A 144,179-nucleotide genomic window follows, 5' to 3' on the forward strand; every position below is an offset into this window, starting at 1 on the left:
TTTTCACTTTTTTAAAGGTTAATAAATACGTTAACATTTTAAGGTCAATTAAAACATTCTCATTGCAGAAAATATGGAAAATACAGAAAAAGTAAAAATAATTTAAAGAAAAGGCTTTTATCTGTAACCCCATCACAATTGGCAATATCAGTTCCATATTGTATGAACTGTAGTCAAGAGGAAGAGGCAGTGGTCAGCTGACAATCTATCAGTCAACAAGTCATTGGCTGAGTCTTCTCCATACCAGTCCTCTGTCCTTCTCTCTGTTATAGAAGACTTTGCTTTATTCTGTTGTTAGAGGAACACATGACTGACAAAGCGTGGGTGGAGTTTCTGTCTCATACAAGAAGCCCAGATGGATCCTCAGTTCTGCATACTCATGCCCTTTCTTGCCCATAATCACGTTGGTCACAGCAATGTCCATGTCTTGAATCCCGTGGCATCTTGGATCTGAAGAAACATTCTGCTCTTTGCTTGTCTCAAACTATTAGTGAGGGTGTGTGTTTTGTCATTACAGGTGTGGAGGTCAGGCTAAGAGTAGTCTGGGGTATAGGAATGGCAAGAACTATGGCGGGCTGTGCCATCATTCCCCTGCACTACCTGGAAAACTCCTCTAAGAAGTGTTAATGTCACCTCCAACTTGAAGTCCTCCTTAAGCAGCCCAGGCAATTAGTCAGGCCTAGCCCTGTGCTCCTTAGCAGTTAGTTCATTTCTCCTAACAATGTTTATAGGGTATGTGTTTATTCATAGGTCTGTATCACCTCATGGATTATGGATTTCCTAAAGACAAGGATTCAATGCCTAGCACAATTTCAGGCTCATAGCAAGAGCTCCATGAAAGTTTAATGAATGAATTATTGAATGTTTGAGTGAATAAACTTCATTGAGGAACTTGACCAAATATTTTAGAAGCATTTTTGTTAATATACAAAGAATGCCCCAATAACAGTCTCACCTACCATATTAAACACGATATTAATAGTAGTGTACCATATCAAACTGGTTTTAGAAAAGGCAGAGGAACCAGAGATAAAATTGCCAACATCCTCTGGATCATCGAAAAAGCAAGGGAGTTCCAGAAAAACATCTATGTCTGCTTTATTGACTATGCCAAAGCCTTTGACTGTGTGGATCACAATAAACTGTGGAAAATTCTGAAAGAGATGGGAATACAGACCACCTGACCTGCCTCTTGAGAATCCTATATGCAGGTCAGGAAGCAACAGTTAGAACTGGACATGGAACAACAGATTGGTTCCAGATAGGAAGAGGAGTATGTCAAGGGTGCATACTGTCACCCTGCTTATTTAACTTATATGCAGAATACATCATGAGAAACGCTGGGCTGGAAGAATCACAAGCTGGAATCAAAATTGCTGGGAGAAATATCAATAACCTCAGATATGCAGATGACATCACTCTTATGGCAGAAAATGAAGAGGATCTAAAAAGCCTCTTGATGAAAGTGAAAGAGGAGAGTGAAAAAGTTGGCTTAAAGCTCAACATTCAGAAAACTAAGATCATGGCATCTGGTCCCATCACTTCATGGGAAATAAATGGGGAAACAGTGGAAACAGTGTCAGACTTTATTTTTCTGGGCTCCAAAATCACTGCAGATGGTGACTGCAGTCATGAAATTAAAAGATGCTTACTCCTTGGAAGGAAAGTTATGACCAATCTAGATAGCATATTCAAAAGCAGAGACACAACTTTGCCAACAAAGGCCTGTCTAGTCAAGGCTATGGTTTTCCAGTGGTCATGTATGGATGTGAGAGTTGGACTGTGAAGAAAGCTGAGTGCCGAAGAATTGATGCTTTTGAACTGTGGTGTTGGAGAAGACTCTTGAGAGTCCCTTGGACTGCTAGGAGATCCAACCAGTCCATTCTAAAGGAGATCAGTCCTGGGTGTTCTTTGGAAGGAATGATGCTGAAGCTGAAACTCCAGTACTTAGGCCACCTCACGCGAAGAGTTGACTCATTGGAAAAGACTCTGAAGCTGGGAGGGGTTAGGGGCAGGAGGAGAAGGGGACAACAGAGGGTGAGATGGCTGGATGGCATCACCTACTCGATGGATGTGAGTCTGAGTGAACTCCGGGAGATGGTGAAGGACAGGGAGGCCTGGTGTGCTGCGATTCATGGGGTCGCAAAGAGTCAGACATGACTGAGCGACTGAACTGAACTGAACCGTAACTAAAACATTTAACTAAATTTCCTTCTATTAACATATATTCCCTGGCTTACCCTGGAGCCAAGGGTGGAAAATATGAGTGGCATGTACTCTAACAGCACATTTGTTTCTTGCATAAATAGCACAGTTACTCTTCAGAGTCTCAGAAGACTGCTAATCTGCATTCCTGAATTTCTCCAGTGTCAGGGATACACCTGCCCTCCATTTCACCCTCTTTCAAAATCAGAAAATAACCATTTTCAAAGAAAGTATTCTAAGAGCTAAAAAGAGAATTAAATTTAAAATTAAAGGTTTAGATTTGAGGCCTACATCTACTATGAACTGTCTGTTGTGTCCATCTCTTTACTATTTTAAACTCCATTTCCTTATCTTGAGGATAACTGCCTGAGCAGGGTGGCCGTGGACACAAAATGTGAAAATGAATAGTAAGGTATGTTATAAACAATGAAACAGTGTACATATTCAAGGGAAGAGTGGAAGGGAGAATGGGAGGTTACTATGCACACATATGTCTGTCTTAAATAAAAGAGAAGAACTGTCAGAACAAGAGAGAAAAAATTGTCTCCAGAGAGGAGGAAGGTACTGGAATTGTGGCGTATTGTGTCACAGGGGAGGGGAATGCCTTGCTTATAGTTGTGTGGAGGCAGTGGAGAAAACAGCCTTATACCTACCGATGCCTCATCCTTCCTGCCTCCTTCCTCCCACCTTTCTGGTCTTGTCTCTAAGAACACAGGCTCTGAGCCACACTCTCTGGACTTCGGTTCTGATTGTGCCACCGACTGAACTCCCAGAAGTACTTCCCTTCTCTATACATCACTTTCTCCATCTGTGAAATCAGAGTAACCATAGGATCCTCGCATAGGATCCTCTCTTCCCTGTTAATTTTATTTCCACAATCTCTCACGACAGCTTGCTTGTATCAATACTTATTCTCGACTCCCTGGCTGCTCTTTCTCCTCCCTGCGCTGTACTCGCTTTGCAAGATCGCACGCTAATGAACTGTAAGTCTCCCCAGGCTCTCTGCCTGCCCTCCTGCAGCTGAGTGGAGCTTGAAAAAAGCTCAGGACCACACCAACTGCTTTAGATGCAGGACCAAGGACCACAGGTGTGCACTTAAGACTGTTCAGCTTCCCTATCTTATCCCCTTAGACCAACCACTCTCCCACCCTGTTAGAAACAACTTCACAACATCCTCCTCCTCAGTTTGCCTTTGCCCACACTCTTGGCTAATGGCCATGCTTTTCACATCACTGAGAAAATGGAAGCCATCAAAAAGAGCATTTCCATGGACTCCCACAAATCTATCTATAAACCTGCCAGCATTTTCAAACAAGTGTTCTACCTTCCATTCTGTTACTAAAGATAAATTGTCCACCTCCTCTGGAAAGCTATTATGGTGGAACTATGCCCTTAAAAACTTTATATTGAAATCTTGACCCTCAGTACCTCGGAATGTGACCTTATTTAGAAAGAGGGATATTGCAGAGATAATTAATTAAGATGAGGTCACCCTGGGGTAGGGCGAGCCTCTGATTCGATACCACTGGTGTCCTCATACAAAGGGGAAATTTGTTCACAGGCACACAGGAAGAATGCCAAGTGAAAAGGGAGGAAAGACCAGGGTGATGTGCCTACAAGCCCGGAAATGACAAAGATTTCCCGCAGACCACAAGAAGCCAGGGGAGAGGCTACACATAGATCCTCCCTTAGAGACTCAGAAGGAGCCAACACTGCCAACACCTTAACCTTGGACTTCTAGCCTACAGGACTACGAGAAAATTAATTTCCATTGTTCAAGCCACTTGGCTTATGGTCCTTTGCCTTGGCAGCTCCAGGAAACTACCAAAAAGCTGACCCTCAGTCATTTAAGTGACTAGATTCTCCCCCTTTAGAAGACCCAGAGACACTGGCTCCAGCAGCACTTTCCCCCATAGCGTTAATTTTTTCTGTCTATTGTATCATTCTCATCAGCTCTGCAGAGGCTGTTATTTGTCCCATCTCAAAAAGTGTTTACTTTAACCTCCCTCGACACTCATGGCCTTGCCTTCTACCTCTTCTCTATCTACCACCCTCGGCAGCAACATTTCTTATGTTGATACACTCTGTCTCCAGTTCCTCCCCTGTTTTCTCTTAAACACACTCAAACTCTCTCGTGAGTTTGATGCCGTCATGGCCTTTACTCCACAGAAAAACTTCTAGTCAAGGTCACTAACGGCTTCCACATTGCTATGTCTACTGGCCAGCTCAGTCCTACCCCTGTCTGAACCACCAGTGACCTCTGACACAGCAGGTCATCACTGTGCTCTCGAGGCACTTCTTCCCTTAGCTTCCGGGACTACATGCTGCTGACTTTGTCCTCCCTTTCTGACTACACCTGATCATTCTCCCTGGGTGGTCCCTCATCTTCTCCCAGACTCAAGGTGTGGGCCACCCCAAGGTCATGTCCTTGGTCCTCCTCTCTACCTACACACGACATATATCCCCTCAGTGCATGCATGCAGGCTCTAGAGTTAATTACCATCCACGTGCCAAAGACAGCTACACGCACACTTCCAGCCAAGGCATTCCCCTGCACTCCAGGCTTGTGTAGCCAACTGCCTACTCCAGCAGATACATGAGCGCAGCATATTCCAGACTGAACTCCCAGTCTTCCTCCCAAAGCCTTTTCTCCTACTTTCTTCTCCACCTTCACTGAGGGCAACTCCATTCTTCCAGGTGCTTCGGCCAAAATCTGGTATTCATTTTTACCATCTCACTTTCACTTCTGCCATAGATCCAAGGAGTCCTATGAGCTCTACATTTAAATCATGTCTGGAATCTAAGTCTTTCTCCTTCCCTCTGCTAAGCTACCACCATCTCTCACCAAGACCATTGCCCCAGCCACCTAACTGGTTCCCTGCTTCTCCCCTTGCGTCCTGCACTCTACTCCCAGCACAGTGGTCAGCTCCTGGAAGACACAGGTCCCCAAGTCGAGTCCTCCACGGCTTCTCACTTGATTATGGAAAAGCTTGGCAGCTCTAGTGGCTTCTTGGTCCTTTCATGGCCTCTGACTTCATCCCCTTTCCTTCCACTCCAGCCGCAGGAGTCCTTGGTGGTCCCAGGGCACCCAGGTTGCTCTCCCTGCAGGGTCTTTGCACTGGAACACGGGTCCCCCAGGTAACCCCATGGATAACTTCATTACCCTCCTCTCCATCTTCTCTCAAACGTCACTTCCTCAGTGAGGCCTACCTGGACCAACAATAAAATTGTGATTTGTTCTCAGATGTTCCCTTTCCCTTCCCCTGGAGAAGGAAAATGGCAACCCACTCCAGCACTCTTGCCTGGAGAATCTCATGGAGGCAGGAGCCTGCTAGGCTACAGTCTATGGGGTCGCAAAGAGTCGGAGATGACTGAGCGACTTCACTTTCACTTTATGGTTATCATATAAATTCTGTCTCCCTGTACTAGGATGTAGGTTCTGGAAGGCAGGGGTGGGGGGTATTTTTCTGATTTATATGTAAATTTATTAAATATCCAGTAAATATTTGTTGAATGAGTGAATAAATGAATGGATGAACATAAAGTATCTAGAATACTGTGTGGCACAAAATACATGCTTAATAATATTATGCATCATCCATATTCAAATCAGATTTTGTGGCAAGAAGATCTAGGGCTGGCAGATTTCCCCTTGAAAGATCCTGGGTAAAGGAAGGAAATCTGCCAGTTATAGATGCTCATCCAAGGCTCGTTTATTTCCAAGTGACTTTGCATGGGCTCTCTCGGTTCTCCTCTGATTGCTCCCTTGTGCCAGACTTGGATGGGTCCCTTGGACCTACCCTGGCAGGGCTCTGCTTGAATCACTGCTCTATGCTCTTCAGGAGAGCTTCAGGCCCAATTTAGCTAGAGAGAAGTAAAAATTAATAACCTTAAAGAAATCTCAGCCTATTTCTGCTGTTACCTCATTTCCAGGAATTTTCAGTCTTTAAGAGACTTTAGGGGAATTAGGTCCAGACCCAAGAGCTGGTAGTAGTTAATACTACTGAACAAAGGACACATAGATTCTGTTGAGCCTGTCAGACATTCCCATGATCAGTAGAGCATGCAAATGGTTTGTAACTTTATTTTGATAGAAGGGTTTGCAAGGGAACTGATTTAATGTGACTTAGGTTTTAGAGGACCACCCTGGGTATAATTTTTTAAATAGAGTGTGTGGGGAAAGTAGGGAAAGCAATTAGGAGGCTATTGCACTAATCCTACTGAAATCTCAGATCACAGTAAGAGAAGTAAGACATGGTTGGATTCCAGATACACTTTGAAAATAGAGTCAATAGGATTTCCTGACTGGTTGGATCTGTGGCATAAGAGGAAGAGAGGGGTCACAAAGACAGCATGGTTTTAAGGCTGAGCCCCAGAGAGTGGGAGCCCTCACAGCACCTCACATGACCCACAGGACACTCTTGGTTTTGAGAAGATGTATATGAGGGCAGGACAGAGGAAGAGTTGTATTAAATAAAACTGTTTTGTACACAAACATTGCACATATGTCTTCTATAAAGCAGAGAAGAGTTTTTGAGAGAGAAGGGTTTGTCCTCAGGATTCCTAATAATTAATTCCTGCTTTCCTTGCTTCCTTTTTATACTCTGTCCAGGAAAATTAATTTTCTGAATAACTTGCACATAACAGAATAGCTTAAGTCTAACAGACTGTTTAATTAAAACGCAACTTTAAAGATGTCCACACACTCACAGTGCTTCCTGAGGGAACTCTGACCCTCAACATGCAGGTTTTGTCTGAAAGCTCTGTGTTGATTTGCTTATTTATTTATTTGTAATTGGAGGGTAGTTGCTTTACAATTTTGTGTTGGTTTCTGCCATATATCATCAATATGAATCAATCATAGGCATACATATGTCCCCTCCCTCTTGAACCTCCCTCCCGCCTCCCAGCCCATCCCACCCCTCTAGGTAGTCACAGAACACCAAGTTTAAGGCTCCTGCATCATACAGTAAGTTTCCGTCTGTTGGGTTATCCTGCTTTGCATATGGCAATATACATGTTCCAGTGCTCCTCCCTCTATCCGCCCGCCCTCTCCATCCCTCACTGTTTCTGCAAGTCTGTCCTCTGTGTCTGCACTCCATCGCTGCCCTGCAAACAGCTTCACCAGCACCACCTTTCCAGACTCCACTTCTATGCGTTAATACACAATATTCTCTTTCTGAGTTAACCCGTTCAGTCTAAGAAGTTCTGGGTTCATCTACCTCATTAGAACCGACTCAAACGCATTCCTTTCAATGGCTGAGTAATATTCCATTGTATATATTTACTACAACCTCTTTATCCATTTATCTGTTGACGGGCATCTAGGTTTCTCCCATTTCCTAGCTATTGTAAATAGTGCTGCAATGAACATTAGGGTACATGTGTCTTTTTCAATTCTGCTTTCCTCAAGGTATACGCCCGGTATAGGGATTATTGGGTCATATGGTAGTTTTACTCTTAGTTTTTAAAGGAATCTCCATACTATCCTCCATAGTGGCTATATCAACTTACATTCCCACCAACAATGCAGGAAGGTTCCCTTTTCTCCACACCCTTTCCAGCATTTATTGATTGTAAATTTTTTTGATGATGGCCATTCTGACTGGTGTGAGGTGATACCTCATTATAATTTTGATTTGCATTTCTCTAATAATGAGCAATGTTGAGCATCTTTTCATGTTATTAGCCAACTGTATATCTTCTGGGAAAATGTCTATTTTGGTCTTCTGCCCACTTTTTGATTGGGTTGCTTGTTTTTCTGGTATTGAGCTGCATGAGCTGCTTGTGTATTTTGGGAGATTAATCCTTTGTCAGTTGTTTCATTTGCTGTTATTTTCTCCCATTCTGAGGGTTGTTTTTTCACCTTGCTTATAGTTTCCTTTGCTGTGCAAAAGCCTTTAAATTTAATTAGGTCCCATTTGTTTTTTCTGTTTGTTTGTTTTTATTTCTGTTGCTCAAAGAGGAGGGTCATAGAGTATCTTGCTGTGACTTATGTCAAGGAGTGTACTGCCTATGTACTGCTAAAAGTTTTATAGTGTCTGGCTTTACATTTAAGTCTTTAATACATTTTGAGTTTATTTGTCTGTATGGTGTTATGTCAGTGTTGCTCTAAAGCCCACCCAGTGAGAGGGGTGAGTATTCAAATGACTGAGAGGAGTACAGGGAGGGGGAAGGGCTGTATTTTACATTTCTAAGCCTCGTTTTCTGATCCAGTGTCCTCTGGGCTCTTGGATTTCTACAGCTACACAATGTCAATCTGTTCAATGACAGTGTCTCACCCAGACAGAGCCTGACCCAGGGGATGGGCCTTGTTGGAGACAAAAAGGGGAAAAGAATGGAGAAGAGGACCAAGGGTCTCCCAGCTCCCCATCACTAACATTAGGTTACTCTGTGTAGGTAGCCTATGACTTGGATATCTGGGATCACATGAAGCAGTAAGGCCAGACAGAAACTGACAGCTGGGTGTCTCAGGATGGCCTGGGGGGCTCAGGACGCCGTGAGGAAGAGCACAGGGTTCAGGAGACTCGGCGTGTCCTGAGGCGCTTCCCTGGCCAGCAGCTCACAGGTCTTGTGTGTCTGCCCAAATCTCAGGGGAGAACTGTGTGTTTTGTTTGAATAGTGAAGTCCCCAGTAAAATTGAATCCAGCCTTTGTACTTCAACACTGAATTAAATCTCAGGGACAGAGTTTTGGGTGAAACAGAAAAGAATAGCTTTATTGCTTCACCAAGCAAAGGGGGCCACAGTGGGCCAATGCCCTCAAAATTGTGTCCCCCTTGGAGAGAGCAGTTGTTATGCCCAAGTCGCGAAATCTCCCAATGACCACCCAGGAGCCGATGTCCGATGCAAAAGCAAGAGAGTCTTTATTACCAAGCTCGAGCTAGGGCTCTCACCGTTACCGACTCAGCAGCTATGGGGAGGAGCCCCGAGTTTTGGGTTACATTGCTTATATAGGGTATATTCGTGTAAAAGGGGATTTTCAGACTGGAGGACATCTGATTGGTCACCCTCTTTCGAAGGGCTGTGTTTTGATTTCTGATTGGTTCTTATTATCTAGGCAAACCACAAATTCCTGAACGTAAGGTCAGAGGATTTTTGTCTGAGGTCTGATTGGCTCATGGGTGGTGGGGTGAGGTCAGGGGATTTTCAAAGTCTCTTTCCTAGAACTTTAAAAAATGGAGTTCTCCTATTAGACAAGATGGAGTAGCTTAAGCTCTTCACAGTGAAGCTTTATAGGAATGGTTCAAAGAGGGCATGATCAGCTCATGGGCATTATTCTGATTGGTTGGTGATGAGGTAAATGGAAGTCAATCAACATCATCGACCTTCTGGTTCCAGCTGGTATGGGGTCTACAGGTTTATGGTCAGCATCCTGTCACTGTTAACTTCTCCCACCTGGTTGGCGTTTCAGTATCTGCAAAACAGCTCACAGATATGTATGTATCCCTTAACGGGGAACAAGGACCTTGCCCCAGCGATGCTCTACTGTTTCTCTTGACTGTTTGTTTCTCCCTGGTTTCACATCCCCTCCCTTCCCTAATTAAAAACTGCTTGAATCTGCCTGTTGAAACTCAGGGAAGATCATGGAGGGTGTGTGCATGCTAAGTTGCTTCAGTCGTGTCCAACTCTTTGTGACCCCATAGACTGCAGCCCGCCAGGCTCCTCTGTCCGTGGGATTCTTCAGGCAAGAATACTGGAGTGGGTTGTCATTTCCTTCTCCATGGGGATCTTCCCACCCAGGGATCAAACCTGCATCTCTATGTCTCCGGCATTGGCAGATGGATTCTTTACCACTAGCATCAGGGTGAATGTAGCCTATTTCCTGTTATCAAAGAAATGAGGGACACAGAAAGCCTTTTTTTCCCAGGAACCCCAGAGGCTCCTGCTTGGTATCACCAGTCCCATGCTCTTATCTTCCAGAAGAAAGATTTCAAAAAAAGAAAAGAGGATGGGCATGGTCAGACCAGTTACAATTTCCCACCTAGCAGGACTGAATCCATCAACTCTGCTAGGAGATAAGTTCCTCATATTTGTGTTCTTTGGAGCCCTGAGTCTGTGTCTGTTTGGAACCCTATCTCCTGCCACAACAGCCTGCAAAGCCATTCAAACAAAACCAGCAGAAAGATTGCATGTCAGCAGAGCACTTCATAGTTAACAGAAGGTATTCAGATGTTTTCTGGTTTTGATTCTCAAACTAGCCTGGACTGTCAGCTTCATCAGGACAGAGAACCATGTCTGTTTCATTCAGTGTATCCATGGTGTTTGGAGCAGGAAAGTGACAGTGAAAGTGAAGTCGCTCAGTCATGTCCGACTCTTTGCGACCCCGTGGACTGTAGCCTACTAGGACGCCTCCATCCATGGGATTCTCCAGGCAAGAATACTGGAGTGGGTTGCCATTTCCTTCTCCAGGGGATCTTCCTGACCCAGGGATCGAACCCAGCTCCCCCGCATTGCGGGCAGATGCTTTAACCTCTGAGCCACCAGGGAAGCAGGGAGTGGTGCATAATAGGCCGTCAGTGCATGTTTGTCCAATAACTGAACCCTGGGGGACCACAAAAGGGAGTCATTATCCCTATTCTAGATTTAAGGTCTAGAGACTCACAGTTAATAAATGGCAGAGCCAGGACCAGGCAGAGCCTCCTAACCTAAGGTCATTGCTAGTCATTTGGTCCCTTGATGCTTCTAGGTCACTAGTCTAAGGAAGCAAAGAACCCTAAAGCCATGAGTATGTGTAATAGCCATCTAGTGCACAGAACAGGCAGCAAAGGTTTTCCAGCACAAAGAAAAATATTCAAAGAAAATTCAGGACAGAGAAGTGGGCATATAGCTGACAAAAAGCTCCATGCCCTCCCTGTGCAGAACAAAGTGTGTTCCAGCAGGCAGACACTGGCTGGAAACATGTGCAGCTCTTCAGCATCCCCTGGAGCAGAGCTCCAGAATACAGCCTTTCTGCAGGGCTCAAGTGCTCATAGGAAACCCACATCCAAACACACCATAGTTATATCTAACTGATGCTTCATGGTTCACTATTTAGTTTTTAGCTATTAGCCATAGTAAGGCTCAGGATTCACCACTCCTTCTATTTCTTCTCTAGGGAAAATAACCAAGAGTTTAGTCTAACCACAAATCAGAAAGCAATGTGCATAGCTGCCAATGCTCAGTTGGTAAGTTGTGTCCAACTCTTTGTAACCCCATGGACAGGAGACAGCCAGACTTCTCTGTCCATGGGATTTTCCAGGCAAGAATACAGAAATGGGTTGCCATTTCCTCCTTCAGGGATCATCTCAACTCAGGGATCAAACTCGTGTCTTCCGCATCTCCTGCATTGCCAGGCAGATTCGTTGCCACTGAGCCACCTAGGAAGCCCAGCATAGCTGATTACTGAGAGTGAATACATGATCTTAGGTTCTTAAGGCTGAGAATTCTGAGTGGTTCACAGCCTGGGTCCCTAGAAACAAGGTCTGAGAAGCTGCTGAAATAACATGTTTGTCATGAGTGTTCTCGGAGAAGGCAATGGCAACCCACTCCAGTGTTCTTGCCTGGAGAATTCCAGGGACGGGGGAGCCTGGTGGGCTGCCGTCTGTGAGGCCGCACAGAGTCGGACATGACTGAAGCAACTTAGCAGCAGCAGCAGCATTAGTGTTCTGGAGGACAGCATCCTCACAGAGGTCTCTGAGTTCATTCCAGCCACTGAGAATCTGGAGTTACCTCCCCGACTTCCCACCTTTGCTCAAAGGCCCAGGGATGGGACATAGGTCCCTAGCAAAATATCCCAACCATTTCTTGGCACTTTCCATTGCCCAGGTGATCAATACCTGGCCCCACAGAGACTGACGTGTGGGCTGATTGTCCCACTAGGACCTGAACAAAGCATCTCCCTCCAGTGTCTAGTCCATGTTATCAGAACCAGAGCTGCAATAGCAATGCTAGGACGACCTTCAGCAGGTATCAGGGGCTGCTTTTCAAAAGGGTGTATTTAGAGACAGTTAATGACAAGTTCCCCCAAAGTGAGGCATTTATGTGCTGCTCATATATCTCAGAAGAGCCTCTTACCTGGAAGCCACATCTGGAGCTGGTGGCGTCCATCAGGCCCAATTCTAATGGACTGCCCCCAAACGAGATTTCAGTGATGGAGGCAAGACCCAAGTTTGTGAAAAAAAAGAGATCCTCTCCTGCCATCTGGTGGCTAACGCTAATTATGCACCTTTTTAAAACATGTATTTGTATCAAGTTCAGTCTCAGATCTTTTCAAGGGTTTCAGAACTGAACCCAGTATAAACTCCTCCCTTACTTGCATGAAGTTGCAGCTCAGGAATTGTATAAGCATGTGTCACACATCTTATCAGTGGCAGAGCCCAGACTGAGGCTTAAGCCTTCTTGCTGTCCTTCAGGAGCTCTTTCACACCCTGTGCCGTGTTTTGTGTTTAATCTTTCCTACCTTTTTGCCCTTTTCCTAGGACAGGCACTTTCCATCTGGAAACAAGGTCCGGTCTGGTTGCACCCCTCCACACCCCCACAGCTCCCCACACTTCCCTCTATAACAGATTCTCTCTCTACCCAGGGTCTCTCCATCGACTTTCCCGTGTCCTTCACTCAACAAGAAACCTGTGAGAGCAGAGACGGTTCACAGCCTAGAGCCCAGCGGATATAAACTGATGAGAGAAGCCACCTGTCACCTTGCTCACCAGGTGGGCAGCACAGTCTGTGTCTGAACCAGGAGCATCTTCACCACACCTCTCACCACAGCCACTGTCTTCCTGTTCTCTGCTATGGAACCCCATGTTTCTGGGGTCCTGGAGAGAGTAGGTGTGGGTCCCCTTGTGAAGAGCTCCAGAGGGTAGGAGGCCCAGCCAGGACAATACTGAGTTGGGAGCTGCTTACACCTGGGTGCCCGAAGGGCAAAAAGAGAATGTGGTGCGGCTGTCAGGCTCAGGGTAGTTTCGGTGAAGAATGTTCAGGGAAGTTTCTCGGACTTGAAGGTGAATTCAGGAGAACCTTGGTGGAGAGCAGCAGAACAACCAGGCCCAGAGGTGGAACAGGCTGGTGTGTTAAGGGTACGTCTAGGGTATGGAGAACTCTCAAGAGTTGCGGGGAGAAGAAGCCTAACCCAAGAACTGCACCGGGGCCAAATGACAAAGGCCTTAATGCCAGGGTCTGGGAGCTTAGCCTCAGTTTCCAGGGGAGAGAAGGCCATGCAAGACTTTAAGGAGAACAATGAGATGGGGACTGGACAGCAATGGGGTCGATGAGTCAGGAAACACTGGATTAAAAAGTGTGGCCCAGTGGAAGTCCATAGAGCTGGTTGTTCTCACACTTCATCATGCTTTGGAATTCCCAGGAGAGCCAGCTTGAATGCAGATTCCCAGGTCCCCTGCAGAGATTCTGATTCAGCAGGTCTGTGCATTTGCACTTTCAGCAAGCAGCAAACCCTTTGAGTGTTTCTGATATATATGACTTGAGGGCACACTTGAGATATCACAGAGGAGAATGAGAAGAGGAGAGAGCAGAGGACAGCAGGCAACACGCAGGAGGTGGGCAGTGAAGCTGGTGGTGGACGGAAAACAATTTGGTAACAGGAAGTGGAAGGGAGAAGCAGCGCCTAAGAAATGGAAGGAAGACTGCTTTACGGAGGAGAGACTATTCCTTCCCAAATAGAGGCAAGAGACTTGTCGACACGGTAGGGGGAGGAAAGAGTGGAACAAATAAAGTGGCATCTGTGTAAAGCAGCCCAACCTGGTGCTCTACGATGACCTAGAGGGAAGGAATGGGGGGAAGGGAGGGAGGCTCAAGAGGGAGGTGATATATGTATAGTTATGGCTGATTTGCTTTGTTGTGTGGCAGAAACCAACATAACATTGTAAAGCAATTTTCCTCCAATTAAAAAATTAATTTAAAAAATAAAATAAGGACCAGTCACGCATACAAAAAAAGAAAAAAAGTAGAGAATATTCCTCAAAACAAACTCAACAGGAAAGTTAAATTAGGTATGAATAGACAATGGGTTGATGGGATTTGGACAACTACGCAGTCATTACTGACTCTATCCAGCAGTGGTTTATTGAACAGTGGGGACAAAAGCCAGACAACAGAGGGTAGGAAGTCCCTGCAGGAGAGAAGCACCAATACTCAGGGGATTTTCTTTCTGGAAGCTTGACTTGAAAGAAAATGAGAAGGGGAATGGAAGCTGGGTGGGAAGGGACTGATGGTGTGGAAGCATTTTGGTTTTAGATGGGAAAGACTGGGATATTTTTCCATGCGCTGGAGGACGCGTGGGCTGACATCAGAGCAGAGGGTCCAGGAGAGAGAGGTGGGGTTCCCAGAGGGCAGGCAGGACTGGGGAGCCATCCTGAGCCCCCAGAGACAGGACCCTCCTTTCCTGAGGCAGACGATAAGAGGAAAAGCGTGAATGCAAATAGGTCTGCAGGTTGACTAAAGTAAGGGACAAAAGAAAACAAATAGTGTAAATATGTAAACTTGCCTTGTCAAAATCTGAGTTGAAAAATAAATCTGGGAGAAATAGAGAGTTCATTAAATAACTGTATTAAGAGTTAAAAAATTGTTGAGTCTCAAATGAAGACCTAAAAACTGACTTTGACCATGCAAATGTAAATTCTGCACTTGGTTTAAAAATTAGCTTCTGAAAATACAAAAGTGCAACTTGACCTAATGGCAGCCAACTATTTTTAAAAACTAATAATTGATGATATTCTCCATTTAACTGAAAAGGATATGAAGCTTTTAAAAGCTAAGAATTTGAGATTATCAATGTAGGATCCAGGAATTTGCAGAATTCTAGCTTAAGACTGTTACTCCATCCCTTTCTAAAGGAATGAAAGTGAGAAAGAGTGGGTGGTGTGATTGTTGAGACAACTTAATCTATACTTTGCTTTACATTTAATTCATTCATTTGCAAACTTTTATCTTTTAACTGTAACTGGAAACTAGTTTATTGTGTTCTGTCTCAAATCTAATCACACTGATCTCACCAAATGAAACTCACAAGTCTCCCTGATCACCTAGGAAGTACTTCTAAGGCTGCTGCTGCTGCTGCTGCTAAGTCGCTTCAGTCGTGTCCAACTCTGTGACCCCATAGACAGCAGCCCACCAGGCTCCGCCGTCCCTGGGATTCTCCAGGCAAGAACACTGGAGTTGGTAAAGAATCCTAAATCTCCACCCCTCGGATGCTCTGATGGCCTGGGTCTTGGGAGTGGGATGGGAGGCTCTCCATGAATCATTCTCATGATCCCTTAGGTTTGGAAGCCACTGAACTGATTAGGAAATGTTTGGAGGTGTCTGGTTGCCACACTAAGCTACTAAGGAGAAACAGAACTTTTTTCCTTGTGTTTTGCAAGTATCCAGAGCTATCAGATTATGCCTTTGGGAAGTATGACAAATTACATACCTGAAACTATGGCTAATTATGGTCTACATCAAATCTAGCCAATCCTAAAGGAAATCAAGCCTGAATGTTCATTGGAAGGACTGATGCTGAAACTGAAGCTCCAATACTTTGGCCACTTGATGCGAAAAACTGACTCATTGGATAAGACCCTGATGCTGGGAAAGATCGAAGGCAGGAGGAGAAGGGGACAACAGAGGATGAGATGGCTGGATGGCATCACCGACTCGATGGATGTGAGTTTGAGCAAGCTCCGGGAGTTGGTGATGGACAGGGAAGCCTGTCGTGCTACAGTCCATGGGGTCACAAAGAATCAGACACCACCGAGCGACTGAACTGAACTGAACTGAATGGCATTTGTTGGTGTAGCATAATGTTAGAAGACTTGCTCAGGCTTATAAACTCCTTAAAAAAGTTTTAATGTTCAATATAAACCTAATCACTCTATAGCTAATCTTTTCAAATGACTAGTATTCATGAGTAGTATATTTATGTGCAGTGATGCTGTGGCTGATATGAAGAGAGACTAATAAGACAATAAGAGGTGGTCCAGAACTAAATCATCACGCCCCTCAAAAACACACAATTGAATAAATCATGTATCATCTTTATCCTTTGGGTTTAATTTTATTAGTTGTCATATCTCTTTGAGTTATAATGTACATATTGTAAAGTTCACCCATTTCAGTGTACAATTGGATGCGTTTTAGCTCATTTACAGGGCTGAATAACATTCATCACAGTTTTAGAATACTGCTGTCACTCCACAAATTTCCCACACAGAGCCCTACAGCCCAAGAAAACCTATGATCTGCCTCCGTCTCTAAGGTTTTGCCTTTTCTAGAAATGTCATGTAAGTGGAAACGCAAAGTATTTAGTGTTCATGTTTGTCTTCTTTCACTTCACATAATGTTCATGAGGGTTCATCCTTGCGGTTAATGTATGCGCATAGTTCACTACTTACTTTTAGCCCTTAATATTTCAATCTAGGATCCATTTTTAATTCACTTGTGTGCGTCATGTGAAGTACATACGCATATATACATATGCGTATATGTATGTATGTATTTTTGAATATGGATAGTCAATTGTGCCGCCACCACCTAAAAAAGCTGTTCTTATTCATTGAATTGCCTTGGCACCTTGGTTGGAAATCACTTGACCGTAAATGTGTAGGTTTATTTCTGGAGTCTCTCTGCTTTCTATTGATCACCATGTCAGTGCTTACAGGAAGGGTAAGCACTGATTTGTGAAAACTTTGTTTCAGTTACGTATACTAAGTTACTCTGGGAAATGTATTTCTTAATAGGGATTGTGGTAAAAATATTATCCAGGCATTTCCAGATAATATTCATAGCAAGACACACAAAAAAGGGTCCTAGAATAGTCTATCGGGATGCGTAAGGATGGTGGAACATGAGTATAGCCACACACTTTGCTAAAGGGGAAACTGAGGCTGGAAGGGAGGAAGTAACTTACCTAAAGTTACACCGGAATGCAATCCAGGTGCTCTTCCTGATGCCCCCATCTTTCCAATGCATCGGCTTCTCCTCCCTGTTCTTCAGCAACTCCTTAAGCTGTTTTCACCCCACCCTCCACTGAGGCTGTTCTGGCAGCAGCTGGCTGAGCCCATGTAGGCGTACAGCTGGGCAGGAGTCTCCCTGTCCTCGGCCTCCTCTCTGAGACTTGCCAGTCTCCTCAAGTGCTGAGTTTCCTGCAGGATGGCCCTAGATGACTTGCCCCCTGTGCTCCTGCCCCTCCCTCTTCAGGGACAGTAGAATTGGCTTTTCTTCAGGGACTCTTCTCAGAACAGAAAGAAGAAAGTCATGCCACCGACGTCAAATGGCTCTTACACAACGGCAGCATCTTGCTGAGTATTGTGCAAATAACTCCAGAACATATGGATTTAATTTCCCTTCACTTATTCAGGAATGTAATAAGTCATTGCCAATGGAGGAAAGCTGCCACTGGGCCCTGACACTCAGAACACTTGAAAGAGTCGTCTCCCCATGCCAGGGACCTCTTAGTCTGGAGCTCTCCCATTCATCTCAAGTTCAAAGGGCTCCTACCCTCAGCAAGGTGGGTCACAGAAGCAGTGTCCCAGGCACACTGCTGCCACCCTCCTTCATAGGAAGACTGTGATTCTAAGCACATAAACTGGGCAGAATGCCTGCTCATTAGTTCATTCATCCATCCATTCATTCAGCTAGCACTTATTGAGCCCTGTGGGAGCAGGGGGAGTAAGAATATCAGAATGAGCAAGAAGGCACAGCCCTGTTCTGGTATCCAGTGAAAGAACTTTTTTAGAACTCTAGGCTTTTGAATGGGAGTGAGTTCCCTTCAGAGGTTGATAGAAACTGAAGCATCAGATGAAGAACCGGGTGGCTGAGCTCTTAGATTCCTCCCAAGGTTTCATGAACTTTTAAGTTCTTGGAATGCTGCCACTGCTCCCTTGCTACCTGTGTCCCTTTGGATGGCACCTGCAGAAGCTTAGACCCAGAGATTTTTGTTGGAAGGCATGGGTGGTCTCTGGAGAAGCAATAGAGGATCCAGGAAAATCAGATACCTGTTTTTCCTGCTGAGAAAAGTCTTTCCTTTCTTATTTCTTTTCATATCCTGTCTTCTTTATCTACTCAGAAGAGATTTGAGAAATTTACCCTCTTTAACCACAATTAGGGAGGTTCTGACTGTGCTTGGGAAGCAGAGCTGAATAGTCAGGTCCTCAGCTTCCTTTTGCCTCATTTCCCTAGAACAGTAATTTTCACACTTTTGCTGCCTTGGAATTACCTGGGAGCTTCTTATAACACAGACCGCTGGGCCCCGCCCCTAGAGTTCTCTGATCTCTGTTCATTTCCAAGGCAAACCATTCAATATCACGGTAATCCAAGCCTATGCCCCAACCAGTAATGCTGAAGAAGCTGAAGTTGAACGGTTCTATGAAGATCTACAAGACCTTTTAGAACCAACACCCCAAAAAGATGTCCTTTTCATTATAGGGGACTGGAATGCAAAAGCAGGAAGTCAAGAAACACCTGGAGTAACAGGCAAATTTGGCCTTAGAGTATGGAATGAAGGGCCAAGTCTAATAGAGTTTTGCCAAGAGAACACACTGGTCATAGCAAACACCCTCTACAACAACACAAGAGAAGACTCTACACATGGACATCACCAGATGGTCAACATCAAAATCAGATTGATTATATTCTTTGCAGCCGAAGATAGTGAAGCTCTATACAGTCAGCAAAAACAAGACTGGGAGCTGACTGTGGCTCAGATCATGAACTCCTTATTGTCAAATTCAGACTTAAATTGAAGGAAGTAGGGAAAATCACTGGAGAAGGCAGTGGCACCCCACTCAAGTACTCTTGCCTGGAAAGATCCCATGGATGGAGGAGCCTGGTAGGCTGTAATCCATGGGGTCGCTAAGAGTTGGACACGACTGAATGACTTCACTTTCTCTTTTCACTTTCATGCATTGGAGAAGGAAATGGCAACCCACTCCAGTGTTTTTGCCTGGAGAATCCCAAGGACAGAGGAGCCTGGTGGGCTCCTGTCTATGAGGTCGCAGAGTCGGACATGACTGAAGTGATTTAGCAGTAGCAGCAGCAGCAGGGAAAATCACTAGACCATTCAGGTATGACCTAAATCAAATCCCTTACGATTATACAGTGGAAGTGAGAAATACATTTAAGGGACTAGATCTGATAGACAGAGTGCCTGATGAACTATGGACTGAGGTTCATGACATTGTACAGGAGACAGGGATCAAGACCATCCCCATGGAAAAGAAATGCAAAAAAGCAAAATGGCTGTCTGGGGAGGCCTTACAAATAGCTGTGAAAAGAAGAGAAGCAAAAAGCACAGGAGAATAGGAAAGATACAAGCATCTGAATGCAGAGTTCCAAAGAATAGCAAGAAGAGATAAGAAAGCCTTCCTCAGTGATCAATGCAAAGAATCAGAGGAAAACAACAGAATGGGAAAGACTAGAGATCTCTTCAAGAAAATTAGAGATACCAAGGGAACATTTCATGCAAAGATGGGCTTGATAAAGGACAGAAATGGTATGGACCTAACAGAAGCAGAAGATATTAAAAAGAGGTGGCAAGAATACACAGAATAACTATACAAAAAAGATCTTCATGACCCAGATAATCATGATGGTGTGATCACTCACCTAGAGCCAGACATCCTGGCATGTGAAGTCAAGTGAGCCTTAGAAAGCATCACTACGAACAGTTAGCGGAGGTGATGGAATTCTAGTTGAGCTATTTCAACTGCTGAAAGATGATGCTGTGAAAGTGCTGCACTCAATATGCCAGCAAATTTGGAAAACTCAGCAGTAGCCACAGGACTGGAAAAGGTCCATTTCATTCCAATCCCAAAGAAAGGCAATGCCAAAGAATGCTCAAACTCCCGCACAATTGCACTCATCTCACGTGCTAGTAAAGTAATGCTCAAAATTCTTCAAGCCAGGCTTCAGCAATATGTGAACCGTGAACTTCCAGATGTTCAAGCTGGTTTGAGAAAAGGCAGAGGAACCAGAGATCAAATTGCCAACATCCTCTGGATCGTCGAAAAAGCAAGAGAGTTCCAGAAAAACATCTATTTCTGCTTTATTGACTAAGCCAAAGCCTTTGACTGTGTGGATCACAATAAACTGTGGAAAATTCTGAAAGAGATGGGAATACCAGACCACCTGACCTACCTCTTGAGAAACCTATATGCGGGTCAGGAAGCAACAGTTAGAACTGGACATGGAACAACAGACTGGTTCCAAATAGGAAGAGGAGTATGTCAAGGGTGCATATTGTCACCCTGCTTATTTAATATATGCAGAGTACATCATGAGAAACGCTGGACTGGGAAAAGCACAAGCTGGAATCAAGATTTCTAGGAGAGATATCAATAACCTCAGATATGCAGATGACACCACCCTTATGGCAGAAAGTGAAGAGGAACTAAAAAGCCTCTTGATGAAAGTGAAAGAAGAGAGTGAAAAAGTTGGCTTAAAGCTCAACATTCAGAAAACTAAGATCATGGCATCTGGTTCCATCACTTCATGGCAAAATAGATGGGGAAAAAGTGGAAACAGTGTCAGTCTTTATTTTGGGAGTTGGTGATGGACAGGGAGGCCTGGCGTGCTTCGATTCATGGGGTCACAAAGAGTCAGACACGACTGAGTGACTGAACTGAACTGAACTGAACTGAACAAAATCACTGCAGATGGTGATTGCAGACATGAAATCAAAAGACGCTTACTCCTTGGAAGGGGAGTTATGATCAACCTAGATAGCATATTCAAAGGCAGAGACATTACTTTGCCAACAAAGGTCCATCTAGTCAAGGCTATGGTTTTTCCAATGGTCATGTATGGACGTGAGAGTTGGACTGTGAAGAAGGCTGAGCGCTGAAGAACTGATGCTTTTGAACTGTGGTGTTGGAGAAGACTCTTGAGAGTCCCTTGGACTGCAAGGAGATCCAACCAATCCATCCTAAAGTAGATCAGTCCTTGGTGTTCACTGGAAGGACTGATGCTAAAGCTGAAATTCCAATAATTTGGCTACCTCATGCAAAGAGTTGACTCATTGGAAAAGACCCTGTTGCTGGGAGGGATTGGGGGCAGGAGAAGAAGGTGATGACAGAGGATGAGATGGCTGGATGGCATCACTGACTCTATGGACATGAGTTTGAGTAAACTACGGGAGTTGATGATGGACAGGGAGGCCTGGCGTGCTGTGATTCATGGAGTCGCAAAGAGTCGGACATGACTGAATGACTGAATTGAACCAAACTGAACTGAGGCCTGGTGCCTTCAGGGAATGTGGGTCTTCAGCAAGTCCTCAGATAATACTACTGCTGGGTTCTCTGCAAACCCAGAAGATGGCTACAGGCCCCATGTTCCAGGGAAAAAAAAATGCAGATTTGCCAGGGAGCTTGGCCCTGAGGCCTGGGGCCAAAGAGGAGAAAGAGATGCAGACAGATGGGAGGGAGTCTGATAGAGATCAGAGCAGGGACCAGCCCACAAGATAAGGTCGCTCTAACTTTTCCTTTTCTTTCTCCCTTCCCATTTGAAATGAAGAACTGCCCCCCAGCCCCTCTGCCCTCACTCCCACCCCTGGGAAGTCACCAGAATCAGGTGAGGATAGCCCCAGGCTGAAGTTCTGATATTCTCCCTGGCAGAGGGAGGGAAAGGAGCCCTGGGGGAGGACCTCCAAAGCCCAAGACTCACAAGCTGGGAGGGGAGTGGAATGGAGTCCATTCCAGACTGGTTTGTTGGGGGCACGTTCTTGGTAGGTGGAGGACTATGGAAGTGGGAGCTTGCCTGTGGCCGTGCTTGTGTTTGCCAAGACCCGCATGTGCTGCAATGAAAAGTGAGGTGGGAGATGAAGAAGAATAGCCAACTTTTATTTAGTACTTAAGTAAGCGTCAGGCCCTAAGTAAGCACCTGAAGTAGGTATTATCCCCATCTCACATAGTGGATGCTCCCCAGTTACACAGGCACTTGCCCCAACTGACACCTGATATCAGATCCTGCTCCCTGCACTGTCACAACCTCTTGGGCTCTGCACCCCTACAAGCCATGAGACTTTGACCCAATCAATTTTTCTGAGTCCCAGTGTCTCTGCCAGTGTTAAAAAAAAGTCAATATTGAGTGCTTCCAAAAGGATGTTAAGACACAGATAAACAGCAAGGTGAAACAATGAGGTGAGATGCTCAGTTAGCTGTGCTGTGTATATCTCAGCCCTCCACCTAGTAGCAATGACCCCACTGCTGGCCTCTGACATTAACTTAGAGGCCTCAACGTTTGGTTCTGGGCATCACCAGGTTAACATTTCATCTTGTTTTAAATAAAACCATTACTCACCAGTGTAACTAATGTTTTATTATTACTAATTCCAAAACCATTACACCATGGAGCCAGAGTTTAAAAAGAATTTAATTGAAGACCAAAACATGCCCAGTAGCATTGCCTATTTTGTAAACAATTTCTGTTCCAAATCCTAACTTGGTGCAGCTTTTTTGGTATATTTCAGTTTTCAGTGTATGATATAAAATGTTTTCATTTTATCTCCATGCAGAATCCTGAAACGTTCAGAAATGTATTAACAACAACAATTATCCTTCTCACTTTTGTAGCACCAAATGGTACGCTGAATGATTTTTGTTATAGATGAGGAAACAGGCCCAGGCAAGCAACATGGGATGCTCAGGTTCTTAGATCTGAATCCATCCATTCAGGTAGCATGTGTGCAGACCCAGTGTTCTTTGTTTTGTCCATGCAATTTCCACAGAACATTTGAAAAAAGAACATGCTGCCCCACCCAACAGTAACAGCAAGGCTGTCTTTTCATCTGAGTGTGTGCAGCCATCCATAGGGAAATGCCCTCTTAGAACCAACACCCATTCCAACCCCCAGCTGCTAATTTTATGGAGCCATTTCTCAGGCTCTGGGAATGACTTTGGGTGGCTTTGATCAGTAAGCTATGTCCTGGAGTTTTGTTGGTTGTGTTCTCTGTAAGTGTCTCTGGGGAGCTGTATGGTTTCACAGGGTCCCAGGAGTTTCCTGCTAAGACCATTGTCCTGGAAAAAGTCTGGAATGACTCTCAAGTGACTTAAGTTTTTTTCTCAGGACTATAAGCGTGAGGCATTTCCTGGAGTGTATACTCATATGTCCTCTATTTTCTTGATAGACAGCAGAATCTTTTCTATCTTGTTGTTAAGATTAGAGACTCTGGAGTCGTGTGAATGCCGCTTTGTTGCTTGTTAGGTATATGATACTGGAAAACTTAAATTGTTCTGAGCCTCAGTCTCCAAGTCTGTATAATGCAAATAATAATGATGTTTAACTCAGAAGATTGTTGGCATAACCTAAGTGCTTGATATATGCACGCTGTCATTTTAATTATGCCTTTCTTTGCACTCAAAATAATACAGACGCTTTTGCTTCCATGAGAATATCTTTTTAAAACAAGAGAAGGGCAAAGACCTTTCCAGATAGACAACTTTAAAGAACTGGAGGATAAATCCATTAAAAATATGCAATAGAGATATGTTGGGGGAAAAAAAATCAGTGAAATCAAGAGCAGCCTCTTTGAGGAGGTGATAAAGCTGACAAACTTCTATCAAAACTGATCAGCACAAAAAGAGAGAAGATACAAATTACCAAATTCAGGAATAAAAGAGGTGACATTACTAAAGATTTTATAAGTAGTAAAAGTACAATAAAGCAATACTACGATAAACAATGTTACACCATTAAGCAGAAACCAACACAATAGTGGAAAGTAATTAACTTCCAATTAAAAATAAATTTTAAAAAAGACAGCATAGATAAAATGTACAGATTCCTCGGAAAACACAAAAATTTACTCAAGATGAAACAGATAACTTGTACAACCTTTTATCTGTTAAATAAATGGAATTTGTAGTTAAAATTATCTCCCCACAGAGAAGAAGGGGGGAAACTCAAGCCTATATAACTTCACTGTATTAAGAAATGCTTAAGAAAGAAAGAATGCCAATCCTATACAAATTCTTCCAGAAAACTGAAGAGAAGTGAATGCTTCTCAACTCATTCTTTGAAGCCAGTGTTTTCCTGATACTAAAATCACATTAAAATGTTATAAGAAAACTTCATACCAATATGCCTCAAAACCATATATAAAAAATTATTGACAAAATTTTATAAAATTGAATTCAACAACATACAAAAAGATTAATATATCATAACCAAGTAGAATTAATGCAAGATTAACTTTCTGGAAAAGTCGAGAAAATAAATCAATGTAATTTACCATATTTTTAAAGTGGTAAATTTTTAACACTGACATTTTAAATATTAACAAATGAAAAATCATATGATTATGTCAATAAAAGTAGAAAGTGGAATTCCCTGGAGGTCCAGTGGTTAGGACTCTGTGCTTCCACTACCTGGTCGGGGAACTGAGATCCCACAAGCTGTGTGGCATGGCCAAAATAAATAAATAAATGAAGGCAGAAAAAAATAATTTATAAAACCCAACAGCCATTCCTGGTATAAATTCTCAGCAAACTAAGAATAGATGGGAACTTCCTCAATCTGATAAAGGACAACTACAAAAATCCCACAGTTAGCAAATAACATAATGGCAAAGACTGAATGCTTTCTCCATAAGATCAAGAATAAAACTTTTATGTTCAGTCTCCACTTCTATGCAATATTACACTTTTGGTTCCAGCCAGTGCAACAAAGCAAGGAAAAGAAAAGAAGTAAAACTGTCTTTATTCTTTTGATGATATGATCATCTATGTAAAAAATCTGATGGGATCTTTAAAAAAGTTATTACAACTAAAATGTAAATTCAGTAAGATTGCAGAAGACAGAAAGAAATCACTTATATTTCTATATTAGCAATGAGCAATCAGAAATCAAAATAAAGATGAAATGCAATGAAATCAAAATTTATGAAAGGCCTAGAGATAAATATGACAATAGGTAGATAAGAATTATTCACTAAAAACAACAAATCATTACTGAGAGAAATTTGAAAGAACTTTATAAGTGAAGAGATATACGGTATTCACTTAAGAATACTGAATGTTCTTAATATGAATACTTAATTATTCTTAAGATGCCAATTCTTCCCTAAACTGATGTATAGATTCGACAAAATTCCAATCAAAATCACAGCAGGCTTTCTGGTAGGAATTAACAAACTCTTTCTAAAACAACTTTGAAAAAGAACAATGCAGGAGAGCTAACACTACATATTTCTAGATTTTTATAAAACTACAGTAATTAAGACAATGTGGTACTGGCATAAAGCTCCACAAATAGATGAACAGAACAGATTGAGAAACCAGATACAAATTCACGCTTAAGGACAACTGACAAAGGTGTAAAGCAAATCAGTGGAGAAAGTATAGTCCTTTTAACAAGTGATGCTGAAACAATCGGATATCTATCTGCTAAAAAATGAGCTTCAATCCAAATCTTGTGCAATATACAAAAATCCGCTCCATATGGATCATAGACCAAAATGTAAATCATAGGATCATAGACCTAATGTGAATCTAAGTCTAAAAATTTTGAGGGAAATACAGAGAATAAAAAAAGAAAATACAGGAAAAACTATTATGACCTTGGTGTTATAGACTGAATATTTGTACCCCCCAAAATTCGTATATTGAAGCCCTGTCCCTCAACGAGATAGTTTGGAGGTGGAAACTGGGAAGTAATTAAGGTTGGAGAAGATCATGAGGGTGGTGCCCATGATTAGATTAGTGTCCTTATAAGAAAAGACACCCTTTCCCTCTCCCATGTGAGGACACCACAAGAAGGCAGTCTGCCAACCAGGAAAAGGGCTCTCACCAGAAACCCAATCTGTGGCACCTTGCTTTTTGGCTTCCCAGCCTCCAAAACTGAAAAATAAATGTCAAAAATGAATGGCTGTTGTTTAAACCCCCAGTACATGGTATTTTATTATTGTGAATACTTGGGTTAAGCAAAGATTTTCTTGATACAACACCAAAAGCATGATCTATAGAAGAAAAAATATTGATCTTGTACTTCATCAAAATTAAAAACTTTTCCTCTGCAAAAAACATTAAAGTAATGAAAAGACAAGCCGTGGATGAGGGAGAAATATTTGCCAATTATGCATCTGATATACAGCAGTGTGCTTAGACTCTTCATCATGTCGGACTCTTTATGACCCCATGGACTGTAGCCAGCCAGGCTCCTCTGTCCATGGGATTCTCCAGGCAAGAATACTGGGGTGGGTTGCCATTTCCTCCTCCAGGGGATCTTCCTGACACAGGGAGCAAACCCAAGGCTCTTGTGCCTTCTGCATTGGCAGCCAAATTCTTTACCACTAGTGCCACCGAGGAAGTCCCATATACAGTGGACTCATATATAAATAAATTAATAATTAGAAAAAAAAATTTTTTAAACAGGCAAAAGGTTTGAACAATTTACCAAAAATGATACATGAATGAAAACACTTAAAAATGCTCAAAATCATTAATCATTAGGGGAATGCAAATTAAAATCCAATGAGATACCTCTACATATATATGATAATGGTTAAAGTTTTTCAAAAATCAAACTTACCAAGTTTGGGCACAAGTATAGCACAACTGAAATGTTCATTCATTATTGGTGATAATGTAAAATTGTACAACCACTTTGGAGAAGTGTTTGGTAGTGTATTAAAATATTAGACATATACTTACAATCTGATCTAGCCATCCCATTCCTAGAGATGGACCAAATAAAAATGGAAGCATCTTTCCAAATAAAGACACATACATGAATGTTCATAGAAGCTTTATTTGTAATAGCTGAAACCTAGTAATAACCCAGGTGTCCATGAACGGATGAATAAGCAAATCATGACATATGAACTAACTACATGTGTAACAACATGAGGGAATCTCAAAATAATTATGCTAAGTGAGAGAAGCCAGACAAAAATGAGTATATGCTATATGATTCCATTGGCTTAAATCTCTAGAAAATGCAAATGAACCTGTAGTGACAGAAAGATAACCAATTATTTGCTAAGGAAGCAGGAGCAAAGTTGAGTGGGTAATTCTGAGTAAGAACATTTCCTTTTCTCTGTTTCCTGTTCTCTAACAATATCTCATTGTGGAGGTTGAAGTAAATAATGCATATCACACCTGGAACGGAGCTAAGTCTCAGTAGTATTGCTCATTCTGCATAATCCCTTCATCACTGAGTCTTCCATTTTTGCCATTACTGTAGCTCTTGTTTTCTTTCGGCCTGTTGAAATCCTACTCATCTTTTCAAGCCCATCCTGAAGGCCACTTTCTTTGTATATCTATCATGGTCCTTACTCTTACTTTCTAATTATATTAATAACAATTACTATTGGTTGAATCTCCACTAAGGGCCAGGAGCTTTGCAGGCAATTTATAAACATTACCAAAGCTGGGCTTCCCTCATAGCTCAGTTGGTAAAGAATCTGCCTGCAATGCAGGAGACCCAGGTTTGATTCCTGGGTTAGGAAGACCCACTGGAGTAAAGGATAGGCTTCCCACTCCAGTATTCTGGCCTGGAAAATTCCTTAAGAGTCGGACACCACTAAGTGAATTTCACTTTCACTTCACCAAGGATTAATCACCAGTCTTATAAATATCTAGATACAGGAAAATTTTATATTTTTCTCCAGAAAAGGTCAACTTTCCGTAGAATCCCAAAGGTATTACTCATTTAAAAGATTTTAAGAACAACTGTTTCTTTGAAACAAGATGTAAAGAAAAGTGCTTTCATTTCTCCCATCTTGTGGGGAAAACGAAACAACTCAGGCCCAGAGAGTTACCACAGCTTACCCAAATACCCTCACTGTCCTGATGAGTGCAGCATTGAGTGTCATGTTCTGCTCAACTATCAGGGTCTGCTGGCATGTCTTCAGAAGAGTCATACTTGTTGACAGTCCTATATGGATAAAGACACACAAAGAGCTATGTGACCCTTCCTGCTTCAGTCCCTTCATCTGGGGCCCGAAAATATTTTGAAGCCCACCATTTGAAAATCATTATCTGAGGGATGGTCAGCTTTCTTGCAATGCTTTTTTTTTTTTGTGAAATACTTTTGGAGAAGGAAATAGCAACCCACTCCAGTATTCTTGCCTGGAGAATCCCACGGACGGAGGAGCCTGGTGGGCTACAGTTCATGGGGTCGCAAAGAGTCGGACACGACTGAGCGACTTCACTTCACTTCACTTTGGTCTTAAAATCCTGCTTTTAAAAAGTCATTATGGTTCAGGTTCACTGTTTTGTGACAACAGAACATTTAAATTAGCACTGCCGTTTGGCCAGAGAATGCTGATGGCCCCAAGGCCTATGTGCTCCAAATGCCCCTGGGCTTCAGCCAAGCTGTGCCCTGGGCTGGGTCTGGCCAGGAGGTCTTTTCAGCTCTTTTCCAAACAGCTTTAGTTCCATTAAATTCTTCCTAGCCTGGGAGCGGCTGAGAATCAGGCAGCCTGGGTTTGTTAGGTATTGTAGCTCCTGTTTATCCTCCAATCTCTTGTGAACTCACTACTGCTATCAAATATGAATTTAAAAAACAAAACAAAACGCTATCTGATCATGTCATTCTCCGTTTAAAAATCTTGCCTTTCTGTGGCCTAAAATGTCAGCGTTCCTCAACTCTTTCAAGATTTTGGATGGGATCAAGTCTGGGAGCTGTGGCAGAAATTTGAATTTTTCAAGCTTCCCACGTGATTCTCTCATTTATCCAGAGTTGAGAAAATCCCCAGCCTGCCTAGTAGATTTTCTGCATCTAGTGTGGCGTGCAAGGCCCCTTACACCCTGACCCCCACTCACCCCCTACTTCTCTTCCCCCATCTCAGTAAGTGGCAACAACACAATCTTGAGTCAGAATCCTGGAAGTTGTCTTTGCTGTCTTCCTCTCCCTCAATTTCTCACTCTCAGTTTACGGCCAGGTTCAGGCTTTTCTGAAAGACAAAATTTATTTTGTCTTTATCCTCTGGGTTCCATATTTGCCACCACCAGTCCGATCCATCCAGGCATTCTCTCTCCTAATCTAGGCTTTATTCATAAAAATAAAAATAAATAAGCAAATGTTATATTTTAATGTTGCATTGCTACAAAGATAACTGGATTCTTTATTATATATCCATTATCATTTTATTTTTTAATTCCAATTTTAAAAGAAATTAAAACATTTACATGGGCCCCAGGCTCTATGCCCAGAGTGCTGAATGGTCCTAAGTACTGCAACAGGCTCCAAACTGGCCTCCAGATACATTTTCCTCACAATACCCAGAGTTCTCCTTCACCCTTAAAATTCCCTGCTTAAACAGACTTGATCAGTCACTAAAAGTTTTGTTTATTATAAATATGAATAAAGCCTCTCACCACATCCTCCACACAAGTAACTAGTTATCTGTAATTTATTTCCTTCCACTTTTGTCAGTTATATATGGAAAATATATGCAAAATATCTATGATATGAGCCAAATGTGTATTTCATGTTGAACCTATTGCTTTTTCATTAAATAAATAGTATCCTAATGTACATACCATTCTTCAACCTACCCATTTCACTCAACAGTAAATCTTAGAGATAAATCCAGGTTGATGCGTATATCAATAGATCTTTCACATCCCTTCTTATTGTTGTTTTGTGTTCCATAGTATGACTATATTATATTTAGCCATTATTCCACTAAAGCCCATTTTTCACCTTGACAAATAATGCTACAATAAATATGTTCGCAAATGAAAGTTTCTCTGAGACAGATATCTTGAGGTAAGATTATTGGTTTGTAGGATATGCCTATTCTTATTTTGTTAATATCCCCAGATTGTATTCCAAGTAGCCAGGCCACTTTATGTTCTGACAAGCATGATACGCATGTACTTGAAAGTGTTAATCGCTCAGTCATGTCCAGTTCTTTGCAATCCCATGGACTACACAGTCCATGGAATTCTCCAGGCAAGAATACTGGAGAGGGTTGCCATTTCCTTCTCCAGGGAATCTGCCCAAACCAGGGATCGAACCCAGGTCTTCTACACTGCAGGTGGATTCTTTACCATCTGAGACACCAAGGTTCTAGTGTGCTTCAGTTCAGTTCAATTCAGTTCAGTCACTATTTCTCCACAATTTCACCAACGCTAACCAGCTCCAACATCCTGCAGTAACTCTTTCTGAAAGGGCCTGCAAATGGTAGGCTTTTTAGAGTCTGAAAATGTCTTCATTATTTCAGCTTCACTTACATAATCCTTAGTAAAAAATGATAAATTTAAAGGTATTTTCTTTTTTCACATTTGGATATTCTCTATTTCCCTTTTGTTTCCATGTGGTTGGTGAAAATGTCTGAATGATAATCTAATTTCATTTTTTTCTCTTAAAAATTGGTAATTTTAAGATTCTAATTTTATTCTTAATACATTGACCTTTCATGACAAGGAATCTAGGTCTAATTTTATGTAAATATCTCACTTGGGCCTTGGTAGATCTTTTCAGTTTGAGAATTCTTGTCGTTTCTCAATTCTGGGAAAATTAAGGCCAATATATCATCAAAGATTATTTCACATTCCCCCTCTTTATTTCGTCTTTAAAGAAAATTCTATTAGACATATGTAAGAACTTCAGATTGACAAGTTTTCTGTGAGTATGGTTTCAGTGTGTCTGCCCTCTGATGCCCTCTTGCAACACCTACCATCTTACTTGGGTTTCTCTTACCTTGGGCGTGGGGTATCTCTTCACGGCTCCTCCAGCAAAGCACAGCCGCTGCCAAAGGCAATGCAAAAGAATGCTCAAACTACCGCACAATTGCACTCATCTCACATGCTAGTAAAGTAATGCTCAAAATTCTCCATGCCAGGCTTCAGCAATACGTGAACCGTGAACTCCCTGATGTCCAAGCTGGTTTTAGAAAAGGCAGAGGAACCAGAAATCAAATTGCCAACATCCACTGGATCATGGAAAAGCAAGGGAGTTCCAGAAAAACATCTATTTCTGCTTTATTGACTATGCCAAAGCCTTTGACTGTGTGGATCACAATAAACTGTGGAAAATTCTGAAAGAGGTGGGAATACCAGACCACCTAACCTGCCTCTTGAGAAATCTGTATGCAGGTCAGGAAGCAACAGTTAGAACTGGACATGGAACAACTGACTGGTTCCAAATAAGAAAAGGAGTACGTCAAGGCTGTATACTGTCACCCTGCTTATTTAACTTATATGCAGAGTACATCATGAGAAACGCTGGGCTGGAAGAAACACAAGCTGGAATCAAGATTGCCGGGAGAGATATCAATAACCTCAGATATGCAGATGACACCATCCTTATGGCAGAAAGTGAAGAGGAGCCAAAATGCCTCTTGATGAAAGTAAAAGAGGAGAGTGAAAAAGTTGGCTGAAAGCTCAACATTCAGAAAACGAAGATCATGGCATCTGGTCCCATCACTTCATGGGAAATAGATGGGGAAACAGTGGAAACAGTGTCAGACTTTATTTTTCTGGGCTCCAAAATCACTGCAGATGGTGACTGCAGCCATGAAATTAAAAGACGCTTACTCCTTGGAAGGAAAATTATGACAACCTAGATAGCATATTCAAAAGCAGAGACATTACTTTGCCGACTAAGGTCCGTCTAGTCAAGGCTATGGTTTTTCCAGTGGTCATGTATGGATGTGAGAGTTGGACTGTGAAGAAGGCTGAGCACCAAAGAATCGATGCTTTTGAACTGTGGTGTTGGAGAAGACTCTTGAGGGTCCCTTGGACTGCAAGGAGATCCAACCAGTCCATTCTGAAGGAGGTCGACCCTGGGATTTCTTTGGGAGGAATAATGCTAAAGCTGAAGCTCCAGTACTTTGGCCACCTCATGCGAAGAGTTGACTCATTGGAAGAGACTCTGGATTGGGGGCAGGAGAAGGGGACGACAGAGGATGAGATGGCTGGATGGCACCACTGACTTGATGGACGTGAGTCTGAGTGAACTCCAGGAGATGGTGATGGACAGGGAGGCCTGGCATGCTGCGATTCATGGGGTCACAAAGAGTCGGACACGACTGAGCGACTGAACTGAACTGAACTGAAGAACTTCAGAATCTATATCCCTTTATTTTTTGCTATACTTCTGATCTCTTTATCTGAGAGAATTCTTCAGCTTGATTTTTCAAATCATTAATTAATTTTTCATTTGTAGCCATTCAGCTATTTATACTTACAATTGCATCTTATTTTTTAATTTCAATAAACATTTAATAAATGCAAATTTGTTACTTTCATTTCATTAATTGTCCAGTTGCTTCTTTTTTGCATTTCAACCTGTTCTTATTTCAAATCTTTCTCCTTGTCTCATAGATGATATCCCCTCCTTTAACTTTCTAGAGACAGTTGTTTTAAAATCCTGTTCTTGTGGTTCTATTAACTCTATTTCCTTCCATGAAATTCTTTTCTTATTGAGTTTAGTATCGCTTTTCCATATACAGGCTTTGAAAAATATTTGTTGGCTCTTGCTTGGCAATTTTTCTGTGTTGGTGATTCTTTCTCCTTTCCCAGTACTTCACATACAGTCTTGTCAGCCCCAGCAGGACTATGAAGATATCCCACATGGTTAGGATGGGTTCCCACTGTGGGAAACTCACTGCCATAACTTCTCATCTATCGCCTTCCTTTTATGGACTTTCCCACTTCCTCATCCACAGGTCATTCCTCTTCTTGATTCTGAGCGCAGCTGTTCACATTTCTATATCTTTATTATTTCTATGAACTGGGTTATAAAAATGGGGAGTTTCCACACGTGTGATGTCCAAGTAGGGTAGTCCATTGTTGAGAAATCACCAGCTCTTCACTAGCAAACTTGTACTCATCCTATTGATTTTAAATAACAGTTCACCAGGATTTTGCTGACCACTCTGCATAAATTAAGCCCTTCTATTAGCCTCTCTCATAGTTCTCTTTCTTTATGATAGTCATCATAATTTATAACTATAGATTTAATTATATGTTTACCTGTCCTGATATCTTTCTAAAAATTTATTTAGACATTATGCATTCACTAAGCATTTATTGAGTTGAAAGTACAAACGATATTGTTCAGACCCTCAAATTATTGTGATGAAAGAATGACACAAGTCAACAAAAAAATTGCTCCAAAATTTGACACATGCAATTTAAAGTATAATTTAAAGTTTAAGTGTAAGGAACAAAGGTAGTGTTTACTTCCATGTTGACTGACTGGGGAAAATTTTCCAGAGAAGCTGATGTTTAAGAAAGATTTCAAATGATAAATAAGAGGAAGTTCTGTAGACAAATGAGGAAGAAAATAGCATTAAAGACAAACACAACCAAGTATGTAAGTGCCTACAGACATGAGAGAGCATGACAAAATCTGGAACATGAAACTAGTTTGGTACCAGTTCTAGACATTAAGTGCTATGTGTAGATGTGCTGGTTCTGGGGGAAAATACAGAGGTGAAAGAGTAAACCCATATAAGAGTATTGTGTCAGTCAGAATAGGCTAAATTATCTACAATAACAAACAATACCAAGAGCTCAGTGGCTTCACACAACAGTTTCTTTCTAGCTTAAGCAAAGTCTGCTGTGGATCCAGGCCATTCTCTAGGCAGCTGTCCTCCACATGTTGGCTCAGCACTGCAGGCTACTTCAGTTTCATGGCAGCATTAGGCTTTAAGGCTCAAAGGCTATTCTAAGGTATTTTTATTTTATTCTCTAGGAAAAGGAAGGATCTGAAAGGTCTAGCAAAGGGAGAGAATTAGTGAGACTTGTATACTTATAAGAGTGGTACTAAAGGTAAAGAAGCCAATGAGAAGTTATTGAAATAATCCAATGAAAACTAATGAATCATTCCACTAGTGCAAGGGCAATGGGGAATGGATGTTAGGCATAAATGATGGATTTAAAGATACTTATATGTAAACAATAGGAGTTATTGATCGATGACAGATGAGAAGAAAAGGAAAAATAAGTCAATGATGAAACTCAAATATCTGGCTTGAATTTCTGATTTGCTAGTAGTTCATGAACATTGATCATATGAGAGAATGAGCAAGTTGGATAAGGAAAATGACTTGTGCCTAATGGAACCTTGCGGTGGAGGTGAGAATAGACATTTGATTTGAGCATGAGGAACTATGGAAAGACATTTAGGCTAAAGAAGTAGTAGATTTGCTAGTGATCAGTATGCAATGATTTTTAAAACTATAGTGGGATGTATGAGAAATATTTGAGAAGCCTGGTTACAATTGAACTTCTGAGCTCCATGGTTTTAGGAGAGCCATCAAGCCCCTGAAATTATATCCCAAATTTGAAGAATAGTGCCTATTAAATGTTTCTTGGAAGAAAACTCATTCCACAGATGTTTATTAAGGTCCTATTTTGTGCAGGCCAAGGGCATTATTCTTGGTACTGGAAATAGAGCAGTAAACAAAAAAATACAAAAATACTTGTCCATTTGTAGACAGTGTTATTCTAATGGGGTGGAGAATAAGCAACAAACCAATAAAAACTTAAAATAAACACCATCTTAGCTGGTGGCTAGTGCCGCAAAGACAAATGAAGCAGGATACGGGGAGAGCAAATGGGGGTGAGAATAGAAGCAATAGAGTAGAGTGGCCAGGAAGGACCTCACTAATAAGGTGACGTTTTTAGAAAGAACTGAAGGAGTGAGGGAATGAATTATGTGGTCTTGTTGGGGATATTCCCGGAGAAGGCAATGGCAATCCACTCCAGTACTCTTGCCTGGAAAATCCCATGGATGGAGGAGCCTGGTAGGCTGCAGTCCACGGGGTCACTAGGAGTCAGACACGACTGAAGTGACTTAGCAGCAGTAGCAGTTGGGGATATTCCAAAGAGAGGGAATCTGGCTTTCATTAGAGTCTCACTGATTTACCAGAAATATGAAGAATCATTCCTCTGAAGTAAGAAGAGAGTCAAGAAACTGGTTAAAAAAAAAAAAAGAAGAAGAAGAAGAATCCACTAAGGAGTGATGGTGATTGGTTGTGGAATTCAGAAAAGATATAAAGCCAAGAGAATCTGATAGACTGGAACTGGAATGGTGTTAGAGGGCTAGCTATCCTGATGAGGTTGAATTCTAGGGTAATTGAAGAAGTCAGACTTAGAAAGATGGGAGACAGTGGTTAGGGAATGGGGTATCACAGGGTAAGATTTCAGACATAGATATGGCTATAAGTAAGAGTAGATGGCTATGGTAAAATGGAAGAAATCATCATTAAACTAGATCAAGCAATGAGAGGCCACTGTCACTCAGGATGTCAGGAGGAATGGGGAAGGAGAGGTGAGCATAGTGTCACATGCCTAAGTTATTAATGAAAGGAACAGAGAAGAGGATAAAGAAATTGGAAGATGACAGTAGTAGAGATGAGTAGAATGTGCCAGAATGATAGAAACGCAGGGGAATTTAGAAGGAGTTTGGAAAAGTAATGGTCATGAAACAGCACTAGAGAGTTAGAGAGGTGATAATCCTGAATCCCCTGACCTTTCACAAGGTCTGACCCCTCCTGTTCATTTGCTTCTTAAGTCATGTCCAACTCTTTGCGACCCCATGGACTGTAGCACACCAGGCTCCTCCTTCCATGGGATTCTCCAGGCAAGAATACTGGAGTGGGTTGCCATTTCCTTCTCCAGGGGATCTTCCTGACCCAGGGATCGAACACGGGTCTCCCGAATTCCAGGCAGACACTTTAACCTCTGAGCCACCAGGGAATTCTTAAGGCCTAATTAATCCTGTCTGATGGTTGTATCTTCTTGATCCATGCGGTCTTAGCATTTGAGGAACTTCTGTGGGAGGGGAGACCTAATATGAGTGAATAGCAACCATAATTTGTATCAAACATATTTAGGTGAGCAAAGGTAAGGCAAGTATAGATGGTGTATTAGCTTCCTAGGGCTGCTACACTGAAATACCACAGACTGGGTCACTCAAGTAAAAGACATTAATTTTCTCACAATTCTAGAGGCCAGAAGTCTAAGATCAGGGTGTTGGCAGCTTTAGTCTCTTTTGAGAGCCTTTTCCTTGACTTGCAGATGGCTGCCTTCTTACTGCGTTCCCTCATGGTCTCCCCACTGTCTGTGTTGTCTGTATCCTAAACTCTTCTTCTTACATTAATAATTAGATTAGGCCCATCCAGCCCTATTTTAACTTAATCACTTCTTTAAAGCTCCTGTCTTCAAATATGTTCATATTTTAAGATACTGGGAGTTAAGGCTTCAATATATGAATTTGGGGAGGAAATAATTCAGCCCATAACAGATGGTCTATGTTTCACGTACCTAACCCTAGGACACATCACCCCTCCTAGGACTGACAGAAGAGAAAAAAAAAGAAAAGGAAAATGTCCCCAGGCCCACCTTCTGCCTCACTTCTTGCTACACAAGGAAAATAAACTCTGTTTCAGCACTAGTCAAGGTTTCTCTTATCACCTACCAAACAAAACCTTAACTGACTCAGTATTTGTTAATTCCATGTATGTGGTGCTTGAACTTAGCTTGACACTATGGCAGTATGGGCTTACTTACACTTTGGGAGAACTTCTATTAACAGTCTGCATTAGTCTGCCAGAGCTGCCATGGCAAAGGATCAGAGACTAGGTAGCTTAAATGGCAAAAATATATTTTCTCACAGTTTGGGAGACTAGAAGTTCAAGCTCACGGTGTTGGCAGGTATTTTAAGGAAGTTCAAGATCAAGGTTGTTCTTCTGAGACCTCTCTCCTTGGCTCACCGATGGCTGTCTCTTCACCCCATCTTTCCTCTGTGTTGTCTGTATCTTAATCTCCTCCTCTTATAAGGACACCAGTCATACTGGATTAGAGCCCACCCTAACAACCTCCAGTTTAATCACCTCTTTAAAAATCCTATCTCCAAATAAATTCTGAGATCCTGGGGGTTAAGGCTTCAGCATATGAATTTTGGAGGAGCACAATTCAGCCCATGAATTTTGGAGGAGCCTAGTTTATTTTTTGCATATAAATTATTTTTCCCTCCCCTAAAATCTTGCAGTCACAGGACAGCATGGCTCATGAATGCTCAAAATCCACGGACAGAATCAGGGGTCTACAGACGAGGACAAGGAGGGCTGGACTTGGGGTCAGGAGTCCAAGGCTCTAGATGTTGATCATCCTCTTGTCGGCATACTTAGTCTCTCTGAACCTCATCTGGAAGCACATGTCAACATTACATGTAATGATGTACGTGAAGGTATCTGGCAGATGCTAAGAATACTACATCAAATCTAAGATGTCATTAATTATGACACACCATTATATGTACACAAAGTGGGACACTTGTGCATGGGAGCTTTTAAGATTATAGATTCAAGAGCCCCTCCCAAGATTCATTGAATCTGAATCTTCTGAGACGAAGCTCAGGCACTGTTATTTTTTTAATTTCCCATATTTTTCTGATGACCTGATAGTTTCTAAAGTCAGGGTTTCCAGCATTCTGTCAGTCAGTTTATTGAATAACCCAAAATTTAATTCTAAGGTGTAATCTTTGGGGCCATTGATCAGTTTTTAGATATTCTATAGGAAGCCTGGATTTCACATTTGGCCAATAAAAACTTTTTGCCCAAATATTTTACTTTTTCCAATGCATTCATGAAATTCCAGAAAGTCTGTGCTCAAGAGTTGTATATAATAAACACTTTGGTAGAACATGTAAACAAAGCCCTATTCTAGCTGTAGGAATGCTGTAGTATTTACTGTTAGTAGTAGGTTTCTGATCCGTTTCCCTTACCATGAACGGGATGTTGAGCCAACATCCGTCATTCTACACTTTTATGATTCTAACTGACATACCGTTAGTTTCCTATATGTAAGTATGTTCACTTTTTCATCAACATTTTTTAAAACAAGTTGAATCTTCTTAGAAATTATCTTTCTGAATACCTGTGATTGAATCCTGAGTATGTAATATTATAACCACAGATAAAAGCAAGTGTCAAGATTAGAAGGCCACTCTGGGCTTTTTGACTTTTAACAGATTATTAGCAATTCACCTCGCCACCCCCACTGCAATTTCATTCCATAGTCCTGACACTCACATTTATATGTGCTTTGTGCTCCCAGTGGACTCCTATCCCCTGAGTTTACAGTAGAAAAAACTGATGTCCCTCCTTCCCCTCCTGCAGCAGAGAGGGTAGGTGACTTGCCCAAGGTCACACATGAGTTACCCATGTTTGAGTCTATTCCTAGACCACTGTCTTTTCCATTCCTCCCATTCTTCATGATTTATTCATGTTGCTCTAGGACGTTCTTATCAAAAGATCAGGACGGTATCACCAGCGCAGCCCCACACAATGGGAAACTGCCCTGAATCCAGGCCAGATCAGTCCCAAGCCACAGAGTTTTCATGCAGATTCCATCTGAGCCTTGGCTAACTCCCAAGGAAGCACATATCAGCTCTGCTGTATATTGGCAGAACTTTGGCTCAGAACATATTTCAAATGCCTCCCATTGAGCGTTGGCAGCCTTAAAAAAAACATAGTCAGGAAATTATTCTGGGAGGCTCAGTGGCTCTGTGACACTTCACAAGGAGAAGCTGATGGCTTTCCCTCCCAAACTCTCCCCTCTCTGCCCAGAGCAAATGACTGCATTTCCCTGGATATGCCCTAAATTAGGAGAGGGCCAGCTCATCTGCAGCACTAATGGAGGAACGTCTTTAGTGGGCAGGGCCCTCTGCATGGCGCAGGGTGCTTTGTGCCAAGTTCTTCCTCTCGTGGTTTTAAAATGCTTGTCTATTCCAAAAGAAATGCAGCCCATGTGTTTCTGATTCATTTACACTTAAATCATTAAAATGTTGGTGAGAGTTATTTGATGTCGGAGGAGCCTGTAAGTCTTCTTAATGGGACTTTTAAAGGTTTGTTTTTTTTTTTTTTTTTTTCCTCTTGCCTAAACCAGAAAGCAGTATTTTGCAAAAACAGTGCCTAGGTTCAAACATTTCCTCATCGCATATACTTGTACCCACAATATCAAACATGGCTTCTTAATAATGCCCAGCTTAGTGAAGTTGACCTTTAAAGGTGATAAAACAGAGAAACTGAAGAAAAAATGGAACAAGGAGAACTTCAGCAAGATTCAAGGCACTGTTCCCCAAAATGTGCCAAAGCAGTGTTATCAGAGTGTGGAGAATGCACGTGTTTGCCGTCTTGCTTGGAATGGGTGGGAGCCATCTCTTGAGTACACTGAACAGCTAAAAAAGTGTAAGAATAATTCCTTTAAGTCTCATAGCAAACCCCATTTTCCAGATGAGGAAACAGGATCAGAGATGTTATTGAGTCCAAAGTACATGGTTTGCTTGAATAGAAAGGAAAGATTATAGCTAACTCTGACTGAGTCTAATTGCTCTTTTCAAAAAATGCCTCAAATTGAGTTTCTCTGTGACTGTGGTATGTATCTGTAATGCCATATGCACTATAATATGTTTGTTAGTAAGAAGCAGCGCAACATAGTGGATACCGGCTCAGATTTTTCCCAATCACTTTCTAGCTGTGTGATCTTGGGTAACTTACTTAAACTCTCTGAGCAGTTTCTTCATCTGGAAGCAGAAATAATATTACTACTCAGCTCTGCAAAATGTAAAGACAATCAAAAGCAGTTAACCCATTACTAGAACAGTACCTGACACAGTGCTCAGTAAATGTTAACTATTAGCTGTGACAGCAGTAGGCGTAATAAGAAGCTGGATAATCTAGGCAAGTTATGGACCTCTCTTGCCTCAGTTTTCTTGTCTGTAAAATGGGTATGATAGTGTGACCCTCTCACGTTTGTGGAAATAATTGAGATGATGTTTGCACCTAGCCCTGTGCCTAACACAGAAAAGGTTCTCAGTGAACTGTACTGTTTTTAACCAGACATCCCTCTCCTTGTTCAGGACTGGTGGTCATTGTTGTGGAGAAAGGAAATTTCCTTCTTCAGCTCGGCTGAGATCTGCTGCTGCTTTTCTTCACAGTCCCTGGGTCTAGCCATGTACACAGGCCCAGGTCTCTTCACATCCATGGGGTGTGAGGCTTTTTGACTGCGGTGGGTCCTCCCTGGGCGGTAACAGGCCCCTGCACAGTCTGAGTTGGTAAAAAGCTCAAGCCTCACTTTCAAGTGGTGAGAAACAACTAGCCAAGTGAAGGACTGGCTGCTAGCTCACAAGCTTGGCCAGCTGCTCTGTTCACCAAAAAGCCTGTGGTTGTTTGTAGACAGACAAGCTTTGGGATTTGGATCTTTTTTCTTGCCTAGCGTAGGATACTAGAATTGCCTTCTTAGTATTGTCCTTGCTTAATTGATGTCCTTTTGCCAGTGTCCTGAAGACGAGCAGAGAATTATAGCCATCTGGCAAGGGAGACTGGGGAGAGCTGACGCTGTCCCTCTCTACTATCTACACACACACACACACACACACACACACACACACACCCCACACACACACACCACACACACACACACGGTGATACAAATACCTATTCGAGCTGCTCAGCGATTCTCTCCCGGGAGCTGGAAGCAGCCGTACAGGATGAAGGAGGGAACTGGAGGAGGAGATCTTGTAAGGAAGAAGACGGATTCTGTTCTGTCAGGTCCCTCTGAGTGTGTGTAAGAGCAAGTCAGAGGAGAGAGAGAGAGAAGGCAGAGGGAGAGAGGGGGAGAGGGGATCTGTTGCAGGCAGGGGAAGGCGTGACCTGAATGGAGAATGCCAGCCAATTCCAGAGTCACACAGGGACCTCAGAACAAAGATAAGGCTGATACCACACTGGGGACGAGCTCGCAGACGAGTCAGGCCAAGGGGACCAGGCAGCCAGGAGCACTCAAGGCAGGAAAATGAGGTGAGTGCCAGGGCAGAAGTGGGCATGGGGTGGGCGGAGGGGGGCGGCAGCTTTCAGGGACCAGATGCCAAGTAGCTCTGGAAGGTCTGACCTTGTCTCTGGGCAGACTCACCTGCGTGTCCTATGGTTGGTGCAGGGGCTCTTCATCAGTTCTCGGGGCTCTGAGAAGGGAGCCAGGCTGGGGCCTTGCCTGGGACTCCAGAGACTTGCAACTTGAAACGGGAGGCTGTGGCTGTGTGCAAATGCCGCCGGTGCCGCTGGAGCTCAGATTTCTCCTCTGCCAACGCAGGGTGCTGCCTGCCGGCCAATGTGACTTTTCTCCTGTTGCCTACAAGGTTGAGTTTTTGTTTTCCTCCTTTAAAAAGAGCACTGGTTTCTCTCTTCCAACACTCTGTGAGTTAAATATGTGTTTGTGTGTTTATTTGTTCTGACCGGAAAAGAAACCAGATTCCCATTGCTCAGCTCTGTGGCTTCTTAAACCTTCAGAAGTTTGCTAGTTTAAACCTCAGTTTAAAAAAGCAAAAACCTGTCCACATTTTACAGTCCCCTATAAATTTCTGCATTTCTCACTGAAATCAGAGGCCACCAGTAGCATGAATCAGGCTATGAATTGCACCAAATGACTCTTAAAGGGATATTTCAAATTAAAAAAAAACAAAAACCAAAAAACTTCCTGATTCTGAACCTAAGATTTTAAATTGCAATTGTTTCCAAGCTCTTCAATATTTCCAGTGTCTCAGCCTATATTTAGTTACTAGCTGCTTGTTACCAGACATTTCTTGTAAGTTTTCCTCTCTAAGTGTCAAAATCCAGCCACCATAATTATTTCTACTACTTTTAAGTGCTAATACTGTTAAAAATACAAAAAAGAAAAAACGAACACTCCAGAGACGTGTTAAGTCTCTGAACACCTCTTTTCCCGTTAATTTTACTCTCAGTTGGAAAGGGGTTTCTATTTGTTTCTCTTCTGCAGTCACCTAGCAACTTTTCAGGGTCTGGGGCCAATGAGGGGCTTCAGGCTGTGTTAACTCTTTGAACTCAGATTACCTGTGGTTTAGAGAGATAACCAGCTCTTTAAGGTTAATCCAATCACTCTGTTCTTTTTAAATCCATTGTAATGTTAAACCTGCTGTCTAACTCCATTTTCCTTTTTCCTGAAAGAGATGAGATTTATGCCCATCTACATGGAATGACAATTTGACTCATCTGTCCACTATTCAAGTCTTCACCCCGCCACCCAGGACCCCAGCCATACCAAACTATAGGGCCGATGATCAGTTCTGCCTTGGCATTTGCTCATCCCTCAACTCTCTTATTTCCCCTATTTCTAGAGCAGTGGTCCCCAGTCTTTTTGGTACCAGGGACCGGTTTCATGTAAGAAAATTTTCCAGAGATGGGGGAAGGAGAGAGGGGTTCAGGCAGTAATGCAGGCTACAGGGAGTGACAGATGAAGCTTTGCTCACTGGTCCACTGCTCACCTCCAGCTGCACAGCCCGGTTCCTAACAGGCGGCAGACTGGTACCAGTCCTCGGCCAGCCCACGGGTTGGGGACCGCTGTTCTACAAGACTTGATCATTCAAGCTTGCTCAAACATCACCTCCTCTTCCCTGCTCAGCTTCCCCAGAGTCAGCATCTTGCCCTTTGTGCTTTCTCTGTCCTTGGGAGTTATCTCTCTTAATATTATCATGCTGAAATGTTCACCACCTCCTCCAAGGCTGGATGTTCCTTAAGGAATAGGATCTGTGGCTTGTTCACCTTTGTATGCCTCGTACCTAGCATAATGTTTCATACATACAATCATTTCATTGCATACAATCAATACTGGCTGAATTGAATTCAGTTGTTCAACAGCAAAACTTCTCCTGGAAAAGTGCTCCACTAGAAGTCTCTAAGGAAATGGCGACCCACTCCAGTGTTCTTGCCTGGAGAATCCCAGGGACAGGGGAGCCTGATGGGCTGCCGTCTATGGGGTCACACAGAGTCGGACAGTCGGACACGACTGAAGCAACTTAGCAGCAGCAGCAGCAGAAGTCTCTAAAAGGTCTTGCCTCATACAGACACAACACTTCAGAGTTTGCAAAGCACTTGTATAGTCACTGTTTGCATCTGGTCTTCAGATTTTGGATGAGGTAAGGGTTTATGGAGACAAGAGGATAAAAGAGTTAAGCAACTTGCCCAAAGCCACACTGATGATCTTGAAAAAGCCCAGACCCAAATTTGGATCTTTGGGCTCCAAGTTTAGGACTTCTTTCTATAATATTGTGCCAGACTCTCAACCAAGTGTATTATTGTACATCAGCAGCTCTCAACCCTAGCTGCACATTAGAACAATTTATAGTACTTTTTAAAAAATGCCAATGACCAGGCCTCACTCCAGACCAATTAAACTAAAATCTGACCAATTAAACTAAATACTTTTGTATTAGAATTTTTTTTTTAATTTTCACATAAAGCTATGGGTTTTTAAAATTATTTTTCACAGGATTAATTGCTTTGGCCAGATGCCTGGGCATGATATGGGCATGGACCCAGCTTCCTCTGTGAGCTTTTGTTATTGCTGTTTTCTGTGGAAGCTAACTCACCATATGGCATTGGACGTGACGTGTCACCTCTTGGGGTATCCTTTTTGTCCTCTGTCAAGCAAGAGTGTCAAAGAGATCTGCACAAGCCTTTTCAACTCTTCTATCCCAAAACAGTCTTGGTGTTGCGTAGGCTGAAGTGAGGAGTGAATGGAAAGGATAGAAAGTGCTACTCGTACCACAACCATGGCTATATGCCGGCATTTTTTATGCATTCCTCAGAGCCTGCGCCTACAGTAGGGCTTATGAAATCCCGGCTTTATATATTACTTGTGACATTTCAAGCAAACGTAACTAAACTTTTTGATTAGTCGGAGAATAGATAGCAGGTGTCAGAATTTGTACAGCCGGTGCCTGGTGGATAAGAAGCCAAAAACACTCAGAGAGCGTGATGGGAAATGGAAGCCGCCACTTACATTCTTTGATTTGCAGCCCCGCAAGCAAGCAAGTGAGCATATGCTCAGGCTTATTATGTGAAAAGAGAGATTTGTTTCATATGTTTGAAACTGTTTTGAAATGCAAACAAAATAGAACAGAGTGCTTCACAGGCCTTCCTCCTACGCTGACCAGTTGCCTACTACACGTGGTCTGAGGCCTCTGAGGATAGATGGAGCCATCCACCTGGGCCAGCCCATGACAGAACTAGCAGCAGGAAGCTCAGGGACTCCTCCATGTGGTGTGGAAAAAGCAGAAGTGGAGAAAGCTGACCTTTCAGCCTTGCATAATCTGTTGCTATTGCAGGGAAGTCCAGTCTGGGAACCAAAGCTCATTCCAACCCCTGCTTTTCGGGAAGCAGCCTGATGGGGTAATAGTAACTAATGTTTAGCTAGGACTGGACAGTCGACAAAGTACTTACTCTCCAATCCTCCTTTACTGTGACAGCAGCCTCGGGGGGTGTCATTACTATGACACTTAATGAATGAAGAAGTTGAGAGGGAGACCTTACACGACTTCCCCAAGATGGGTTAGATGAATGAAGTAAAAGTCTGGACTGGAATCCTGCTCTTCCAACCCAAGACTAGTGCCCTCCCCTGCTCAAGAGGCACTTAACCAGAATTTCCAGCACAGGTTGGAAATATCAGTACATTTCCTCATTTCAAAGTAGGGCTGCCTGACCCCTGCAAGCCAGAGTTTTCAAATTTACCTTTCCTACTACTTCATCAGAGAGCTTGGACCCAAGCCTGCCTTTCTCTCTGCCTTAGAGGCCCTTCCTCCACAGATTGGCTTATAAAAATATTGACCCTGGCAATTGCATGAAAACATTTTGTTTCCTTAGTTGCATCTCCTGTGTTGCTATTGTAGGGGCCTTGGGAAAAAATTTACCTCTATTTTTCTTAATTGAAAAAATAGCACAAGGTCCTTCTAGACACATTTGAACATTTTACATACACAAAAGTAAAATTGAAAGCACTCATTTTTATTGAGTGTAATTTTATATTACCACTTCAGAGATAACCACTGTTAATACCCCTGCTGCTGCTAAGTCGCTTCAGTCATGTCCGACTCTGTGCGACCCCAGAGACGGCAGCCCACCAGGCTCCCCCATCCCTGGGATTCTCCAGGCAAGAACACTGGAGCGGGTTGCCGTTTCCTTCTCCAATGCATGAAAGTGAAAAGTGAAAGGGAAGTCACTCAGTCATGTCCAACTCTTCGCGACCCCACAGCCTACCAGGCTCCTCTGTCTATGGGATTTTCCAGGCAAGAGTAATGGAGTGGAGTGCCATTGCCTTCTCTGTTAATACCCCAGTGATACCCTTCTAGGCCTTTTTGCAGTTATGTATTTACCTTTTATGTAAATATTATATAAAATAGATAGATAATTTCATTGTGGTTATCTCATTGTGTTTATACACTCAAAAATTCATATATATGCATGTAGACACATATATGTATCTTTTTACTGGGCAGGGAGGGGTAGGTTAGGAGAAACAGCTTTCCAATTAGCCAAATTCTAACTATTAATGTTAAAATGCTGGTATAATTCCCCAGAACTTACTTTTTAGACTATATATTAATAACGCTCTGGCCCCCACATTCGTGCTTTACCTCACTCATTCATTCATCATCTATTATATACCAGGCTTTATATTGGGCCCTTTACATACATCATCCTTAATATTCACGTGAGCTGTGTAAATTAAAGACTATAATCTTCACTTTACATTTGAGGAAACCTAAATTCAGAGACTAATTCCCCAAGATTTCACAGCCAGTAAGGAAGTGAACTGGGATTTGAACCCAAATACACCTAACTTCAGGGCTGTGCCTAAAGCATTGCTCTAATTGGAACCATGTACAGGGAGCTGCAATCTGGAGTGAAGGATATTCCATGGTATCCTGGGAAGCTTTGAGTTGGAAGGTGGAGGATAAATGAGATGACCAGGTGAGGAATGATTGGGGCATGTGTGATGGAGTTGAGGCCTGGATGGGTGTGGCATGCTTCCAGAATGATCTGCCTCAGGCTGGTATGAGATGAAGCAAATCAGCGCTAGATCAAAAAGGGCTCATCAGCCAGCCCAGTAGCAGATGCTTTGCCCTGCAGGCACAGTGAAGCCACATGGACACGTCTGTGTTTTAGAAAATCAAATTTGGCAGAAGATTGCTAAATGGTATGAAATGGGGGCCAAGGAAATCAGTTAGGATTCAGTAGCAATAGTCTGGATAAGAACATTTAAATTAATTGACTGAGGAGAAACAGAAGGGTTTCCAAAACATAGGAATCAGCATAAGATTTAGGGGAAAATTGATGAGCCAGGTTTGAGATGTTTGAGTTCAAGGTCTTTGAGTCTTGCAGGGGAACAGTCTATTGGATGCCTTGGTTGTGCTGTACATTGACCATTAGGTTTTTGGCAAGCCTTGGACGTTCTGCCTCTATTGCATCAGCCACTTGGGTGTGTTCTGTTAAGTTTTAGTTGAATTTCCCATGCCCCTTATGCAACTCTTAACAGTCTAATATCTTGGATTCCTACAACTGGAAATAGATTGTAAGTTTTTTATCCTTTAATAAGAACACTTGTCAAAGAGGGGGGAAAACAACTTGTTTTGGTAATTTCTTCTTAATTCAAAATTTTCTATTTCTTGATTAATTTTGTTTAATTTGTTTAAGGTACTGCAGATCCCATCATTGAGTACAAGCCTTATCTCAATATTTCCATCTTACTATTACTTACTTTTTAGGAAACTGAATCAAGAGTTTATGATTCTTAAAATAAGCTGAGCTGAAGAAATTATATCAGCTTTTACTTAACTATGAAATTTATATTTTAAACCAAATAGCAATATGTCTCAGAGTCCCAAATATGATATTTTCTGGGAAAGTTTAATACTATTATTGAATCTTTAAAAGAGCACAACTGGGAGTAACCTTAGAAATCAAGTTACTATCCTTCAGTATTATACAGTGGATAAGCAAGGCCCATAAGGGAAAAATAATTACAGCAAGTCAGTGGTATGCTGCAAACTTGGCCTCCTGGCTGTTGATTTAGTTAAACGACAAGGACCGCTATCTGAGTGTGCGTGAATCCATTCCTGTCTTTCAGGTGGCTCCTTCTCTCTCATGCGCTGTGCTTCTCCTTGTTGAAGGCCTCAGCCCACATTGTGGAGCTTAACAATATGTTTGGCCAGATCCAGTCTCCTGGCTATCCGGACGCCTATCCAAGTGATTCAGAGGTGACTTGGAATATCACTGTCCCCGAGGGATTTCGAATCAAGCTCTACTTCATGCACTTCAACTTGGAATCTTCCTACCTTTGTGAATACGACTATGTGAAGGTGAGATCTGACGTTCCCTTACCGTGGCAGGTTCTCTACTGGAGGATCTGCTGGGAGTTAGAGGAACCTAGATGAATTAGATGCTGTGTTTGCCCCCCAGGCTGGCAGTCCAATGAGGGAGACATACAATATCATAGCATGATAAATGAAGGTTGCGGGTGGCACACTAGGAGCAGGTTGAGTAGGAAGACCTAGAAAAGATCTTAAGGGAAGATGAAATTGGCAAAGTGTTACTCAAATATAGCCTTCCCTTTTCCTTTCTGTTCTCAAAGTCTAACATTTCTGCTAACCTCTGCTCCAATGTCACCTTTAGTTCAACAAGCTAAAGAGACTCCAGAGTAAGCTATCATTATATCCAAAGCTGAGGCATTAGAAAGCATTGTCCAGTTCTCTAGGTAATGATCAAGATAATGAGAAGTATAGAGTATGTCACAGGGGAAATAAGAGGTGAGGTTGGAAGGTTGATTGGAGTGAGATCCTGAAGGGCTTTGAATGTAATGCTAAAGAGTTTAGATTTTATCAACAAAGAGTATAGGCAACAGAAGATGGAAGTGACGATGGATATAAAAAACAAAGGGAAGAGGAGCAGGAAATGATTACAGCATCAAACAATTTCTCAGAATTTAGAAAGTACCCATAGCAATGCCATAGATATGAAGCTATTCTCTTTTAACAGTGGAGCTAAAACAGGTCAAAGTACTTCTGAGAGATAACATATATTACAGTTGTATCTGGTTCAAAAAGAGGTGAAGACCTAGCTTAGAACCTACTTATAACCTCTCTCTGGCTTCCTGGAAAAGCTCTTATTAAACCACTAAAGCTGAAACTCTAGTACTTTGGCCACCTCATTCGAAGAGTTGACTCATTGGAAAAGACTTTGATGCTGGGAGGGATTGGGGGTAGGAGAAGAAGGGGACAACAGAGGATGAGATGGCTGGATGACATCACTGACTCTATGGACATGAGTCTGAGTGAACTCCGGGAGTTGGTGATGGACAGGGAGGCCTGGTGTGCTGAGATTCATGGGGTCGCAAAGAGTCGGACACGACTGAGCGACTGAACTGAATTGAACTGAACTGAGCATAGACTTCCTATATTTTTGGTATTAGTGTAGTTTCATTTTTGTACAGCCATAATTCAGTAAGAATTAACCTGGTATTAACCAGGATGTTAATACCACTTTGCTCACTTCCCCAGCAAAGAAGTGAGTTGGCAAGATGCTTACACTTATAATCTCATTCAACCTTTAAAACAATCCTATGAGATAGGTATTACTATCCCATTTACAGGCAAAGACACAACCCCAAGAAGGTGAAGCAACTCATCCAAGATTGTACAGCTAGTAAATGATGGATCAAGATTCCAAATCCATGTCTTATGACTTTCAATACTTCCTTCTTTTGGCTCCGCCAAACTGCTCACAAGCTGTACTCCACTGAGCCCTAGGATACTTCAGAGGTTGACAAGAGCACTGGGGTGGGGGCCGGGGAAGCCTGGTAACTGGGGCTGTGAACTCCTACCCTGATTAACTCATTTTGAATGGTGAGTGTTGCTGATTACATATGTTGGATATGCATCAAGTATCCCATTTAAAGCAAGTTTTCTGTGACTGAAAACTTTCTAAAATTGGTCCTCCATGGCACAGTTTTTCAATTTTAGCACTATTGACATTTTGAGCCAGATAAGTATTTGCCGAAGAAAGCTATTCTGCAAATTATAGGATTTTTAGCAGCATCCCTGGCTTCACTTACTGGATGTCAATAGCACTCGCATTCCAGTTGTGACAACCAAAAATGCCTCCAGCAGTTATCAGCAGCCCCAGAGGAGCAAAAGCTCCACATGTGAGAACCACTGCTCTCTGTCCTGCTGCCCATCTTTGAACGTCCTGTGCTAGGAACTGTGAGAATTTAAGGACCCAGAAATCTAGTCCATTAGCGAAAGAGCTGATCCTAGAAAAAGAGCCATTGCACCAGGTGGAAAAGAGTAATGATGATAAAAGATTGACAAAGAAAGAATGAGAAATGTTGAAACTATCTGCTCTCAGAGATGATGTGGCTTGGTAATCTAGACCGAATACAGCTTCTATAAATCCATTACAAATGGAGCCAACTTCTCAGAGTCACAAGGATCAAACAGGGAATATTCACCAAGGCCCTAAGTGTTCATCATAGTAAACTGAAATTTCCAACAAACAGGATAGTTATGTCTTCTAAGATAAAATCTAGCCTCTGGAAGAACCAAACTCCAGGATCCCAGATGTACTATGGGTAAGGGGCATTTGGTTAGCAGAATCCCCCAGCCCATTCCCCTAGCTAATGCTGACTGTACCACCATTGTATTCTCAGATATTTAGGTTGGAGAGCAAACTTAGCAGAAGGAAAATGACCAAACATTGGCTTAATACGAGAGTAAATTCCATTGATTTAGACAAGGCTAGATGTGAACTTCCTAACTGCTTTTTATCTACTTTCAAACATGTCAAACATCTAGAAATTTTGCCAGTGGAAACATTTGCCTTTATTAGTACTTGAGGCCTCAAGATCACAGAAATGGCAATTTTTTTTTCTTTAGCTGTGACATGACTTTTTTTCATTATTTCCCATCCCTCCACTGCAAGAATTCACTCTCAATTCATTTGCAAGTTTTTTTTCTAACAAGTTTTCCCCTTATTGAGACAGAGGTCAAGTCTGACCTTGTTAGGACACCTTTGGGGCTTTCCTGGTGGCTCAGCTGGTAAAGAATCTGCCTTTAGTACAGGAGGCCTGGGTTCGATCTCTGGATTGGGAAAACCACCTGGAGGAGGGCATGTCAACACATTCCAGTATTCTTGCCTGGAGAATCCCCATGGACAGAGGAGCCTGGTGGCCTGTAGTCCATGGGGTCGCAAAGAGTAGAACACAAGTGAGTGACTAAGCACAGCACGGCCCGGGACTCCATCACCAAGATGATAAACACACCCTAGAGGACGCAACCCATTCCGTTGCTCCCAAATAAGTGGATTCTCCTGACAAGATAGATTAAGGATTTGACATTGGCTATTTTGTAATGGAAACACACACACACACACACACACACACACACACACTGTACTTTTCAAGGGCCGCAGTAGAATATGAAGACCTCTTCTGACCCTGACTTAGGGACACTGGAGTACATTTAGACCCAAAGCTTGGCTTTTCTGGCTGGAGAATATTTTGGAAGTTAATTGATGATTTCTATCCAGGGTGATATGGCACCTTCCTGAAAATTCAAGGAGATGGGACTAGGCCCTCTGGAAGGGCAGCATGCTCTGGGTCCTTGCCTGGAGTTTGGGAACTTCCTGTCCTGGCCCCAGATCTGCCACTAACTCCCAAATGATCTGGAGTGGACAAGACAATCTTTTAGCACTCTCTGCTCCAAAATTAGACCTCTGAGCATAGCAAAGAATCAGTCTAGGTGAGACAACACAGAGTTTGAGCCACCTATCTGAAGTACCCGACAGTTTCCCAATTTCTTTAGAAGAAGAGATTAACATATTGGACAGAGAGGTATTTCTTTCCTCGGGCTTGCACAGCTCACTTCCTTTCAGAATGCTGTCCAGCACCATCACTGGCCCCTCTTCAGAGGTTTTAGCAGCCATGGGGCCTGAGTAGGCCTTTCTTCACAGGACACTGCACCCTGATCGGCTGTCAACTGATGCTCACGTGGAGACAGGCCCAGTGCCCTTGCTCACACACCCCTGGCAGAGTTCCCCTCCTAGACTCAAGAACTTATGGGATGTCAGACTGCAGAGGGCCACTGGAGACCCACTTAGACCCACATTGTTGTTATTGTTTTTCAAATACTTTCTCCCCAGTGGAAGTTTTTCTCCTTAGAAATCTTCTAGTAGTACTGATTCAGGAAACAGAAGTGGGGCTGTTGGGGCTGAAGGTGGCTCAGAAGCTCACTCTGGTCATTTAGTCTCCTTGGTCCCCCTGAAGGTCACAGCTTGTAGGAATTACAGTTTGTGTGCATGCGTGGGCACATGCTAGATTGCTTCAGTTGTATCAGACTCTTTGCAACTCTACGGATTGTAGCTCTCCAGGCACTTCTGTCCATGGGATTTCCCAGGCAAGAATACTGGAGTGGGTTGCCCTGCCCTCCTCTAAGGGATCTTCCCAACTCAGGGATTGAACCCTTGTCTCTTACATCTCCTGCACTAGCAGGCAGGTTCTCTATGACTAGCGCTACCTGAAAGTGAAAGCGAAGGTCGCTCAGTCGTGTCCGACTCTTTGAGACCTCATCAACTATACAGTCCATGGAATTCTCCAGGCCAGAATACTGGAGTGGGTAGCCTTTCCCTTCTCCAGGGGATCTTTCCAACCCAGGGATTAGACTCAGGTCTCCCGTATTGTGAGTAGATTCTTTACCAGCTGAGCCACAAGGGAAGTCCAAGAATACTAGAGTGGGTAGCTCATCCCTTCTCCAGTGGATCTTCCCAACTCAGGAACTGAACCAGGGTCTCCTGCATTGCAGGTGGATTCTTTACCAATTGAACTATCAGGGAAGCCCAACTGGGAAGCCCCAATTACAGCTTAAATACTCCCTAAGTTCTCAATTCAGGTACAAGACTAGTATTTCCATCTGAGAACTCAGAAATTTCAAACCCAGAAGTCTTCCACATATAGTTGAAATCCACTGAATTTTTCAAATTGCATACTCTTCCTAACCCTCTACCCCCAGGATATGTGGGTTTTCTGGCTATGAATGAGAAAGAGGCTCTTCCCTTCTTGTCTGAATGAAGCATGAGCATGCTGGCTTTATCACCCTTAGATAAGTCAATATCCCTTTACAAAATTTTGTTCTTTCATTTGTTCCGTGAAGAGTGAGATGAGATGATCCCTAAGGCCCCTAAAATTCCAGACTTTTAATCTTAATTCTCCTTTCCAGGGCTGTCCAGATGACCTCACTAAATCCTCATTATCATAGGTAGGATAATGCTAGAAAATAGTAATAATACGGTACAACAGCCACTTCTCCAAGTTCCAGCACTCCGGTAAGAGACCATAGTCTGCTGGAGTTGCCTTAGTGACATGTCATTTAAAGAGAACTTGTAAATATATCATTCTAGTGCTGTTTTTTTTTTCCCAAGGAACTTTGCATATCACACATTTCCTTCCAGTGAAATAATACTCCTGTTATTAATACCTGAGGTATTATTAATACCTGAGGATCTTTCACTCTGTGACTGAATTCCCCTGGCAGGCCTGGGAGTGGGTTTAAAGGACCCTCCAGTTCACAGGAATCCTTTCTGCCCAGCCACAGTTCCACAGACTGCCCTTCCCATCCTGGCCCATCAGGGTCATGATGACGGAATTGCTGACACTGCACATCAGCAGCTTGAAGAAGAGCAGGACCCGGAGGCTGTGGTCCAGATACTCACACATCATGAAAATTCCTCTCCAGACTAATCTCCTGCAGTCCTTGGTCTTCAAGGCTCATGAGCATCTGCACGACAGTATTTGCCTCCTTGGAATGCGGCTGCAATGTATGGACTCCTGCAGTGCACAGACAGGCATAGGAGTCACATCTGGTTAATGCCGCAGGCCAGGGGCAGAGCACAGACATGGGCCAGGCAACAGGAGGCCTGGATTCTTGTGGCCATTCTCTATAACTAAGAGACCCTGGGCAAGGGATTCCTCTCTCACAAACAGGGAGTTAAGCCACATGGTCTCTAAGGCTCATCTAGCCCTGATATTCTATGTATCAAAGACCCCAGGAATCATGGTTCAACTTCATGATCATCACGCTGAAGCCCAGGGAAGGGCAATTCTTGGGCCAAGGTCACACTGGGACCAGAATTTATATCTCAAAACATTCAGTCTTTTTTCCTTTAAAAATATTAAGTCACAGTGAAATCCCCCATCATATGGATGCTTATACTTTGAAGTGTAATGTAATGCAAGTGTTGTACGGATGTGAGAGTTGGACTATAAAGAAAGTTGAGCGCCGAAAAATTGATGCTTTTGAACTGTGGTGTTGGAGAAGACTCTTGAGAGTCCCTTGGACAGCAAGGAGATCCAACGAGTCCATCCTAAAGGAAATCAGTCCTGAATGATTCATTGGAAGGACTGATGCTGAAACTGAAACTCCAATACTTTGGCCATCTAATGCGAAGAGCTGACTCATTTGAAAAGACCCTGATGCCAGGAAAGATTGAGGGCAGGAGGAGAAGGGGATGACAGAGGATGAGATGGTTGGATGGCATCACCGACTCAATGGACATGAGTTTGGGTAAGCTCCTGGACTTGGTGATGGACAGAGAGGCCTGGCATGCTGCAGTTCATGGGGTCGCAAAGAGTCGGGCACAACTGAGTGACCGAACTGAACTGAAGGCGAGTGTTGTCTATAATCAAACTTAATCTCTTAAATACACTAGGGCACTGTCTTTTAGAATGTCCAGAAGAGACTTTTTTTCAGAAATGCAACCAATTATGGTTCCTTTAATTGAGCATCAGGTGAAGTAACTGATTTGTGCTGAGAAAGGAGCCCTGGAGCTATACTTACTGCAAAAGGTACTCAGAAATCAGAACCACCAAGGGAACAGCAGATTCACACATCCTATTTTCAAGTTCACTTCATGGCATCTGTTCATTGGAAAAGGAGATTAAAACCCCACATTTGGCTTTCATTCTCTTTCTCTCTTTTTCCTTCTCCTGTTGAATGCATACAACTCAACTGGCAACTGTTAAATGCTCTTATGATGTAACACCATTTTTTCTCCCCTTAATCTTATATTCTTGATATTTTCAACATTTTTTCCCATTCTCTTCACTTTAGCCCCTTAGTCCCAATTCTTGTTGTTCTCACCTAGTTTATTATAACAGCCTCCTAAATGTCTGCCAGCGGTCAGTCTCTCCCCATCCGATCCGCCGGTACACGTGTCCAGAGAGATGTTCTTAAACATGCTTTGATTGTGCCATCCTCAAAACCTTTCAACGGCTCCCCACTGTCTATGGAATGAAGTCCAAGAATTCTATTGAAATCCTACTGTAAGTTGGACACTCCACCAAGGACGGGGCCCATGAAGATGAGTAAAACAGTACCTGCCCTATAGGAACTCACAATAGTATATCATGAGACAAGTATATAATTAATGAGCTAAAGCTGGGAAGAGGAACACAAGAGTGTGAGGCAGTATATATGCTGTAAAGTGGTCATTTCTGGAGGTTCAAAAAAGGCTTTGGAAATGGTTGATGTTTGAGATAAGTCTTGAAGGATAAATAGGAATTTAACAATTTCTATTTAACAATTCCCTAAATGCCTTGATCTCCCTAAGCATTGGTTTTGTGATTATACCAAAAAAAAAAAAAAAAAAGACAATAATACAATACCTTCCTTGAAGGTTATATGAGGATTTAAGCGAAATGATAGCTGTGAGTGGAATCAATACTGTGAAAAGGCAAACATTTTCAATGGTTTGGAGATCAGGGTCTAGAGCCAGTCAGACCTAGAGTCAGGTCCTATCTTCACTACTTATGGAAAAATAGGGATAACAATAATGCCTGTCTCCTGGGCTTATTATTGTGAATGCCAAGTGAGGCAAATGCTGTATCTGCATGTGTCCAGTGCCTATGGAATGAGCTCAGTAAGTATTATTTCAGTGGTGATGATGGCAAGGGTGTGAGTACTGAAGCGCCAGCTGATATTACTGGATGCTCAGTGAGTGTCAGCTTCCTCATCTCCTCTAACACTAACTGGTTGCCTATGACCTTGCTCAAGTCACTGAGTTTCTCAACTATGGGAAAGTACTTTGAATGGACTGATCAAATGCAAGAGGCTGTTTATTTCTGTTGTGTATTCACCTTGTAGTGACACAAGTGTATGGCAATGTCAACTAAAAAATATAATTACAACCTGAAAGTAGAGAGCTGTTTTCTTTGGTGGGAATGTTTAGGACTCCAAGCCCCAGTAGCTCTGAAAAAACTGTTCCAAGGAGGACAGAGGGGGAGTCCAACTATATACTGGTTTGCAACAAACGGAGCAGACAATCTGAACATCAAAGATCAGATTTCAAGCTAAGGAATTTAGTGTTCTGTGTCTGGGAAGATACAAGCTTCTGGGCTCAGTGAATTCGTTCCCTTCATATGCACCTCTGCTCTGGCGGGGGCGGGGAGGGGGTGTGTGGGGTGTGGGCAGCACAAACCCTGTTTTGTTGTTCACCTTAAAGAGTGGCAGATGGCTGCTTCTTGCATTCCCCCAGCTCCTTAGCAATCATGGTAGAGGGTTGACAGCATCTGTTGGATGCCAGTTTTGGGAGCCCTCATTCACATTCGGAGGCCAGAAATCAACAATGGCTATGATATTTCCTGTTTATTGTTATGGCAGGAGATATCTTCATTTCACAGCACTTTCTAATCTGTTACCTTCTTTGATGCTCATGGACTAGGGAGAGTCAGAATTATTACTCCTAATTTACAGGAAAGGATGCTGAGCATCAAGAGCTTAACTGCATTCGTCTAGGACTTTATAGCAAAGCCAGGTCTCAATCCCTGGTCTTCTTACTCCCAAGTTAACATTGAGTCTCTCTGTTTGGCCCTTCTCAGAACAGGTTTTATCCTGAATGGAGTATCAGGATTTTGTATATGCTTCCTGAGTTATAAGAGAAATTTAGTAAAATTGCGTAAAACTGTGGGACCTTGAGGGCCCCTGTGTTGTCTCAGTTCAGTTCAGTCGCTCAGTCATGTCCGACTCTTTGAGACCCCATGAATCACAGCACACCAGGCCTCCCTGTCCATCACCAACTCCCGGAGTTCACTCAGACTCACGTCCATCGAGTCAGTGATGCTATCCAGCCATCTCATCCTCTGTCGTCCCCTTCTCCTGCCCCCAATCCCTCCCAGCATCAGAATCTTTTCCAATGAGTCAACTCTTCGCATGAGGTGGCCAAAGTACTGGAGTTTTAGCTTTAGCATCATTCCCTCCAAAGAAATCCCAGGGCTGATCTCCTTCAGAATGGACTGGTTGGATCTCCTTGCAGTCCAAGGGACTCTCAAGAGTCTTCTCCAACACCACAGTTCAAAAGCATCAATTTTTCGGTGCTCAACTTTCTTTATAGTCCAACTCTCACATCCATACATGACCACAGGAAAAACCATAGCCTTGATTAGACGGACCTTAGTCGGCAAAGTAACGTCTCTGCTTTTGAATATGCTATCTAGGTTGGTCATAACTTTGTTAAAGAATTTTTTCTCTTATCCTGACTTTGTGAGGAAAAAAATATTTTATAAAAATAAGAGGAAATGGAGTCTGTGCTATGAAGGATGGAAAGTGTTTGATTTATCTGTTTGCGGTACACAAGTTCTAATAGTAAACTCAAGGTCATTGCATGGACCGTCAGCCTCATGAGCTCAGGGCCTGTTTCTGTGTTTGTTTCTTGTAGTGGGGGGCAGAACAGGAAAAAGCATGGGTCTCCTGGTGGTGAGCATAAAGGAAAGGGCTCTGGTTTACAGATGAGCCACTGACTCCTGATGAGACATTGGCAAGTCACCTGTCTGTTCTCAGCCTCAGTTTCTCCATCTGCTCAATGAGGAAATTGGACTGGCTCGCCTCTCCCAGTCCTTCCAGTCCTGATTCTCCTTTCCCAAGCCTCGCTGGGTCAGTCTGCATCCTGCTGCATAATTGAGATAAGTCCCTCCCATGGCCCTGCTCCAAGACTGAGTCCTCTGACCCCCAGCTCCTAATTTCTGTACAGTGCTCTGTGTTTACTCTGAACATGCCCTCGACCTTCAACTGTGATGCAGCTCTGCTCATTCTCTGGGAGTAGACAGGAAGCCTTGCTTCTGAAGGAAAAGAAGAACGAGCAAATGTTTCTCATGAATTTCAATGGTATTCCCTAGTGGAATTCCTCCACTCCAGAGATACCCAGTTCCCAAATCCATTCTAGTTGATTCAGAACAATCAAGAAGTGAAAATGAGCTTCAGAAACAGTGTGATAAAGGCTTATTTTATGCAGGAGATGCAAGCAGCACAGCCTTGGGAGTGATGAAAAACAGGAGGACGGTCCCAGCTCTGAGGCAGAGAATGTGCGCAAGAGTGAGGTGGAATGCTCTGGAGTGCCCTGGTGTGCAAATCTGTGGGTGTAAGTGTACACAGGCTGCTCTCAGACACACCTTAGTACAAAGCAGAGCATGAATTTACTTTGGTGTGCTCATACAAGAAGGGAATGGGAAGTATTCATTTATTCAATAAATCTTCATTGAATGCCTACCATTTACTAGCACTTGGAGTATAGCAGTAATTAAGACAGAAAAGTTTATTGGCACTGCTTACATTACACTGGGGGGAACAGACAATAAACGCTAAACAAAATTCAAAGCTAATTATATAATGAGTAGTAAGATATGGAAAAGGAAATGGCAACCCAACTCTAATATTCTTGCCTGGGAAATTCCATGGACAGAGGAGCCTGGTGGGCTATATAGTCCATGGGGTCAGGAAGAGTTGGACCTTAATTAGCAATTAAACCACCACCACCACCAGTAAGGTAATAGGCAAAGAAATGAAATAGAGCAGGGTAAAGAAGTGTGGGTGTTACGATTGAAATGTGTTGGTCAAGGCAGTCCTAGATGAAAGGGTGACATTTGAGCAAAGATGAAGAGACGGAGGAAGTCGGCCATGTGGCTTTCAGGGAAAAGCTCTCAACCAGAGAACAGCCAAGACTTTAGAGGGAAAATGCCTAGTGTATTTGAAGAATGGCAAGGAAGGCTGGCTTCCCTGATATCTCAGTTGGTAAAGAATCTGCCTGCAATGCAGGAGACCCCAGTTCGATTCCTGAGTCTGGAAGATCCACTGGAGAAGGAATAGGCTACCCACTCCAGTATTCTTGGGCTTCCCTTGTGGCTCAGCTGGTAAAGAATTCTCCTGCAATGTGGGAGACCTGGGTTCGATCCCTGGGTTGGGAAGATCCCCCGGAGAAAGGAAAGGCTACCCACTCCAGTATTCTGGTCTGGAGAATTCCATGGACTATATAGTCCATGGGCTTGCAGAGAGTTGGACACAACTGAGTGACTTTCACTTTCAAGGAAGGTTGTGTGGCTGGAGCACAAGGGAGAAGGGTAGAAGATGAAGACAGAGGTATAGATGGGAGCTGGATTGCCACGGGGCCTGGGAAATAAAGGCCCTGCTGAATGCTCACAGGCAATGGCAGACTTTACTAGCTGCTTTTCTGCCCATGTGTCATTTGACCTCCTGACTCTTAGAGGATAGAAGGAAGTTCCACCTAGTATGTTTGTAAAACTGAGCTGGAACCCAGTAGTGTGCTTATCATAATCAGCAACTGGATCTGGACTGGGGGTGGACTAGGAGGGCAGACAGGAGCCCACTCTTCATCACTCCAATATTCTAGAAGTAAGTAAACTCAACTGCAGAGATAATGGTAAAATTTTAGAATTGTTCGGAGGTGATGAGTTTTTACATAATTTATTTCTTTTTAATACAATTTATTTAACTGTAAGTTTATAAAACTGAATCTTTCATAATGGCTATGTCTAACAAAAGCATAGCAAAAATCCCTGAGAAGTGACAGCTGGTCCCTATAGGTTGATACAAGCCAGCTCCAGGGCACGTGCTGGGGAGAGTTTGAAATAACACATATGAGTGGTAGGGTGGTGGCCAGAACCCAGGTCATTAGGGATCTTAAAATTTTCCCTGCGAAGATTTGAGGATGCACTTTCAGACGGTGCAGGGCAGAGTCCAGGCGATATTAGAGGGACACACCAGCTCACACATTCCTGGAAAGTGCCTGGCGACGCTGGCCCGCGGCAGATCCCTTCTCTCTGCTAGGCACTTATTTAATCACTGCTTTCACCCCAGTGCTGACTGCGACTGACTTGGAGCCAGGCTGCCTCTGCCACAGAAGAACACAACAAGGCTTTGTTTTTGCCTGTCCCCAGGCTATTTTCCTGCCCCTGAACCACTTGGGGCTCAGCCTCCCAGTCCCAAAGGAGATTTGCATGTGAATAGGCCTGTCTCTGAAGTCACAGAAGCGGTGTGTGGAGAGCCTAGGCCAATGAGGGTAAAGTCCTTCCTGGCCCCCCTTCCCAGCCATGACTCCCAGACGCTTCATCCCACACCCCCAGCCCTGCCACACTGAGATGCCAGGCACCACCAGTTTCCCACCTGCGGGATGCCTGCTTCCCACGCTGGAGGTTACTCCTCCCCAGCCAGCTCTTTCTTCTCCCCACACTCTGCTGCCTGGAGACCATCTCCTTTTCTGCCCAGGGCCCTCCTGGCAAATGGGCAATCCTTCCTGGTAGCAGTGGAATTCCTGGATTCCAAGGACCTGCCAGCGGGTCTAGGCCCTCACACTGTTAGTGGCGTCCAGTATTGATGTCCAGTATTTGTATGTGCACAGTATATATCTTGCTAGGGTTAGGGCATTCCCCCAGCTCAGTTAAGAGGTTCTTACTTGAACTAACAAATACATAAAAACACTTTACTGGGACTCTCCATAGAGCTGGGCCTTGACAGTGGCTTCACCATTATGTGGCCATGTGACTTTCAACCAGGTACTTTACTTCTTTGAGCTCAGTTTCCTCATCTAAGAGAAGAAAAAGATAGCCTTTAATATCCTTTCTATCTCTGATCTGCTATGGTCTTGTGATTCCAGTTATTGAACCAGGGCTGACTCATGTCAGGACATTTAGGTTTTGTCTTAGGTGGACTACTCCCAGGCTATGTGACCTTGGAGATTCATGTCACCGGTCCGGTTTGGAAACTGCTGTCTACCTGAAGTGCATTCACTACAAGACTACCTAAAGATGGTTGAAAATGCCCTGTCAACTGGAAATTCCACATGGAAAGTGGGGGTGGATTATTTCTATTCCTACTACCACTATTACTGCTAGTGGGCTTCCCCAATAGCTCAGCAGGTAAAGAATCTGCCTAGAAAAGCAGGAGACATAGGAGATGTGGGTTTGATCCCCAGGTCAGGAAAATCCTCTGGAGGAGGAAATGGTAACCCACTCCAGTATTCTTGCTGGGATAATCCCATAGACAGAGGAACCTGTTGGGCTACAGTCCACAAAGTTGCGAAGAGATGGACACAGCTAAGGGACTAAGCACGCACTACTAGTAGTACTTTAATTATTATTATCATTATTATTTTATAGCCAAATTACTCGGTCAAGACTGAAGCAACAACCTACAGCCCCTCTCAAATATGGCCAACTTGAGTCTTAACCACACCAGCTGTGCTCTTTTTACTTATGTGGCTTTCAAGAACTTCTGAAATGCAACACATATACACATCTCCTTTTTGTTTTTTTAGTCCCAGGTTCTTGTCTAGCATCTGGTACTTTTAATTTGCTCCTTCTCATGGTCTTTGGGCTTCCCTGGTGGCTCAGCTGGGAAAGAATCTGCCTGTAGTACGGGAGACCTGGGTTTGATCCCTGGATTGGGAAGATCCCCTGGAGAAAGGAAAGGTTATCCACCCCAGTATTCCAACCTGGAGAATTCCATTAACTGTATATAGCTCATGGGCTCACAAAGAGTCAGACATGACTGAGTGACTTTCACTTTCACTTTCATGATCTTTAACTGCAGTTTGGGCAGCTGAGTAAAGTAGTAACATTGGGCTGTTGCCCCTGGCCCAGTCCCTGGAATCAGGAGTTCTGGGTCCAGAGCTGTCACTGAAACACTGGCCTAAATTCACACACCTAGAGAAATCCTTTGAAACCCAGGAAAGTAAGGGGAAGGTTTCTGGACTTATTATTATTCTCTTGTGGGTGAAAGCTGTCAGAGATCCTTTAAATTACTCTGGTCCGCTCATATAAAATTAGGAAAATATCTTCACCATGTCACCCACCTCCCAGGACCGTTAGGAAGCTTGTAAAATGCAGAGTTAAAGAGACCTAAGGTGCCACCTGTCAGATGAGGAGGCTGTGTGGCGAGGGCTCCCTCGGTTCCCTCCCCACCCCATTAACCTGTGATCTGGGACCTCATGAAAAGAGAGGTCTGTGTTGCTGGCTCCAGAGAGGTTAGGAATGAAGGAGTGGAACCAGAAAACAAGGCCTCCAGGAATGGTTTCAATCTCTTAATTCTTCTTCAAATGTGTGAAATTACCCACACTCCACTCATCTGGGAGTCCAGAAAGATGTCACCTCAGTTGGCTCAATCTTGCTGCTAAGTCACTTCAGTCGTGTCCGACTCTGTGCGACCCCATGGACGGCAGCCCACCAGGCTCCCCCGTCCCTGGGATTCTCCAGGCAAGAACACTGGAGTGGGTTGCCATTTCCTTCTCCAATGCGTGAAAGTGAAAAGTGAAAGTGAAGTCGCTCAGTTGTGTCCAACCCTCAGCGACCCCATGGACTGCAGCCTTCCAGGCTCTTCCATCCGTGGGATTTTCCAGGCAAGAGTACTGGAGTGGGGTGCCATTGCCTTCTCCAGGCTCAATCTTAGTGCTCTTGTTTTTCCCTCTGATTTACTAAGTGCTGACCATATTTCAGATAACTATCTTCATAGTTTACATATATGTTCACCAAGTCCTCTGATTTAAAATACTATTATTTTCACTATTTTACAAATGAGGGAAAACCTATTTACAGACCATTTTCAATTTGTAGGGCTGTCATAATACATTACCATTAACCTAGTGGTTTATTCATTTAATTATAAATAAATATATAGCGATTTCTTCTGTCACAGTTCTGGAGGCCAGAAGTCTGAAATTAAGGTGTCAATGGAGCCATGTGACCTCTGAAGGCAATCAGTACACTCTCTGAATATCTGCCTAAATTAAGCCTGAATAGCTCTTCAAGGGCCCAGAGAAGATGTCAAAGGGGCTCAAGGATGTAGCTTGGGAACATTGACCAGCAAATCTCTGAGGTATTTGGACTTATATCACAGCCTTTTTGAAAAAAAAAGAAAAAAAAGAAAATGAGGTAGAGTTGATATACAGTTGTAGTTCAGTCGCTCACTCGTGTCCAACTCTTTGCGACCCCCAAAACTGCAGCACGCCAGGCCTCCCTGTCCTTCACCATCTCCTGGAGCTTGCTCAAACTCATGTCCATTGCATCGGTGATGCCTTCCAACCACCTCATCCTCTGTCACCCTGTACTCCTCCTTCTTTCAATCTTTCCCAGCATCAGGGTCTTTTCCAAAGAGTTGGCTTTTCACATGAGGTGGCCAAAGTATTGGAGTTTCAGCTTCAGCATCAGTCCTTGCAATGAATATTTATGGTTAATTTCCTTTAGGGTTAACTAGTTTGATCTCTTGCAGTTCAAGGGACTCTCAAGAGTCTTCTCCAACACCACGGTTCGAAAGCATCAATCCTTTGGCATTCAACCTTCTTTATACATTATTATGTAAGTTACAGGGGTACAACATGGTGATTCACAACTTTTAAAAGTTAAATTTCACTTATAGTTGTCATTAAACATTAGCTATATTCCCTGTGTTGTAAAATGTGTGCTTGTAGCTTACTTATTTATACATAATAGCTCCTTCCTCTTAATCCCCTACTCCTATCTTGTCCCCACCCTCCCCTCTCCCTTACTGGTACCCACTGGTTAGTTCTCTGTATCTGCAAGTCTGTTTCTTTTTTGTTATATTCATCAGTTCATATTATTTTTTAGATTCCACGTTTAAGGGATATCACATAGTAGTGGACAGTCATTTTTGCTCCCCTTGTGTCTTAAAGGATCAGGAGACATCACTGATTGGGGAATCAGAGAGCTGCAGTGTGAACCTGAAGCCACCACTCACTAGATAATGGCTTTGATTGATTCACTGCAATCATCTCGGCTTCAAGTTTGTCACTGGGTGGATGTCAATGCATTGATAGTCTCTGATGGGATCACTTTATGGACACGTGGAACGAAGCCATAGCTGTCCTCTTATAGAAAGTTCACCAAGTTTTCTGCTGCCCTGCCTTAGCTTTGCCTAGGAGGTTTGTGCTGTTTCTACTAAGGGAGACAGCTCACAGAAAGCAGACTCTGGTTTCTCCTCCTTCCTGCCCCCTGTCCTCAACAGAACCCCTTTCCTATATCAGGTAGTGGTGGGTAGGGAGGGGCAGCTGAGACTCCAAATGCCCTCAGAATTTTGCTACTCCCTCTACCTAGATGTCCTCCCTTCTGCCCCCTTCCCAGCCCTCCACCTACGATTTCTACCTGCCTATGTCCTACTCACCTTTTGGTCCCAGCTCAGAGACCATTCTCTTTTTCCTGTTTTCTGATTCCCCTAAGCTGGATGCAATATTTTCCCATCTTATAACCCCAGGGACTTCCTAGCTTTCATTGCAATAACTATAATCTGGTAATTCCCTAACACAGACACATGTGAGTACTTATTCTCCTACTAAATTTTATATTCCCAGAGGCAGGGGGCTTGCTTATTAAGCACATGCAACAAATTAGTAGTTTTTGGCATCCTTCATGTTATAATGAGGACAGAACTTGGTATATAAATATTTGTTGAGATGAAAGAAAGCAAATTGAGGACATGCATCCATATGTTGGTGCCGAAAATCACAATAGGACACGGCTGAAAGGACATGGCTGCCCATAATAAGTAGAAAAAAAAAAAGAGTCTGTGATCCCCAGCCAAATGGTTTTCTACTATTATGAATTTTTTGTTTTCATTTGATAAGGTATTTCCCCCCATCATGTTAATATAATGACCCTAGTACAGGGGCAGTCCAAACAGAAGCCAGGGCTCAATCCTCCATCTGCACTCAGAAGTTAATGGGTTTTGTAGAATTTTACAGTCATAGCAAGGGCTGCAAATATTAAGTAGGGCCAGTGACCCCTCTGTTTAGGTTATGACCAGAGCTGTCACTGAGCCACATCCTCTCTGGGAGACAGTCCATGCACGCCAGATAAGTTTCAAGAGGCCCTTGAGCCAAAAAGTTGTTTGGCAAAGTGCCTGTGTCATTTGCCTTGCACTCTCTGGATCGGTGGGCTCCTTTCTCCAGGGTCAGAACTGTTCCAAAAGCAAATCTGGTATCAGGAAATGCTTGTGGTTATCTCTCTACTCTTGAGCGAGTCACTGCCCTTCTCTGGACCTCAGTTTCCTTTAGAAGGAGGGGATTGAAACAGCTTAAAGGTCCCTCACTCCAGGCTCTATTTGGAGCTGCAGGCTGAATTCCCAGGGACCTGGGGCCTTCTCTTCCCTGCTTCTAAAGGTCTATCAGACTCAGGTTTTCCCATGGGTCTCAGCTGGGGGATGCTTACCTGTCCTCTTTAATAGTGAGGCTCTACAGGTGAAGATTGTTTATCTGCCATCATAAACTTAGGTATCCTTAAGCCTGGAAGTTACAAGAAGGGAGGCTGTTTATCATAGACCTTCATTAGGTCTCTCCCTGATCCAAAAGACCTCTGGTTGGTTTTACTTGAAAGTCTCATGCTACAGGTACTACAGAACCTTGGCGACCTCGGGGATAACAAATGAGGAATGAGGCTGTCGTGGCTAGAAGTGCTGATGCTCAAGGCTTGACTCTTCATTAGTAATTGCTTCTAGAGCACATGGTATAGACCATGAACAAGTTCAAGTTCTTAAGTAGGAGGCAATGTCTGTGTTGAAACTCCTCCTCACCATTCTCTAGTTCAATGAATCCCAACTTTTTTGACACGAGGGACTGGTTCTGTGGAAGATAATCTTTCCACAGACTGGGGGTGGAAGATGGTTTCAGGATGATTCAAGTGCATTACATTTATTATGCAATTTTTTTCTATTATTATTATATCATCTCCACCTCAGAGCATCAGGCATTAAGATCCAGAGGTTGGGGACCCCTGCTCTAGTTGGTTTATTTAATGTATGGATATAATGCCTTGTTAGAATACTAGGTTGTCAGGACTGGAAGAGAAAGTAGAACTCAGCTTGTCCAAACCCCTAGTTTACCAGGTGGATAACTGAGCGCTACAGGAGTCAGCCATATACCGCTTTTTGGTGGAGTCAGAAATAGGGGTCCAGACCTCTAACAGCCAGGTCCATACATTTCGCTCTAATGCAGAGGTCACCAAGATAGTGCATTCCAGCGCATGTGGTTACTCATCGAAGAAGCCTCCTCCCAGACCCTCATTCTTTATGTATTTAGTCTTATTCTCATTATATTCTAATGATAGCAGCTTAATGAATTTCTACCTGATTTTAAAACAGTAAATAAAACCCTGTCTACATAAAGAAGACATAAGATTTGCAAAGGCTTTATAGTCTGGGGGCTTTCAATGCAGGGCAAGCAACATTACAAACCCCAATATCCCAACTTGATGTTCATAACACTGTCCTTGGATCACCAAGAAGGATTAGCATATTTCACCTGAGAAAGCAGGTATTTGAATAAAGTGCTTTGAAAAGCATTACACTCACAAACACCCCAGCTTTTAAAAAAATCACAGGTAAAACTTCAGCTACCTGGAAAACTCAGATCACCAAAACAACAAAGCAGCTGAGATGTTCAAGAAAGTGACATTTCAGCTGTGTGCAGATTGGAACACTCCACAGCAATAAGGCTGGTGTGAGTTTGGCTAGTATCTGCAGAGAAGAGGAAAACATAGCAAAGCTATGATCTCATCTTCTGTTTACACTTCAATTCCCAAAGTTAGTGATTAATTGTCCTTGTGCTTTGTTGCCAGGGCAAATTGTTTTCCTTTAAAGCTCCCACTTATTTTAAATAAATAAATCATTAGTTTCAAAACAGAAGTGTCAAATGTCAAGATACTTCTGACACACTAAGCTAATGAACGAAACAATTCATTAGAAGCTACTAGAGATAGGCAGGTTTTGAGACCTATGCTTTAAAGATTTTGAAAGGCAGCAGACATCATTCTTGGTCAGATTTTTCTCATGCATCTTGGCTAAAACATCAAGCTGGAGGATGCAGATAGAAATGCTTCCTTAAAAGGATCAAGATAGGTATAAATGATAGAATGGTAGGTGAGCAAAGTATGGTAGTCATATAAACATACCAGCCAGCTACAACACTGCTTCGCTAACCAAACACGCAAAATCTGCTGTAGACAACCAGTTTAGAATCTCTCCTTGGGTTTCTGAATCTACCCAGGGCTGCTGGCTCTTGCAAAATAGGGAATTCTTTAGCAAATAGGCAATTTTGCAGCTGAGTCTTTAAAAAAATGCAACTATTTTGGGGTGATTCCAATAGTTTCTATATTAGTAAGACTACCTATTAAACACAGTTCTGATTACGTGACATCCCTTTTTGTTGTTTAGTCACCAAGCCATGCCTGACTCTTTTGCAATCCCATGGACTGTAGCCCACTAGGCTCCTCTGTCCATGGGATTTCAAGTCACTTGTTATGTGATTCAAGGTCGATAATAATCTAGTTTCAACCTATCCCTCCAAATATATCTTTTCCTACAATCCCCACAGAATTTCTGGCTCTCATTGTTCTCAGAATAGGTCTTGCACTTTTAGTTCTGGCTGACAAATATTTATTGGATAACTGCTATATTCTAGGTCCTATTCTATGCACTGAAGATATAACTGTAAAGAAAAGAATCTGAAAAAGAATATGTGTGTGTGTGTAACTGAATCACTTTACACCTGAAACTAACACATTGTAACTAAACACATGGTTTATTTATGATGTTTATTTACAATTTACATTTTTTAAAATTCCAATTCTGATATAGATAATGTATCATTTTAAAAATAAAGCTCAAATATACCAATAAAAAAGTAAGTAATTAACAAAAAGTCCCACCTTCCCATAGCCTACATTCCAATGGGGATCTTTTGCCTCCTTCTGAGTACATTCTTCACACGACACTTATCACACTGTATGATAGCTCTGTCTGTTTTCCGCAATCTGAACACTGCTTCCCTATGGGCATGTGCGTGCTCAGTTGCTTAGCTGTGTCCAACTTTTTGTGACCCCATGAACTATAGCCTGCCAGGCTCCTCTGTCCATGGAATTTTTCAGGAAAGAATACTGGAGTGGGTTGCCATTTCCTACTCCAGGGAATCCTCCTGACCCAGGGATTGAACCCAAGTGCCCTGTGTCTCCTGCATTGCCAGGTGGGTTCTTTACTACTGAGAGACCTGGGAAGCCCTTCCGCGTGCACAGCTCAACGGCTTACTCATCTCCCATCACCCCCATCCCACACTTTGTTCTGTGGTTGGCACATACCGAATTCTCAATGAATGACTTATATTGTGTATAAAGTTTCTTTTCCTGGAAATGTAAGTTCCTGTTGTATCTAGAATCCATCTGTGAAATCTAACTCTTCTGTTTTATTAAATATGAAAATTTATTTTTAACATTGAATTTTTTTTTTTAACAAATAAGGCATTCCCTGGTGGCTCAGAGGTTAAAGCGTCTGCCTCCAATGCAGGAGACCCGGGTTTGATCCCTGGGTTGGGAAGATCCCCTGGAGAAGGAAATGGCAATCCACTCCTGGAGAATCCCATGGATGGAGAAGCCTAGTAGGTTATAGTCCAAGGGGTCGCAAAGAGCTGGACACAACTGAGCGACTTCACCTCACCTCAAGGCATTTTGTTGCCAACAGGACTAATATGAAGCTACTTCTGATGGACCTAAACAAAATGAATGAAACAGGAAGAGGACAGACACATTGGCTTAACCTGTAATGAGTCTTTCCTCAAACTCCAGAACTCCTAAGCCTCTTTCTTTGGGCTTCCCAGGCTGCCTGGCCCACTTGCGGGCAGCTCCTCTGTCTTTTCTCCTTGAGACCAGCAGTGAAGCTAACTGGGGAAGCTGCACATCTTGTTCCCTTTCTTTTTGACCCTAAAGGTAGAAACTGAAGAACAGGTGTTGGCAACCTTCTGTGGCAGGGAGACCACGGACACAGAACAAACCCCAGGCCAGGAAGTGGTTCTCTCCCCCGGCTCCTTTATGTCCATCACTTTCCGGTCAGATTTCTCCGATGAAGAGCGATTCACAGGATTTGATGCCCACTACGTGGCTGTGGGTAAGTTGGAGAAGTGGGTGACTCATCCCCACATCTCCCTTTCTCTCTGAAAATTAAAAGTGTCTTGTGTTCTCTTCTTTAAAATGAACGCCTACTGCATAAATTCTACCATTAATGTCTTACTGCATTTGGTCTATTGCACATCTATCCGTCTATCTATCCTCTATCCATCAATTCATCTTTTTTGACACATTTCAAAATAAATTGCAGACATCAGTACTCTTCTCCCTAAATATTTTAGCATGCATGTTGTTTATCTAGAGTTCAACAGCTATTCACAATTTTTTCTTTCCGTGTAAAATCTATATATTCAATGAAATGCATAAATCTTAAGTACATTTGTTAAGCTTTGAAAAATTTTTATTTGTACATAACTAAGTCCCTAACAAGATGTTGAGCTTTACCATTAACCCCTAAAGTTCCTTTATGCTCCTTTCCAATTACACCACACTCTGATCTCTTTAGAGGTCACCACAACAGTCCCGATTTTTTCCACCGCAATAGATTAGTTTTACCTCTTGCAAAACTTCATATAAATGAACACATACATATTATATTTTGGAGATGAGAAATATTTTACTGAGCACAAAGTTTTTGATTTTCATTAATGTTGTTCCAATTCATTAGTAACTATTTCTTTTCCTGGCAGAGTAATTTTCCATTATATAAATATACTACAACCTATTTATTCATTCTCCTATTGACAGACACCTGGGTTCTATCCATTTTTTGGATATCATTAATAAAATTTCCACAAACCTTTCTGTACAAGCCATTTTGTAAACATATGTTTTCATATATTTCACATGTTTCACTTCTGTGGGATATATGTTAATATCTAGGGGCAAAGTTGCTTAATCGTAGTGTAGGTGTATGTTTAGTTCTATAAGAAATTGTCGTATAGTCTTTTTCCAGTGTTTGCACCATTTTGTATCCCTCTACCAATGTATGAGAGTTCTGGCTGCTCTATATCCTCACCAACATTTGGTGTCATCAATTAAAAAAAAAAAAAATTAACCATTCCAGAGGACATGCAGTGGTACTTCATTATGGTTTTAGTTTGCATTTTCCTGGCACCCAGTGATGCTGAGTGTCTTTTCAGGTGTAAGCTTCTTGGCCATTCCTGTATCTTTTGGGAAGAAATATGTGTTCAAATTAGGTTGAAAACATACATCTTTTTATCTTTATATTTCTAACGCCTAAGATAGGGCTTGACCCGCCTTAGAGACTTAGAAAGAGGAGAGGTTAAAACCCCAGATTTTAGAGCCAGCCCACCTTGATTTGAATGAGGACTCCACTTCCTGTCTGTGTGACTTGGAGTAAGTTCCTTCATGGCTCCAAGTCTCAGTTTCTTCATCTGTAAAAGGGGGTCATAACCGTCCTGCTCGCTGTCATCACAGCTGTTAGAGAGCAGTGGCACCACCAGGAGTCAGGTTGCCCAGGTCTGACCAGGTTTTCTGTGACCTCGGGCAAGTTTCCTCATTTGTAATTGGAGGCTTGCTGCTGCTGCTGCTGCTGCTAAGTCACTTCAGTCGTGTCCGACTCTGTGCGACCCCATAGACAGCAGCCCACCAGGCTCCACTGTCCCTAGGGTTCTCCAGGCAAGGACACTGGAACGGGTTGGCTCAGATGAGGCTTAAATGAGAGAATGCAGGCATCTCTCAACACAGTGAGTGGCTCCACTGAGTGCTCTGTAAATGTCGGCTGCTCTCTTCACCATCACACTTGAATTGGTTGTGAGAGACTCTACCTGCCCTACAGATGTGGATGAGTGCACGGAGCGGGAGGACGAGGAGCTGTCCTGCGACCACCACTGCCATAACTACATCGGCGGCTACTACTGCTCCTGTCGCTTCGGCTACATTCTCCACACAGACAACAGGACGTGCCGAGGTGGGGCCCAGCGCTGATTCTGTGCATCACTGCTAGGAGTCATATTTTCCAGTACGATGAGGGGAGGCTCAGAGGAAGGATGAACAGGCAGCAGGAATAATTAAAAGTGCAATCAGACCGCAGGGATAAAGATGCTGAAATGTCCACCAGCCTGGAAGTGGGGTTCAGATTCTCAGAGAACTGCATTTGAGAAGCCCTGGCCTCTAGGCCATCTTCCTTCCTGGGGAGCAGGGCTTTCTGCTCTTTAGCCCCCATTTCCTCTCCTCCTGTAAGTAACAAGCCCAGTCAAGGGAAAACCCAGGTTTCCCAGTTCTGAACCCTGAACTAGGTTTTACCCACCCGCTCCTTTTTTTCTGCTCTTCCCTGGCCTCTCACTTTTATATTGTGATAGAGAGAACCCCAGTGCAAGCGAGAGAAGGGGAGAGAGAGAGAGAGACAAAGATAAGACAGCAAGAAAACATCCCTTTCCTTCTTGCTCCCTTTGCTTTCCCCTCTCATCCATGTGCCTTCTCTGCCATAGTATCCAGGCTGAGGTGGGGAGGGAGAAATAGGAGGACGAAGACATTTCCACGAGGACCTCCTGGCTAGCGGGTAATAGCCACACAGGCAAATGATACAATGTTGTAAGTGTTGTAAATGAAGTGCGAGTGTGGCTCCGTCAGACCTGAGTCGGCACCGAGTGAACAAGCACTTCCCAGAGATGATGCCCTTGATGAAGGAAAAAGAACAAGGGAAAGGAGGGCATGACAGGCAGAGAGAATAGCTTCTGCAAACATTCAGGAGCATGACAGGATTCAGAATATTTGGGGAATTGCCAGTAGATCAGTATGACTGCAGGGTAAGGATCTGGGTCCTAAAAGACCACTTGGAAGCTGAGTGAGGGAGCATTGGGGGAGGGCTTGCTAGAAACAGGATTTCTTTTCCTTTCTTCTTCAAAAACTTCTACTTCTGAATAAACCCATCCATATAAAGCAGGCATATACATGGGTTTTCTTGAAGAGGGTTGTATTTTCCATGGTTTTCATTCAGTACTTATTTATTGAGTATCTACCACGTACTGAGCACAGAGGGGCTAAGACTGAGCAATGTTTATGAATCCTGTTTTTCATTTTTGCTTCTGTCCCCCAAGAGCCTTTTTAAACATTCTCTTCCTAATTGACTCGAAATTTAATGCCACAAATACCCTTATATATGTTTATGCACTATATGTCTGCCTGTGTGTTATGCATGAAAAAAGTAACCACTTCCCCTCTCTAAGAACCAATTTTGGCCCCTCTGGGAGCAATGCCATCCCCATGAGAATGCTTGGGATAGAAAGTTAAAGCACACAAATTCAGAGACCACTCTAAACCTTGTTCTGTAGCTTGTAACTGAGGGACTTTAGGGTCAGCTATGCCCCCTTTCTGGGCCACAGTTTTCTCATTTACAAATGACCAGAAAGAATTGACATTCCAGATCCAAGGACGATGGTTCAATGGCATATAACAGGACCTTTGCAGGGTTAAGCCATGGCCAGGATCCAAGACACTGGTTGCTGGGTTGCAACTGTGATGGGGAACAGGGCAAACTCCCTGAGCTCAGGGAACTTGTGGGGGCAGGAAAGTCCACCGAGAAATACGTTTCACAATGCAAGCAGTGGTCAACAGCATGAAGAGAAACAAAGCAAGGCCAGGGTCCAGAAAGTGAGGGTAGGTGTGAGGGTCCTGTGTTAATGAAGGATCAAGGATGGCTTTGAGCAGAGATCTCACGGAGTCCTGGGCTGAGGGGAGAGCAGCACAAAAGAGGAGAAGATCCTCTTCCTGACCACACATCTCAAAACCTTCCATCTGAGACCCCTCAAGCCCCACACCAAGATCGGAGAATTGGACAAAAAGGCATATCACACTCACTGCCTTTGAGTCTGAACCCTGCAAATTACTTGGTTGTGTGACCTTGAGTAAATCTCTTCCCCTCACTGAACTTCAGTTTCCCCATCTGTAAAATGGGGATAGTGACTCCTTCCCCAACTTGCCTCTCAGAAACCACTGGGAAAATTGTACCATCGCAGATAAGAAAGGGGATGCTGTGGCCTTGCGTGTGGTGTACCACTTTGCTTCCATCTGCTTCCCACAGTGGAGTGCAGTGACAACCTCTTCACCCAGCGGACTGGCGTGATCACCAGCCCCGACTTCCCCAGCCCTTACCCCAAGAGCTCCGAATGCCTCTACACCATTGAGCTAGAGGAGGGTTTCATGATCAGCCTGCAGTTTGAGGACATTTTCGACATTGAGGACCATCCTGAGGTATCCTGCCCCTATGACTACATCAAGGTAAGATAGCAGGGGCTATATGCGCTGGGGATACTGACAATTCTTGGCTGAATTGGGAAAATTGACATTCTCTACCTCTTCCAGGATAGGGGGCCAAGCCAGTGGCTTCCTAAAAAGTAATTATTTAAAATAACATCTACCACCTTGACTGGACCCAGTCTAGGGAACTTCCCTGACCCCACCTGCAAAATCCCTTCTGGCAGGTAACATAATGTCATCATGAAGTGACACCAGGGTGAAGATCATGGGGCCCAGCTTAGAACTCTGTCTGTGTGTGTTAGTCATTTAGTCAAAAAATGTTTGACTCTTTATGACCCATGGACTGTAGTCCATCAGGCTCCTCTATCCATGGAATTTTCCAGGTAAGAGTACTGGAGTGGGTTTCCTCCTCCAGGGGATCTTTCCAACCCAGAGATGGAACCCGGGTCTCCCACACTGCAGACAGAATCTTTCCTATCTGAGCCGCAAGGGAGGCCCAGAACTCTGTCCACCATACATTATATCCCAGGTGCCATGCTATGAGCTTATCATTAGGCAGGCAACTCTAGGGGTTTCACTGTCCCCCTCACCACAGTAAGGGTGACAAGATGAAGATATACTCAGGATTATAGAAGTCATCAAATGAGGGTTAAGATGTGCTGGTCCTCAGAGGAGGAAGGAGAAAGAGTTAAAGCAGAGGCAGGACGCAGGCCTGGGGGCTGGAAATCTGGACCAGCCCAGAGTGCCTCTTCCTTCTCTCCATCTCCGCTGCCTCTACCTGAGTCCAAGCCCTGCTCTCTCTGGTCAGCTGCAAAGCTACCTGGAGGGTTTTCTGGCATCCACTCTTTCTCTGCATGGTATGTTCTCTTCTAGCATCCAGGGTAAATTTTATAAAAGCCAGGTTACATCAAGATTGTACTTGGAATAAACATGAATTCCTCAACACAGTATGGCCTGTGGCTGCCTTCCCATCCTCCAGCCATGGCATTCCCTCTCCTCCAGCCTCACTGGCTTCCTTCCTTCTCTTGATACTTACCAGGCTCTTTCCCACTTTTGGCCTCAACCTTTATATACATTGTTTTCCCCACCTGGAAAGTATTCTCCCCTCCTCTCCAAATGACAAGCTCCTCCTACTCATCCTACATATTTCAAATCCAATGTTACCTCCACAAAGAGGCCTTCCCTAACTGTCTATTTAAAGTTATTATCTATTATACTGAAGCTTCGCTGGTGGTACAGAGGTAAAGAACCCACCTGCAATGCAGGAGACACACACAGGAGACAGGGGTTCAATCCCTGGGTAGGAAGATCCCCTGGAGAAGGAAATGGCAACCCACTCCAGTACTCTTGCCTGGAAAATTCCATGGACAGAGGAGCCTGGTGGGCTGCAGTCCATGGGCTCACAAAAGAGTTGGACATGACTTAGCAACTGAACAATATCTATTATATTAATGATGAAAATTATATAGACTACATAGATGTTACTACTTAAATTATAAACATATAGCATACATTTATATTATATATCACCCTGATTATTTTTTGTGATACTTACTACAGCTGGTAATTTTTTTTTATTATCTACTAGTCTGCCCTGACTAGACTGCAGGGTCTTTGCAAGCAGGGGCCTTTTCTGTCCTGTATACCTGGACAGGGCTCTGCCCCTCTCTGAACCATAATATGTTCATCTCTGAGGAGAGGAAAATCAGCCTGCCTTGTCCACTTCCAAGGTCATTGTAATCTGTGAATGGGAGAGTGGAGATGGAACCTTTTGGTGAATGGTAATGCCCACTAAGAATATAAGTGAACACCATGGACTCACATGGAAGCTTCCAGAAAACCCTGGGTGCAGAGTAGAGATGATCCCAGAAGCAGTCACTGTCACTCAGGTGTGACCCTGCTTTTTTTCTATCTCTCCCCTCACAGATTAAAGCTGGTCCAAAAGTTCTGGGGCCCTTCTGTGGAGAGAAAGCCCCAGAACCCATCAATACCCAGAGCCACAGCATCCAGATCCTGTTTCGCAGTGACAACTCAGGGGAGAACCGGGGCTGGAGGCTGTCATACAGGGCGACAGGTAACACAGCTTCTCCCCTCCTGGGTCACACCTGGCTTCCATGCTCAGCCCTCATGGCGTAGCGGCCAGGGAGTGTGAGGGGTGCTGGCCTGGGGCTCCTCTGGGGATGTGGCAAGACTCCCAGCCCTGCCACTGAGCAGCTTGGGACCAAGGCAGATTCCCTCTGCTGACTAGCTTCTCATCTATAAATGGGGTAAAGGGCAGCAATGATGGTGGGTTTGGATAAGACGTTTTCAAAACTGGCTGCACTTCAGAATCATGTGGGGAGATTCTTAAAAACAAAAAACATATATACATTAGTATATGATACTTGTTTCTCTCTTTCGGACTTAATTCAGTCTGTATGACAGATTTTAGGCCCATCCACATCTCTACAAATGACCAAATTTCGTTCCTTTTATGGCTGAGTAATATTCCATTGTATATATGTATCACATCTTTCTCCATTCATCTGCTGATGGACATCTAGGTTGCTTCCATGTCCTGGCTATTGTAAATAGTGCTGCAGTGAACACTGGGGTACACATGTCATTTTGAATTATGGTTTTCTCAGAGTATATGCCCTAGGAAAAACGGTACAGAGGAACTCTTTCCAGGGCAGGAATAGAGATGCTGACATAAGAGAGTAGATGTGCAGACACGGGGTGGGGGAAAGGGGAGGGTGGAACAAATTGGGAAATTGGGATTGACATATATGTACTACCTTATCTAAAATAGATAGTTCTTGGCAACCTGCTATAAAGCACAGGAAGCTCAACTCGGTTCTCTGTGGTGACCTAGACAGACAGGATGGGGGAGGGAGGGTGGAGGGAGGGGATAAATGGATACATATAGCTGATTCACTTTGTTGTACAACAGAAATCAATACGACATTGTAAAGCCTCTAATAAAATAAATAATTTTTTTAAAACTATAATTTTCAAAAAGGAAAACAGCTTCCAGAACTTCACACTGTGATTGACTGGGCCTGAAGAGGATCCTTCCAGCCACAGGCCTTCCAAAGTCTGGGGCAGAAATTTGAGTATAAGCCTCTAGCACAAAATGTTTCATCATGGTGGTTTGCCTCCTTGTGCACCCAGAGTGACAAAGCCCACAGGCCTCATCGCTCAGTCCCTTGAGGCACCCGGTCCTGGTCCAAACCCTGCTGGAGTTACTTGACCCAAGGAGCGTACAGTAACTGGAGGAAGAGGGGCAGTGGGAGGATCACAGCTGGGTATGACTAACACAGTGCAAAGACGCTATATCCTGGCCTTGGCTCATCACCAGCTTCAGTGCCTGCTTGTGGGGAGAGGCAGGAAGAGGATATTCATTAGGGAGAGTTTATCCAGGAAATACGTCAGGCATAGGGATTCTATCCAATACAGCCTTTTGAAGTGCAAATCACAGTCTCTCTAGCACTGTGAAGAAAGATCTTGGGAAGAAAGAGGGGTCATCGTGAGTGGCCCGAAAGAGCCAACTACTCCCACTGAGTAAAAATTTCAAGGGTAAATTTCAGCTGAATATGAAAATTCTGTTCCTCTCATCGGAGGAGTCTAGTATGAAAGGTACGCACTGGTAGGTACTGAGCTCCTTATCCCTGTAGGAATGTCCCACAGGTCTACTGTGGAAGGTGGAAAGGAGACATCAGACAAGAGTTATACTCAGACATTTAATACCTTTTCCTACCCTGAGTTTTGATGAGATCATCTAGCAAACCACCTCATTTTACAGATGAGGAAATGAAGGTCCAAGTTGGAAAGTGACCTGCTCAAGTGTCCAAAGTAAGCCTTCTTCAGGGCCTGGTAGGTCTAGGCCCTGATACCCTGGGGGTGCAGTTTTCACGTGTTTTTTTCCACCTCCATCAGGCCTTGAATTCTAGGGAAAGGCTTCTCATGCCCACACTTTCCTTTGTTTTCTCACCTACTCCTTTCATTGCTCCCCACCAGGGAATGAGTGCCCCAAGCTGCAGCCTCCTGTCCATGGGAAAATCGAACCCTTGCAAACCATATATTCCTTCAAAGACCAGGTGCTCATCAGCTGTGACACAGGCTACAAAGTGCTGAAGGTACAGGGTCCTGCCAGGGGAGGGGTGGGTCTCCAGGCTAGAGAAATTCCCCAGAGCTTCCCAAGGCAGATGGGCTTCCAGAGCTTGTCCTGGTCCCACCATGGTATTTCCGAGCTTTCCCACAATGTGCCAAAAATTCCAGCCTTCTGAAAATTCAAAGCATGTGTCCCAGACTCTCCCTTCTGAAGGTGATACAAAAGTCCAAGCGAAATATCCATTCAGGCCGACAGTCAGTACAAACAGCCTTAACAAAGTTCATCAGGCTTACTGGGTAGCTCTGGGGCAGAAGCTGAGTTTTTAAATGTGGCAGGGGAGCATTGCTCATTCTCTGAAACAGTGGTTCTCCTAGGAATTCTCTGGTTAACTTAACAAAACCACCTCCCAGGCCCCACCTGAGATCAATTAAAACAGAATCTCTGGGGCAGGGCCTGTGATCATTTTGTCTGTTAAGGTGCCCAGGTGAGTCCAGCGTAAGCCAAGCTAGTGGACGGCTGCTCTCATGGAATGATAACCCAAGTGGGGTCCCCACCACACCAGCACATCACTAGTTAGAAATGCAAGGGCTTGGTCCCCAGGCCAGAGCCACTGATTCAGAAACTCTGGGAGGGGGCCTGGGACACTGATGCTCACTGAGTGAGGTTTGAGAGCCACGGCTCTGAAGTAGGCATCACCAGCACAGGTGTCCCTTCGAGACAGCTGCCCAGCCCCCAACCAACACCCCCCGAGCCCTGCCCTGGCACTAGGTGTCTCTCCAGAGTAGAAACAGGCGACATGAACTCAGTGTCTGTCCTCCCCTTGACTTCAAGCCCTCGGAGGCCCCCGTTGGGAAAGCCCAGCGGAGAACAGCCAGCTCTGGAGGGTGAGCTGGTTACACTGGGAAACAGTCACCAACCCACCCCCTCTCCTTTCCTCCGCTTCTTCATGCTTCTTCCCAGGATAACGTGGAGATGGACACATTCCAGATGGAGTGTCTGAAGGATGGAACGTGGAGTAACAAGATGCCCACTTGTAAAAGTAAGAACACACTGTTGGCTGGTTATAAGGGTCATGAGCCCCCCAGCACTGAGGGGATGTGAGCAGAGCCCACACGGGGTGGGGGGAGCCTGGCAAGTGCACCCTGAGAGGGATGGGGCAGGAATTTTACAGACACAGTGCAGTTGGATGAAAAACTCTCAAATGTTCCTTTCAGCAGTAAGGTGTTAGGATTTCAAAAGACACTGCTTGTGAATCTCAGTTTGCTTTCTAAATACTAATTTTACCTCTGCCTGCAGACAGGTTGCCAAATTTGCTAGAGGAATAGCTTGTCTCCACATTTGAAACTAGCTCTGGCATTTGCTAATATAGGACACTATTTTGGCGCTGGTGACCTTGACAGTATTTATGTGGCCATCAGCTGTATCCGCTGTCTCCTGGGACAGCTGTGAAGGCAGGGTGGTGAGGTCAGCACAGTGGACCTGCACGAAGCAGGGGATTCAGCTCTGCATGGGTTCTTGGAACCCAGAGTTCTTGCCTTGGCTCTGCTTCTAACCCATGCTGTGATCATGGATAAGATCCTTCACCTCAGCTATAAAGAGGTTTGGACTAGCCTTAAGATTCTAGACTATATTCTAGTGGTTCTGAAATAATGTGATCCATATAAATCCTCCAGTAAGTTTTGTAAAAATACAAACTGACAGCAGCCATGCCCTCTCCCACTACCCAGGTGATTTTAATGCAAGACTTGTAAGGACCACAGTTTTAGAGGACATCTGTGGCAAAAGTGATGGGAGGAGGCATAGCGACAGAAAGTAAAAGAGAAGGGAAGGAGGGGAGGAGAGGTGAGACGTCAAGAAGTAGAGTGGGTCCCCAGCCAGCCCCAGCCCCAATTCATGAGCCTATATAAACTTTGAAGTGCTATTCCCTTCCCTTGTCCTAAATGACTCTGGTCCATTAAGCAGACAGATGCATTCCCAAGGGGACACTCTCAGGGTGGGGCTCCCTTGAAACAAATCCCAGGCATAATTTTGGAGCGGAAAGTGCTTGTTTTAAATTTTCTTTTTAATAGGACATTGTGGCTGGAGTCAGAGACCAGTGTAGGAAAGAGGGGCATTTTTTGACTCCAACAAAAAGTTTCAACAGACGTTTACTGGTTGCCTATGCAGAAGTCCATAGGGAATTCAGACGGAAAAGACAAGGTCCAGACATTAAAGAACTCAAATGCCAGCAGACACGTGTGCCACCGCCTCCAGCAGGTGGCTCCTGTGTGGTGCTGTGACTGAGGCCTTTGTGAAGCACTCTGCAGGACAAGGCAAGGGAGCATTCTGAAGGAATCGGAGGACAAGGGGTAGAAAGGACAGGATGTTGCTTTGGAGACAAGAAGTTTTAGATTCCAATTCAGACTCCACCAGTTCAGCATGCCTGAACCATTGGCTCATCCTCATTTGGCCTGTTTCCAGCATTGTTGATTGTTCTGAGGACTAATTGAGATTCAGGTTCAATCCCTGGGTCGGGAAGTTCTCCTGGAGGAGGAAATGGCAACCCACTCCAGTATTCTGGCCTGGAAAATCCCATGGAAAAGAGGAGCCTGGCAGGCAACAGTCCACGGGGTCAAAAGGAGTCAGACAGACATGACTGAGCACAACTGAGTTAATGTACGCATGATACCTAAGGTGCACCAGGAATAAGCAAAAACTCAACAAAAGCTTGTTCATCTCCCCCATCCAACACCCTTTATAAGAAGAGGTTTTGGTCTCTCTTTCACACTTTTGGAAATTTTGGTAATAATTTTTTTTTTTTTTTCCCTAATGAGACACACACTTTTTATGGTAACAGAAGTGTTGGTAGAGCAGGGCAACTCATGTGATTGATGGTACTTTTATGTGACATATTAATATACAAAAGTATCAGGAAAAGAGGAATTGTTTCCTTCCTAATATGGCCTGGTTCTCCCACACACCGGTTCTCAGACACACAGGCATCTCTGCTTGTTCACTGAGTAGGTATTTATGGAGCACTTTTGTTCCAGGCATGTGCCAGGTCCTAGGAGAGATGCAAAGGCAAAAAGGACTGAGAAGTTGAGAGTCCCCAGGGAAAGGGGTTGAGACAGACAGGAAGTGTATGTGTGCAGTGAAGGAGACTTGCATGGGAACAGGAAGTGGGAATTATGGGTTGTGGTCCTGGCCCTGCCTCCGCCTGCTGCGGTGACTCCAAACAAGTCTTGCTCTGCTCTGATGCCATCTGTCAAATAAGGGTTTGGAACAGATGAATGCAAAGCTTGCTCAGGGAGCAGAATGTTATCATTGCCGCGAGCCAGGACTTATGACTGTGCGAGTTCTCAGAATGGTACACATCCCACAATCCCAAGCTGTCCTTCACACTGACTGTACCTGCACTGTGCATTCTTAATCAATTCTGGTGGAGCAATTTCTGTATTTCCTGCATAAACCATTTCTGCTTTGCTTGCTAATTTTTCTTTCTCTTCTTTTTCTCTCTCCCTTCTCTCTGCTTCCTTTCTCTGCACCGCCTAACCCCTCTTTGATCTTCATCATGGTGGCAGAAACAGAAATGGATGTGGAAAGCGACCCTGAGTCAGAGCAAGTGGCAGAGTGAATGCTGGGAACCCACACTGTGCAGACATCCCGGAACGGACCACTCACCAGACCCCGGGTCCCAGGGCTCCTCCATCCCTCCCCATCCTCCCAACACTCCATTTCCCATTTCAGTGCGGGTTAGAATGGATGCTGAACAAGGCAACACAGGCCCAAGCAGTGGAAACTGCCTCATGTATGAGAACAACTCTCCTTCTGAGGGTTCACCCATCATTTAAACATTATGCTGGAAAATAATGAAAAGACAATGGGCGATTTCTTTTTTAGCACTTCTATGTGGACTATACTCTTGTGAAAGGAAAAATGGCTTTGATTCTAGAGACACTTGATTTAATTTATATTCAAATGCTTAGGAGGACCAGGTCAATGTGAGCCCTGATTTCTACTCCACATCTCAAGGTTAAATGGGCCAGAGTCACTTTGTGACTTTAATATTTGTACCTGTTGCTACTTTCTTAACAACCCTGAGTAGGTGAAGTTAACAATAACTTGTATAATGTGGGTTTTTAGGAAACCTAGATCTAGTCTCACACCCAAAAGTTTCTCTTCCACCTGTACCTAAAATGGGGCTAAAATCCCATCACCAGAAGATCTTTCCTCTGGGGCTTACAAAGTTTGCATTTCTGAAAACTTCCTAATTAAAGTTTTTCAAAAGATAGGCATCAGACTTGAAAACAGCAGTGTTCAGCTTTGGAGTCATGGGACATCACTGGGTTATAAACAATGATGAAGAAGGGGCTGCAGAGGTTGGGAGTCTCTGCTTCAGCCTGAACAAAATCTAGGTAGACATATCAAAGAACCCTTGCATTACACTGTGCCTGCTTATTAGTTTATTCGCTGATTGAATGGGCTCTTGATGAGGGCAGAATCCTGCAAAGCTGGCCAAAGAAAGGTCCAGAGACTGAAGTGCCATTCTAGATCAAGGGTGCCCCTGAGAGAGGAGCTGGGGCATTCACTAAAAATAATCATTAGTGGAATCAATATTTTTAACAGTACAAAGGATAACAGGCCTTGCACTCAGTGTGATAGAGGGGATCATCATTTAGGCAGAAGATATGATATGAACCCAAATATTTATAATACCAGTAAACAAAAGATACATGCATCAGAGGGTGAAGAATAAAGGGCCGTGCAAAGAAAAATGTGGAAGCAGCTGTATCCAATTAAAAGAATGAGAAAATACTTTCAAGAAGCAGCAATGTTTGATCAAGGCCGAAGGGTGGGCAGAGCATGAACCACAAGGTTTCCCCGAGTGGGAAAGCAGCAGCGCAGTGAGGGGTCCTTGAAACTGGAGCACAAGGGCACCACGGGAGGGATGAAGATGGGGCTGGGGTCTGGGTGGGCGGGGCTGGGCATTTCCGGATCTTGAGGGCCAGGTGAGCCAATTGTGTGTGGTTGCCTAGAATGCCCCTAGACTGTGTCAAAGCATCTTCAGGATGGAGGCTCAAGAAGAACACGTCTGAAGGGAAATAAATGACAGCAAGAGTGAGAGTGAAGATAGGGTGTGGGTAGCACAGCCTGACGCAGAGACGCAGGAGAAAGGGAGGCCGAGGGAATGGAGGGAGGAAGCGTATTTTGATTCCAGGGTGTGGAAGTGACCAGGTGTGCTTTAGAGAAGACGTCAAGACCCTTCCTCAAGCAAAGAAGATAGACTGAGACAGGCCTGATCTAGCATCTTGGATTGTGTCAGGCAGAGCTCCAATGGTCTTGCTAATGGAAGTTGTCTCCATGTCCCAAGGAGATACAGTAATTTGCCTACCACAGTAGACCTGGAGAGAAGGTGCACCTCTTTCCCACTCACTATATCCAAGCTGCAGTGATCCTCTGTTTTCCACTATTTGTCACACCCTCTGTGTGGCTGTAATAGCAACTTCATCAGTGAGCCAAGTGACTTCTCTGGAGGGAAGTGAAAGCAGGCCTTCAGTCCAGACAGTCTCTGCTAGTGCTGGACACGTACAGGCTCTCAGGGGCTTGAACACCTAGCCATGTCTAAGACCAGCCCTGGAATTGCTCCACCTTGGAAGAAAAGTTATGACCAACCTAGATAGCATATTCAAAAGCAGAGACTTTACTTTGCCGACTAAGGTCCATCTAGTCAAGGCTATGGTTTTTCCAGTGGTCATATATGGATGTGAGAGTTGGACTGTGAAGAAGGCTGAGCGCCGAAGAATTGATGCTTTTGAACTGTGGTTTTGGAGAAGACTCTTGAGAGTCCCTTGGACTGCAAGGAGATCCAACCAGTCCATTCTGAAGGAGATCAGTCCTGGGATTTCTTTGGAAGGAATGATGCTAAAGCTGAAGCTCCAGTACTTTGGCCACCTCATGAGAAGAGTTGACTCATTGGAAAAGACTCTGATGCTGGGAGGGATTGGGGGCAGGAGGAGAAGGGGACTGCAGAGGATGAGATGGCTGGATGGCATCATTGACTCGATGGACGTGAGTCTGAGTAAACTCCAGGAGTTGGTGATAGACAGGGAGGCCTGGCGTGCTGCGATTTATGGGGCTGCAAAGAGTCGGACATGACTGAGCGACTGAACTGAACTGAACCGAATACTAGATATTAGGTTTTGAAGATAATTTGGGCAAAATAAACTGCTAGACCTAAGTTAAGTGAGACAAGGCTCATACAAAGATCCAGACACTAATCAATGATATTTCCTAAAAAAAGGAAGAAAAAGCTGCTTTGAGACTCATCAGGAAAATACTTGTAAAATTGTTTACAGTTTTAGATAGTAAATATTATTGCCTCTTGCTGTCGTAGTGCTGACCCTTACACACTTCCCCCACCCCCGCCCCCCCAGAATAGAAGGGTATCTCTACTTTTGGGCGATCAAAATAAATGGTAGCAATTCATCCAAGGGGATTGGAGGCTGGGAAACACCACTAACCAGTTCTCTGGGTGTGTTTGCCTTTCTTGTGGATAGGAGGTACCTACCTGCATTTACTCCCATCCTTCATCCCTCTCCTCCATGCTGGAGGCTCTTAAGATCAACTATGTTTTAAGCTAGATAACACTCTATTCAATAAAAAAGATAAATTTGGAATTCTAAAATTAAAAATCACAGTTTCTGAGTAGCATCTTATGGGTAAATTGCCCCTGTTTCTGTTTTCCAAGGTGAGCAGGTAAAATTCAGGAGGAAGGAAACTGGCTTTAGAATGTGATCCTCTGACATCAGACAGCTAATGTCCAGCCTTACCAGAATATTGATTATAGGCCATTTTTACTAGAAAACAGATTCTAATAACTGTCCGTCTGGTTTACTTAAAAAAGCACCGAGTTTAAGATCAGGTCTAGTTCTCTGATTCACTGTGTGACCTTAGACCAGTCGAGTCTCCTCTCTGGCTCATCTGTAAGTAAAGATGATGTTCTAGATTGCCTAACTTCAGATTCCATTCCCCCCGGGAAGTTCTGAGCCCCTGGCATTCTTCAGACAGTTCTGACAGAGGCTGTTTGACCTAAGATTATGATTTCCTTAGAAACGAGCATCACCCCATAACAAGGCCCTTGAAGAGATATTGACAGATTGGCTCTGCAGCCCCTGTCCTGGCTCCTGGCAGACTCATGCTGGAAACTCCCAAGACTTGCCTGGTCTGGCAAGTTCTCCTAAGACCACCTCTGAGGAGCAGGTATCTTTGGTCTTGTCCTTCAGCCAGCCCCCCAGGAGCAGCCACCCACAACCAGAGAAAATGTGCAGGTGAAGATGAAAGTTCGATTCATCCTAGCTGCCCCCATCCTGCCTTCTGTGCCTGTGGGGAGCCAGCAGGGTGGGGCTGTGCAGGCATGCAGAAGTTGAATTTTTGTTTGTTTTTGTTTTTTCTTAAATGCCAAGCTTCAAAGTGAACACAGTAACTGCTCTTACTCAGCATGTGGTTGGGGCTGGAAGAAGTGAAGGTTCTTTAGTTTATATGAGCCAGAATTTTCTCACTGAGCCACGGGTTTCATATTTGGACAAAAGAGGATAAGAGGATTGCACAATAGTACTGGAAGTTAAGGAGAGGGCCCTGGTGGGGAAAAGTCTAGGATCTGCTTGAATCTCAGCAGACCAGCCCCTGTCCTGGAATTGACACCAGACCAGGTGAGCTGACCGCCCAGCAGAACTATCACAGATGGGAGAGAGCCCCAAATGCAAGGCTGTAACATTGCTCTCTGGAGGCAACCTGCACATCATATGAGACAGACCCACGAAGTTGCCCCAAGAAGAAGGGGCAAGGCCATCTGAGGGGTCTGCTCTCTTCCCTCTCAGTTGCGGACTGTGGAGCCCCGGCAGAGCTGGAAAACGGAGTGGTCACCTTCTCCACCAGAAACAACCTCACCACATACAAGTCTGAGATCAGATATTCCTGCCAGAGGCCCTACTACAAGATGCTACGCAATACCACAGGTGAGCCTTGCGTGCTTTCCCAGCCCACTCCCTCCTCACACTTTGGGCTCAGGGTGATGGACAGCCAGTCTGCTGGCCCTCCTTTGAGAGGAACTGGGAGGAGAAACCCTTGGAGACGTGCCTCACCTCTCCCTGCCTCAGGCCTGCACCCTGAGAGTTAAGCTTCATGACACCCCAGCAGCATGACATACTGCTGGGACCTATATGACATACCCACACAGACACACTCACAGCCCCCCGCAGTGAAGGAACCCTCAAAAAGATGCGAAGGCCAATCAGTTCTGCCTCCACCGCAGACGAGAGCCAAGAAAATGCTCCGAATTTCCCAGAGCCTGCAAGTCCTCTCTTTCGAAGAGGGATAGTGGCAGAGCTCACAGAGCGCACAGGGCTAGTGTAAGCCTCATGAGATGGTGGGCACGACCGCGGTTTATGAAAGGGTTTATTAAGTGGGGAAGCAGGGGCAGGGCAAGTGAGCCGCCCAGAGCTGTGTGACTAATGAGAAGTGCCCTCCAGGGTCTGGGCGGGGCCCCCACAGGCAGGAGTTAGATTGCTCAGAGGCTTAGACACCATACTGAAGAGCATGCCATTTATTTTAGAGGCCAATCGGGAGCTATTGCGATTTTGAGCCGAGACAGAACCAGATCAGATTCCCATTTTAGAAAGACGCTTCAAGTTGCAGACCAGACTGGCTCAGAGAGAACAGCATCAGAAAGACTCTTTGGAAGACTTGCAGTGATTCACAGTGGAAAAGCTAAGAGCTCAGATCTATTTTCCATGTGCTAAGAATCAACCACATTCTCCTTTTTCTTCGACCTTTTTTCCCTCACCCAGGTGTATATACCTGTTCTGCCCAAGGAGTCTGGATGAATGAAGTCCTGGGGAGAAGCCAGCCCACCTGCCTGCCAGGTACCTCGCTCTCAAGTTCTCTGCCTCAAGGTCCCATGCAAGGCACTGGGCCCACGGGTGCTCTGGCTGTTAATGGGGTAAGGGGTAGGGGGCATGATGCTTTGATTGCTTTTGAAGAGATATCTTTAGGTGGTCAAAGGTCAGAAAAGCCTAGCCTCACATCTTCTCGAACAAACCAGCCTCTATGTTCAACCTATTCTATCACAACAGAACACTTCTTGCCTCCTCTCTCTGCCTTTCTGCTCTCTTCCTGCCAGGCTTCTCATCTCACACAGTTGGTATTTGTATCAGCTGTGCACCAGGAAAAGTGAGAAAGTGGGCACCTGCTCCTCAAGCACTCACTGTGTGGTAGTGAAGTGAAGTCACTCGGTCATGTCCGACTCTTCCCAACCCCATGGACAATAGCCAACCAGCCTCCTCCGTCCATGGGATTTTCCAGGCAAGAATACTGGAGTGGGTTGCCACTTCCTTCTCCAGGGGATCTTCCCGATCCAGGGATCGAACCCAGGTCTCCCACATTGTAGGCAGACGCTTTACTGTCTAAGCCACCAGGGGGTAGAGGAGGTGGAAATCAGACAAGCACTAAATAACCATAGGACATAGGAACAAATTCTTCCAAAAAGCAGTATGCTCAAGTCTTAGAGACTGCTGTCTCCCCTGAGCTTGCTTACTGACCCTACTTTAAAATGAACAAAGAGTTTTGTGGTAACAGGAAGTGTCCCTGTGCATATAGATTTGGGGGCTATTCTATGGATATTTGCATTGGTATTAAACAGATGAATGGTGTACATCATCATAATGATGAATGCACATATTCAAATTGACTTAGAATATTATAGCCCTAGATGCACACTCTAGGGTTAAATAAACAACCCTTCAAAAATTAAATATTCACAACACAGAAATTTACACTTCAAAAATAAATAAGAATAGTGATTCAATCAATAGTGATTGAAAGATACAATCATTCAAGAGAAGCAGTGCTGATTTCATCATTTGGTCGAACAGCACTTGCTTTGCCATATGGTTCAGGGTTGAGTGGCATTCATATTTTACTGAATTAGAGTGTTGGGTAAATTGAGATAGTATATTATTTGAATGGTACATTTTAGTAATCTTCAATAGTCACTCAGTAGATTTCTAGATTTAGGCATTAAAATGGAAAGGCTATGGAGCCGTCTACCAGACCTGAAGAAAGTTTTAGCATTTGGGCATCAGCTTTGGCCATCACAACGGCTACAAGATCTCAGAGAAGGAAGACATTCCTACATGTGGTTGTCTGGGAGCAGAGAAATGAGGACGGGTTAGGAAGACTTCACTTAAGAGTGCTTTCAATCTAAGCAAGAATTCAAAGAATTCATGAGGATCTGGAAGAAGGAAAAGGTCAACCCATCCACACTCTGCTGGCCCCCATCATCTCAGGTAGGCTTAGCCAGGAGCACACCTAAGGGCCACAGCTGGGGAAGCCTTGGAGAAAATGGGGAATGGTACAGCTGTGGCAAACTTGAGATCAAATCCCCATTCTGCTAATACTATGCGCACTGCTAATACTATGGCAGTGTAGGTGGGTTCCATCCTGGGCAGTCCTGTTGTGATGTCTAGAAGTGGGTGAGGCACTACGCTGGGAGTCAAGGGCCCAGCTTCTAGTCCTGGTGTTGCCTTTTCCTGGTCTCCATCTTTGGTAAGTCATCTGACCTCTTTGGGGCTAGGATTTCATACCTCAGAAGTGGGGGAGCAGAATCAGGTGATCCATGACACTCTATGACTCTCGATGGTCATCATCCTGTAGATTCATACAAAGCATGTTGGATATGAGTCTTTAAATTCTGGTAACACCTAGTCTTGAGCAGAACATGGTGTATCATTGGACCAGGCCAGAAAATTCCAAATTCTCTTCTAAAACACTGAGATTGAATGCAGAGACAAGCCAGAATAGAGAAAGCCATTTCAACTGGCATCATAATATCCACCTTTCCAAGGAAACTATTAAGCAAATATTATTTTCCTCTTATTTTACACTGAGAGAACGAAGGGCCAAGAGGGTATAATGACTTAACCAAGGTTACCTGTGAAAAGTTAGAGGCAAAACTGGAAGGTGGACTCAAGACTTCCGATGTCAACACAAGCAATACTGAGCCACTCTTGACTCTGCCATCCTTAGGAACCCAGGATTCCAGAATATTACAATTTTGTTTTTAGGGCCCTCCCTCAGTACCTCCAGTCTTCTAGAGCCCAAATCTGATTTCAGCACAGTTCAGCTCTAGTATTTCGAGTCAAGTCTTCTGTCCCAGGAAAGACTGGATGGAGAATGGTAGCAGATAAAAAGAATGGCCCCATTTCAATGAGCGCTCTCGAAGGCTTGTGGCATCATTCAACATCTTGAAAGGACAAGAGCATATAAAGAAGAAAAAAAGACTTCAGTGGAAAAAATGAAGCTAGAATCCAAAGAAACAGGCTCCACTCCTGGCTCTGTCACTAATGACTTTGAATATGTCTCTTGCATTCCCTGAACCTCAATTTTGCCGTCAGTAAATTAGCCGTTCTCCAAGCTTCCCCAGCTTGGAGACATTCTGTGACCTGGGGCATGCCACTGGCACCTTGGTTGGAAAAAGGCACCGTTCAGTGCTGGCTTTGTTCTGACGATGGATTGAGCCACAGGCATGTCCCTCATCGGATGCGGGCCTTGCAGCACTCAATAAGTTGCTGCACAGGGCTAGTCACAGACCAGCCTTGAGAAATCACTCTGTAGGCTGCTGCTTATAATTAGGATTCTGGCCTTCAACTCTGAAAGGCTTGGCCACAGCCAATTAGCAAAACCCAGCTCACATCTGGCCTGGGGTGAACAGCAGGGTGCCTTAGACTCACATAAAACATCCGGAAGAAGAGCATCTGAAAAGCATTAGGTTGCTGGAAGCCTGACCTCTCAAAGTTGCCAAGACAACTCAAATGCTCCTTGGTCTTTAAAGGATTACTGAAAGTATCCAGGGCCAAGGGGTGTAGCCCTGGCAATTTGCAACCAAGAGGAGGTCAGTGCTCACACCAGGCTTACCTACCAGACCTAAGCACTCTGCTGGGAGGGGCCCTTGTGAGCTTGTTCTTAGCCAGCAGGGGGCTGGTACTGAAGACCCTCTGCTCATGGGCCGAAGGCGTTTGGCTGCAGGAGACTGGTGGTGCATGTGCATGCTCGGGGTACAGCTCGGTGGAACGAAGTTTGATCAGACCTTTCTTCTTCCCCTGAAGGTACTACTGGGTTCCTGGGTGCAATGGTGGATGGCTCAGAGCAGAGCCCATGCATCATTGCTTGTAGATTGTGCCACCTTTCTCTAAGCTTGGATGCCCTGGCCATCCCTTCACAGCATGTGTCCCAAAGGCCAGAGAAGAAAAGGCTACAGGGCATGAGACCATGCTCTTCATATGTAATGAGGCATTGTGGAATACAGGATAAGACATTTGTCTTAGAATCTAGTTAAGCCCCTGCTACCCAGCTTAACAGCAATGTGACCTTGGGTCAGTCACTTACCCTCTGGACAGTTTTATTCACCTATAAAGTGAGAGTGGCCAGGGCAAATGAAATAAAAATCAAAGGAATTTGTAATTTAAAGGATCCTTGAAGATCATTTTGACCAACAGTCTCATCTAGCAGATCAAAAAGTGAAATTCAGGGAAGGAAATTTACTTACCAGAGTCACACAGGACAGAGGGGAGAAAAGCCAGATCAAGACCCCAAGTGTCTTGTTTTCCACTCCAGTGTTTGCTGTGACCTGATAGACAGTCTTTTAATCTGTCTCTCAAAGCCATTGACCTGTGGTTTTCAGAAGTTTTCCAAGTGCCCATAGCATGGACCACATCTGGGTTCTGAGATGCCTTTTCTAGAGAAGAAAGGGGCAAAGGGGACTGCTGCTAGAGATAGCCCTGGTTAAAGATGATCCAGACCACAGGTGGTCTTGGCTGGAAGGGTTCAGGATGGTGAAGGCCCACAAGTAACCTGGTCTGGTCCATAGAGGGTCCTGGCTACAGAAGTGTCAGACTACAGAGGAGCCAGGCTAGAAAGACTTAGGCCAAAAATGACCCCATTCAGAGCTTTCCCAGGCCAGCATGGCCCCCAGACATAGGCCAGGGTCCACGGTGGCATAATCTACAGTGGGTGAGATGTGCATTTCTTTAAGAGGCTCTTTGCACCTGGCTGACCTGACCAGTCTCCTTTTCTCCTTCCGCCCCCTCCTTCTTACAGTGTGCGGTCAGCCCTCGCGCTCGCTGCCAAACCTGGTCAAGCGGATCATTGGGGGCCGCAACGCCGAGCCCGGCCTCTTCCCGTGGCAGGCCCTGATTGTGGTGGAGGACACCTCGAGGGTGCCCAATGACAAGTGGTTTGGGAGCGGGGCCCTGCTCTCCGAGTCCTGGATCCTCACGGCCGCCCACGTGCTGCGCTCCCAGCGCAGAGACAACACAGTGACACCGGTCTCCAAGGAGCACGTCACCGTCCACCTGGGCCTGCACGACGTGCGGGACAAATCCGGGGCTGTCAATAGCTCCGCGGCCCGAGTGGTGCTGCACCCGGACTTCAACATTCAGAGTTACAACCATGACATCGCCCTGGTGCAGCTGCGGGAGCCGGTGCCCCTGGGGCCCCACATCCTCCCCGTCTGCCTGCCGCCGCCCGAGCCCGCAGGCCCGGCACCCCACATGCTGGGGCTGGTAGCCGGCTGGGGCATCTCCAACCCAAACGTGACGGTGGACGAGATCATCGGCAGCGGCACGCGGACCTTGTCGGACGTCCTGCAGTATGTCAAGCTACCCGTGGTGCCCCACGCCGAGTGCAAGACCAGCTACGAGTCCCGGTCGGGCAACTACAGCGTCACCGAGAACATGTTCTGTGCCGGCTACTATGAAGGCGGCAAGGACACGTGCCTAGGAGACAGCGGTGGCGCCTTTGTCATCCTCGATGACGCCAGCCAGCGCTGGGTGGCCCAAGGCCTGGTGTCCTGGGGAGGCCCTGAAGAATGTGGCAGCAAGCAGGTGTATGGGGTCTACACCAAAGTCTCCAACTACGTGGACTGGGTGTGGGAGCAGATGGGCTCCCCGCAGGGCCTGGGCGAGCTGCAGGTGGAGCGGTGAGTGCCGCACTCCTGCCCACCAACCGCCCTGCCCAGCCCCAGCAAGACTGCACCACACCCCACTAATGACAACACACTCCACTGTTACTCACAAGACCAAGGCACGGACACGCTGTTCCCACCCTCCCAAGATGGCTCCTGGCTCCCTGAGAAGCAGCAGTGTGTACAGGAAAAGGCCCTACATAGGAAACCTGCGTCCCTGGCCCTGGGGCAAGTCCCTTTCCCTCTCTGGGCCTCACTCTCCCGCAGGACGGGGAGGGAGCTAGACTCAGGCCAGTGCCCACACTCCTCTCCTGGAATGCCCAACCCAAGGGCCTCATTCACTCCTAGTTGTTCATCAGATCCAGTGGCCCCACGTTGGTGTAACTGAGCTTGGACCTGATTGTGAGAAAATGTTTCCTTGCCTAGAGCTGAGTCCATATATTTTCCCTACTCTGCCCTCTGGGTCTAGACCCTTTTCTAGCAAAAAAGCCCTCAGATTTGAGGAGACAGGGATGACAACCCACAGGCCTCTCTCTCTAAATATAAGGCCGTGTGGTATTTTCGTCCCTGGGTTTTCTCTCCCCAAAGCTTCTTACAGTCCAAGCCTTATCCCTTCTGTACCCTGTTAAAGGAATCTCAAAGGACAAAGAGAAAGCTGGGAAACTCTGTGATGACCAGGGGGAGGAGAAGAGCAGTGGGAAGCTTTCCAATCCCATTAAATTCATATCATCAACGCAGAACACTTACTGGGTACATTCACAGCTGACTCTCCAGACAAGCGCGAAAGAGACTCAACCCGATTGCTTGGAGAAAGAGAAGGCTCACACCATGCCGCTGTGCCTCTGGGCAGGGAAATGGAAGAAGGGGGGATTATATGAGTGACCTCCTCCCACCAGACCCCCTTACCCCACAGCATGCCTGCAGTCTGAGCTCTACAGAGAGCCCACCTCGCATGAATGTTCTGAGGGACCCACTCCTCCAGCTTCCAGGAGCCAAGTCAAGAGAAGCAGGGTCTTGCCCAAGAAAGGCAGTAAGAGGAGACGGAGAGCCCAGAGTCCTGGGTTCAAGCCGCAGCTCTGTCCTCAGACTGGCTTGTAACTTTTGACAAATTGCTTTCCCTCCCTGGGCCTCAGTTTCCCCATTTGTAAAAGGAAAGCGTTGGATCCCCCTCAGGGTCCTTCCAGCTCCAGCGTTCACTGCTTCCAATGCCAGCAACCTCTCCCTGGCTATCCCCAGCCTGACTGTCCTCCTCCCTGGGGTTTGCTCTCCTGGGGACTCCCCAGCAGAGACAGAAGCCTTGAGAAGGATTCCAAGAGAGCAGTTGGGAAGCATCTGCTTTTCCAGTTGGGTCCTGACAGCACACTCCTGTGTCTGTGAGCGGTGCGTGTAGAGGATGCTATACTTTGTATATTTATATCACAAGCTTCACTCCTCTGTAAGGTGCCTCTGCGATGTTTCCTCCATCAGGGGACCAAAATGGAAATAAATCCTCTGTGGATGACCAACAGCCTTTGTTTGGGGGTTTGGTTATTGCTGATGTTTGTTTGTTTTGACCTTTTGAAGAAAATCTGACCCTTCATTAAGCCACAATCTCTCTCACCGTGGAAAGGGTACAGTTTTTGTCACCTGGACATTATCCAAGAAAGGGTGACGAGAAATGGAGTTGGTTATGGACACATGTCCTCTAAAAGGCTACCTCTTCCATCATAGAAGTGCCTGCTATTTAAGTCCTTGAGTTCAAAGTGCCCAGATAAGCATAGGAAGCAAGATCGTGTGCACCCAAGTCTCACGCAGGCAAGGGGAGTGCAATGTCATGAGAGGAGTGGAGATCATAGTATTATGGGAATTTAAGGAGGGGGAGAGGGGGAGGTTCACACAGCTGAAAGGGGTCTGGGTAACTTTTCAAAGAGGTTACAAAGAATACACTTGGGAGATGGGAGGGCAGGGCAGAGGAGACAAAGGTCAGGTAGAAAAGTGTGCCCCGAGTGGATGGGAACAGAGGGTGTAGGGGAGATTGGACAGTCTTGAATGTCATACTTGTGTTAGTCCTGTAGCCAGTGACTGCCTAATTTGGGGCATATCAGAATCACTTGTGTTTGTTAGGAATGCAGGGTCCTAGGTCTCACCCATGGGAGGTTCTGAATCAGTAGGCTGAGTGTGGGCAGCAGGCTGTGGAAAGTGGCGGGGGTGGGGGGAGGTACCGACCTAGAGAGAGTGATAGGGAAGTCACCGTGACCATTCTGGAGAGAGGGGGTGCAAACACCAGGCCAAGGAAGGGCGTGACATGGCAGATGTGGGGGTGGAGTCTGAAAGCATTCAAGTAGAGCTTGGTGCAGAGGCATTGCGTGAAATAGTGCAGACAGGAGATGTGGTGGGACACAAGCTAATATGTTAGTGAAGGCTCCCATGTCATACACTCATAATTTGTGTTTGGGGTTTGTATCATATTGAAACAGTCATGCTTTTTATACTACTGAGAACTAAAAGAATCCTACATTATACCTTACACTTTATATGCAGCTGGTTTCAGGGATTATCAGTCTTGTGTTCCATCACATCCTCTAGGTTTTTGGATTTATATTGTTGATGTATTGAGACACTGAAGTGTCATGGGGTTGCATGAAGAGCACACTGTGACATTACTCTGCTTCTCCTGGTGATTTTTCTTACCAGTGGCTGATTAAAGATGGTGGCTGAAGAAAAGGGAGGCAACAAGGACACTGTCTGTGCAGGCATTAACAGACATCTGGGGATGTCAGACAAAGGGGAGATGGCTGGTGAAGGATGGCGACCAGGACTTGGTTTTGCTATGTTTGAGGAGTTTATGAGCAATCCAGTTGGAGATGTAGAAAGGAGGAGTCCAGAGGAGAAGGCAGATTAGAGACACTGATTCACCAGGATCTAAGTGGTGTGATGGCATGGAAGTGGCATCATCCACTGGAAAGGAAAAGAAAAGACGAGGGGGCTGAGGACTAAAGAAGGGAAACACCAGCATGGATTGCATGGAGAGAAAAAGAAAAACCCCAAGAAAGAGAAAAGGGAAATCAGAAACACAGAAAGAAAAGAGCTTCAGAAGCCAAGGAGAGAAAGTATCAAGAAGAAAAAGGTGATCAACAATGCAAATGAGCCTAGACAGTCCAGAGGACCCGTGCAGGCTGGGTATTCCTAGGCACCGGGACCATCAACTACCATCAAGTCTGGAAGAGGATCCAGGGAACAGACCCATGCTCATGTTTAAGTCCCTAGCCCTTCCTCCCCCTTCCTTTATGCTCCATGTCCCTAATCCTCCTCCCCTTCCTCCTCAATAGCCTCTTCTTTCTTTCCCACTTTTCTCTTCCTCGCTCTCTCCCTACCTCTCCCTCCCATTGTCTCCCTCCTTCTCTCTTTCTCTCTCCAGCTTCTCCTAGGTTTTTTATCTCTTTCCTGAGGCAGCCTCTCTGGAACGTCTTTGCCCAGTTCTCCAGGTTTTGCTTCCTTGAAACCAATCAATACAAACCTCTTCTTCTTGTCTGGCTCTTCAAATGAGTTTGTATTTTCAGACTTTGATTTCTGTTTTGCTCTTTCATGAGTCAAAGCTGTATCTAGCCTCACCTAAAACAACAGATGCTCCAGCTTTAACAGTGGGCAGCTACAAGGTGAGGAGAATTCTTAGAGACGAAGAATACATGAGAGAAAATTTCAGAAAGAGTGTACTCCTATACATGTAAATATCACCACTGAAGTTCCAGTTATGGGTCTGGAGCCATTCTGTCTCCAAGTATGATTACAAATCTATCAGATTGTCACATGGCCACTTCATGTCCAAGTTTGTGTGAACCATAGTACTTTGTTCTTTTGAGTCCACCTCTGAAGGACAGGGAAGGATGTGGATACTGAGTGTCAATTTTCTTTCCAGAAGCTTGACTATGGAAGAAAGGACAGGGAGAGACTATGGAATGAATGAGAAGCTGAGAAAGCGGAAAATTCAATGTTTAGCATGAAAAGTCTTGATCATGTTTGAAGACATAAAGAAAGTAGAAATGCAAGATAGAGGAGAAGGGCATGAATCCTCAAAACCAGGTCCCCAAGAGTTTGGAAGTGAGGGGATCCAGAGCCCAGAATCAGTTCTGAAGAGATGTTTAGAGAGGGAGTAAATACAAAGGAGGATGGTTTCTTGTGGCCTTTGTGTTTGTTGAAACTTTTTCTGCAAACTTTCCATAACGTGACAGTTGGCAGGTCTGGGCTTATAGTCTGTAGTCTAGCAACCCCCACTGAGAAGGACCTTCTAGCAAAACTCCCAAGGCAGGCTTTTGTCGGCCTGTCCAGGGTTACATTCCCATCTCTGAGATCACTGTGACCAGAGTGTAAGAGGCTTTCACTAGTCAAGGCATGGTCACATTCCTGCCCCTAGAACCAGAGGGAAGATCATTGCAACTCAGGCTAAAGGGACAAGAAATGGGGGAAGACAGGACCCCAGAGGGAACTTCGGGTGCTATTACTGAAAGGGGCAAGGATGCTGGGAAATCAAAAATAACAGATATTCCTAATAGAGGGAGATGAGCTAGCAGCTTTTGCAAAGGGCAAGGTGGAGCCCGGAGTGTGACCTGTCCTCCTTCCCTTGGCTGCAGTGTGTGGGATCCCCAAGTTCTCCCGGAATCTGTTGGCCAGGATCATCAATGGACGCCCCACCCAGAAGGGCACCACCCCCTGGATTGCCATGCTGTCACACCTGAATGGGCAGCCCTTCTGTGGGGGCTCCCTTCTAGGTAAGGAGAGGTGGAGGGGGTGGGGGATCCGGGATTAGAGGGTGGGGTAGAGGAAAGGGACCTGACCCTCTTCTTGGAGACTGACAAGGTTTCTTCACTGAGAAGCTTCCACTCCAGCAGCAGGGCCCAGAAGCGCAATGTGGTGGAAAGAGCCCTTAGCTGGAGCAGGGAAACACTTGCTCTGCTCCATCTGGCTCCTTCAGGCAACACCTCCTGAGCCCTGGTCACTCTCTGGCACTGAGAAGGGTCAGGGAGTCAGAGCCTTAAACATAGACTACAACACAAAGCACTTACATGCAGCTCAAAGTCAGGGTGTGCCGGTGCCCTGGGCTGAGGGGAGCCAGGAAACCCACCCTAGAGGAGTCAAAGAAGGGAGACTCACAAAGCTTTGAGTGCAATGCTTGGGAATCAAGATGTATCTTAAATGCTACTCCAGGTTTATAATCATGTTCTTAAAAGTCCCCTCCCGAGACAACATGGATTGAAAGAAGGGTTAATCTGGAAGCCAAGAGTCCAGTGAGGTGGCTAGATTGTAGTAGTGAGGAGCGAAGTCATTAGCCTCAGAATAAGAACAGGGGACGAGGGATGAAAACAGGCAGATTCAGGGTCAAAGCCATTGGAAAAGGGAACTGTCAGACTTTTGTAATGGACTGAACATGGTTGGGAGTGGCAGCAAAGGAAGGAAAGAAATGATTCATGGCTCTTCCTATCACAGTTCAGCCCAGATGAGCTAAGGTCCATCCCAGCTCTGACATCATAATAAAAATTAATAGCAATCTAGAGTCCCTCTGACCCCATCACAGAGGAGGAAGGCATGGAGGGATCCGCCTCTGCTTGGGCAGCTCTAGGGTTGCTGGCCTCGCCTGACCCTGACCCACCCTCTCCTCCAGGGTGCAGGAGAGGACAGCTCCCTGACAAGAGACCCCTGCAGGGAGGTACAGGCACTGGTGAGGCTGCAGCCTGCTCATCTGGGATGTGTGAAATGTAACCCAGAGGGGCTGATCCTTATATTCCCACAAACACGAAGACAGGAGCTCTCACTCTATGGAGCCTCTCAAAGGGTCACAGTGAGTGAGCACAGGTTAAAGGGGAGCCCAGTGGGGAGCAGGCAGGGGAGAGAACCAAGAATGAGAGGGGTCAGAAGGACAGAGACGGAAATAGAGAAAGAGGGCATGTCAGAGACCTAGAGAGGGGAGCGAAGGGAGATGCAGGGCGAAACGAAAGGAAACAAGTATAAACAGAGAAAGAGAAACTGGTAGGGCAGGAAATGAGAGATAGAGAATCATGAAAGGAGAAAAGCAGGGGAAAGCATCAGAAAATAACAGAGAGGGGAGGAGCAGACAGGGAGAGTGGCAGAGAGCAAAGACACTGCTGATTCTGTTAGAATGTGTTACATGTAAAAGAGATGGATTAAGTACCCATGGTTTAGGGTTAGATTCCTTTTCGGAAGCCTTGGGTGTTTCGGTTCAATGATGTTCAGGGCTCACTGCGTCTACTGCACATTTGTTCCCACCTCTCTACCCTCAGCCAAGCTACAAGAGCTCTGCAAGATATCCTCAGCCTTGCCCATAGCCCTTCTCATCTAGAGTCTCTCTCCTCCTCCTGTTGTCTAGTTTTGTAGAGGGAAGGAAAGGCAGGAGAAGGCGTAAGAAACAGAGAAGCTGAGGGACAGACAGAGGGAACCTGCCCATTCAGTGCCCACCATGAAGCCTGTGCAGAGGGGTCCTGACTCAGGGACTCCCTATCTGCAGAGCTGGGAGATGAAGCTATGTCTTGGTCTCATCATTGCTCTCCCCAGCCCTGTTCCATGGCAGGCTTCCTAATCTGGGTACCTCATTCCACTTTATCCACTTGGAAAATTAGCCAGGAGCCCCTGGCTGTAGACAGGGATCAAAAATACCACCAGGGGAAAGAGGATGGCCTGTGTAGGGCACTATCCCGAAGCCAGTAGCCAGAGCACATGGCTGCTCCCGAGAGGGCCAGGGACCTGCACAGAAAGGGACCTCTGCCCGCAACTCTGAACTCTGCTTTGATGCCCACACTCCAAAGCCCTGGTACCTTTCTTTCTGTTTGGCTCATCCCAGTATGTCTCTGGGCTCAGCTATTTATGGGTTTGTCACCTGATTCACCTTAGGGATGAACCAAGCCCTAATCCTATATTAAGCAAAGAGCAGGAATGTGTCCAGCAAGGGAAAAAAGAGCCAAGATACAAGAGATGTGCTAGGCTGATCATCAGGAGACCCACGGTCAGCCCTGGTCCTGCCACCCACCTGCAGAGCTGCCCTAGACGTCCCCGCTCCCCTCGGGCCTCAGAATCCATATCTATAAAATGAGAGGTTTGGGTCAGAGCAGTGGTTCCCAGCCTTCGTGACAGCCGAACTTTGGGGGCACTTTTAAAGTGTGTTTGTACCTGGGCCTCATTCCATGACGTAGATGGTCTGGCTGAAGCTCAGACATTGTTTGGGAAGGATTTCTTTGTTTGTTTTTAATTCCCCACATGATTCTATTATAAATGTGTACTCAAGAATCATGTACAACAATACTTTTCAAACTTTAATACACCTAGAGATTACTTGAAGTTCTTTTTAAGATTCTCAGATTTTACTACTGAGTGCAGATTCTGATTCAGTAGACCTGTGTGGGGGCCTGAGAGTCTGCATTTCCGAGAAGCTCCCGGGTAAGGCTGATGGCACTAGTTCAGGGACCACACCTTGAGCAACCAGGCCCAGGGGGCAACGCGTGAGCAAGGCCATGGACACCTTGAGCAACCAGGCCCAGGGGCAACGCGTGAGCAAGGCCATGGACACCTTGAGCAACCAGGCCCAGGGGGCAACACGTGAGCAAGGCCATGGACACCTTGAGCAACCAGGCCCAGGGGCAACGCGTGAGCAAGGCCATGGACACCTTGAGCAACCAGGCCCAGGGGGCAACGCGTGAGCAAGGCCATGGACACCTTGAGCAACCAGGCCCAGGGGCAACGCGTGAGGAAGGCCATGGACACCTTGGGCTGTCTGGAGCTTGCCAACCCCATGCATTTAAGGGAGACCTGGAATCATTTTTAAAATGTTCAGTGTTGACCTAGGTTGGGGAAGTAGATGAAATCACAGGTTCAACTCCGCATCTTCAGATTAAGATCAATGAGTTTCTGACCTGGGGCTGTGAAATGCAAGGGAGAGGGGTACCATGGAGAGGGGTCTGAAAACCCTCAGCTTGAGGTAGTGGGACGCAAGGTGGGGCCACGAGGACAGTGTGTGTTCACAATTCTGTTCTCAGGCTCCAAATGGATTGTGACTGCGGCTCACTGTCTCCATGAAGTGCCGGATTCAGAGGACGTAACTCTTCACGATTTGGACTTGCTCAGCCCCTCTGCCTTCAAAATCATCATGGGTGAGTATGGGCCAAGCTGAATCCTGAATCCAGCTGTGGTTCTGGGGATGGGGTGTATCTACTCACTCAGTCATTAGGGAGGGAGTCTAGGAATGGAAGGACAAGCCAGGACTGGAGTCCAGGGACCTGCCCAAGTTCTGGATCACAGTCTAAGCCCAAGGCAGTGATTCTCGGATGTTAGGACCATGAGCAGATCACTGAAGGTGAGGCCTTAGATTTTATAATAAAGACTCCCATCTGGATAACTTCCAAAGATGTCTCGGGGTTCTATAAATCCGTGGTTTCAAGTGATTCATACACAAACAATCCAAGCTTCCCATCTCCTTTGTAAACTGGCTGATGGAGTTCAGGTCACTGCATATTTATGTCCTGACACTATGTCAGATCTAAAGACACAAGTTCCTGCCCACAAGGACGGATAGTCTAATAAAGGGATAAAATATGAGCACAAAGCCCTCTAATAAAATGCAGGAAGCAGTAAGTTCTGTAGGAGAGAAACAGGGGGAGTTCACAGGGAAGAGATTCCTAACTGAAGCATCTAACTCAAGAATCTCCGAGGTTTCATGGAGGAGGCAACACATTACCCGGGTACAGAAGGGTGATTATGGTTCGGACATATGGTAATGGGCCCTGGAATGAGTATTAACTACAAGGTGATGGGATCAGATCAGATTATGAAGAAAGACAGAGGTTCGAGCCCAGGACAATATGTGGGGAAAGCCAAACGGGGAGGGATGGCTTAAAACAGGTAAGTGAAAGGCACTGTAAGGGTTAAGGCTGGAAGCATGGGCTGTATGGGACAGGGGCTGACAGGGAACAAGCTGTGACTTTATCCTCCAAGCTTCTGCTGCCCTCATGCCTCACATGCCTTCTTCTTGCCCAGGCAAGCTTCGGAGGACCCAGTCAGATGAGAATGAACAGAGTCTCAGTGTCAAACAAGTCTTCTTCCATCCCCTGTATAACCCCAACACGTACGAGAATGACGTCGCTCTGCTGGAGCTGTCGAGGGGCCCGGTGCTAAATGACTTTGTGATGCCCATCTGTCTACCCCAGGGGCCACCGGAGGAAGGTACGGCACCCACCTGTGATTCCACCTTGGCAGAGCCTCCATGCAGGCTTTTACTCCAGTGCTGGTGAGCCTTCAGTGCCAGCTGAGTCAGCTGACTGTGTCTGCCTGATTCCTCAGCCGCCTTCCCTAAAACAGCTAAGTCAAAACAGGTTTCACGGTGGTACACAAAAGCAGGCAGGCTTGGTCTGTATTTCAAGCATGTATCAGTCAGGGTCCAGATAGGAAAACAGAAACCAGACTAGTTACTGTAACAAAAAGAATTTAATATAGAGTGTTGGAGGGCTGGAGAAGTAAAGCAGGATGCTGAGGTCAGAGAGAGAACACTTGCAGGGAGGAACTACCCCTCCTGGGACTGGAGGAACAAAGGGAAGAGGTTGGAGTTACAGAACCTGGAAGCTTAGACAGAGGCTCCGTGAAGTAGGAACTCAGACTCTGCAGAAGAGGCCCTGTGCTGATGGTGTGGGGGAAGTAGCCGCCACTGGTAGGGTGAGGAACCATCTCTAGGGTGACGCCATCCGGAATAGCAAGGCTTCCTGGAAGTGTCCCCTGCTTTCAGGAATGTTCCTGACAAAATGGATCTGCCAATCTAGAGTCTCATTCACAGCATCACAAAGCAGAGTATAAAAGGGTACTTCTGGAGCTGAGAGACAGTAACTTAGTCGCTAGCACAGGCTCAGCTCTCCATGCTGCCGTCTCCTAGCTGGACAACCTTGAAGAAGCTGCCCAACTTCAAGCCCCTTCCCTTTACACTAGGAATAATACCCCATGGGTGGTTGTGATGTGTAAGTGAAATAATAATCAAACATATTCAGCACAGAGTGAGAGTCCAACTCGGGGAAGTCGGTTTTTGTTTCATCCTGTTCTAAATTCACAGCTAACCTTCTTTAGTTCAACAGTTTTTTTTTTTTTTAATGGCTGGATGGAATATTAGAAGTATTGAGGGGAAGTGAGCCCACAGGAAAGGCCCAGGTATGGATCTGATGTATCAGATACCATGTGCCTGCCATGTAGCACTTGATTTACATTAATTAATTTATGTGCTACTTATAAAAGCCTTGTGAAGTAGTATTGTAGTCCCATTTTCCAGGTGAGAAAACTGAGGCGTGGCAAAGGGAAGTGCTTTACCTAAGGTTCAGCTTGTAAGAAGTAGATCTGAGGCTGGAATTCAGATCTTCCAACTTAAGGCCCAGAGCTGTTTTCAGTATCCAGGCTCTTTTCAAATGATGAAATAAGTAAGTGCTCTATCAGTGCCCAGCCCATTTTCACATTGCCTCAAGATTTGCCAGCCTTACAGACTTCTAGAACATCAGAGCTGGGAGGGGTTTTAGAGGTACCGAGTCCGACCTCTTCGTTTTATGGATGAGAAAACTAAGGCTCAGAAGGGGAGGGAGCACATCCTGTGGTGGGCTAGGCTGGACTTTGTATTTATCCAGTTATTGATTGAGCATCTACTCTGTGTCAGCCCTGCTGTAGGCATAAGGACACAGCCGTGAATAAGGCAGATGAGCTTACTGCCCTCACGGAGCTGAGGTTCCAAGCTAGTTGGGAGTGGGAGAGAACAGACAACTAAACCCATAAACCAGCTAACATCTCATAGAGACAAATGCCCAAACTGCTGTCTCAGGGAAGCTCCAGCCCAAGTCTTCCTCCCCACCATGCTGGCATTTTCTCAGGGGGAAAACTCAGTGCTTCTTCCACATGCAGGGGATGAGGGGGCTGCAAAGTGCCACCCTCCAAAGGCCCGCAGACAGCCTCTCCACTCTCACTGTGTCTTCTCTCCCCCAGGGGCCGTGGTCATCGTCAGTGGTTGGGGGAAGCAGTTCTTGCAAAGGTTCCCAGAGACCCTGATGGAGGTGAAGTTCAATATATACCCTTCAGAGGGTGACACTTGTGCCCCACATTGGACGTTTCTGAGCCCCAGTGTCTCTCAGGGGTTTGGAGGTTTGGACTGGGGATGAGTGAGACGGGTATGAAGGGACCAGACTCACCTTCAAAGCTAAGTGAGACTGAATCCCAACTAGTTTGATCTGTTTGTTCTACATGTAATAAGACTCTAGTCTGTAAACATTGTTCAGTGCTTCTGTAGCTTATTAAAAGCTCAATTTATGGAAATTCTTCCAGAAAAACAGCAGGCTTGGACACCCTACAACGTGATCCATCTGTATACATCAGGAAGACTCACATAGTCGTAACCAAGAATGGGTCAAGGGATGGGCCCTGAGAGCCACAGTCCTTGCAGCAATGAACTTGACTGCGGCATTTAGAAGTTTATATTTCTCGTCATTTCAGAAAAGAACACTGAACCAGGAGTAAGGAGCCACACTTCCAAGTCCCAGCCCCTAGTAACCTACTGGGTGATCTTAAGTCATGTTGCCTCTAGACTGCAGAGTAGTTTCTCAAGGTGCAAAGTCACCAGCAACACTAGATGTCCTCCAAGAGCTGTCTGGCTTGGACATTACCAGGTTCTATGAGAGCCACGGCTAGTTTCTAAACCGTTCAATGTACATTATTTTAACACACTTTAAATTTGGGGTTTGCAACAGCCATTTACCCCTTCAATCATTCACTCTGAGTGTTTATTCAGTGCCTCTTCCCAGGGGGCACTAGTGGTAAAGAGCTCACCTGCCAGTGCAGGAGACATAACAGACGTGGGCTTGATCCCTGGGTTGGGATGATCCCCTGAAGAAGGAAATGGCAACCCTGGAGAATTCCATGGACAGAAGAGCCTGGCGGGCTGCAGTCCATGGGGTCGCAGAGTCAGACACGGCTGATGTCTTAACGACTTTGTATTGTATTAACTACTAAATATGCAGGGGGATAAGAGGACAGATCTGGCCCCTTGTCTTCTTGGCTTATAGGGACAGACAGAAAGTATTCATCAATGTGATCATCAGAATGAGGAAGGGGTGCAGCATGCTTCAGAATGTATAACCAGGACTCTGACTTTGTCTTGGGAGTGCAGAAAGGCAGAGGAAGTGCAATTAAGCCATGTATGAGTGGTGGGTAGAGGTTAGTCAGACACTCGATGGTTTGCTGAGGACGGGTGCTTATACCACCCTGCCTGGCTTCCCCTCCCCCACCTCTCTGGGAAGGCCATGCGCCAAAGGGACGTGGATACCTCTGGTACCCTCCCAGCAGGGCCGACAGGACTTGTGCTTTGTGGGACATGTGGCTCCTTCAGTTCTTGGTCTGGCTGAATGAGACTCATGCGATTCCTCTTTTATTTTAGACACCCACTCCAACAGTTACCCCCAAGCTGAATCAAGGGCGCTAATAAATGCAATGCCTTACCTTTAGGTATCGATGTATCACCTCAATTCAAAATAACATTTCCTGAGTAGCGGCCATGTTCCGAGCTGTATAAGATAGAAATGTGCAACACTGAGTGTATGGAGACTCAAACCATGGCGAGGGAGAACACACGTGAAGCTTGCTGCAAGGTGAGCCTCACGAACCTCTATGCAAGTGTGTGTGTGCCTGTCCGACTTTTTGCTATCCCCACGGGCTCCACTGTCCATGGAATTTTCTAGGCAAGAACACTGGAGTTGGTTGCCATTTCCTACTCCAGAGAATCTTCCCAACCCAGAGATTGAAACTGCATCTCTTGAGCCTCCTGCGTTGGCAGACAGATTCCTCACTACCGCGCCGCCTGGGACGCCTATACCACCTACTGCATATACAGTGTTCGTAGTTTACAGAGCGTCTGCTTGTCCAGCTCCTCTTTTCGTAACAACTCCATGTAATTAGTATGTCAAATATTATGATTCCCATTTTTCAGATGAGGAAACAGAGTCTCAGAAACCTGAAAAAACAGTGAAGGCTACATGTCCCACATCCCACAACCAGTAATGTTAAGGGTGGGGAAAAGAAGACTGCCCATAGGTTTTGCATATGCCGATGTGTTTGAAATAATGCGTATGCTAAGCAGTATTATCTCCATTTGACAGATGAGAAAACTGAGGCCCAGAGGGGGCAAATGGCATGCGCAAGGTCACACAGCAAGTTCATGACTAAGACTGTACCAGGACACAGACCTCCTGGTTCTGCATTCAGCACCTGTACCAGAGGGCAGTTTCTGAGGCGAGGCCTAAGGCAGACCCAGGCTCCTCCAGGAAGGAGACAGAGAGGGGGATGGGGTGTCAGAAGAGCGGGGCTCAGCCAGGGTTGGGGACTGACAACGGTCTTGTGTTCCAGATCGAAATCCCAATTGTTGACTACCACATCTGTCGGGAGGCCTATGCTCCACTGAAGAAAAAGGTCACCAGAGACATGATCTGTGCTGGGGAGAAGGAAGGTGAGTCAAGAGGCCTGCCTACGGCAGGGCGCCACCAGCCAGGGAGGGGCACCAAGCCCAGCAAAGGGCGCCCTGCAGACCTTGGAGCTGGCAGGTTGAACAGGAAGGGGAGGAACGAGGCAGGGGACGGGGAGGAAGATCAGGAGAGGAAAGACTCCACTGGAGAAGTTACATCAGAGAAAAGTGTGCTACGTAAGGGATTTCCATACTTCCTTTCCCTCAGCCCAGGTTTCCCCCTGTGTAACCGAGAGTCCTGAACCTACACTTTCTAAAATCCCGGAGGTAGGAGGAGGCCCGACATCCCTGAGCCCAGGTTTTGAGTCCAACGGTCTGCTGCGCCCCCTGGTGTCAAATTCTCTGAACTACACGTCAGTTGTAGGGAGAGGGAGGGGCCTCTGGAGTTGGGTCTAGGGAAGGGGACACTTAACCCGCATCACTTCTTCCTCTAGGGGGCAGGGATGCCTGTGCGGGTGACTCTGGAGGGCCCATGGTGACGCTGGATACAAAGAGAGGCCAGTGGTACCTGGTGGGCACAGTGTCCTGGGGCGTGGACTGCGGAAAGAAGGACCGCTACGGAGTGTATTCGTACATCTTCTACAACAAGGACTGGATCCGGAGGGTCACCGGCATGAGCGACTGAGTTCAGTTCCTCACCCTCTGCCTCACCTGCCCATGGTCAGTCAGCAGCAGAGGATAATTATCTGATGCCAGACGTCCCTGACCCTACGCACACCTCATTCAGCCCACCTATTACTGACCAATTAAGGGGGCATCTCAGCCACCTTCTCCCTCTCCTTAAAGAAGCAGAGTAACAGAATGATCAGAACCCAGGTTGTATCACCTACTAGCTTTGCAACACTGGACAGGTGACTTCACCTCTTTGAGCCTCAGTTTCTTCATCCCAGTGATGGAAATGGCCTTCCTTACCTCCTCAGAAAAGTATAATGAAGATCAAATTTATTTTATAGCACTTAGCACAGTGCAGGTATAAACTAAGTGCTCAATAAATGTGACTTAGTGGAAGGCCAGTGTGTTCAGGCACACTGCGTTTCCTTATAAATCCTGGCTGGGCCTTAGGGTTGATCAAGTGTATACCTGTCCCCTCAACCTTGACCATCGCCTTCGCCTGCCCCCAAACGCTCTATGCTTCTTTGCTGCCACGCATTCCCCAACCCCAGTTCGCACCCCTCTCCATGGAAAGGTAAAAGAGACAATCTGAGTCTCTCATCAGGTCCCATAGCGATGCACTTATGACTGAGCTGGATACTGAACTGTGAGAGTGCCTGAGAGAAGCAGAGACAGGGAGAGGGGAGACTGGGAACCAGCTCTGCCCCAGCTCCCTGTGACTCTATGCAAGTCCCTTCCCCTCATCCCAACAAAGACCCTCCCAGCTCTGACAGTCAACGATCCAACAAAGCCATTTCTCCTTGATGAGATGAGTTAAAGCCAAAATTACCAAAAGGTCAAAAAGGCCCAGTAGAGCTTTGAAGTGAAAGTGTTAGTCACTCAGTCATGTCCAACTCGTTGTGACCCCGTGGGCTGTAGCCACCAGGCTTCTCTGTCTATAGGATGTTCCAGACAAGCATACAGGAGTGGGTAGCCATTCCCCTCTCCAGGGAATCTTCCTGACCCAGGAACTGAACCCGGGTCTCTTGCATTGCAGGCGGATTCTTTACCACTTGAGCCACCAGAACCCAGTAGAGCTTTGATGCAGACCAAATCTTGCTGCTGCTGCAACACCCACCCCGTGCACCACACCCTGGCTCCCCAGGAGGTAGCGCAGGCAGAGTGCAAGCCTAGGGGCCTGTTCTTATTCCTAAGCAGAGCCTCTGCTCTAGGTGCCCACCTCCTTTTCTTCCTGGGAAACTGGCATGAGGTAGGCCCTGGGAGGCCAGACTCAGGCCCCTGTACTCTCCCTCCCTGTGTCCAGAGCTGACCCCAAGCACCGTTCCCCTGGTTCCTCACCCCTGTTCCTCAGCCAGAACACCCCAGCCCTGCAGGATCATAAAATCTTCCCAAGCAGAATGCCTCTTCCCTTCAGGAGCCACCTTCTCTCTCAGGAAGATTCCAGGGTCCTCCTCCCCTCCAGAACTCTGAGATGTGAGCCCTTCAAGGGATCAGAAGCTCCAAGTCCTGTCTTCTGTTCTGTCTTCAATTCTGTTCCAAAGTTGGTCTTCATGGGAGATTTCAGTTCTTGACCTGCACTGCAGCTGCCGGAGTCATTCAAGGTCTCTTGCTGAAAGAAGATACTGAGGAATGAGAACCTATGAACACTCAGCCCTAGGCTGCCCACTCAGGGACAGCAACCTGCAGCCTGTTTTGGATTCTCTGAGCAGGTCGTTCTACCTCTCTGTGCCCTGCTGTTTGCTCTGTGCACAGAAGGCAGCCTTCATACTCAGTCCCACCAGACATTTGTCAAGGAAACTGGAGCTCTATTTTAGACACCAAAGAAGAATCACAATGCAAAGTTTTGGAGCAACCCTAAAGCATTCCAAACATCAGGCCTGCTCATTCCACAGCACTGCCTGAGCGCCCCCCTGCGCCAGGCTGTCACGACTGCTACGGGCACCACCACGATGAGGGGAACATGATTCATACTTTCCAGGAGCTCCTGCACGAAGAGCTGACACCTACACGAGTACCCACCATGACAGAATGAACCCTACTGTGTGCTATGTGTCAGAACAGCACGGATGTGAAAGAAAGGCCATTCCTGTATGCAGGCCTTGGAGGAGGGGACATCAGGAAAGCATCTCAGAGGAGACAGTGTTGGAGCTGCACCTTGAAGAAGGTGGGCATTCCTACAGGTAAGACAAAAAGAGGCCTTCTAGACACAACAACAAGAGCACATGTCCATTCTTCTCTCATAAAAATGACATGTCCAGCAGACCAGTGCTCGGACTCTGGAATCAGAGTCAGTATCTAGAAGAACTTTTCTCCTTACATCCAGGCAGTTCTGGGACTTGAAGCAGCCTCAAGATTTGTGTACTAATGCCAATTTCTGGCTGGACCAGTTTATCTTGTTTATTCCAATTGCAACTGCATCCTTATCTAAGGGATATCTAGATTATTGCTGCTGGACTTTACCTTACCCTTGATCTATGACCATTTACTAGATATACCAGCCCCTGCACTGCTGCTAAGGTCCAAGAAACCCAAATGTCTCACAGGGTTATAGAAGCAGAGGGTTGGAGGGTCTGTTAGGACCATGCTGTCTAACTCTATGACCTCATTCTTGAGCACACCTAAACATGTGACCATAGCTACCTCCAAATATAGCCAATTTCAACTTCAAAATGACTGTCCCTTAAAGAGGTCTCTCTTCTATGCAACCACAATTCACCTCCCAGAGAATAGTTAGTATATCTAAAGCTATGATTCTGTGCCACGGAATGTTGTTATCAGCGATAGTGATCATGCCCAATTTCTTTAGAAACAGGAACTGTCGGTCTACAACATGTGTAGCTGTAACTGCACATTTGTTCCAATAAACATCTGTATTGAGGCAAAGCATCCTATTTGGCTTGTATGTTTTTCATGGACTGGTGGTTCTGGTGAGTTGCATTGTCGTGTATCAACAGTTCTCTGTATCCAGTTAGGATCCCTGTACCATGAAGAGAGAGAGAGAGAGAGATTATGATGGGAAAATCAAATCATTGACACCAAAGCACATCTTAGGCTTCTCAGGTCAGTTCTGATGAAATCCCTTGTTCTTTTGTTCCTGTAAGTTATCAAAATATTCCAGGAAGACACTCTTTCAATATCCAAGTTACATTTCTTGATTCATCCACATCTAGAACAGAAAAAACTTTATTATTATTATTATTTTTTTTGGATCCTGTGTTCAATTGTTTGGTTCAGAGACTATGGCACCAGGTTGATGAGTAGCCTATTCTGAATTGGAGTACGTACTTTCCTTCTGCCATGAATTAAACTCATTACCAGGTGACAGAATCAAAGAATCATCACCACCAAGAAGTCCTTAAGTAAAAGTAAGGAAGAATCAGGGAAGGAAAATCTGTACCCCTCTTGCAGCAGAAACAGTAGCCAATCTGGGTCTAGAGTGAGTCTTGAAATCAAAAGACTTAGGTTGTAATCCAAGCATTGGTTGACTTCCTTATTCACTTAATTTACCCATCTACAAACTGGCAGAAAAATCTTTGCCCTACCCTTGTCTGAGGGTTGTGAGATCAGATGAATTAACATACAGGGAAAAAAAATTGGAAACTAAATTAGATCAATATAAATAGTTCTATGGGAGATAATAACACTTTGGAGTATTTCGCAAGCTTGGGTCTTCGACTCAGGTCACACACCCGGTGGGAAGCAGAGGTGAGGCAGACACCCTCCTGCTCTGGCCCTAGATCCAGAACTGCTCTGACTCAGCAGCAGCACCATCACTAAGACATTCTGCTTTAGTGCTTTCCTGGAAAGAACCATGTTCGTTTACTTTGCAAACTGAAGAAGAAAGCATCCCAGCCCCGGACCACAGTATGTGAAAAAGCAGGGAGATGAAGGGTAGTGAACGTTCAGGGAAAACTGAGCGGCCCATTGTCCCTGGAGAGCCAGAGAAATCAGGAGAAAAAAGAACACCTTCAGGCAGTCCTGGCTGGGATGCTCAGTGTGGTTTTGGGAATCTGAGGATTTTAGACCAAGGAGAGACATGATCGGCTATATCTTTCAAAATCAAGCTTTACTGCAAAGAGTAAACTGAGGGAGAAGAGCCTAAAGATAGAGACTCAATATGGCTTCCGAACAACAGGCGAGGGACCCCCTGATCCTGAACAAGGGCAGGCCGAGAAGAGGGAGGAGAGGAACCTGCTTCCAGGGGCCCTGAGGAGCCTCTTTAGAGAGGTTCAAACTTCTGTTCACGTTTGAGAGTGAATAAGCAGAGAGCACAGAGGGGAAAGAGCAGAGGCCAAAACCCAAAGGCAGTCATTGTTTCAGGTCCCTGGACTTTCTGTGACCCTCCAGCATCAGTGCAGTCTCCAGAAAGAAAGCCAGGGCGTTCTCTGAACTTGAGAGAGAGAGACAAACAGGGCCTTTGTGACCCCCTCCTGTGTCTGGTATGTGCTGACCTTTTTTCAAGAAGATAAGGAAAATGTTTCCTGTATGCAAAAACACAAGCTCAGTTCTCAGCAATGAGCCTCTGATCACAGGAAAAAGAGCCAGGACCCTGCCGATATTTAGGCAAAGGCTCCACAGGAGGCCCCTGTGAGGAAGGGGAGTTAGGACAAAACAGTGTTATGACAAGGGGAAGATGTATCAAACTGGGCCTGTGCCCAGGACGAGCGTGCAGAATGATGAACAGATTAGTGTGGGTGGGAACAGAGCTCTTCCTCTAATATCCTCCAGTCCCAGGGGAAGACTCTGCAAAGTAAAATGCCAATGGGCCAGCACCAAACAGAACAAGCCCCAGGGATACAAAAGGCACAGCATAGATGCAGTGCAGGCCTGGGGTCTCAGAAATGCTGACCTACTGTGCGGAGTCTCACCTCCCCCTGAACTGTTCATCCTATGCCACTATTCCGTCTTGCCCATCTTCTGGGATTATCTGGCTTATTTAACCCAGGCCCACTAAACACTCACATGTGGCCCAGACCTGTTGACAGGATCTCAGACAATGGAATCTTTCCAACAACAACTCCCTTTGGTCTGAGTTTGTATGTCCAAGGCCCAAATCCATGTTGGCAATCTAGGCCTCCCATTATGTCTTTTTATTTCAGTGCATTTCAACATTATGAAATGCTTTTAAAAAAAAGAAAAAAACAGAGACACAAATCCACGTCCAGCTCAAACCTGCTGAAACAACACACCCCACGCAGAGGACGTGGGCAGGATTCCAATCCAAGGAGTAAGCTGGTGCCATTGGGAGAGAAGGCACTTTAGACTCATGGGAAGAGCCCTGGACCCTGACCCTGAAGACTCGGGCTCCAGAGCCAGCTCTGCCGCCTGATAGTTCCGAAAACTCAAGTGGTTCACACTCTCTGTTCAATTTCCACAGTCCCCGAGGTTGTCTCCTTCTTTCCAGCCGCTATACTCAGACAGGCCCGGGACTCAGTCTCTGGGCCTCCTTTCTGTACTCTCAGCTCTCACTCCCTCAGGGATCTCATCTAATCTCATGACATTTAATATGGTGGAAATGCTAATGACTTTACTTGTATCTCTAGCTTGGTCCTTGCGTCGGAACAATAGGTATGAACATTCACCTGCCTTGGCGTTTCTTGTGTTCAATATCCAACAGGATGCCTTTAGCATCTCAACCTTCATGTGTCCACAGTCAAGCTCCTGATATGGCCCCCACATCTGTTCCTCACACAGCCTTCCCTGTCTCAGAAAGCAGTAGCTCTACTCTTCCAGATCCAGATGACCTGGCCCAAAATCTTAGGGTGTCTTTGACTCCCCTTTCTCTTAGACCCCACATCTGAGTCATCAACAAACCCTCTCAGCTCTATCTTAAAATATAGCCAGACTCAATCCCAGTTGCTGTCACCCTATTACAGGTCCCCACCCTGGAACAGGCCACTATCCCCTCTCTGCTGGATTGTTGCACCAGCCTCCTGGCTAATCTTTCCTTTTTCATTGTTATTCCTCTGTGGTCATTCTCGACACAGTGACAGTAAACTGAATTACATCACCCCACTGCTCAAACCCTCCAGTGGCATCTTGTTTAAGTTAAAAACCGATGTCCTGATAATGACCTATATGGATTCTGTGCTCTGAATCCATCACCCCATTCCCACTTAGTAATGGCTACTAAGCCTGAACTGCATTCCAGCCACATTGGCCTCCTCGTGGTTCAGCATTCCAGGCTGCTCCTACCTCTGGGCCTTCATATGCCCTTCCCCTTCCCCTTACAGTTTCTTCATCTTTTTTTTCCCAAATGTCACCTCTTAGTGAGCCCTTCCCTAGCTACCTAATCTAAAGATGTCACTCTGTCTGCTGCCCTTCCTGTCCCCCTTGCCTACTTTATTCTTCTCCTTAGTCCTTACACCAGTGCTCCACACAGCCTGCTGACATTGCTTTCTGTCTCGTTCCTCTACTCCCCATAAAGTCAGTGATCTAGTCACTCTGCTCTTCCGTGTATCCCAGCACCTAGAACAAGGACTGGCACATAATATATACTCAACAAACATTCATTGAGTGAATGAATCTTGAAAATACTGAGTATCTTATTATGTCCTCAAAATAAAATTACAGGCCTATTAAGATGGAAGTGAAGAAAAATTTGGGGGCTTATTTTAGAAGAGAGAGAATAAGACACAGGCTGAAATTTCATCACCACCATACAAGTATTTGTATAAGGTGACACCTTTCAAAGTAACTACCTTTCAAAATGTGAATACCTTTAAAGAGAGGTTGAGTCAGAGTAAGACATATAACAGTTTGCTGCTAGAAAGCAAAGGAAGATGCTATGGGCATTCAGATAAGCAGGTCCAACTCCAAGCTGACCTAAGCAGATGGAAATCTTGGTGTAACAACTAGATGACCTATCAGAGGGATCAGGGTCAGGGCACCATCCCAAATGCCTGAGGACAAAACAAGGCCAAGCAGAAGTTTTTGAGTGATGTCAGAGCTAGCAGGGACTCTTCAGATCACCTTACCTCTTTGCTTGGTAAGCGAGGAAACTGAGAGCCAGGGAAGAGAAAGGACTAGGTCACCCAAGGTCAGCAGCCTAGATGCCTAGATAATGGCTAAGCCAGGGCTGAAACCCAGGCTTCTGGCTCTCAGGTCAATGAGCTTTCTATACCACCACCCACCCTCCAAGGCGCTGTCACAACAAAGCCATAAAACAGGCAGCTCTCATTCCCCGGATGCATGCAGCAGTACCCACGCAATGCCGAAAATGATCCCAAAGGAAGTTTCTTAACTGGGAGTCCTACGGAGAACCAGAATGGGACTTGGAAAAGAACTAAATTCCTTCTTGGCATTTCAGCCAATGGGAATGGAGCCCAGAAATCACTGATGTTTTCTGTTTGGGGAGATTGTTTTAATAGCTGTCTTTGAAGAATGAGGAGGTCTACCATGCTGCTGGAAAAATGAAGTTGTTGCTTTGAGAGATATATGAGGAGAAGAAAAGAAATGACACTACATATATTAAAATAAACGAGTTTCTAACTCTTGGGCTGGGAAGTTAACCCTTGTTTTCCTAAATTAGTTAGCAACATAACCAAAATCACAAAGAGGAAGAGCCCTTGAAGACTCAAAGGGGAGGCCGCCAGTTGAAAGGGAAAGAAGAGAAATAAGGATGACTGTTCAGTCTCATCAGCAAGAAGAGAATGAACATGGGCTTTGAACCTGGAATGCCATAGATAATGTATTATTTATTCCTTATAATAGACATCCACAGCAAATCTATTATTCCCATTTTGATGAGGAGGAAAATGGGGCTCAAGGAGCTTAACTAATTGGCCCAAGGCTATGTCAAGTACAAAGGCTGAGCACTGAAGAATTGATACCTTCTAACTGTGGTGCTGGAGAAAACTCTTGAGAGTCCCTAGGACAACAAGGGGATCAAATTTGTAAATCTTAAAGGAAATCAACCCTGAATATTCAATGGAAAGACTGATGCTGAAGCTGAAGCTCCAATACTTTGACCACCTGATGTGAAGAGCTGACTCACTGGAAAAGACCCTGATGCAGGAGGAGAAGGGGGCAACAGAGGATGAGATGGTTGGATGGCATTATTGACTCAATGACATGAGTTTGAGCAAACTCCAGGAGATAGTGAAGGACAGGGAAGCCTGGAATACTGCAGTCTGTGGTGTCAGACAAGACTTAGCAACTGAACAACAACAATACAGCTAGTAAGTAGCAGAACCAGGACTTAAGTGTTTCTTCCTCAGATTTCATGATCTTGCGTTACTCCACACTATAATTTTGGTGCTTTCTCTAGGCTTCAGTTTCTTCTCCATAAAATAAGGGCACTTAATCACAACACCTCTAATGTGTCTTATAGCTCTGATGGCCTATGGACTTACTAATGTTAGAAGTTTTCCTTAGTTGGTGATCTTCTGGAGCCCCCTCAAGAGCCGTAGGACTCTTGAGCCCCAAGAAGAGTGAGCTGATCCCCTGGCCTGCTGAGTTTGAAGGAAGTGATCAAGGCAGCTCTTCTTGCTGACCCTAACCAAGGATTGCAGCCTCTCCAACCCCAATTCAGTGCCTACAGGTCTCCTCCTGGCTTGAACATCAAGACAAATGCACAGAACCTCCACTGGGAGAGGCCTGGGATCCTGAAACACCCCTGAGGTATTTATTTATAACACCTAGGGTATATCTAACAAGTTCATCATGTGGCATGTGGCTATGTGTGCAAAGAAAAAACTGTCCCTGAGAAGTCTTTGCTAAGACAAGGGCTAAGCTGTGAGCAAGCCTAGCAAGTATAAGGGACAGTAAGGGAGACAGAGGAGGTGTTCATAGATTGCAGACATCTTCCTACAGAGCAGTAAGAACCTAATGCTTTAGCAAAGAGTTCTGGGCTAAAGCCAGGTGAGAGAGGGACTCCTTGCTCTGCCACTCCCTGACAGTGGGATCGGGGGTAACTTTGATCATGCTCTAGCAGGGAGTATAGTGATGCTGCTGCTGCTAAGTCACTTCAGACGTGTCCAACTCTGTGTGACCCCATGGCTGGCAGCCCACAAGGCTCCCCTGTCCCTGGGATTCTCCTGGCAAGAACACTGGAGTGGGTTGCCATTTCCTTCTCCAATGCAGGAAAGGGATAAGTGAAAGTAAAGTCGCTCACAGCTATAGACCAGTATTAAATAACTGCAACAAAGTTTGACAAGTATCTGGCAAGGGTGACAGAGCTTAAAAAATGGAGACTCTCAGAGCAAGATAAAGCCATGGTCACAGGTGGACAGGCAGGAGCAGGGAGGTTTGAGGGAGGGTCAAGTCCCCAGCAGGGAGGGGTGGTGAGTAGGGAAACTGCGCCCAAATCCTAAAGAATCCAGGGAAGTCATCAAGGAAGATCTCAGGGCTTATAATCATTAGTCTGGGTACAGAAGAAAACATATTCCTCAGGTTGGCGGCATTACCCCAGGCAACTCAGGGGGGTCACCTGGGGGTCTGATCCTAACTCAGATGCTCAAGTGCCACCCAGAAAGTCTGATTCTATGGGTCTGAGGTAGTGAGCACCGACATTTCTCGAAAAGCTCTCCAGGGTTTCTAAACTACAGCTAAGGCTGAGAACATCTGCGGTAAGCAGAGATCTCTGAGAGACAGAGCCCACCCCTTAGTAGCCACTGCATCAGGCCCTGCCAGACAGAAGGTGCTCAGGTATGCTTCCTGGATAAAGGAAGGAATACTGAGTACGTGAAGCAGAGGAAGTCACCAGACAGTTACTAGTATCAGAGCAAGGCCAAGAATAAGACTGATCTTATGCTGAGTCCCTTGAATGACTGGCCAAGGGCTGCCTGCATCCCTCCTGACTATGTACATGATTGGCCCTGACCTGGAAGCTGGAGTCAGATCAAGTTTATGTGAGGGCCCCCGAAAGGGGAGAGAGGGGATCAGGGTGTCCAAAAGCCTATTACAGATCAAGGACACCGGTGAATGTCAAGCACACAATAATGACTATGAAGCCTGATTGAAGAAATCTCATGTTTATTAAAGTACCCTGCCTATATATAAATGGCCCTCCTCCTTCCACCACTACAGATGGTAGTGAGTTTCCCTTAGGAAAGGGAGTGGTGAGGGAAGAAGAAGGAGTCAGTTATTAACAAAAGTGAGGTGAATGAGGACCATCAGAAATGAAGGTAGCATCCTGCTTCTTGCTTTCTCCCTCCCCCCATACCTTATTCTATACCCCTACTGTCAGAAATCATCTTTCCTCCCTCTCCAAACCATATTGCATCCCATTTGAAAGCTGTCAGGATTCTTGCACCTACCTATGCACTTCTCTATGGGCAAAACCTTTTGCATCTTTAATGCTCCCTTTCTTACTAATGAACCCGCAACCCTGTAGTTCTGGGTGCACTGCTGATCTTTGGTGAGAGGAACAAAACTTGGGCAGTATGGGAAAGTCCCTCAACAAACAGCCCAGGAAGCCAGATCTCTTTTCCTGTATTCTGACCATCAGAAGAACCACTGAGAATCAGTCGGACTTGGTCCCTGAACTTTGCAGACTCTTCACTATAATGGAGACACGCTGATTTGTTTCCTAGGAATTTTGTGCTTTACTTCTAACACTCTACCTTCTAAACCCCTGCTAAATTCTCTGATGGTTCATATGCAGTGGGTGGGAAGCCAAGCGCTATGGGGCTCCACCCAACCACCATGTCTTCCCTGAATGGAGGGAAGCTGGAAACTGGAAGTGTAACCCTGACGTACCCAGGAGAAAAGGGCAGCCTAGTGCCCCCACCTCTCTGTCTCTTTGAGAGGAACCTCTGCTGTGTGTGTGAAGACAGAGCTCTGGAAGAGACTCATACACTGCTGCTGCTCTTGCTACTTCGCTTCACTTGTGTCCGGCTCTGTGTGATCGCATAGACAGCAGCCCACCAGGCTCCCCTGTCCCTGGGATTCTCCTGGCAAGAACACTGGAGTGGGTTGCCATTTCCTTCTCCAATGCATGAAAGTGAAAAGTGAAAGTGAAGTCACTCAGTCATGTCCAATTCCTAGCGACCCCATGGACTGCAGCCTTCCAGGCTCCTCCGTCCATGGGATTTTCCAGGCAGGAGTACTGGAATGGGGTGCCACTGCCTTCTCCATACAATAGGCAGAGGCTAATTTAAGGCCGCCGCTCCCCGATGTGGGTGATAATGAGGGGTAGGGGTAGGGTGAACCAGGAGGCAAGGGTGAGCTCATCACTGTGGAAAGGCCCTTTAAGATCACCTAGTCCTGTAACTTTCAAACTTTTTAAAACCAGTTGGACCTTTTTCCATCCAAAACTCTTAAATAAAACTCCATCTAACATGGAGCTGCTCTGATTAAAGCAAGAGGAGGAGGTAGGAGTTGGGGATGGGAGGTAGGACCAGGGTGGGAAAGCCACTCCCTCAGTCTCCCTTCCAAATGCAAGAAGTCCCTAAGGCACCATGCAGAGCATTGGGGCCCTGGGTCTCACTTCAAAAAGCCAATGATTAAACCCAAACCCTTAATTTTATAGACGGAAAAGCTGGGTGATTTGTGCAGGGTCCCTGTGGAGTCAGTGGTGGCACCAGCGCTAGAACTCAACCCCACTCCCAACCCAGGCCTCTCCTCACCCCCTCCCACCAGCTGGCTGGCCCCTCGGGCCTTGGGGCCCCAGCGTCTCCCTGGGCCCAGCAAGGGAATCTTAGACGGAGCTGCGGAAGGAGAACTGCAGGTAGATGATTAGCAGCAGGACCGTGGCCCAAAACAAGCACCAGGGGATGGAGAAGAAATTGCAGCCAGAACCCTCCTCGGCCTGTGGCTTGGTGGGGCTGGGTGCCCGGGAGAAGGTGTAGGTGGTCGCCTCCTCCTCCAGCAGCTTCTCGCTGGGCTTCCAGTGCACGATGCCCTCCTGGCAGGCCTCGCAGAACTCGCCGCGGTGCCGCCGGGTGTCTTGGCGGCTGGCCACGTGGATGCGGTACTGGCCGCCGCGCTCCCCGTAGCACTGCTCGCGCAGGCTGGTGATGAGGTTGTCCACCAGGCACTCTATGTTCTCCTCCAGCATGCTCGACTCGTCCAGCCGCGCCGTGCCGCACTCATAGCACAGCTGCTTGAAGACGCGCATGCGCACCGAGCCCGCCCGCTGGGCGCGGTCCAGGTGCATGTGGAAGAGGATGACCACGTGGGGCGACTGCCAGGTGTGCCAGCACCAGGAACAGTGGAACCTGCGGGGACGAGGAGAGGCGAGAGGAGAGGACAGAGTGGAGACGGTGGAAACAGACTGCAGGGAGGAGGTGTGGGGCAGGAGGCAGAGCTGGGAGGTGGAGGCGGTGTGTTTATGGCTCCCTGAGTTCATTAGCTTTCCCCAGGTGGCTGCCCAGCCCGCCCCCTTGTGTGCTCTGCTAGGACCAGAGCCCGAGCCTCAGGATGCGCTTGGCATCCAGCAGTGCTCAGCCATCTCGGGGCCCTTCTCTGTGCCCTGCAGAAGCCTCAATGCCCTCCATCTCAATGCCCAAGGGCCTTGCCTCTAGGAGAGTGGCTCTGGGCAGCTTTCCTCACATGTAAAACGTGCACGTTGCCCGAAAGGGGCTCTTCCTGTTCAAATATCCGTTGAGTCTGGTAGCAGGGATGGCCCACATCACCTAGAAAACGCAACATCCATCCACACGCTCTTACCTGTCCACACTGACTGTGGCTAGACCCAAATCAAGAGAAAAGGACACCGTTATCGCTTCTTAGCCTCTGGGCCAGTGCCAAGATTAATGTGCCTGAAGTCCTGGGTATGGAGGCAATCTACACCCAGAGTGAGCTAACTGGAGCCAGCTGGGGCTCTCAGGCCATCAGCTGGGTCCGGAGGAGACACCAGCCCTCCTCACTCAGCCCCACAAGCCCTGAGCAGCTCCTGGGCTCTGTCAACAAGTGTCCAGTCCTTTGCATCTGTCCTGTCCACTGGGTAAGGGGTTCCACATTTTCATTTATCTATTTTCTTTTACTCACATCCTTTGGGGACTGTTTCCCCTCTCTGAAACAAAACTACGAAACTTGGAATGGAAAATGTCAGAACTAGAGAGACCTTAGGAGTCATCTAGTTAGCCCTTTGTTTTACTCTGAGGCACAGAGAGTAAGAAAGCGGAACACACAGTGAGTTAGAGGCAGAGCTGGTACCCAACACGTAACAGGTGCCCAGTAGATGTTTCTTGAATTAAATTGAGTGACTTGAACCAGGGAACGTAGAAAGGAAGGCCTTGCTTCTGATCCCCAGGCTGCACCACTCAGCCTCCAAACCTTGTGTCCCAGAGGCAAGTCTTTACATAATCCACCCACGGACAAGAGTGCTGGAAAGTCATCTAGGACATTATTGTAAGTACGAATCACCTAGGAACCTTGTTGAAATGCAGGTTCTGATTCAGTAGGTCTAGAATGGAACCCAAGATTCTGCATCTTTAACAAGTTCCAGGTGGTGCCGATACTACTGTTCCCTGAGGAACAAGGATCTATGCTAACTCTTTCTTCCACCAAGTGGGGAAAGAGGTCCAAGAAGGAAACTGGACTGTTCAAAGGCCATGAAGAGTAGAGCTAATTTCCAACATACTTCATGTGTTCAGTAGTTTATATTAAGTCAAGCTGAATTAAATAGATTGAAACTGAATTGGTCCAGGACCAGAACACAGATCTCTTGACCCATAAGCACGGTCCCCTTCACTTGGCTTTCAACCTTTTTAGGAGATTTAAAGTGAAAGTCGCTCAGTCATGTCCTCCAACTCTTTGTGACCCCCTGGACTATACAGTCCATGGAATTCTCTAGGCCAGAATACTGGAGTGGGTAGCCTTTTGTTTTTCCAGGGGATCTTCCCAACCCAGGGATCAAACCCAGGTCTCCTGAATTGCAGGCAGTCTTTACCAGCTGAGCCACAAGGGAAGCCCAAGAATACTGGGGTAGGTAACCTATCCCTTCTCCAGTGAATCTTCCCAACCCAGGAATCAAACCGGAGTCTCCTGCATTGCAGGTGGATTCTTTAAAACTGAGCTATCAAAGAGGTTATTAAATATAAAAATAGATAAAATATCAGCACTTAGAGCTATGACTCAGAGAGGGAACGTTACCAGGTGCTCAGTGGAAGAACTGGGGTCGAACTCACATGCCCCAGCTCCCAGTTAAGCTCCTCTTCCTCTGCCTCCCAGTCTGCAGTGGCCTCACAGCAAAGCTGACCCTTAGCACATGGGTTTTCCACGTTTCTGTCTCTTCTGGAAAGGTGTCCCCGGGGCTGCCTGCAGAGCCTGTTTCCTGGGCTACTCACCTGCCCGAAGCATGCAACTCCAGGTACTGCTTCCAGCCTGGAGCTAGCACGTTGTGCTTGAGGTTGGGATCTATGATGAGGTCCCAGCTGTCCGCTGGCTTTGCCTCCTCCATCTTCTCGTAGAAGATTTTCTTCCATTCACCTGTGGTCACACTTTTACACATAGTCTCGTCAGGGGCCAGGGAGGGCAAGCTCCACTTGAGTGAGAACACGGGGAGTGAGGGCAGGTGCAGGGTAGGGCAGCGCAGTCTCCACGGTCTAAAAATCCTCATCAGTAGGACCGGGAGGAAGTGGGATCCAGCTCCCTCCTTTGTCCGCAGTGGAACCTGTTTCCACGGCAACCAGGCAGGGAGCCAAGAGACAGAGGTTGAGAAGGAGGGAGTCTCTGAAGGGGTGTTTCAGGGCCCCAAACTGAGGCTGCCGAGGCAGAGTTTGTGAATCTAAGCGACCTTAGACAGGGTGGGGGGCCTGAAAGGAGAGTGAGCTTCAGACCATCTCACTCTAGCCTGCCAAGGGCATGCAGAGGCGAGGACCTGGGAAATGGCTCAGCTTTACCTTGCTGTCCCTGGAGGTACCATCAGCATCTGGCTGCTGTGGTAACCATGATGCCTTTGGGAGCCAAAGAGAAATAATGGATGGGAAGAGGCAGACCTGTTAATAGATGCAGCAATAATAATAAACCCTTTCTCTGCACCCTCAGCTGTCTTGCAACCAGCACTTGGCCATTTACAAAAACGATTGGAGGTCTCTTGACCCACAAATATTATTGCCACTATACAGATCAGGAGACTGGGACTCACCTAGCATATAAATTGGCAGAACTCCTGGCCAAATCCAAGCTATTGAGTCTGTACCAACCCATCAATTCGTTTGTCAAACATACCCATGTGCCAGGCTCTGTGTATGCCAGACAGTTATAACTGGGTATGTACTCAGTAACCAGAGCACAACAAGATCTGTGCTGTGACAGCCATGTAGAAGAGCAGCCACCTGTGCACAAAGGTGGGACTGTTGCATCAGCCTGGCAGACGCAGAAAAGATAATCTTCAACTTGGTTATAGAAGAGGAACATAATACCCATGGGGCAATCAGCCTTTACTATTGGTGCCTCTTTGGCTAATCTTTAATACATTTTCCTTTATAAAAGTCATGCAGGTTTTTTATAGAAAAATTGGAAAATATAGATCAAACAAGGCAAAGATAAGATTCTTCCTAATACCCATGGTCAAGATAGTCACTGTTAATTTTCTGATGTGGACACCCTGCCTGTTATTTTTCTGTACATGTACAAGTGTATACAGATGTGTGTGTGCGTGTGTGTGCATATATACACACACACATCATTAATATTATTCCATCTCAGAACCTGCCTATATGCTGTTATATGGCTGAGTGTAATTTATTTAGGAAACCCTCTTTTGGGAGGCATTAATTTTTTCCAACATTTCACAATTACACTCACTTCCTATTTGAATAAAGCTTATTGCTGAAGCTCATGGGCCTGCATTTCAGGCATGAGAGATGATGCTTCCTACAGTTGGAAAACACACTTGTGGCTCTACTCCCTATAAAAGCTTGATGTGGCTAGAACATGAGCAGGCTCTTTCAACAGTATAACTTGTAGACAGCCTACAGATTCTAAAGCTTAGGGATGAAAAAGAAGGACCTAAATCTCCTGATACCCGAGACTGTCTTCCAAGTGATTCTCCTGCCTTTGCATGAATGCTTGATGCTTTGGCATCCTTTATTTTAGCCTCAGTTTATTCAGATAGGCAGTGGGATAATAACGAAGCAGTGTCTCTGGTGATTAAAAGCAGGAGCTCTGAAATTACTTGCCTGGGTGTTTGAGGGTTTTGTGTGTTTTTTTTTTTTTTTTGGAATGCTCTTATATCCTCTTGGGTATCCTAATATATTTATATATATCATTTCAAAATGTGTGTGGATATTTTATGTGAATACATTTTTAACTTGCATAGCAACAGCAATCACTATGTAGAACTTAAGCGAGGTATCAGGCATTTTCCTAAGTACTGTATATGTATTACTTTATTTCATCTTAATAATAATCTCTATACAGAGGTAATATCAGCAGCTTCACCATTCCTGTGATGCCACAGTCATTTGATGAGAGGCACCCAGGTTCAGCGGAGAAGGCAATGGCACCCCACTCCCATACTCTTGCCTGGAAAATCCAATGGGCGGAAGAGCCTGGTAGGCTGCAGTCCATGGGGTCACAAAGAGTTGGACACAATTGAGCGACTTCACTTCCACTTTTCACTTTCATGCTTTGGAGAAGGAAATGGCAACCCACTCCAGTGTTCTTGCATGGAGAATCCCAGGGATGGCAGAGCCTGGTGGGCTGCCGTCTATGGGATCACACAGAGTCGGACACGACTGAAGCGACTTAGCAGCAGCAGCAGCAGCAGCAGCAGCAGCAACCCAGGTTCAGTGGAGAGAACACTGAACTGGAAGGTGGAGATACCAACATATATCCTCAGCCCTTTTACTGGCTTACTTTGTGACCATGGTCAAGTCACTTCTCTTAGCCTCAGTTAGTTCATCTGTTCAGTGGAGAATGAGAGTACAGGGCAAGGCTAAGGTCCCCTCTGACTATAGCCACATATGAATTCACAGAGCTTTATACTTAGAAACCTGAATCCTTGGAGGGCAAGATGTAGGCTTGAGGCCATTGGATGGAAGAAAGATGCTTCTCGTGAGGCATTGCAGGTAGTGCCTAGGGCCAGGGTCTGTCTCTTTGGGGGCTGCTACATAGTTAAAGATCTCTGGGGAGGTGTCAATCCCTAGCTTTGTATAGGACATAATAAGAAAGACAGAAATTAAGTCAGAGCCACTGAACATTCATGCTGGAAAGGATTTTTAGGCTCATTAAACTTTTATCCTCTAAGTCAGTGTTTTTGTCTCTGAGTTAAGGCAGTTGATACCCAGAGAAGTACATAAATTGACTAACCAGCCTCAGAGGTGTGATGGGAGCTGTCTTACATTGCAGCCACAGGCCAAGGAGAGAGTGGAAACTGAGGATATTTCCAGGAAGTATGTGAAGCTGAGAGAAGCTTCTGTGAACTCGTTGTGAAACCAAAGTGTATTACCTGATACCAGGAACAAATTCTCTAGAAGTATTTTGCAGTTGTTGCTACAATAAACATTATGATGAAAGACAAGAACACAGAATGTAAGAATCACCAGAGTTGTGTGTGTGTGTGTGTGTGTGTGCGCGCGCACGCACATATGTCCATACGTGTGTGTGTAACCAGCTGATGCAATTCCCATTGGCACAAATTAAGTTTAATTTAGAACCTGAGCTTACTATTGTGGAGATCTATGTAATACATCCTTCTGTATAAGAGAATCTTTTCTTTAATATAATAATATTTCTATCAAGGCGAATAACCCTATGGTATTGCAACTTGCTGTCTATCAGATGAACTCGGATGCCATGAAATCCACAATTTAGAGACTGCCAGTCTTTTAGCAATCAGGATTCTTGGACTCTAATCAATACAAATTGATAAGAGGCCAGAGGGAAAATTCAGGCAAGTCTTTGCTGGGACTTGTGCTGCAGCAGGAAGGGATGGAAACAAGTAACAGGTTCTCTTGCTCATTCCCTGAAGGGAACAGTGAGCTAGTTCTTTGTATGGGGTGAGGGTAGGGGTGGGTCCAGGGGTCGTGCCAGAGGGGTAGCTTAGGTAGTTTCACCCTTGTACTAAGGGCAAGAGGCATGCACAGTACCTTGCTTTTGCTTTGAACCCATCTGAAGTGGCAGTGGGCTTTTGGTCTTTTCATATCCTGATGTTCATAATTTGCCCCAACTGCACATGCCTGCAGTTGTTTTTATCCCCTTATAGTTTCTTTTTTCTTTCTTTCTTTTTTTTTTTTTTTTTGCTTGAGGGTGTGTTTATCCAGCTGCAAGCACTGCAGCAAAGGGGCCCTTGTCCCAGCCTGTCTCAAATACAGATGTCTTTAAAGCCAATGGCATCACCTTGACCAGTTTCTTAAAGTTTGTGATCACAATTTAAATCCATTAAATAGTTTAAAGCTAAATCCTCAAGTAGAAAATAGTGTGGCAGTGGGGGAAAAAGAAAGAAGAAAACCATGTCTCTAATTTGGTATTTGGCTCAATAAGAAATACTTCCTGAAGTTTATTATTCTATTATTGCTTATCAAAGTGTTATAAAAATAAACATTCTCGCTCTTAAAATAACATACTAATGACAAGTGATTCCCAACCATGAACAATTCCATATCCCTAAAGGGCATTTGGGAAGGAGGAGGGTATGTTTGCTGGTTGGATTAATGACTAGATGTTTCTGTTGGCACACAGTGCCTGGAAACCAAGGATCTAAACACACCTGACATTTCCACAACGAAGAACTGTCCTTCCTAAAATGACCTACCTTTTCTGAACCCAAATAGTAAGCCCCTCCATGATCTGTTGATTTGCTGGTATAAAGAGCCCAGGTGGTAATCTCAACTTCCACCTAATTAAACCATTTTTTTCTTCCTTGATGGAAACATTCCTCCCTTGGAAACCAAGACCTCTGAACCAGCAGAGTCCAAAGTTGTGGTGGAGAGGAAGCAAAGAGTAAAACAAAAATAAACAAACAAAAAAAATTCTAACTACCTAAAATCACTAACTAATCAATAACTAAAATCTCAAAAACAACCGAATGATCTCTGTTCATTTCCAAGGCAAACCATTCAATATCACAGTAATCCAAGTCTGTGCCCCAACCAGTAATACTAAAGAAGCTGAAGTTGAATGATTCTATGAAAACCTACAAGACCTTCTAGAACTAACACCCAAAAAGATGCCCTTTTCATTATAGGGAACTGGAATGCAAAAGTAGGAAGTCAACAAATACCTGGAGTAACAGGCAAATTTGGCCTTGGCGTACAGAATGAAGCAGGGAAAAAGCTAATAGACTTTTGCCAAAAGAACGCACTGGTCATAGAAAACACCCTCTACCAACAACACGAGAGAAGACTCTACACATGGACATCACCAGATAGCCAACACCGAAATCAGATTGATTATATTCTTTGCAGCCAAAGATGGAGAAGGTCTATACAGTCAGCAAAAACAAGACCGGGAGCTGATGGTGGCTCAGATCATGAACTCCTTATTGCCAAATTCAGACTTAAATTGAAGAAAGTGGGAAAAACCACTAGACCATTCAGGTATGACCTAAATCAAATCCCTTACAATTATACAGTGGAAGTGAGAAATAGATTTAAGGGACTAGATCTGATAGAGTGCCTGATGAATTATGGACGGAGGTTCATGACATTGTACAGGAGACAGGGATCAAGACCATTCCCAAGAAAAAGAAATGCAAAAAGGTAAAATGGTTGTCTGAGGAGGCCTTACAAATAGCTGTGAAAAGAAGAGAAGTGAAAAGCAAAGGAGAAAAGGAAAGATATAAGCATCTGAATATAGAGTTTCAAAGACTAGTAAGGAGAGATAAGAAAGCCTTCCTCAGCCATCAATACAAAGAAACAGAGGAAAACAATAGAATGGGAAAGACTAGAGATCTCTTCAAGAAAATTAGAGATACCAACAGAATATTTCATGCAAAGATGGGCACAATAAAGGACAGAAATGGTATGGACCTAACAGAAGCAAAATATATTAAGAAGAGGTGGCAAAAATACACAGAAGAACTATACAAAAAGATCTTCACAATCCAGATAATCATGATTGTATGGTCATTCATCTAGAGCCAAACATCCTGGAATGCAAAGTTAAGTGAGCCTTAGGAAGCATCACTATGAACAAAGCTAGTGGAGGTGATGGAATTCCAGCTGAGCTATTTCAAATCCTTAAAGATGATGCTGTGAAAGTGTTGCACCCAATATGTCAGAAAATTTGGAAACTCAAGAGTGGCCACAGGACTGGAAAGGTCAGTTTTCATTCCAGTCCCAAAGAAAGGCCATGCCAAAGAATGCTCACACTACCACACAATTGCACTCATCTCACGTGCTAGTAAAGTAATGCTCAAAATTCTCCAAGCCAGGCTTCAGCAGTACATGAACCATGAACTTCCAGATGTTCAGGCTGGTTTTAGAAAAGGCGGATAAGCCAGAGATCAAATTGCCAACATCCATTGGATTATCAAAAAAGCAAGAGAGTTCCAGAAAAACATTTATTTCTGCTTTATTGACTATGCCAAAGTCTGACTGTGTGAATCAAGACAAACTGTGGAAAATTCTGAGAGAAATGGGAATACCAGACTACCTGACCTGCCTCTTGAGAAACCTGTATGCAGGTCAGGGAGCAACAGTTAGAACTGGACATGGAACAATAGACTGGTTCCAAATAGGGAAAGGAGTACGTCAAGGCTATATATTTAACCTATGCTTATTTAACTTATATGCAGAGTACATCATGAGAAACGCTGGGCTGGAAGAAGCACAAGCTGGAATCAAGATTGCCGGGAGAAATATCAATCACCTCAGATATGCAGATGACACCACCCTTATGGCAGAAAATGAAGAAGAACTAAAAAGCCTCTTGATGAAAGTGAAAGAAGAGAGTGAAAAAGTTGGCTTGAAGCTCAACATTCAGAAAGCTAAGGTCATGGCATCTGGTTCCATCACTTCATGGGAAATAGATGGGGAAACAGTGACAGACTTAGTTTTTGGGCTCCAGAATCACTGTAGATGGTGACTGCAGCCATGAAATTAAAAGATGCTTACTCCTTGGAAGAAAAGTTATGACCAACCTAGAGAGCACATTAAAAAGCAGAGACATTACTTTGCCAACAAAGGTCCATTTAGTCAAAGGTATGGTTTTTCCAGTAGTCATGTATGGATGTGAGAGTTGGACTATAAAGAAAGCTGAGCACGGAAGAACTGATGCTTTTGAACTATGGTATTGGAGGAGACCCTTGAGAGTCCCTTGGATTACAAGGAGATCCAACCACTCCATCCTAAATGAAATCAGTCCTGAATATTCTTGCAAGGACTGACACCAAAGCTGAAACTCCAATATTTTGGCCACCAGATGTGAAGAACTGGCTCACTGGAAAAGACCCTGATGCTGGGGAAGATTGAAGGAGGGAGGAGAAGGGGACGACAGAGGATGAGATGGTTGGATGGCATCACTGACTCAATGGACATGAGTTTGAGTAAACTCCAGGAGTTAGTGATGGACAGGGAGGCCTCGTGTGCTGCAGTCCATGGGGTCGCAAAGAGTCGGACACAACTAAGCAACTGAACTGAACTCAACTAAAATCACTAGTGTACCATCAGAGGTAATTTTGAGAGAGCTTTTCCACCTCTTAATACTTGAGTCTGAGGAAAACGGCACTAAACCTTGGTTGCTAATTCAGAGTATATGCCACATCCTGGAGAATAATACCCCAGTCCTGCAAGGTCAGCTGTGTGTTAGTCGCTCAGTTGTGTCCAAGTCCTAGTGACCCCATGTATTGTAGCCCACCAGGCTCCTCTGTCCTTGGAATTTCTCAGGCAAGAATACTGGAGTAGGTTGTCATTCCCTTCTCCAGGGGATATTCCCCACCCTGGTATCAAGCTCAGCTTTCCTGCGTTGCAGCTGGATTCTTTACCATCTGAGCCACAGGGAAGCCCTGCAAGGTCACCTAGATGGCTCTATAACTGAGTCTTCCAAAGGCCTCCCACTGTTCATTCAGGTCAGTCGCTTTACAGTGATGGGAGATATAGTAAGACAAATGAATTCCGTGAGCATGAACCCAAGCAATGCTATGCAGAATATCATAGTGGCAAATAAGGTATTCTCTAGGCTCACTGCTGAGTGTCCAAATGACAAGAGCAGAGATCAACACTGAACCCTTGACTGGGGGCACAATCTCATGGGGAACCAGCTAACCACCTGGTGGCAGTTTGATTATACTTGACCATTTCCATCAGGGAAATGAAAATAGGTAGAACTTTGTTTTTAACTGAAATCGACAAGTACTATGGATATAGGTTCTCTTCCTTCTTCATAATGCTCTGGCATTTGTGGACTTTCAGAATTCCTTATTCACTGTTATGGCATTCTTCAGCTACTTAGGCTTCCTCGTTTCATGGTGGATGGTTCCCAGGAAGGAGCATTCCAAGAGGAAGGAAATGGAAGCTGCCAGTGCTCTTAAGTCTAGGGTCAGAAATCCCAGAATATCATTCCTATCATATTCTGTTGGTCAAAGCAATCACAGGGCCAGAGTGAAGGAGATAGAAAATGAACTCCACCTGTTTTTAAAATTAAAGTACCATTGATTTACAATGTCATGTTAGTTTCAGCTGTACAGCAAAGTGATTCAGTTATACATATATAGCTGTAATTTTTCAGATTCTTTTCCACCATAGATTATTACAGGATATCGAATATAGTTCCCTGTGCTATACATAGGTCCTTGTTGTTTATGTACTTTATATATAGTAGTGTGTATCTGTTAATCCAAAACTCCTAAGTTATCCCTTTCTCAGCCCCTTATCTGAATGCCCATGGGGAACAAGTCTAAAAGGCTTAAACAGATTAACACACCCGCCCAGAACTAGCCAAGTCTGCCCCAGAGTGAGCTCATGGGTTATAATGACCCAGGCATCGCCCAGACCACTTGTGCCTGACTGAGAAGGATTTTGGCATACATAGCCATTTCAATCTAAGTGTTGCCTTGACTGTTTTCTTTGGACTCTATGCCATTGTTTGACTGAATTGCATTTTAACATCTGGGACACCTCACCTGCTTCTGGAAGCAACTGGCCTCTTGTCTGACTATATGGTGCCACATACCCCTGCATATTATATATAATATGATATTCAGTACATATCTACATATATAAACTCTCAGAAACTACAAGGAGAGAGAGAAGGAGAAAGAATTGTGGAATGAATGAGAGCAAGAAAAACTGAGGGCAGGGGTGGTCTCCATTCTGTCACTGACTTGCTGTGTTACCCAGAGAAGCTGACCTCTCTGGTCCTACATTTCTGTGACCCTAAGGTTAATAGAATTGTACCACATATCTATAAGTTTCTTCTTCTTCTTCTTCTTCTTCTTCTTCTTCTTCTTCTTCTTTTTTAGCTCCAAAAATCAGTTTTATTTCCATTGCCCCTTATTCAAAGAGATGGCTACTTCAATAAGCTACATTACTTAGCAGAGCCTGAGAGATAGGCTGAAAACATATATTTAAGACAGAAAACAAACTTTAAAAAATGAGATAAATGGTTTGCTCTACATCTCATTCACATTCTATGGCTAGAGAGATCCAAATCTCACTGAAATATTCCTGATAATCCAAAAGCACACTGGATGGAAGTGAGCCAAGAAATGAGAGAAAATGTTTACTGGGTGAGTGCTGGTTCACCCAATTTATTCACCTCTGGAGTGGAAGTATAGGGAGATATAAAGCCTGCTTATAAGAGACAAGGTCTATGGAGAAGCCCTGAAGTTGCTTTCCCCAAATAACAACTTTGATTCAAGAGGGAAAAAAAAATGATGGAAAACATCTCATCACACAAAACTCTGTGATGGTGTCTCTGATAGTCACTGGCCAGCAATGGAAAAGGAGAAACACAACAGCTGGCTTACGATTTACTGAAGGCTGCCAGCACAGCCCAGATCATCTCTGTGCCACTGTGCTTTGTCCCCTCTACCTCAGGGTCCAGTTCTACTAGATCCTTGGCTCGACTCATCGCCATACACTTGTCACCTGTCAGAGAGGAGAAGACACTCTCTAGCACATTGGAGGAGTGGGCTAGCACCAGCAGTGCTAGTGTTCACTTGTCCATGCACTGAGGGTCATTTACCCACCGCTCTAGGACACTGTCTTGAAGTTTTGTCACTAGTTGTTGCTTCTCTGTTGTATTGGTCACGGGGTGAGTAGTCATGTCAAATAGGAGGAAATTCTGCTTCTCAATGGTTAGAATACCCTTCTCTACTAGGTTCTTTGCAATTCTCTCTCTTACATTTCTCAACCGGTCCTGTAATTTGAAAGGGTTCCAGGTCTCACTGATGAGTAGCTCTATCCATGTTTGGACAGTTTCTGTGGGTTCAGTTGCTTTGATGTGTTTGAGAGTCTCATCCAGTAAAACATCACCCATTGGGCTGTCTGACTTTAGCAGTACCTTTCTGTCTAGTAGTCACTTCTTACGCATGGTTGGGGGTTCTAGATAGATTCGACCTCACATGGCCAGCTCTATCAGGATGCCGCCTTGCAGGCCAGATGATATGTAGTCATTCCAGAAAGATGTGTAACCCTCTTTATCTTTTAGTCCCAGGAGCAATACTTCTTCCATAAGGGTGAGGCGGATATCCTTAGAGTCTCCAATGTCCTCATTGTCTTGATTTCGGTCTTGATTCATATCTTCCTCGCTTTCTACCTTCTTTTCAGAATTATTCCCTACTTCAGTATGACGGGCCCGATGAGTTAAGGTGGTCATTCTCACCTGTTTCTGACGTTACTCCTGGGTTACAGCCAAACGCAGATTGCAGATTGCACTCTATTTTATGGGGACATTTGTCCCCACCCCCACCCCCTACCCCATCCTGCTAGGTGAAAAACTTCTCAGCCACGCAGAGAGAACAAACTTCCTGATCCTTCGATTCAGAGCTGTAAGTTTCTTCTTTGTCCTAACAATTTATGGGCCCATAGTTATATGAAACACCTAAAGCTCTGGCAAAGATAGGATTTCTCTCTTCGAACCCCACCTGGGAGAATAAGATGGCAGAGGAGTAGGTAAATGTGGAGTACATCTCTGTCCACAGATACTTCAGGAATACACCTTCAGACACATAAGTGCATGCAGAACACCAGCCAAGAGTGGACAGGAATACCTGATGAGTGGAAAAGAATATATAGCCCCATGCAAAACTCAGTAGGATGAAGGAGCTAGGGGGGAAAACAGGAGTGTTAGTAGGACTGGACCTGCCCTTGGCAGGTGGGGGAACTGAAGCAGGGGTCTGATCCCCACATCGGGGCAATTGTCTGAGTCAGAGGAGAAACATTTAAGGCTGAGAGTGAAAGAGCTGATCTGTGGCAGCCTAAACGGAATGAGAATCAATTAGTCCTTGCCTCAGCCCTACATACCCTGGACAGGGATGCAGGTGCCCGGGAAGGTGCAGTGGCTTGGGAGTTGGAGTTTAGGCATTGTGGAGCAATCCCAAGGTGAGGGCTGCTGTTGACTGTAGAGAGATGGATTGAGGGGATGTGAGGGAGGAGATTGTGGTGGGAAATGCCTGTGGAGGAAAGCCAGGCAGCCATGGAAGCAAGGTGATATGCTGAGTCATGCTTAGGGGGTGGAGCCATCACCATAGCCTTTCTCTCCCCACAGGCCAGCATCACAGGAGATCAGCCCTGGGATTTCTTTGGAGGGAATGATGCTAAAGCTGAAACTCTAGTACTTTGGCCATCTCATGCGAAGAGTTGACTCATTGGAAAAGACTCTGATGCTGGGAGGGATTGGGGGCAGGAGGAGAAAGGGACGACAGAGGATGAGATGGCTGGATGGCATCACTGTCTCGATGGATGTGAGTCTGAGTGAACTCCGGGAGTTGGTGATGGACAGGGAGGCCTGGTGTGCTGCGATTCATGGGGTCAGAAAGAGTTGGACATGACTGAGCAACTGAACTGAACTGATGCACCCCACATAGGAGCACCTCAATACGTAAGACAAACACTAACAGACATAAAAGGGGAAATTGACAGTAGCACAATAATAGTAGGAGACTTTAACACCCCACTCACACCAATGGAAAGATCATTAAAACAGAAAATTAAGAAGGAAACACAAGTCTTAAATGATATATTAGATGAGATGGATCTCATTAATATCTTCAGGACATTCTATCCAAATACAGAAGAATACACCTTCTTCTCCAGTGCACATGGAACATTCCCCAGGATAGACCACATCTTGGGTCACAAATCAAACCTCAGTAAATTTAAGAAAACTGAAATCATATCAAGCGTCTTCTCTGACCACAATGCTATGAGACTAGATATCAATTACCAAATAAATAAATAAATAAATAAAAACCCACAAACCCATGGAGATTAAACAATACGTTTTTAAATAGCCAACAGGTTACTGAAGAAATCAAATGGTGAAATTAAAAAATTTCTAGAAACAAATGACAATGAAAACACAACAACTCAAAACCTATGGGATGCAGCAAAAGCAGTTCTAAGAGGGAAGTTTATAACAATGCAATCCTACCTCAAGAAACAAAAACATCGAATAGACAACTTAAGGTTACTGGAAATGTAAAAAAAAACTGGAAAAACAACAAAAAAAATTAGTAGAAGGAAAGAAATCATAAAGATCAGAGCAGAAATAATTGAAAAAGAAATGAAAGAAATAACAGTAAAGATTAATAAAAGTAAATGCTGGTTCTTTGAGAAGATAAACAAAATTGACAAACCTTTAGCCAGACTCATCAAGGAAAAAAGAAGAATTAAATCAACAAAATTAGAAATGAAAAAGGAGAGGTTGCAACAGACAATACAGAAATACAAAGGATTATAAGAGACTATTATGAACAACAATATGGCAATAAAATTGATAACCTCAAAGAAATGGACAGATTCTTAGAAAAGTTCAATCTTCCAAGACTGAACCAGGAAGAAATAGAAATTATGAATCACCCAATTACAAGCACCAAAATTGAAGCTGTGATAAAAAATCTCCCAAAAAACAAAAGCCCAGGACCAGATGGCTTCACAGGAGAATTCTATCAAACAATTAGAGAAGAGCTAATGCCTATCCTTCTAAAATTCTTTCAAAAAATTCCAGAGGAAGGAACACTTCCAAACTCATTCTATGAGGCCACCATCACCCTGATACCAAAACCAGACAAAGACAACACAAAAAAAGAAAACTGTAGGCCAATATCACTGATGAACATAGATGCAAAAATCCTCAACAAAATTTTAGCAAACAGAATTCAACAAAAGCTCACACACCATGATCCCAAGTTGGGTTTATTCCAGGGATGCAAGGATTCTTCAATATATGCAAATCAATCAATGTGATATACCATAGCAGCAAATTGAAAGATAAAAACCATATGATAATCTCAATAGATGCAGAAAAAGACTTTGACAAAATTCAGCACCCAAACTTCAGTTTTTATGATTAAAACTCTTCAAAAAATGGGCATAGAAGGAACCTACCTCAACATAGTAAACGCCATATATGATAAGCTTACACCAAACATTTTTCTCAATGGTGAAAAACTAAAAGCATTCCCCCTAAGATCAGGAACAAGACAAGGGTGTCCACTTTCACCACTATTATTCAACATAGTTCTGGAAGTCCTAGCTACAGCAGTCAGAGAAGAAAAAGAAAGAAAAGGAATCTAGATCGGAAAAGAAGAAGTAAAGCTCTCACTGTTTGCAGATGACATGATACTGTACATAGAAAACCCTAAAAATAGTAGCAGAAAATTACTAGAGCTAATCAGTGAATTTAGCAAAGTTGCAGGATACAAAATCAATACACAGAAATCACTTGCATTTCTATACACTAACAATGAAAAATCAGAAAGAGAAATTAAGGAATCAATCCCATTCACCATTGCAACAAAAAGAATTAAATATCTAGGAATAAACTTACCTAAGCAGACAAAAGAACTGTACACAGAAAAGTATAAGACCCTAATGAAAGAAATCAAAGATGACATAAACAGATGGAGAGATATTCCATGTTCCTGGGTAGGAAGAATCCATATTGTGAAAATGACTATACTACCAAATGCAATCTACAGAGTCAATGCGATCCCTATCAAATTACCAATGGCATTTTTCTCAGAACTAGAACAGGAAATTTCACAATTCATATGGAAACACAAAAGACCCTGAATAGCCAAAGCAGTCTTGTAAAAGAAGAATGGAGCTGGAGAAATGAACCCTCCTGACTTCAGATTATACTACAAAGCTACAGCCATCAAGACAGTGTGGTACTGGCACGAAAACAGAATCATAGACCAATGGAACAACATAGAAAGCCAAGAAATAAACCCATGCATGGGTACCTTCTTTTTGACAAAGGAGGCAAGAATATACAATGGAGCAAAGACAGCCTCTTCAATAAATAGTGCTGGGAAAACTTGACAGCTACATGTAAAAGAATGAAATTAGAACACTTCCACACACAAAGATAAACTCAAAATGAATTAAAGACCAACTATAAGACCAAAAACTATAAAACTCTTAGAGAAAAACATAGGCAGAACACTAGATGACATAAATCAAAGCAAGATCCTCTATGACCTACCTCCTAGAGTAATGGAAATAAAAACAAAAGTAAACAAGTGGGACCTGATTAAACTTAGAAGCTTTTGCACAGCAAAGGAAACTATAAGCAATGTGAAAAGACAACCCTCCGAATGGGAGAAAGTGAAAGTGAAAGTGAAGTCACTCAGTTGTGTCCAACTCTTTGTGACCCGTGGACTGCAGCCCACCAAGCTTCTCCATCCTTGGGATTCTCCAGGCAAGAATACTGGAGTGGGTTACCATTTCCTTCTCCAGAATGGGAGAAAATAATAGCAAATGAAACAACTGACAAAGGATTAATTTCCAAAATACACAAGCAGCTCATACAACTCAATACCAGAAAAACAAACAATCCAATCAAAAAGTGGGAAAAAGACCTAAACAGACATTTTTCCAAAGAAAACATACAGATGGCTAACAAACACATGAAAAGATGCTCAACATCACTCATTATTAGAGAAGTGCGAATCAAAACTACGATGATATATCACCTCACATCAGTCAGAATGGCCATCATCAAAAAGTCTACTAACAATAAATGCTGGAGAGGGTGTGGAGAAAAGGGAATGTTCTTGCACTGTTGGTGGGAACGTTGATGCAGCCACTTTGGAAGATGGTATGGAGATTCCTTTAAAAACTAGGAATAAAACCACCATATGACCCAGCAATCCCACTCCTAGGCATATACCCTAAAGTGAAAGTGAAAGTGAAGTCACTCAGTAGTGTCCGACTCTTTGCGACCCCATGGACAGTAACCTACCAGGCTCTGCGGTCCATGGGATTTTCCAGGCAAGAATACTGGAGTGAGCTGCCATTTCCTTCTCCAGGGGATCTCCCCAACCCAGGGATCAAACCTGGGTCTCCTTCATTGCAGACAGACGCTTTACCATCTGAGCCACTAGGGAAGCCCAGGCATATACCCTGAGGAAACCAAAATAGGAAAAGACACATGTATCCCATTGTTCATTGCAGCACTATTCACAATAGCAAGAACATGGAAGCAACCTAGATGTCCACTGACAGATGAATGGATAAAGAAGTCATGGTACATATACACGGTGGACTATTACTCAGTCATAAAAAGGAACTCATCTGAGTTAATTTTAATAAGGTGGATGAACCTAGAACCTATTATACAGAGTGAAGTAAGTCAGAAAGAGAAAGATAAATATTGTATTCTAATACAAATGTACAGAATCTAGAGAATGGTACTAAAGAATTTATTTACAGGGCAGCAATGGAGAAACAGACATAGAGAATAGACTTATGGATATGGGGAAGGGGAGGAGAGGGTGAGATGTATGGTAAGAGTAAGATGGAAACACACTACCATATTTAAAATAGATAGCCAATGGGAATTTTCAGTATGGCTCAGGAAACTCAAACACAGGCTCTGTATCAACCTAGAGGGGTGGGATGGGGAGGGAGATGGGAGGCAGGTTCAAAGGAAGGGGATATATGTGTACCTAGGGCTGATTCATGTTGAAGTTTGACAAAAAACAACAAAATTCTGTAAAGCAATTATCCTTCAGTAAAAAAATAATTTTAAAAAAGCTACTTAGATACTCAGAAACATAAGGAGCTACTTTCTATTTTCCCAATGAATAATGCTATGCCCTTAGTTTTCTTCATGAAATATTTTCTGAATAAATAAGAACTGGTGATTATTTCAAAAACTCCTCAGATTTTTAAATGGTCAAAGTTATGAAATAACTACCCTCACATCCAGATAATCCGAGATTATGTCTTTACCTGAATCAGTGTATCCTCCAGGTCTTTTCTGATTCCACATAAACTCAGCAGAGTCTGCAAAGGAGGATGGATGTACAAGTGTGGAAATAAGTCCCCATGGAACTCAAGTTCTCCCATTACCTGCTCTCAGTCTAATTCCCCAAGCACAGCTCCCACCACATCAGCCCTTCTCAGCCCACCTTGCCGATGCTTCTTTCTCCAGAACAGGACCTGGAATCCACCTCCTCTCTCATGCTTTCTGTTTCTTCTACCTGACATCCCTTGTTGCCATTTTCATAGAGCACCAGTTTACCCAGCCTGTTATGCTTCTTCCCCTATACGGTGGAAGGGGACGGAGCGCATTTGTTCTCCAAAGCAGCCCACATATTCCATACTGCCATAATTACAAAGATTGCTAGCATTTACTGAGCACTTACTATATGCCAAGCAGGCACCCTGCTAAAGGTTCATGTTTTACTGTCATATCAACCCCATAAAGTAAGCTCCTGTTTTTCTGCTGTTCATGGATGACTCAAGCCTTGAAATGGTTCAGCATCTTGCCATGGGTCACTTGTCAGCAGGTGGTGGAGGAGGGATTTGAAATCTGATGGCAGTGCCCACTCTCTTAACCACTGTGCTGGGTGATGGCAGGATAATCCGTCTTCTCCAAGAAAAGCTGAGCTCTCTGAGAACAAGTTCCTCCTCCAGCTTAACTCAATGATGTGCAAGGCATAACATCAAAGAAAGTTCAATGAATGAGTTAAATTCCTGCTTGCGCTGGGAAGTTTCCCCACTCTGCCGTGTGAGAAAACGCCCTTTGTCTTCTAAGACACTGCAAACTCTTTTCTGATGCCTCTGTTACACTTGCGATGTTATCTTGAGTATGAGTGAGTTATGACTGTGACAGCAATTCTAATAGTTCACAAGCCCCTTAAAGGTAGCTTTGTGTCTGCCAGAACTACCCAGGCTCAGTGCTTTGTCTGGGAACCCAGACTGACTCATAAGAGGCAAGGCCCCAAGAAATACGCTGGGCCTTAAGAAGTATGGCTATACTTCCCGCCCACAAGGACCTCCACTCAGATAGGACAACTGGGTCATATATTCTCGGTCCCCCTCTAAACTTGCAAGAGAAGCAAAGAAACGCATCTGCAAACTTATTCTCCACTTGCTGAGTAACATCCATCACTTAGAGACTGTCAAGGGCTTGATTATCTTATTCCTGCCTCAGGGAAGTGGCAGTGATATGTCCCCTAGGTACCATTATTTGTGGACGCTTTATAGATGACTGAGTTAAGTAACTCACTGAGCGGAGGGAACATTTACTAACTCATCAGAGTCTATCACTGTTATTCCTGGGCTTTTCCTACTGATGTGGGGTGGTCAATGATGCCACAGGCTCAGACTTGAAAAGCAGATTCTAGAGTCGGCCTTCTGCATTCAAATCTTGGCATTACCTCTTCCTAGTTATGTGACAATTGGCTAAATGACTTGTTTAGATCTCCCTAGTTTCAATTTCCTATATATAAAATGAAAATAGTGCCCACTTTATGAATTTGTGAGGATAAAATTAGGTAATATATTCAGAGTGCTTGGAATGTATTTCAGTTCACTTCAGTTCAGTCGCTCAGTCGTGTCTGACTCTTTGCAACCCCATGAATCGCAGCATATCAGGCCTCCCTGTCCATCACCAACTCCTGGAGTTCACTTAGACTCACGTCCATCGAGTCCATGATGCCATCCAGCCATCTCATCCTCTGTCGTCCCCTTCTCTTCCTGCCCCCAATCCCTCCCAGCATCAGAGTCTTTTCCAATGAGTCAACTCTTCGCATGAGGTGGCCAAAGTACTGGAGTTTCAGCTTTAGCATCATTTCCTCCAAAGAAATCCCAGGGCTGATCTCCTTCATAATGGACTGGTTGGATCTCCTTGCAGTCCAAGGGACTCTCAAGAGTCTTCTCCAACACCACTATTCAAAAGCATCAATTCTTCGGTGCTCAGCCTTCTTCACAGTCCAACTCTCACATCCATACATGACTACTGGAAAAACCATAGCCTTGACTAGATGGACCTTTGTTGGCAAAGTAATGTCTCTACTTTTGAATATGCTATCTAGGTTGGTCATAACTTTTCTTCCAAGGAGTAAACGTCTTTTAATTTCATGGCTTAGTATTTGATATATAGCAAATGTTGAATAAATGTTTGTCATTCTTATATCATCTCTGAGCTGGCATCTCTGTCTGGCATCAGTTGCTCAGTTGTGTCTGACTCTTTGCAACCCCATGGACTGCAGCCCACCAGGCTCCTCTGTCCATGAGATTTCCCAGGCAAGAATACTGAAGTGGGTTGCCATTTCCTTCTCTAGGGAATCTTCCCAACCCAGGGCTCAAACCCACACCACATCTCTTATGTCTCTTGTGCTGGCAGGTGGATTCTTTACCACTGCGCCACCTGGGAAGCCCCTCTGAGCTGGAATAGGCTTTAAAGTTTATTTAGGTCAACTGCCAATTCCAAAGAAAGAATCTTCTCTCTAATATTGTTTCCAACTTCTTCTTGAATATCTCCTCCTATAGTCAACTCACTACTTCAAAACCTACCTAATTCTGAAAAAACACCATCTTCCTTTAAACTCTTTCTTTCAGTGCAGTGAACCATCTGTTTTCCTGTTTCATCCATTAGTGATCTTAGGTTTGCCTTGTGAATTCACATTAAGTAAATGATATCCATTCCCCCCACTTCAAGGCACCGTTCAGATACTTAAAAGCACCTGCAGTTATGACCCTTGGAACTTTCCTAACACTCACTTCAAGACACAAGCCTCAGAAATGGCTCTGTGAATAAACTTCTATTAAATAAAAGATGCTAGAAACCTTTGGGAAACATCTGCATCTTCCTGCCATATTTGAAGTATTGATATATGAAAACACCTCCAGGGCAAGGTCTGTCAGTCTTCTCTTCTATTCCATTCTATCCATTCTATGCTTTATCCAAAGTGTCTTTAAAGGACATTATCTTTGAGAAATTAGAGCCTCTTTATTCACAATAATCTGGGACTTGAAGACCTGCAAAGACCTGAAGTTCTTCCAGATAACTCTCTGCCTACATTCTTGCTACCTACCTCTCATCTCTACCTATCAGAATCTGGCCTTTTTCTCAGGCCCAATTCAATGCTACCTCCCCCGGGACCCTTCTTACATCATCCCCCAAAGATGATATGTCCCTTTTGTAGGCTTTTTCTTGCTCCTTTATTAGTTTGGTCATTATCTTTTTGTACCTTGTATGAAAGGCCAAACCCGTCTGATTATCCTACATCTCATTCATCACTCTGACTGCAGAAGTATATTGGATGGGTGAATATATATTATACACATCCCCAAGATATCACTCCAGCTCTCCACCTAGATGCCCTCCTCTCTGCCGATGCCCCAGGCATCCCTCACCTAGGAATACTGGGACTGCTGATGGTTCATTGGGAATCACCCTTCACAGTAGGCTTCCAAAGGGCAATGACTGGCTGATTCAAGGATTCAAAGCCCTGCCCCCCCCCCCAGCCTAATTCGAGACAACTGTAAAGGACCATCTTACTGCCAGAGTCCCACAAAGGATAGACTATTTCTTATCTATCCAATCCTGCCTTCCTCACCTCCCTACAGGTATAACTCCTGAGAGCACTTCCCAATAAACTCTGCACACCACTCTCCATCTCTGAACTTGTTTCCAGGAAACTCAATCCAAGGCACCCTTGGACTCTACGTAGGGCATCACTACTGCCACACACACCTGGTGCAGCTTGCTTTCCCTAACAAGCCTCAACAAGTGAACATAGAGCCAAGGGAATCTGATGTAAGACATGAACTTAAACTCTGAAAAGGAGGCAACCACAGGCAGAGAGATTCCTCTCCAACCCCAGGTGTCTCAGGGGCTGAGATGACCTGGGACTTCAAATCCCATATGCCCCCCATGACACAGGATAGAGAATGGGGGGAAGATTTAAAGGTGTCCACCTTGTCATCCTTAGAAAAGACTATGGAAACTTCAAAGGATAATGGGAAAATAGGAAAAATTAGAGAGGGAGGAAGAAAGAGAGGTCATATGGACAGGGAGGAAGGGAAGAAAAAGAACATGGAACAGTGAAAGATTATGAGAATCAAGGAGTCACAGGAAGAAAGAAAAGGAAGTTGGAGAGGAAATAAGGGAAAGCAGATTACTCTAAAGCAAGCTTTTGTTTTCTATAGTAACTTCTTTTATTTTATTTTTTTTTTTTTTAACTTCTTTTAAATTTGTACTTCATTTGCAACTGTAGAGTATTACTATGCTTTTTTGTGGCTTAATTGTTGTGTAGATTCCACTTGAACTGTTTTTTTATTTTTATTTGGCTTTATTTGAGGCTTGTTTTTCTCTTTGCTCAGATTTGAAAGGAGGTCCATGAAGGCTCAGTGTTTTCCAGAAAATTGTTGGTATGGATACCCTCTTTACCAACTGCCTGCCTGAGTTCCCCTCATTCAGGTCACACGCAGGAGGGAGGTGATTGTCCTGTAGAAAATTAGGCATCAGGAGTGACCCATTCTGACTAAGAAGGAATCTTTTGATTCTTCCACTGTCCATTTGTCTGACTGAGAAGGGAAGGTAACTTTGGACCACCATACAATCATTCATTACACAGCGCTACAACCAAAAGAAGCACAGTCGAAAAGAGGCAATGAAAAATAATTTATATTTTTATTGACATTACTCAGAGAGTTGCCAGGTAGTGAATTATATTGTGTAACACAAAGTAACATGTCCTAAATGTTTTTTTCACTTATCCATCTCTTGTTTACCATAGCATATTCCTCTAAAATCTTTTTCTTTTCCTTTCTTCAAGGTAACATAGAAACCTAACCGTTACTGGCTCTCCTGAGTGCCTCCCTCAACAAAACATGTTAAATCACCCTCCCACAGCCCCACTGAAATCTCCTGGCCTCCTTCCCAAGCGACCCTATGCCCATCTATTACTTCTCTTGGCACAAGAAAGGGAGGGAGAGGCAGGGCAGTGCTGTCTCAGGAAACAAAGCCTCTGAAGGCACTGCCCCCAAGGCTCTAGATTTTGTGCCAGGAAGAAACTAACACAGACACTTCATCCATTCTCCCTCCACCCAGGGAACTGCTGTCCAGTAGATGTGACAGCTTAGAGATGAATGGTTGCTATGGCCTGGAGACAGGACCTCGGGGAGGGGAGTGTCAGATCTGCTGTGTAGCATCATCATGGCTAGTCCTGCTGCTCTGCGTCACAGGTCAAAGTAAGCCCCTCCACATCTCACTTAGTGGGAATATTTCTCAGACACTAGCAAATAGTCCATCACCATCCTTAATTTGCAATGTTTTTGCAATTGTATCCTTTGTGTACTTTTGCAGATTTTGGTGGGAAGGAGGGAGATAGCATATTAAAGATGGTTAGACTGGTGCTGTCTTAGACAGCCATGTTTGAAAAGGGACAGTTGGCTAGCAGCACAAAGGGTGGACTGACATGAAGAAAAACAGCAGAGTGGCCGTTAAAAGGCCAAGGTCATAGTCTACCCTGGGAGGAGTTGGCAGATAGCATGGTGGTTTCGAGCATGCACTTTATAGTCAAACAAACAGGACTGAAACCCACAGCTCTGCCACTTACCATGAGTGTAATTTTGAAAGAATTTATATCCTCTAAAGCCTATAGCCTCATTTGGCTGATTTGGGGGGTCATGGTAGGGGCCAGGATAATAACCTCACAGAATGTTCGTGAGCGTAAATTAGTTAAGTGTATGGAAACTTTGCATTTACTTTTAAAACGTCGAGCTTAAACTAGTGGTGGGCAGAAAAAGAGGCGCCTCATTGTCAATTTACCAATGTGTATCAGGACAATAATCCAGAGAGAAACTCTGAGCAGAAGGAAAGCAGAATCAACCCAAGGTTCCCAAATGAAGCCTGGGACAAGGAAAGAGGCTAAAGCAGTCACAGGTATGTGACTTCCCCAGGTTGCTGCAAAGAGAAGTTTAAAAATTAAACTCTCTGGAAAAAGAATTCAGGCCCCAGGTCTTCCACAGATAGAGATCAACTAAGTAGAGCATTATAAGAATGCTACCCTTGGGGAACGGGTTCCAATCAGCCCTCAAGGTCACCAGGGACAGGCCCAGAAGGTGCGTTTCCCATGAAAGAATCCTGTGCAAGACAGATGTGGCCTCTCCTTGGGCACTGATCATGGAAACCTGACTGCAGGAGTTTCTTATGGGACAGCCACACTTGCCAATGTCTTGACAACTTGACCTATCCTGTTTAGTTAATATATTGGCTGTGCTTAGAGTCAGGCTTTATTTTCTATTGATTTATTTTTTCTTCTTTTTTGGAAACTTTGCCAGCGATTCACACAGTTTCATTCCAGAAGACCTGGATTCAAGCACTAGGATGTAAGTGGACGCATGGTATCTGGGAGGACCCAGCCTTGCTTTCTAGGTCTGCTCATAACTAGAAAGAGACATACCTACATTGCATGCGGTGCACCCAAGTACGTGGATGGGTTTCAGTCAGTACATAGTCAGTACATATATATTAATTCACACATAACTGATTGCATGCTCACAGCCAACTTAAATCTCAATCTGGTATTATCTGCAAACACATTAGGCACTTACATTATGAAGACGAAGTTATAGTCCATAAAGTTTCATGTCTTCATGGCACTGTGTTCAAGATGCATATTATGAAAACCAAACAAGTAATTACAGAAGACTTTACTTACTTTTACTTGCTTTTCCAAAATGAGACAAAGTGATCAAATTCACCAACTTAGCAACATTTTGGAGAAGGCAATGGCACCCCACTCCAGTACTCTTGCCTGGAAAATCCCATGGATGGAGGAGCCTGGTGGGCTGCAGTCCATGGGGTCGCTGAAGGTCAGACACGACTGAGCGACTTCACTTTCACTTTTCAGTTTCATGCATTGGAGAAGGAGATGGCAACCCACTCCAGTGTTCTTGCCTGGAGAATCCCAGGGAAGGGGGATCCTGGTGGGCTACCGTCTATGCAGTCACAGAGTCGGACACGACTGAAGCGACTTAGAAGCAGCAGCAGCATTTCACATGTTCCCCTCCCCTTCACCTCCTGTGTCCCCTCGCACCTCTCATTTACTGTTCCCATCTTTCCACCACATTGCCTGTCTCCAGCCTCTGTAGCCTCAGTTTTCTCATCTCCCAGTCCTCTATTTTTCTCCCTGGGTCATTTCTCTCTGTCATAAAATCTGGGAACTGTACTGGCAATGACAAGTTTAGAGTACAAAGGATGGGAAATAGAAAAGGTTGACCTGGCAATGAAGGTGCTGGCTTTGGTGGACTGGGGGGAGAGGGAAGTATATGGATAATCCCTGGTTAATATTAATTTTCACAACAGAAAATTATGCCTATAGATGATAGATATACATACAATCATAAATTTATTTGTTGCATCAAAAAGCATTATTATAATAATGAAAATAAAAATTAAATCATGCCCCAAGTTTCTTAGAAAAACGTTTAAAACAGCATTCAAATATGCACAAAATATGACAATATTTTCTATATCTTAAAACACCCAAAATATATAACAAAATAATACATGCATTTCCCTTCAACTCAGCAATCCCAAGTTTAGAAATCTTGGCCTAATGTATACCGGCAAAAATATAAAATGATATACACCAAAAGTTACTGGTTGCAATGTTATTTTTAGTATCTAAAGATTAAAAACAACCTAAATGCTTACCAGTAGGGCACTAGATGAATAAATATGCAACACTCACCAAATGGAGAACTATGGAGCTGAACAAAAGAATAAGGATTGTCTCTATAGACTATTATAGTCTCCAGGATATACTCTTGACTTAAAAAGAGAAGAAAAGGAAAAAATCAAGGGGCAGAACTATATATAGAGATTGCTACCTTTGATCTGGTGGTGCAGTGGTAAAGAATCCGCTTGCCAATGCAGGAAATTCAGGACACCAGATTCAATCCCTGGGTCGGCAAGATCCCCTGGAGTAGGAAATGGCAACTTGCTCCAGTATTCTTACCTGGAAAATCCCACGGACAGAGGAGCCTGTCCATGGGGTTACAGAGAGTTGGACACGGCTGAGCAACTGAGCCTGCACACCTTTGATCTAAAGATGAGAGATAATTATTTGCATACAGTAAAAATAAATGGAATAGTAAATAACCAAATAAAATTCTTCCCCCTCAGGGAAAAAAACAGGATAAGGTGAATCAATCATGAAAAGAAATACAACCAGGTGTTATGTGCCTCTTGATATAATGCTGGAAGAATTGTACAATACTAATCATGAAATATTCATGTCAGAAAACTAAATCTGAATCTAATCAGGCCTCTACTCTAATCAGAAATTCTTAATTTTGTTGGGTGTCGTATGTTATTGCGGACTTCCCTGGAGGCTCAGCTGGTAAAGAATCCACCTGCAATGTGGGAGACCTAAGTTCAATCTCTGGCTTGGGATCCCCTGAAGAAGGGAAAAGCTACCCACTACAGTATTCTGGCCTGGGAGAATTCCATGGACTGTATAGTCCATGGGGTCACAAAGAGTCAGACATGACTGAGCGACTTTCACTTCACTTCATATGTCATTGTGTATTTTTAAGAACCTGTCCAAACTTTTTAGAGATACGTACTGAACTACGTAAGCTCGAAATGACAAGGTCCTTGGGACTTGCTTCAAAATTCTCCAAGCATGAACCGAAAGAAAAAGGAACCAAGAATGCAAACATGGCAAAACCTTGATAACTTTAGTCTGGGGGGTGGATATTGTTGCTGCTGATCACTTTAGTCTCGGGGATAGATATGTGGAAGCTTATTATACTATTCTCTGTACTCTAGAGTACATTTGGAAATTTCATACTGAAACATTTTTTTAAATTAGGAAATACGAAAGAGAGGGTAAAGAGAGCAAACTGAAAGATGGATACAGGACTGGAGTTGGTGCACAAATGGATCCCATGTACTCCTACACACTCCATATAATCTTGGCTCAAGGTTTGTAGCCAACAATGTGAAAAGGGCAACAGAATAAGATGATTCACCACATCTACATAGCAGAAACAAATGAGGTGTTCAGGCAGAGCACCCGCCCTGATGCTGAGTCCTAAGCAAATCCTCTCCTATGGGTCTTCATTAAGGAGCCACTGAGAGGTGCATGAAGAGCACCGTCCTCAACAACATGTTCAAAACAAACCCAGGAAAGCTTCCCTGGGGCTGTACTGACCTCCCCCGCTGCACTTCACTTCACCACTGAGCTCTCATAGTTCTGTGAGATGGTGACCCTCAGAAATGCCTAGAGCTCAGGCCAAGGAAGCAGTGAAGACATTATCACCCACTCACACTCTGTTTTCTCTAAA

The 144,179-nt window shown here is 44.7% G+C and overlaps 2 protein-coding genes, 1 long non-coding RNA gene and 1 pseudogene across 9 annotated transcripts; 1 reads left to right on the forward strand and 3 right to left on the reverse strand.

Annotated features, from left to right (window-relative positions):
* Positions 1–22,474: 22,474 nt before the first annotated feature.
* LOC105602729 (uncharacterized) lies at positions 22,475–41,146 on the reverse strand. Its single transcript, XR_001021469.4, has 5 exons — positions 41,044–41,146; positions 40,572–40,691; positions 30,821–30,868; positions 28,936–29,066; positions 22,475–28,045 (listed from the first exon to the last, which is right to left on the reverse strand). It is a non-coding gene; the product is annotated as an uncharacterized LOC105602729 (long non-coding RNA).
* On the forward strand, positions 40,838–107,469 carry MASP1 (MBL associated serine protease 1). Of its 7 annotated transcripts, XM_060419470.1 has the most exons (17): positions 40,838–40,931; positions 47,050–47,281; positions 68,014–68,191; positions 69,953–70,084; positions 72,197–72,393; positions 74,299–74,446; positions 76,372–76,490; positions 77,426–77,504; positions 84,322–84,459; positions 85,291–85,365; positions 95,069–95,206; positions 98,480–98,593; positions 99,477–99,662; positions 101,448–101,515; positions 103,857–103,956; positions 104,406–104,631; positions 105,620–107,469. In XM_060419470.1, the coding sequence occupies exons 1-16, from the start codon at positions 40,927–40,929 to the stop codon at positions 104,594–104,596; spliced, it is 2,100 nt and encodes a 699-aa protein (XP_060275453.1). In that variant the 5' UTR covers positions 40,838–40,926; the 3' UTR covers positions 104,597–104,631; positions 105,620–107,469. The 7 variants fall into 7 exon arrangements, 6 of the variants coding, with proteins under 6 accessions (XP_060275453.1, XP_042089253.1, XP_060275450.1 ...); XM_042233319.2 differs by having other exon boundaries at positions 104,406–107,469; XR_009601606.1 differs by lacking the exons at positions 103,857–103,956; positions 104,406–104,631; positions 105,620–107,469 and adding an exon at positions 103,193–103,801 and having other exon boundaries at positions 101,448–103,102.
* A 7,072-nt stretch (positions 107,470–114,541) lies between these two features.
* On the reverse strand, positions 114,542–119,109 carry RTP1 (receptor transporter protein 1). The gene is made up of 2 exons (XM_027966051.2): positions 118,818–119,109; positions 114,542–116,744 (listed from the first exon to the last, which is right to left on the reverse strand). Exons 1-2 carry the CDS (start codon positions 119,087–119,089, stop codon positions 116,225–116,227), a joined length of 792 nt encoding a protein of 263 aa, XP_027821852.1. The 5' UTR covers positions 119,090–119,109; the 3' UTR covers positions 114,542–116,224.
* Positions 119,110–127,871: 8,762 nt separating this feature from the next.
* On the reverse strand, positions 127,872–129,275 carry LOC101111595 (Golgi phosphoprotein 3-like; annotated as a pseudogene).
* Positions 129,276–144,179: the final 14,904 nt, after the last annotated feature.

The sequence above is a fragment of the Ovis aries genome, chromosome 1 (assembly GCF_016772045.2).
Source record: "Ovis aries strain OAR_USU_Benz2616 breed Rambouillet chromosome 1, ARS-UI_Ramb_v3.0, whole genome shotgun sequence".
NCBI lineage: Eukaryota > Metazoa > Chordata > Mammalia > Artiodactyla > Bovidae > Ovis > Ovis aries.

What these genes read in the sequence shown, in the direction of transcription:
- MASP1 (XM_004003051.5), top strand. An exon ending in GCCCCTATGACTACATCAAG is followed by an intron (nt 72,394 to 74,298) that starts GTAAGATAGCAG and finishes CTCCCCTCACAG; the next exon opens with ATTAAAGCTGGTCCAAAAGT. An exon ending in CAAGATGCCCACTTGTAAAA is followed by an intron (nt 77,505 to 84,321) that starts GTAAGAACACAC and finishes CTTCCCTCTCAG; the next exon opens with TTGCGGACTGTGGAGCCCCG.
- RTP1 (XM_027966051.2), bottom strand. Translation starts at nt 119,089, where the DNA reads ATGAGGATTTTTAGACCGTGGAGACTGCGCTGCCCTACCCTGCACCTG. An exon ending in GAGTTGCATGCTTCGGGCAG is followed by an intron (nt 116,745 to 118,817) that starts GTGAGTAGCCCA and finishes TCGTCCCCGCAG; the next exon opens with GTTCCACTGTTCCTGGTGCT.